General features: G+C 28.8%; 9 protein-coding genes across 19 annotated transcripts; 5 read left to right on the forward strand and 4 right to left on the reverse strand.

The window, feature by feature from the left end:
- Positions 1–7,349: 7,349 nt before the first annotated feature.
- On the forward strand, positions 7,350–12,643 carry LOC132934886 (tubulin monoglutamylase TTLL4-like). 3 transcript variants are annotated; one of them, XM_061001287.1, is made up of 18 exons: positions 7,350–7,924; positions 8,013–8,306; positions 8,506–8,726; positions 8,799–9,208; positions 9,272–9,306; positions 9,381–9,491; positions 9,575–9,679; positions 9,752–9,862; positions 10,131–10,399; positions 10,463–10,670; positions 10,749–10,875; positions 10,972–11,191; positions 11,254–11,379; positions 11,461–11,589; positions 11,657–11,742; positions 11,826–11,947; positions 12,042–12,118; positions 12,601–12,643. In XM_061001287.1, the coding sequence occupies exons 1-18, from the start codon at positions 7,561–7,563 to the stop codon at positions 12,601–12,603; spliced, it is 3,018 nt and encodes a 1,005-aa protein (XP_060857270.1). In that variant the 5' UTR covers positions 7,350–7,560; the 3' UTR covers positions 12,604–12,643. The 3 variants fall into 3 exon arrangements, with proteins under 3 accessions (XP_060857270.1, XP_060857269.1, XP_060857271.1); XM_061001286.1 differs by lacking the exon at positions 12,601–12,643 and having other exon boundaries at positions 12,042–12,587; XM_061001288.1 differs by lacking the exon at positions 12,601–12,643 and having other exon boundaries at positions 8,121–8,306; positions 12,042–12,587.
- Positions 12,644–15,973: 3,330 nt separating this feature from the next.
- On the reverse strand, positions 15,974–21,092 carry LOC132937035 (uncharacterized). Of its 4 annotated transcripts, none has more exons than XM_061003865.1 (4): positions 20,825–21,081; positions 19,050–19,521; positions 16,919–17,069; positions 15,974–16,402 (listed from the first exon to the last, which is right to left on the reverse strand). In XM_061003865.1, the coding sequence occupies exons 2-4, from the start codon at positions 19,436–19,438 to the stop codon at positions 16,160–16,162; spliced, it is 783 nt and encodes a 260-aa protein (XP_060859848.1). In that variant the 5' UTR covers positions 19,439–19,521; positions 20,825–21,081; the 3' UTR covers positions 15,974–16,159. The 4 variants fall into 4 exon arrangements, with proteins under 4 accessions (XP_060859848.1, XP_060859847.1, XP_060859846.1 ...); XM_061003864.1 differs by having other exon boundaries at positions 19,050–19,454; positions 20,825–21,080; XM_061003863.1 differs by having other exon boundaries at positions 19,050–19,510; positions 20,825–21,080.
- A 1,092-nt stretch (positions 21,093–22,184) lies between these two features.
- On the forward strand, positions 22,185–34,553 carry LOC132942073 (Bardet-Biedl syndrome 1 protein homolog). Its single transcript, XM_061010377.1, has 12 exons — positions 22,185–22,320; positions 22,417–22,567; positions 22,691–22,790; positions 27,388–27,665; positions 28,654–28,791; positions 29,853–30,071; positions 31,307–31,559; positions 32,213–32,368; positions 32,440–32,555; positions 33,071–33,202; positions 34,162–34,309; positions 34,501–34,553. Coding segments are annotated over exons 1-12 (1,746 nt in total). The 5' UTR covers positions 22,185–22,318.
- LOC132934821 (battenin) lies at positions 34,325–43,967 on the reverse strand. 5 transcript variants are annotated; one of them, XM_061001197.1, is made up of 10 exons: positions 43,695–43,966; positions 43,306–43,561; positions 42,121–42,352; positions 40,160–40,296; positions 39,910–40,068; positions 37,362–37,508; positions 36,962–37,145; positions 36,734–36,883; positions 36,224–36,364; positions 34,325–34,797 (listed from the first exon to the last, which is right to left on the reverse strand). In XM_061001197.1, the coding sequence occupies exons 3-10, from the start codon at positions 42,265–42,267 to the stop codon at positions 34,675–34,677; spliced, it is 1,188 nt and encodes a 395-aa protein (XP_060857180.1). In that variant the 5' UTR covers positions 42,268–42,352; positions 43,306–43,561; positions 43,695–43,966; the 3' UTR covers positions 34,325–34,674. The 5 variants fall into 5 exon arrangements, with proteins under 5 accessions (XP_060857180.1, XP_060857179.1, XP_060857182.1 ...); XM_061001196.1 differs by having other exon boundaries at positions 43,623–43,966; XM_061001199.1 differs by lacking the exon at positions 43,306–43,561 and having other exon boundaries at positions 43,695–43,967.
- A 6,218-nt stretch (positions 43,968–50,185) lies between these two features.
- On the reverse strand, positions 50,186–53,978 carry LOC132934822 (uncharacterized). The gene is made up of 4 exons (XM_061001201.1): positions 53,750–53,978; positions 50,838–50,910; positions 50,476–50,585; positions 50,186–50,402 (listed from the first exon to the last, which is right to left on the reverse strand). Exons 1-4 carry the CDS (start codon positions 53,771–53,773, stop codon positions 50,292–50,294), a joined length of 318 nt encoding a protein of 105 aa, XP_060857184.1. The 5' UTR covers positions 53,774–53,978; the 3' UTR covers positions 50,186–50,291.
- Positions 53,979–55,493: 1,515 nt separating this feature from the next.
- Positions 55,494–64,014, reverse strand: LOC132933567 (WD repeat-containing protein 20). Its single transcript, XM_060999834.1, has 5 exons — positions 62,723–64,014; positions 62,173–62,355; positions 60,675–61,072; positions 57,228–57,747; positions 55,494–57,146 (listed from the first exon to the last, which is right to left on the reverse strand). Exons 1-5 carry the CDS (start codon positions 63,014–63,016, stop codon positions 57,057–57,059), a joined length of 1,485 nt encoding a protein of 494 aa, XP_060855817.1. The 5' UTR covers positions 63,017–64,014; the 3' UTR covers positions 55,494–57,056.
- A 282-nt stretch (positions 64,015–64,296) lies between these two features.
- LOC132933566 (general transcription factor IIF subunit 1) lies at positions 64,297–71,131 on the forward strand. The gene is made up of 11 exons (XM_060999833.1): positions 64,297–64,449; positions 64,523–64,596; positions 67,392–67,526; positions 67,598–67,717; positions 67,771–67,941; positions 68,014–68,141; positions 68,207–68,311; positions 68,698–68,824; positions 68,886–69,139; positions 69,250–69,382; positions 69,448–71,131. The coding sequence occupies exons 1-11, from the start codon at positions 64,435–64,437 to the stop codon at positions 69,704–69,706; spliced, it is 1,521 nt and encodes a 506-aa protein (XP_060855816.1). The 5' UTR covers positions 64,297–64,434; the 3' UTR covers positions 69,707–71,131.
- Positions 71,132–88,048: 16,917 nt separating this feature from the next.
- LOC132935748 (methyl farnesoate epoxidase-like) lies at positions 88,049–93,194 on the forward strand. The gene is made up of 8 exons (XM_061002362.1): positions 88,049–88,130; positions 91,383–91,634; positions 91,698–91,849; positions 91,922–92,182; positions 92,242–92,525; positions 92,589–92,706; positions 92,774–92,915; positions 93,002–93,194. The coding sequence occupies exons 1-8, from the start codon at positions 88,049–88,051 to the stop codon at positions 93,178–93,180; spliced, it is 1,470 nt and encodes a 489-aa protein (XP_060858345.1). The 3' UTR covers positions 93,181–93,194.
- Positions 93,195–122,537: 29,343 nt separating this feature from the next.
- LOC132936666 (proton-coupled amino acid transporter-like protein pathetic) lies at positions 122,538–139,696 on the forward strand. 2 transcript variants are annotated; one of them, XM_061003430.1, is made up of 8 exons: positions 122,538–122,783; positions 129,362–129,440; positions 131,578–131,679; positions 133,341–133,491; positions 134,653–135,135; positions 135,438–135,616; positions 137,351–137,517; positions 138,576–139,696. In XM_061003430.1, exons 2-8 carry the CDS (start codon positions 129,409–129,411, stop codon positions 138,863–138,865), a joined length of 1,404 nt encoding a protein of 467 aa, XP_060859413.1. In that variant the 5' UTR covers positions 122,538–122,783; positions 129,362–129,408; the 3' UTR covers positions 138,866–139,696. The 2 variants fall into 2 exon arrangements, with proteins under 2 accessions (XP_060859413.1, XP_060859414.1); XM_061003431.1 differs by lacking the exon at positions 122,538–122,783 and adding an exon at positions 129,006–129,206.
- The last annotated feature ends 4,483 nt before the right edge of the window (positions 139,697–144,179 follow it).

Consider the following 144,179-nt stretch of genomic DNA (forward strand, 5'->3'; position numbering starts at 1 on the left):
AGTAATGTCATATGTAGACATTAAAATATTACCTATCAAACAGGGATCGAAACCATTTCAAATGTTAACGGTTACGGTGTCGGTTTTTCAAATTTTTTGGTTTTGGTTACGGTTTCAAAAAAGATTTTTCAAATTTATCGGTATAAAATTTAACGGTTTTTGAAAATTTTCTGTTTTAGTTTTTGAAAATTTTGATTTTATTTTCCTGTATCTAATAACTATATTTTTATTATCAATTAACTATTAAGGGCTGAGCCTAAAGACCTAAAATATTTACAATTTGTATAATATTAGTGTAGGTACATACACTATAGCAAATTTACGTTCAGCAGAACTAATTTCGTGTTTCTAACTTTAATATGTTGTAACTACTTTTGCATACAACATAATATGGTATTATGGTTCAAATCATTATTCGATTACATTAATATTTAATTGTAATTTACAATAACATCACACTATATTATAGTATAATAAATCTTTTATTATGTGATTAATGCTTATGATATTTGAACAAAATATTAGTTTAAATGGATACTAAAAAAGCGTAATGGACTATTGAAAATATTGTTATTTAAAAAGGCTTACTGTTAACATTCAAATACACATTATACGATTTGGAACACACATTTGTTATTCAGAGGACACTCTGAGAAGTCTGATGATAATGACGTAAGCGATTGATGACTGAGGGACAGACGCGGATCAGCCGAATACGAAACAATTTTTAAAAAAAATTAATAAATAATAATATTTGACACAAATACTTTAAATATAGCAAAACAACAATATAATGCAGACGTGCATAGCCCGATAGTCGCATAGTGGCGAACAAAATAACAATTATTGTAATATTTATATTAAATTTTGAATCAATAACTCCTATAGTAATAATATTATAAAATATAAATAGAATAATATTCGTATTACTTCTTAATATTTCGTTATATTACAGTTATAGGCTTATAGCATCGGGATTCAAACAAAATATTTTCTTCGCATAAAAATACTAGTTTTAACTAGAATTATAAATTATATAGAAAATTAACTTTATACAATTTGAAGAAACCGATATTAGTTTTAAATAATTTTAATTGGTTTTAACAACGGTTTTTCAACTCTATGGTTTCGGTTTGGGTTTTGTACTTTTTTAAACTGTTTTCTTTTTTAAGATTTTAGGTTTCAGTTACGGGTTTTTTAAAACTTTTAGTTTTGGTTCCGATTACGGTGTTCGAATATGAAAAAACCGTGCTAACATTTTGTCACGTAAATAATTGGTCCAAGCCGGGGAGGTTCTCAGACAGGGATTTTGAGATTATTATTATTTTTTTTTTTGCTTATAAATAGTTGCAATTGGTTTTAATAGTAATAATTATTATTATTACTGCGATAAGTCTGTATTTTAGTACAGAATGTATCGAGTTCGAACCATGGTTTCGGTGGATCAATTGTTTGCACGCACAGCGTGTTACACCCAAAGAAGTTGAACTATCACAAAAACCTAGCAAAGCATTGTCGTGTCAGTTAGTTCTATAATATACAGTAAGTATAAGTGTATAACTGTATAAGTGTCCCGCGAGGATTTACCCATTGTGATATCTCCTGAGATAATAAATATATCATAAAGGTATAAGAAAAAAATATTTAGCTCTTGTAAATTAGGTATTTCAGTTAAAAGTATTAATTCATATTATACTAAAATTTAGAGGACCATAGTTACCTAAAATTGATCATTTTACTGTCAAAATGTTCAGTAAAAAAGCTTTACCAGAATCCATAAAAAAATATAGTGATTACCATATGAAAAAATAAAGTCGATTTTATTATTGGTACAAATACGTGTTTAAAAATTTTGAAAATATTATAAAAAAATTGCCTATTAAAAATAAAGAAACTGCACGTTTTTTTTTTTGTTTTAACGAAATTCCATATCATCGATCCATAATTGTTGAAAAAAAAGCCATGTACAATTACATCCTGTATATTTTTTGTATAGTGAAAAATTATACAATAATATAAAGTCGTTAATATATAATGATACAATTATTTTGAAGTTTAAGTTGAAAGGGGGCCCACTAAGTGACACGTGTATGGTGTACCCGGGGCCCGATTGATCTTTAATCCTGGCTTGGGATTATGTTATAATATGAAATGCGACCATTGTGCACGGTAGAAAAACCTACATTAAAAAAATAATAAGTTCTTCATAAAATGTAACAACACTGTGGCACCGTGTAAACAAACATTAAAATCACATACCTACCTATTTATAGAGATAAAATAAAAAATATAAATTATATAATATGTACAACCGCTGACATGTTATTATAGAGCTGTAACAATAAAAGCTATATGGGCTAAGCCGCCCGAACTTTTTTTAGCCCCCACCCCTGTTATTATTCCTAAAATCCTATACTCCCGCCAATGGTATAGCTACATTTATAAATTTTAATTTAAAATATCGTTTTATTTTTTTATATAAACTATATTAAAATATCATTTGTATGTGATGACTCATCACTGATGACGGTGCAGTGTATGGCGTATCATGTCGTGTAGTTTTTACTACATACTGCATAAAAGTTGTCACGAACCTACTTTCATCTAAATTCTAAACGAATTGTACGGTTAATATTTTTTAAATAATCTATCTTAAAAAAAAAAACGATCATTTCATGCGAAACCTTTTGCAATGCGTGAATATTCAAGTTCCTCGAAATTTAAATGCCAGACCTTCATAAAAAATATTTGTGGAATTATATTAATTTTTTTCTTTATATCTTGAAAGATAAACTTATACTACCTATATTTTCAAACCTTAGGTATAAAAAAAATTGAATATTTTAGGAATTTTTAACTACAAAATAATTTGCAAATTTTCACGTTTTTGACAAAATAGGTATGTTGTTAAATTTCTAAATGCAAACGCTTATAAAAATAATTCTGTAGATTTTCAGCCCATATTTTTTATTAAATCCAGTATAAACTTCTTATAACGAACCTTGTACTAGATTTTCAAGCTTTTTTTATCGACATTTATATACATTTATTATTATTATTATATGTTATCGTGATCGTATCCATGGTGAATTATTTCATACGTTTCCCTCCGTCAAATTCTATTGTCTTTTTATTTTTTACCGTTTTATTATTACTTGTTCATAATTATTTGTTCCTATGTATACAGCATGCTTAAATTAAAATCAAGATTTTTACGCGTTCAGTACCTGTATTTAAGCAAATTTATTTTTTTTAATCTTGAAATTGGATTTTTCATTGATTGTGAGTACCTAGACAGTTTGTGCCCATAATATCTTTACGCGCCTACCTATTCTTACTACCTAATAACTAATAAGTACAGTAAAACCTCGATTGTCCGAACTTCCGTTATACAATCATCCGAACTGCAATTATTTACGTACCAAATGCGTTGTCGACTTGTAGCGCACTAGGCCACTAGTGCTCGTACACGTAATCAAGTAGGTACCATTATATTATAATATAAATTATAATAATTGATGGTCGTCATTTAATAATTGCAGTGTTCTATATTAATAATAATAATAATATTATAAATTAATAAATAATGTTTTTCGTGATATGTACGAAAATATTACATACATTTTATAATTTAATATATCATATTATTTATATATTTATATGTAGCTACTACCTACATATTATAAATATAGTAGGTATTAGACGCCTAGTATTAAAAAGATTTCCAGGATTCGTTCCTTCGAGTTTCCGAACTAGGTGCTGTCCACTATATCGGATAATCGAGGTTCTACTGTAATCGTTTCAATTAGTTAAATTCGTTCCTATATAATTATTTGTGCTTATACTAAACCAATTACATTTTTATTAGTTGAAACATGTTTTTACATTCAATTAAACTTAAATTAAATGTCAAATAAAATTATATTGAATCTAGGCAGTTTTAAAATGTACCTAAGATATAATACATAATACAGATCATAAGCGAAATTAGAACATTTTATTACAACTGTCCAAAATATAAATATTAATTACAAGATAAGTTTTAAATTTTAAATCCTATCAAGTCAGTATAGGTAGGTATGTTATCCATTCAGTATTAGGTCGATTCCATGGCCTGAAGACTGGCGTGACCCGTAGTTTCGCCTATGATACAGATTACCGATTAAACTAGGTAGATTCTTATTATTTTGAACTTCTATTCTTCAACCAGTAAATTGCATTATAGTTATATTAGGCGTATCCGCGTATAACCTTATCTGCTATCTATATAAACGTGTAATGAATGATGAGTTAGTTTTTCAACCACAATAGGTTGCTATAGCGGCTAGGGTGGCTTACACATGCATTTCGTTTTGGCTCAAGAAAATTGAATAAATTGTAATATTATTTAATTTATTATTTGTTACTGTTACTGTAAGGTACTTTTTATTAGGTACCTATTATCAAATGTACAACAAAAGACAATTTCATTATGTCTGTAGCATAGAGACTCAAAAAATCAAAAACTCCTCAACTAAGTATCGATTTTTAAGTTTCAGAGATTGTTCTTCAAGATATCAGGAAAGTTTAGAAAGTTGCTGTGTGCATTTTTGAACCGCATTCGAAAATACACCAAGTGTTACATCCAATTAACACTGGTCGGATTTCCTATCTTGGTTGAATTAGTTCACAATGCGAGGTACCAATGCCGATGAGGTCTGTGAACTGAGGTAGATACTTACACTAAAAGCACTAATCGAGGTACATCAATATAGTGCCGTATTTTATGTTTTTTCATTTTTATTTTGGTGAATTCGTGTTATACAGATAATAGATAATAGTATAAGTTTTATTTTTTTTTTAACTATCTATATTTGACACCTATCATTTATTAAACTAGCCAAATATTTTTTAAGTTAAACTTCAATTGTAATGAGACCCTGTGGCACCTACAAAATATGTTACCTACTTATTCAATATTTACCTAATCTAAATTATAATAAAAATAAATATTAATCTTATTAGGCATGAATTCTTATGCTAATTCTAGCTATAAGTTATAACTAAAGACCGGATTTATATTCTCTTAAAATACCTTAAATATGATGCTAATATTCTCGAAAAAATCTTAAAATATTCTCATTATATTCTCTTAAAAATTTAAAAAATATGCTAAAATATGCAAAATATACAAAAAAAAAGCAAAAATATGCAAAAATAATCAATAAACATCATTATATTTACTTTAATATGCATTTAAAAATTTTTTTTTTTTTAACTTTATATATTAATAGTGAGTTAATTATTAGGTATTTAAAGTTTCGTATTCTAATGGAATATTATTGCACTTTAGTAAGAGTTGGAAATGATAAAATAAAAAATTGTAAATGTTCAAAAAAATTTTTTCTGGGTACCGTAATATTAAAATTAAAAATAAATAAAAATTTTTTCTCACAATTTACGAAATATTCCAAAATATGCTAAATGAGTTAAATATTCTCTAACCCATAAAATATTCTCAAATATGCAAAAAAAACTCCACATTTTTTACTCTCACCCTAACCTAACCTAACCCAGTAACGATATGTAAAAACATATAAATCTGGTCTTTAGTTATAACCAACATTTTAATATTGGAACTCAGGTTGTACTCATTGGCAAAAATCACAGGGTGCTAAGGGTGTGCTTAACTATTTATTTTATGATATTCTTTATAACACAATTTTTTTTTGGTTTGTCCTTGATGTCATGAAACTTTATTATATGTAAGTTTCACTGTATACAGTGGCGTAAAAATTCTTAAAATGCAAAAAAAAGTTTTAAATTGAGTTTGTTTGTACCTAATTCAAACTTTATGTTAAGTTAGTTAATAGTTATGTTTTACAATAATCCAAAAACAATACATTTTCATATAAATTCACAGCCCTACATATTATTGATTTAAATCTTTTATGTATTTTATTTTATTAATAGAGATATCAAATGTTACAGATATAAGGATGAGTATCATTATATAAGGAATGTGAGGGACAAGGCGCCTCGCGGCTTTACTTCTTTTAAAATGTCTTAAAAACCCTTCTATTATGTTAGGGTGATTTGTGCCTATAGTTTTACTAGTAATTTACATTTATGCATATTCATTTATGTTTTTCGGGTTATCTAAAAATCCTTAAAAATAGGTACCATCTCTAATTAGTACTTAATATAATAATAAATTACTATCAATTATTAATTACCTACCTTTTTTTTGTAGTGTAGTGGAGCCTGATTTATAGAAACCAGAACGCCTAAGCCATGTATACATTTTTATTCAGTTAAATCTAACCTAGACCCGAAACTTTCAAATAGGCACCTACTATATTTATAAATATATACATCATGCATATGTATATCATAAATAACATTGTAAGAACTAAGAAATGAGATTGTAATTTTAATAAACATTGACGACTCATAACAAAATATAGGTAGGTAAAGAAGAAACAATTTATCTACAATTATTGAAATTTAAGTTGAATGTCTAAACAAAAACGAATTGTACTATCAAGTAAAATTCCAAAGTAAAGTAAACATTACCAGAATTATTAAGTACAGGTAATTTATGACTGAATCAGTTTTATTTTTTAAATATAGTTAACATGTATTAGAACATGTAATTTTTCAATAATTATGCAATGGTGAATAAAAAAATGTTGTGTGTTCGTGTGTACTTTTGTAAAAGTTTTAATGACTAAATCTTGTACTTTGGAATGAATATTTTTAAAACATTTTTTAGTCAATGTATCAAGAACTATTTAATAAAACTCAATAATTACCTTTTTATTGATTGTTATGAACGTATTTGGTTACTAAGCTAAGTCTGGTAAATGTTGAACTCTAAAATGTAAGTACCTATCTATTATGTAAGGCCTTTTATAGTTCTACATATAAGTACTTTTTAATTATTTCATGATCTTTAAATTTTTTTAAAACTTATATTTATATGGAATGCAGTATAGATAGATAATATCTACAATAAATTATGGTAATTGTTTAATTCAATAATTTGAAGATAAATATTAATTTACACTTGAATTGTATTTATATTAATTGGTTTTCTATAAATGAGAATAGCTGATACAACAGTGTTCTATAGGTACTTATTTTTGAAAACAATTTTAAAGAATTCCAAAGGATATTTTCCTTTTAAATAATTTGGACTATGGCCTCTCTTTAATGTCATTCTATAAATGATAGAGTATATAGAGGTACTCATATAGTCATATATGTCGAAGTATCTTAACATTGTGCCAAGTACCTACTATACACAATACACATGCCAGTATCTAACTACTGACCTCATTTGTCTAAAATACATCCAACCTAGCTTATTCTCCTCTCTTGCTCCATAATATATTTTAAAATTAATGTATTTATATTTACTGTGATGTTTAATTGTATATAATATTATAACTTCATTTTATGTCCTGATATATTTTTATTAAACATACTTACCTGATGCTTTAATTTTTTTTTTTAATAATTTATCATTTTAACAGACAAATCTTAATTGTTTTGTAATAATATACAAGTTAATAGAAAATGAACAATAAATCATACTCAATATTAACTAAAGAGACGGTAAATAACTCTGAAGATGACGAAACAGAACCAGAAATTTTTTTTTGCCCAGCTTGCAATGTACATATGAATAAAATATATCAATTTCGACCACTGTTATACCACTTTATTCACCAACAACATAAATCATTTTCATCAGATGGGATTGAAGAATGGTGGAGTCCTATGGATCAATTACAAATTCTTCGTACCAACTTACATCGAGTAAAGGATCATAGTTCAGAAATATTTCTAAAATTAAATCCTTATCTGATTTTGGATACTGATCCTACATTGGATAATTTAAACTACTTAAATACATTATCCAGATCTCCTCATTCATTAGGTAAGTAATATATACTAAGATAAGAAATTATTAATTAGCCTATCTAAAGTAAAATTTTTTATTATTGTTAATATTCTGCCAAATGTAGAAACCAACCCGGAAAATTATTTTTGCCCCTCATGCAATGTACATATGAATATAATAAAAATATCTCAACCACTTGATACCCACCAACAACATAATGTATTTTCGTTAGATGTGATTAAAGAACAGTGGTATCCTATAGATCGTTTACAAACTTTCCGTACCAATTTATATCAAACAATGGATCATAGTTCAGAAAGACTTCTGAAATTAAGTCCCTATCCAATTTTGAGTACTGATCCTACATTGGACAATTTAAACTACTCAAATACATCGTCCACACCTCTTAATTCATTAGGTAAGTAGAACAAGTTTTTTTTAACTAGTTTATTAAAAAGTTCTTATTTAAAATCAAAATTGATATTATTGTTTAATAACTGGCCAAATGTTTTGCAATCTACAAAATAGAAGAGATTACAAATAAAAAATTTTCAAAATTAATAAATTAATTAGAAACTAACTACATAATAAAAATGTAAAATTCTAATTTGTTTAAGGAAATAAAAAAAAAGATAATACAACACAATCTATACATGAAATAGAACAGAATGATAGACGCAATGATATTTTTCAATATCATAGTAATTCAAGACAATGGGGAGAAAAGGAGAATGATGTACATCAAGAGGAGTTGAAAATTATTGATCAATTTAATTATACATCAATTAAAAACAATAATATGCACATAAGACAATCTCCTGTGCATTGCCAGCGTAAGGTAAGTATTGCAGTAAAAATAGTTTTTTTATTTATCTGTATTTTAAATTATTTAAAATACATTTTACTTTAGATATTACCAACAGTTCTTCCTAAGCATCTTATTTCTATAAATTGTATGAAGAACATAGGATGCTCATCTTTAACCGCACATAATCATTTGAATAATAATTCAAATCTAAAGAATAAAGATCTCATAAACATTCCAAATCAGAAAACGCTTGTCAACCATGTACGATTAGATACACTTTTGCCTATAGAATCAAAAGAAACTTTTAAATCAATAAAAAATATTGAAGACACTCCTAAGGTGAATGAATCATTACTGATTACTAAGGAAGACAAAACAATTCCAATACCAGAATTAATACTTAATAGTGAAAAATCAAAATCAAAATTATCTGACAAAAATAATAAAACATTAACTTCTAAAACTAAAAGGAGAACAGATAATATAAATAACACATCTATGTTTCCTGCTAAGTAAGAATAAAATAAAATATTTTATTTTTAAATCTAGGTAATTATTAAATTATTTTATTTCAGCTCATTAAAAACACACATAGACTTCACATCTGAAAGTAAATATTAACTACAACTTGTCATAATACAATGTATTTGTTTAAATTATATTTATATACTGTTTCTATAATAGATGCTCGAAAAATCTTACAATCTACAATTGTAAAAACTCTTAACAAGAGTATACAACAAGATTTTATGACTGATGAACAAAATAAATTAGCTTTAGACAATTTATTATCGGGTAGGTAATATATGTTTCAAATAGGAATTTAGTGAAACAAAAATGTATAATAATGATAATTTTCAATTCAAAATAACTTACAGGTACTCAAAAACAAACAGATCATTTTGAATATCATTCAGCTCTAAGACCTAGTTTATTTTCTAATATGCCACCATACATAAGATTTTCTTCACACAATATTAAAAGTAGGTAACAATCTTTTTAAATTATATTTAATTCTATAAAAATTATTAATTTTTCAATAATTATTATTACAGGTGAAACATTTCCATTACCTTTGCAAAAGTTATTAAAATGGAAACTAAGTTCCATAACTCCAATTGTTGTACGCCAAACTATCCAAAATAGTGGTTTTAAACTTGTTAAAAGTGAGCATAGTTTAGTTCAAAAAGCAACTAATCCTTTTATCACAACTAATCAATCAAATCCAAATGCCATTTCCTTACAAAATCACTGTGGTGTTACACCTATTGTTGATGCTTTCTGTGGTGTAGCTCCTCCACCAAATGTATTAATGATGTGACATTGATCACGTGAGTGTACTTGTACTTTTTTCCTTTTACTTTATATTAGTAGGTATTAAATAAATGTTTATAATAAAAATTAATGTTTGTTTTTACTATTATTATTTTTAAGAATCTAATGATTGGATTGGAACTTGGGGTAAACATATGAAATCATTATGTTTCAAAACACTTTGGCAACAGCAAAAACTTAACCATTTTCCGGGTACTTTTCAAATTGGTCGCAAAGATAGGTTGTGGAAAAACTTGAATAGATTAATGATGAAATATGGTAATGAACATTTTGGTTTTATTCCCAAATCATATATATTACCTCAAGAAGCTAAAATTTTACGACAAGTTTGGGAGAAAAATGATGAAGATAAATGGATTGTTAAACCAGTATTGTTTTTGAAATTGTTCCTTAAAATAATGATCAAACTAAAATCTTGAATTAATTTACAGCCAGCATCTGCTAGAGGAACTGGAATTCGTGTTATATCAAAATGGGATCAAATACCAAAGAAAATACCTTTAGTTGTTCAAAGGTACATTGATAATCCATATTTAATCAATGACACCAAATTTGATTTAAGACTTTACATACTCATCACTTCAATCAATCCACTTCGTATATATTTTTATGATAACGGTCTTGTACGATTTGCTTCAGGTATAATATATATTTATGTTATATACTTATAAATGATTTAAAATTGAAATTATCACTTATTTATTAATAATATTTCAGTTAAGTATTCATCTGATCTTACCACTATATGTGATCGATATATGCATTTGACAAACTACAGTATTAACAGACTTAGTAGTCAGTTTACTGAAAATGAAGATGCGGATGCATGTCAAGGTCATAAATGGTAAATAAATTATATTTTATGTATTTGTTTTAGATTTAATGTTAGGTTTTGTATTTAAAAAAATGTAATGATTATTGATTGATTACATTAACTTAGGTCATTACGATCATTATGGACGTATATGGAGAAAGAACGCAAGATTGACGTAAAAAAGTTGTGGGCAAGCTTAGAAGATCTAGTTGTAAAAACTCTCATTAGTGGTGAATCACCTATAAGTGAAATGTGTAGTACAAATCTGGGTAATAGATATAACGCATACGAGTTATTTGGAATAGATGTTTTGTTCGATGAATATCTTAAACCTTGGATATTAGAGGTAAATTTAAAATGAAATGTTTGTAAAATTGAATTATGAATGGTATTATTGCATAATACTAGGTCAATATATCTCCTTCATTACATTCATCTTCTCCGCTTGACTTGGCTGTCAAAGGACCGTTAGTCAAAGACCTAATGAATATGGTTGGTTATCATATCCCAAACAAAATGTCTCGCAGTACACATGTGAGTTATATAATTAATTATTATATTTTATTAATCTACATTTTTTTAAATTTTTTTTTTTTAATTAATATATTTGTGTAGAATACTTTACTCAAAATGTTAGGAGTCAAATCACCATTATGTTATGACAAAAGATTATATACATTCAATTTATCTGCTAAAGAAAAAGAAAAACAAGAATATTATACAAATGTTGAATCCAGAATAGAAGTACTAAATTATTAACTACAATTTATTAAAAGTATCAATTACTGTAAACTTTCAATTTTTTTTATAGTATATTGATAGCATATTAAATGATCTATTACCAGATGATATTCGGCATCTTATTGTATATGAAGATGAACTTACACAAGTTGGCTCGTATGTGTTTCATTAATATATATTTTTTCTACATTTATAACTTAATATGACAACAACTTACTACCAAGGTTTTATGATTTTAGATTTAAAAAAGTATTTCCAACCACCACATCTTTTAAATATCATCAATACTTTGATGGCTCCAGATATTACAATATGCTTTTTGATGCATGGGAATGCAAATATAGTAACAACAGAAGAGAAGGTAAAAACTATTATTAAAAACTAGATAAATATACTAATTTATTTCAAAAGTATAAAAAGTATAAAAAGAATACGATAATAATTTTATTTTCAAGGTATTACTGTGCTAGAAAAGTTATGTCAGTTAAAATTTCACTTGGAAGTGCCAGACATTGACGAAGAACAATCAAAAGTAACATATTAAATTATTAAGATATAACTATGATCAATTTAATTTTTATGGCAAAAATTAACTCAACGTTTTTATGAGTTGTGTAAATTATTTTAAAAATAAATATTTATAATTATTTAAATTTATTAAAAAATAAGAACTTATCAGTTCACTTGCCTATTAACAAAATATGCACATAACAAGTCTTCAAATTTGTTACTAATTTTAAATTTAACGCACTTGAATTAATGTTGTGCTTGTGTTAGTTTTAGTATTAATAACAAATATGTACAGTGTTTAAAATACACAATATACTGCAAATGACGAGGTGAATTTCTTGTATTTCCTGAGTTTTAGATGATAAATATCATATAATATAAAATAGATACCAAACTTATACCTATTTTATATCTTAAACTATTATATTGGATCTAACCTAATTTATATTTTTTTTAATAGATTTAGTTATTTAACTGATTTATAATTTAACTCATCCATTACAGTGACACCTCTAGAGTCTAGACACCAACAGTACAGCAAAGCAAACAAATATTTTAAAATACCTAGTTTTAATAATTTTATTGTAAACATAGGTTTAGGAACTATATATTAAATGTTGAATCTTTGACTCAGAAAGAATTGTTTGGATACATATTCCCAGAAATTATTTGTCTAAATTATAGGTGATGTTAGACAGTATCAATGTATCACTGATTTACATATTATAAATAATAGGTGACATTGATTATAATATATTAGGTACCTGGTACCTATTAATAATATATAATCAATAATAATACATAATATTGTATACATGTAATATTATCTATCAGTTCTATCATAATATGTATCTAACGTGCAGTAGTGTGGGGAACTAAAAATTTTCCAGAGGCAAGTTACAAAATATACCCCAAGTGTTAATGCATAATAATGTATTAATATAATATAATGAATTATATTTTGGATCGTTATTAACTACCTATTGAGTATATTATATTACATTTACTTGGGGACCCACCCCTCTATTTAAGAAAAATCTCAGAGGAAAGGCCTCTGAAATTACTGTTCACCATGCCACTAGTAACGTGGTCAGGTTCCGATAAGGTAAGATGAATTTATTATAAATACTGAACTTAATATTTTTTATTTTCTCATGTTTTTGTAAAATGTGGGGTAGGTATCCTTTTAAATGTAATTTATTAAATAACTTTTTTTTTTTCATTTTCTATATTCTATTAATTATATATTATTTTCTTATTAAGATAAATGTTGACGTCTAGTTGAGGGGCTAAACTTTTTTTCTCTTATATTATGTTTCTTTCATTCTATAGAAGTATAGACCTGTAGTGTTAAATACTTAAATTTCGTATTTAGTTATTTTACATTATCATAAACCATCATTGTAATAGTCAAATTCTGAAATATTTTGCTATTATTTTTCGATGATTGACAATAATAATAAATTAATAAAGCTGTGTGGTTTATTGATCCACAAAAATTTTTCTAAAATAACAATAATATTAATAAATGCTTGACTATTTTATATTATACTTAATTATTTCTTAAACTAATTTTACATAAATATTTTGACTCCTCGTGCAGTCCGTCCCGGGGCACTGCACAGAAAATTGCCTATATATAACTCCTTAAAATCGGTTGGTTTCAAATCCCCAGATTATAATATTTTTTTATAAATAGCTGTTATTACACAATACTACTCAACTTCAACCGGGTTAAAACTAATTTATCTTTCTATAGTTTTCAGTTTTGTTTCAGTTGAAATATATAATGTAAACATAATTACAATGATCCGTTTTATAATTGTCCACTTCTTATTTCTGGATATATTTTTGATATAAACAAAACACATTGAAGACAAAGTCAACGAATGCCGATGTAAATCCAACATCGATAATATTGATATTTGTTTTTATGTGCAAACATAACTTTACATAAACAAATTTGTCCAGCATTAAGAAATCAAATCACAAAAGTTACCATTGTAATAATTACTAATTGTGTTCATAAGTAGGTATTTGATTTTAAGGTTTGTTTTTTTTTTAAATATACTTTTAAACAATTTTATATGCTACATATCTGTTAAGTATAATAATAATATAATCTGTAACTAATGACAACCATTTAAATTTTAAATAAACAAAATAATGTTAAATTTTCTTAAGCCAAACTGTATAGCAGCCTATAGGGGTCAAAAAAATAAGCTATCACGCGCCTTTAGAGTCTTAATAGGAATTTATTGATAGGTATTATAACTTTTATTGAAGATGATCCATTAATTTTCAAGTATTTAGAGAAAAAATAAAGAAACATTACATTTTATCAGGCGAAGGGTAGCTCTTCTATCCGTCAGTTTGAAGCAATTTGTTATTGCTATCTCATCCGAAAATACTCGACTAATTTTCATGAAATTGAGAATATATAATATTATTTATTATATTCATTATTATTTGAAGGATGTATAAATAAATAGATTAAGTTTGGGGTTTATAGATTACATTGCTTAGCAACAAAATAATTTTGAGTTATAGGTATCGTAAGTATTAACATTTTTAAATTATACATTTTAAAATACTAACATTGTATTAAAATGATAGGTTTATTATTTACAACAGTGTTGGAAGGAACGGATTCCTGAAACGAAGTCCTTTTTATAAAAAAAAAGATGGGAAAATAAACGAGTAATTTTTTTTAAGGAAAAATTACAACATTTTTCGTTTCTTTCTAGTTCCAATAATTTACACAGATATGTAAATAATTGAAATTAAGATATATATTTTTTTAATGTGTATCATGTATATTGCCAATAATTAATTATTTATAACAATAAACAATACATTCGACATACGTCGGCCAACAATTTAATTTTGAAGAAAATCTTAAAATAGAATTATAAAATATACATACCTACTTGCAGTGGCGTATTTAGGGGGGGGGGGGGGCAATTGTACCGGGGCGCCAAATTCTGAGTCCTCAAAGGAGCGTCGTCGCTTGATGTTAAATTGTTTTCAAAGTGAAGTTATAACAAAAAAAAATCAATTTTTTTTATTTTATTGAATTTGTTGAGAAATTATATTTCTGATGCCTGTAACTTTCTTATTATATCTTTAACATTTCTATACATATTTCTATATAAAAATTATTGTAAAAAATACGAGCTAAAACCTACCAACCTCAGTGGCGTAATTTTGTATTTTTATAGAGGGGATCGAATAAATTAGGTAAATTGCAACATGAAATGCGTCTTGAAACATTTTAAACAAGACGTAATCTAGCTATATTATAAAGGGTTTTTTCAAAATCATGGATACATTTTAAATTAATCTGGTTTTTTTATAGAATTTCTAATTTGAAATTTCTATATAGCATCTCTGCAGCGTCTATATATTTAATAAAAAAACTATAAATATTAATATTATTAGCGTGACAAAATTTTCTAGTGCTTATACAATATTATATTTGCTTAAAATTATAAAAATGATCGTTATGTTGTTTTACCAATTATCAGCCCAATAATTAGACTAATCTTACAATCACACAGGGGTAGATTCCCACCTTGCTCCCCCTCAAATTACGCCACTAAACTTTCGTAGATTGTCGATTGATAATGTTTATTATATAAGTGTTCAGCGTCCGTTTTCAAAAATGCTCAGAAGATAAATCAATTCGAATTTAATACTTTATTATAGTCGAAACCATTAAAGTTGAGTGAATGTGACAAAAAATATAAATAAAATACAAATATATAGGAGAAGATGTTGACCATCACATTTAGGTACCTAAGTTAAATTAAAAATTGGTCTCGGCTACTATAATGCTTTGTAGGTAGTATGGGTAATAATAATAAAATTAAGAAAATATGATAAAATATATTTTATTTATAGCAGTTGGATTTGTAGTTTAATTTTTTGCACAAACAATTGATTATTCATGACACAGTAAGGTAGGTATTACCAATGGTAAACATGTCACCTACACTCAAATCGAATTTGTATTCAACAGTTAATTAGACGTTTAACATTATTTAATAGGTAGGTACCCTATTCACCTGAAATAATAAGTACAAAACGTAAATACAATCCATATAAATGTGTTCAACCACGACAGTACAATAGATATAATTAAAAGTGCCGATGTATTAATCACAGAATCGCGTGGATTGGTCTTGTGTCGGTGGATCAGTTCATATGTCACCTGTCGCGATGGCGGTTGTAAGTAGTCCATGAAATCGTAAATGGTCCCACAAGACATACGGTTTGTTATCAACTCTACCATGTTTCCGGAAACCTATAAATAGTTGAAAAAACGTTTACCTACTGATTGTTAAACTAATGAGGAGATTCTATAACGGAAAACGCTCGAGATTATAGGTAACAGTTATAATTTTAAATAAAATCAGTACCTATAGCTAATTTTAATTAATAAACTATGGTTAGGTAAAACTTAAAATCATAGAAAAGTAAGTAAAGTTAAGTATTTATTGTAATAAATAACTAGAGGGTCCGACTTGCGTTAAAAAGCGGAAAGCGGAAAAAGAATGAACAGACTCAACCACGGTAGCCGGTAGGTATAATTGGTTATAGGAACTGATGATACGAAACGCTGGATCACGGGGTTTGCAATGTTTGCAAACGTTTACTTCATTGTTTAGCCAACAGACAGTCCGAATTTCTGTGTTATCAAACGTTTCCAACGCTTACCGCTATAGAATTTCCTCATAGTTACTATAGTTGGGCAGGTACCGAGGTACAAACTAATAACCTATCTAAACAATAAAAAATATAAATAAAAAATATTAGGTACCATCAAATAACTTTTCACTCGATGCACGTACTGCAGACAGGTCGATATATATCCGTTGCTCAGTACGATCGATGCAATAAACATATTTAACGCCATGGCAGCGAGAATAATTGCAAGGCAAATCGTTAAGCCATTTATCTGTATCTGTGGACTAAAACATTTGGATTCAGAGGGGCGTGACTGCGCGAGGCCCGTGGCCGATAGAAAGTGTTAAAATAATTATTTTCCCTGGAAATGTAATTATTTCTTCGATTGAGTCTCGCGCTTCTATTATTTTTCGACTCAAGCGCACTGCGGTCGGTCCAAGTCTGGCAAATAAATAATATTTTTTTAATTCAGTTAAATCAAAAAATAAAATACAATTAAATTTACATTTTGAATAATTCTTAGATAATATATTATCGAGTTAACAATACAAAAAAAATGTTTAGCGTATGTAGGGGGAAGTGTGGTAAGTTGACGAACATAAGGATCGATTCATATTTAAATTATTAAATAATCGACCAAAAATCTTGAAACTTTATATTTGTATTACCTTAAATATCAAGAATACCTTGTAATATTTTCAGCCTTAATATATAAGGGTTTATTACTTATACATTTTTAAAAAAAAAATTGAAATTTTCAAATCTGAATTTGTATTCTTACCTCTATACCTGGGGTAAGTTGACAGGTGTATATTTTCCATAAATAAATCAATGAAATATAGAATAAATATTAAGAATATTATATTTTAATCTATGATAATATTCAACATATTATAATAAATTACTCAAAGTAAATGAATGAATATTATTTTTAATTAAATTAAATTTAAAGAATTTTTTTAATTATTTAATTTAATTTAAATTATTTTAATAAATTGTGTGTACAATGGAAATTGAAACTCACAACATAATACAAATTATTATTTAATTAAATAATAATGATTAAACAAATTCAAATGAGTCAATAACTTTTATTCAGTCAAAATTCAAAATTAACATCATATAATATCATCATCTTGCCCCACATATATTTTTTTAACGTTTTAATTATTAATCATATTTATCCAAAATATATTCAAAATATAGCCTAAAACATGTACTTTCTAAAGTATATAATCGACTAAGTCATTTTAATTATGGTAGGTACTTCGGAACTTCGGATATTCTTACAGTAAATGTACCAACAATGGTTAGGTTAGAGAAGGTTTAAAAAAGAAACGTTGATAAAATATTTAATACCTATCAGAATAACCTTGGTATTGAGAAATAAGTAGTTTATAACATCATGTGTGTAATCGGTTACTACTTAGTACTTAGTATTTAGTAATATCCATTGATATCATAATTTGTTAAGAAATATAATCAATTAGTTATCAATGTAATCAATTAGTCATCTTACTCGTCTCGTCAACTTACCACACTATCCTATATATTGTTCCAACCAAAATTTAAAAACCGATTTTTATTTTAACTTTTATAGGTATAAATACATATTTTAGCAAAAACAAATTTTCGATTTATGTATGATAACATTTTTGTTGATGAGTAAAAAACATTAAAATTGAGTACAATGTTCCTCATAATAGTTGCAACATGTTACTTTAGGTAACAAAAGCCGTCAAGGTTACTTAAATATGTTAATTATTTTTCGGTGATCCGTACAAATGTACAATGATAAAATAATGTGAAAAATAAAATATAATAACAGTTATAATATACGAACAATAACAATATAAGTACATTACTTAAGATTACGACTACGTAGGTATTGTATAACTTAAATATACGTCGTAACTCGTAAGATATCGTGGAAAATCAAACCGTATAGTTTTGACTTTTGACGGAAAAAGGTATCCACCAATTTATAATTTGGCGCGAAAAGGGAAAGGTATAAAAAAAAATTTGGTAAAACGGACACACACATGCGGGTGCCGCGTCCACTCAAGTTTAATGCTGGGTCGCATAAACAAATTATAAAATTTAATGGTTCACTAAAAATTTAATGGACCAATCGTGGGCCACTAAATCTTTTTTAATGGACCATTAAGCTCACTATTGATTCGTTAAATGTTTTGTGCGACCCGACATTACAAAAAAAAATTATAAATTAATAATACATAATAACTATTAGTGTATAGGTGTACCTGGTGCGGCCGGTGGTGCCGTCCTCGGGTCTGGTCTCGGCCACTGTCCTGACTGGCCGGTGGTGCTGGTGCCGGCCGCGGCTGTGGCCCGCGCACAGTAGCAACCTGCAGCCGTAGTATACGCTCGTGTAGGCCGCGAGCCCGGCGGACGCCAGCAGCGAGTACGCGACGTACTGGCACGCGAACCGGTCGCCACCCACGAAACCGCCGCCCGCGAAGCTCGTGCCGAACAGCAGGCACTTGCAGTCGCGCGCCTGCACGCAGTCGGCGTCCAGCTCGTAGTACCAGTACGACCACACGGACAGGAAACAGCACGCCGCCGCGGTGGACGCGACCAACGCGCCGCCGCTCAGCGTCAGCCGGACCAGCGTTCCGCCGCCGGTTTTCATGGCGGCCGGCTGTTATCTGGATGAAAAAAAGATGACAATCCGTTGATCAGCGATGCTCGAAATGATGATCCTCTGAAAATTCACTGAATATAATATTATAATAATATCCCCTCGAAATGCTCTCTTGTTGTTACCTATTATTTTATTTTTTTTTAATGATTTGAGTGAGAGAGAGTTTTTTTTTTTTTTACAATGTTTTAGACTTAGGTACATTTTGAACCAGTGCCATATTTGAGGGGGTGTGGAAACAGCTAGGGGCTCCCCCCGAAAAAATGTCACAGGTATGCCACTGTTTTTAATTAGGCACATTATATTATCACACTATTACGATGATTCTTCCCAATATTTAGAACTCTTCACGATATGCAATCAATTTACAAAAGCTTTATTTTTTTATCATACTATACGCTTCGAAGTCTAAAATATATTTTTGGTCGTAAATTATGGGTACTGTTCTTAGACATATTACTATTATTAAAATCATACATGATACATCACTGCATCTTAGACTACGGTCTACCTATAGCCTTTACATAATATTCTATAACTTATAACTTATTATTATTTTTATTAATAATTTATTTATTTTAATAATGATTATAATATTAATTTTAACTAGCACCTACCTAAGAAATAGGCGCAATAAGAAATTTTAGCAATTTCGAACGTTTACTATATTATGTATTTAAGTATTAATTTAGCTATTTTATGCTTAGTATCTTTTTAGTCGTTGCTGTTTTGGTCTATCTCATATTGTATATTGCGACAAATATGACAACGTGTATAGACACAATATTGTACAAATATAGGGAATTAAATGAACCGAGTAACTGACTAGTTAACAATTCTTTGCATATATTATTTTTGCTTTTAATCTATGGTAATCGCGATACAATTTTATATACTATTGAATTCCAATAACTATTTTAATAACAACCTTTCTCCAGTGGTTCATAAACTGAGAAATATTTTCGTAATGCATTTTAACAAAACAACATATTATATACCTAGCCACCGAGGTATTGATTGTCATGCATTGTTCCTTAAGTTAAGCTATTTCCTTTCCTAAAAAAAAAAATAAATACTGATAAATGTCTGATAACTGACAAGTCCCCGCTCTGTTGTCCCTATACGCGATGATATATAATATAACGTAATAATATAATATAATAAATATTCGAGTGAAAAAGCGATAATTTTTGTTTGAATTTTATTTTGATGATACTTTTACAGTTTTACACTAAACCTGCAAGATATAATGCTACGAATAAAATTTAATTATGTTTTTATTAACTCCCAAACCGGGCCAAACTATACATATTATAGGTATACCTACTAGCTATCACATAATAGTATAATACATTACATTATTATATTTATTATTACCTGCAGAAATGCGTTCGTATATAGACTGATCTTACGATTAGGTAAACGAAAAGCCGTGTATTACGGATATATAATATTATAGTATAATTATATTCAGGTAACTTGGAAATATTCTATTCGAACCAGTTGGGCGCGTACTGCTGCGAACTTCTTGGAACTTTAATGTTTTGACGTATCCCTACGATATCAATATTTACGGATGTACTTGAGCGATGGTATCTAGTAACTATACCTACACCTATGGAAGCGGTTGCGTCGGCACAGAGCGATGAATTATTATTATTATTATCTCGTTACCACTGCATATTCGTCACAATATTACAACGACATTATACGGTATTATACGGCCCAGCTGCAGAGATAATACGATTTTAGAGTTTTAGACAGTGGTAGCAAGCATACACCATTATTTGTTTTCTTATACGCTATTATAAGATAATAATATTATGCGCGTATATAGAGCCCGCGGCACATGTATATAGGTAGACAGTGAGATATGATACTATTTTTCACGCCGACGGATGTTTGTTTTTCGTCCGTGTGCATATAGAGTCATAGAGATTATTATAAGGCGTACTTGTAGCTATATTATGTCGACCGTTATCGATCGGGTCTACCTATATACGTCCTACAATCGTATAATGCGTCATCCGAGCGTGGTGGGTGTAAACGGTTAGCTAAATATAATAATTATATAATCATTTGTCGAGGTGTCGGTGCGAACATTTTTTGGGTCATTTAAAATATTTATCAATACATACGAAACAAAAATACCGATGAAGTGTATACAAAAAAAACGACTTGAATTTTGATTAAAAACTTCACGTGCATTATTTGTGCGGTATTCGCTCACTAATGTAAGAGGTACGCATATATTATGTACCTGCACGTATGCGAGGACTGAGAATAAATTTTTTTCACACACATTTAAGTATAGCACACAAACACGTGGGGGCTTCAGCCTTTTTTTAAAGTAAAGATGATCATGAATATATTTTTAACCTCCACGTACTACACGTTGTGCAGTAGCTTTGTTTTAATTGTATTTGTAAAGCTGTTAATTGCCAATTGATAGTTTTCATTTCACAATCTCAAGCGGACCGTCTGCGTACCATTCAAATTGTCAGTACCTGTTTTTTAGATCGATGTTCACCTATCGTTCGTCGTTGAAAATAAGAGAATTAATAATATTTGTGTATACACATCATATATGAAATTATACGTCTAAACCTATATAGCAGTTTCAATTCATAGAAGGTAAACGGCACTAGGACGGATAGATATAGTTGCTAAGCGACCGACCGTACAACACACCGAAAATATCTGAAACAAAAGGATACCTACTAACTGTATACAACACAATATCGTCACAAATACGAGTGTATAAAAACACTGCAGTATAATAAGTGCACAAATTAATACATGTTCGAGCGTCGTTTATAATAACGTTAACGATTGTTATGACTGTTATTTTCGTGTGAAAAATAATTTAAAATGTAAACGAGTCGACTATTCTTCACAATATAATATTAATTATTAATCACTATTCTATCGCAATTAGTATTGACATTAAATGTACGATCGTTTTACAGGAACTCTACGTGGATAGACGTGGACATCAACCCACCGATCAATCTGCAAACGTACAACTGTTGTATGATGCTGTCCGATGTCCACGGCGACAACGATAATAAATTCGTGGTCGTAGATTTCGGTTCGGGAACGTCTAGCCCGCAGTTAAAAGTATTATACATTTCACAATATCATATAATATGTACAGCAAATAAAATAATTACTATAAATACCTATGATTTGTGTTCCTATATACATTTGGGTTCTAAATTTTTTGTTTTGAATTTTTTTTAGATATTCAAAGGGTTGAAACAAACGCACGTGATATATTTGAACGAAAAACCGTCAGCTATTACAACCGTATACACGGATAACAGTGAACAACACATACCATGTAAGTCAATAAATATTTAAGAATTAGAGGCATTTGCCTATATAGTATTCAATAAACTAAAGATTTTTCATAAGATATAAGTACCTACCTAATAGAGAATAGTATTTGAGATTTGAGAATTTGTAATATAAAATATAATAATAAATCAAGTACATGTTAATATAATATTATAATATACTTTTACTTACATGTTGTACCTACATGGACTATAATTATATTTATACGCATATATATATTTTAAACATAAAATACTTTAATTCGACATATTGTACAAACATTATTCGGCTGCTATGAATTTATATTTTGAAAATTAAATGTATAGATTCCTATTAAGTTATAGATAAATGAATTATATACTTAGGTGGCTAGGTAAGTAGGTACCTATTACGTAGTTTGTTGGTAAGATTATTAATTTACTATTTAGTAAATTTTAAGTTAACTTACCTAGTTTATTTACAAATAAATGTTAAACATCCATTAAATGCTGATTCATTATTATTTACTATCATATATAGTGGCATTAACGAATATTTATGTGCATCAACTTGTATTGGTTTTGTGCAATTTTGAGGCAAGACTCGTCCAGCAATGTTTTTAATTTAAATGTTTTTTTTCCTTTATTAATAATATACAAAATCTGTACAAAGTCGTTATTTAATTTAAATTAAAAGTGATAATCTATACATATTACATACATTACTAATATTATATCCTATTCAGTAAATATACAATTTAATCTAAAGAATATTTAATATATTAACATTGTGTTTTGTGGTAAATTGCTCAATTTATTGGTAGTTATATAATATTTATGTTACGAATTGTTTGAGTCAGTTGAGTCAAAAAAAAACACTAATTTCTCTTATGCAGTATGTCCCAAAAGTCACACTTAGTATCTCCGTGGTTTTCTTCAAAACGGGTATAGGTATGAAGTAGATTGTCATAAATAAAATTCGAGAGATAGATTAAGTTATGCGATTCGTGTCTTGATAACATAACTATTATTCTTAGAAATGCAAAAACTTAATATTCTTTAACTTGGTAAATTTTCAGTAAATAAAATTGTAATATTATTGTTTTAACTGCTTTCAAAAATATGATAAAAAAAGGTCGGAAAGTGGTAGTCGTTCTGCTGTACAGTAGGTTATAAGTGGGTCACTGTAATGGATGGTGTTAAATTTGAATTCAATCATATTATAAAATCATTGTATAAGAAAAACGATTCTGAGCGAAGACGGTCAGTCAGCCTATGATATTACTAAGTATATTTGATGATATTATTGTGAATTAAGTAATTTATATATAATCTATTTACGCGGAACCTCGTTTTAAATTTTCAATCCTTAGATATTAAAGTTGTATAAATTTTTAACTACAAAATAATTATTAAATATTAAAATTGATAAATTTTGTCAAAATTCAAACTTTAAATGTTTATAAAATAAAATTGTACCTATGTATTTTTAATATTTTTCAACTGCTATTGTAACAATTTATCAGGAGCCTTGTATTAAATTTTCACGCATTTTTTACCCAACAAATAAAATGTTATTGACAATTATAGAAATAAAACTACAAAAATTGAAAACTGACAAAGTCCGTAAACAGCTCAAAAAGATTCAAAATATTTTGAAAATGTTATGGTGCATAGAAAATGAAAATGTAAACATTCAGTCAATTTTCATGTATTTACAGTTATTTGTTTTTGAATTACAACAAAATAACAAAATCGACACATGAGAAATCGAGTGAATATCCAATCTTGTAAAGATATGAATTTCAAACGCTCTTAAAAATTTAATTTGATTTGCTTGTAGACATTTTTCGTTTGATAAAGGTAGACAAACTCATGAGGAATCTTGTATTACATTTTCAAATATTAGATTTAAATAGAAAAATATACTATGATAATAAATTTGGCGGGAATTTAAAATCGAGAGAGCGTGGAATATAGCAGGTTGATGTCGAGAATATTAGTATGAACCGGTATGAACCGGGTCGTGGCATTCGTGGATTCCAATGAAATTCAATGTGCTATGGACTATACTTCAATATTCGATATCAATATTGACCGTGTATAAGTTATATTGAAAATATCAAAACCGTTTTGATATTTATTGACGGGTTTTTATTGATATCAATAATATTATTGTTCGTGTGCCGCTTTTGGTTACGTCACGAAGTATGTACTGCTCGGGTACATTTCGATAATGGCGCTCACAATTGACGTAATGGGAGTCGGCGGTACCAGGGTCGCATGCGGTAGTCGTTACTCGTTCATCAGTTTTGACATTGTCGACACGCGGCGTGCATCGGCGGCGGCGGCGGCGGCAGTAGCCACTCGTTCAACAACCATCACGATCACAGCATACGTTCCTGTTACATAGGTACTATTCTTACGAGTTAAAAAATTAAATATATAATATTTTTGTATATTTAATGCGTACCCATCTCTTTTTCTCATAATCGTCTCACACTCGTTTCTACAAAGTCAAACTGAGCCAAACCGTGACTGACTTTTATTATTAAAATTACGCTTATTATCTGTATTATAAACATAAAAATGAATACCTAACTATACTACTAGTTGGACTTCCTACTTTGAAGTACATAACTATTATTAACGCGTCATATTAAATATAATTGTTTGTATAATATTATTGTATCTACCTACGCTCGTCGTTCCTGTTGTAGCATAATATAATATTATTAATATTAGGATGATTTCATAAGAATATTATTGAGCAGGCTGTCCCGGGATTTTGCGAGGCCCAGTGTATAAGATTTGGATTATTGAATAAAAAATAAATAATAGTATCCATATTAGGTACTCGAAACCTACAAACTGTCTGTACAGGAGAGCGACTTCCCGGTATTGACTTCCCGTACCTTCATTGAGTAAGTCACTGTAATATATGTGTTAAATTTGAATATTCAATGATGATCCATAGCATACGAAAAACGATTCCGAGCGAACACAGCTGTCATGCCTGTCAATCTGTCAGCCCAGCAGGCTATATAATATATTATAATATAGCCAAGAATATTTTTGATATTTGTATTTGTGATATATTTAAATTGCTACTGTAGTAATTTATTTTACTATTAGCAATAGGGTAGGTTGAATTATTATTTTTCGATAACATTGCATTTACTTTATTATTATAATAGTATATTACTATATTAGTATACATTTATGATTTATATCATATATTTATTATATAATATTGTTATTAACATTTTTAAATCAATACCGGTTTACCATGGAAAGGTGTGAATACGTTCATGATATAAAGCATAGGCAATAGCAAAAAATTAATCTAAATGTTTTGAAAATGTCATTGTATATATAAAGTTTTTATAATATCCGATAAAGTTTCAAATCCCCACAAACAATAATTTTTAAATTACAACAAAATACCTGAAATCGTTATTCTGTGTTTACCTATGAATATTTAATTTCAAGTCTTAGGTATGAAAATTTAAAATTTTTCATATATTTATCTGCATAATTATTTTACTTCAATTGCATGTAAAATATATCGTGCCTCGCCTATGTATCTTAAATATTTTTAATTGCTATAAAAAAAAATCTTATGAGGAACCTACCTTACTGCATTTTTAATCATACCAGTAGAATTTACGGATAGTTCTAACCCATAGGCATGCGCACGAGTAGGGCTGATTGGGCTTTAGCCCCACCTGAGATTTTTTTTATACGTGGGTGTGGTACCTTATGAAGATATAACTAAAAGTAGGTATAGCCCTTTTAGTTTTTAAACGTTTGTGTTTACCTGAGAAACTCATACAGGGCGATTCATTTAAAATTGATCTCTCACTATTTTAAAAAGTGTAATTGTTTTTGAAAATATTTTTTTATAAAGTTTCAAGTCGTTTACAAAGCAACTTTGTTATTAAAATATTGTATTTTTAAATAGTTTCAAGTCGTTAACAAAACAACTTTGTTATTAAAAAATTATATTTTTAAATATTTTTTATACTTCTAATTTTTTAATTTTTTTATGACAAAGTTTTAATTTTCTATTCCAAAACAGAATATTTTTTTCTAAGTATTTCGATACATAAAAATCGAATTTAATGCGAGTAGTTTATATATAATAGTTATTTTCTCAGACGCACTGCAATTTTTATATAAACTCGCCCAAACCTCTCAAAATAGTATCAAAAAAAATTACTTCTGTACTTCAATATTATGGGTACGTATTGTGATGTTTTCTAATGCAGATTAAAGACCCTATTATCATGAAAATTAATTATAGTTTTACAGCCAGCTCTTGCCTCTTGTAATAGGTTATTCCACTTATTCAGTATTATGATTTTAGTACCATTTTAGAATAATATAAATATAATGTAATTCAACTACATTTTGACGTGAAAATCACAAAGTAGAGTTAACTATTGGAAAGTAAATCTAAAAAACTAAGTTTATTTATGATAAAATAACTAGGAAAGTTATTGTATACTTACCTAGTTACCTACCTACTTAGTGAACCGTGACTCGTGAAATTATAATAATATAATGTTATTTACATATTATATTTTATATATTATACGAATGAAATATTTACTGCTGCAGGTGTAGCTGTAGTGATAAAAAACGAGATATACTTTTACCGAAATTGTAAGCCCTATCATAAATATTCAATTCAGTCGACGATAATAAGAGATACCGAAGAATGTAAATTATGGCAAGAGAGTGAAGATGCGTTCGATCTGCTAAAACGTTTGCAAGTGTTGTCATCGACCATAGGATTCGTGAGTCTATCGACAACGTCACAGCAAATGTTATGCTTAAACGAGTGTCATCTAAACGAATATTTTGAGAAGTGCAGAAAAATTAATCTAGTCAAACAAGCAAGTATCTATTATATTATTGATTTATGATTAGCTAAAATAACTTCTTCCCCGACGCTCGTTGTTGAATGTTGATAAATAATCAGTGTTGTGCAAAGATAACTAAAAAATTATCTAGATAAGATAACAGATAATTCATTGAATATTTATCTAGATAAGATAATAGATAATACTTAAAATATTTATCTAGATAATAGATAAAAGATAACCACATTTATCTAGATAAAAAACAGATAATTGAAAAAAACTTACATAATTTAAAGCTTGCATTTGTAAAATGGCAATTTCGTTATAAATGAAATAATATAAAGTTTGTTCTCTTTTTTCTATTATTTGCACTTTTCTCTAATATTTTCTAAGTACATTTAGGATGCAAACTTAGGCTAATAATCACTGTAATCAAAGCCTTTGAATTAAAAAAATAATAATAATAAAGTATAAGATTATGATTTATTTTACTATTGGAGACACAAAATAAGTAAAATCTGCTTTTTTTTGTTTATTACTTAATACCTAACTATAATTTATAAAAACAAAACATAATCACTATATAGTAAAACTTTTTCTTTTTAAAAGTATTTTATTTATAATCATTAATCAGTTAATAATACCTTATATTAAAATTCAAAATGATAACTAAACAATAACTGAATAAAAATTATCATGTTAATAATTAACAAAATAGTTAAATTTTTCAAAATAGTCGACGTGTAAATATTTACAATTATTATAACTAGAAAATAAAATCGAATAAAAATAGCAAAACAAACTTAGAAAATTTATTTCTCACAAAAAAAAAATTATCTAGATAATTTTTCTCAGATAACTATTTTATTTATCTAGATAAGATAAAAAGATAGTGTATATTTATTTTATCTAGATAAGATAAAAAGATAAATATTTTTATCTAGATAACTTATCTAGATAAAATTATCTAGATAATGCACAACACTGTAAATAATACTCTGAATGTATACCTAATGTTTAGCACAACATAACTTGTGTTACGGAGTTGAAAAGGAATACGAGCGATGTACACGGCGTCAGTTGTCTGGTAATAGCAACCACCGACATGATCAGCATACTCGATACTGAATCGTTTAAAATTTTACCCGATAAATATGAGGTAATATTATTTGAAAAATATATTATCATAATATATTTTAGAACTGTGTTATATAATACCATTTTTTCCCTTGCAGTTTCCCTGGGTTAGTATTTAGTTAGGTATAGGCAATAGCATAGATTTTCTTAGTTTGACGAAAACTTAATTGTATAATAAAATTATAACTACCTACCTAGCTGTACTTCGTCCGTGAAAAAAATAAACAAATATAAAATATAGCACTATATAGCCATGTATAGATATATCTTGGCTTTAGTGTACCTCAGCTCACTGGCAAATCGTTGACGGTGTACTACGCTTTGTGAACTAATTTTACCGAGATAGATAATTCGCCTGTGGTGGATCGGACAATATAGCACTTGGTATATTTTCGAACGTGGATACTACACTCTAAACTTGCCTGTAATCTCCAAGGGCAATATATAATTTGCAATTTTCTTCAAAATCGGTCAAGTCATTTTTTAGTACCTACCTAGGTATATAAGCTTTTTTTTTATTAAAGAAATGAAAAATATATTTACAATCTGTACAGTAGGTATGACGCGATAAGTACCTAAGTTTGATAGCTAATAAAATTCATAATATTAACGGTAGAAATAGAAAGGCTCTTGAGCAGTGCCACCTGACAATACAATATACCTATAGTATATAATATGTTGCATATTTTAAAATTTCGTATAAAAAAGATAATGCACGCGTCTTGTATCCTAGTAAGTACATATATCTAACCGTCGTCTGTCAGTATTTTATGCTACCAGAAATGTATTATCTACAGTAAATTATTATTCTAACGAGTTAAAGACCTGTATTTATTTTACTATGTAATATTATCAGCAATTAATATATAATAATTATATGTAAATAACTATAAAAAAATACGACAATTGCTTGTCGTATTATCTAAAAAAAAAAACGGATTCACCTCACAATCAGTTACAAAATATTTTTTCGTAAAATTTTGAATTTAAATAATATAGTAATAATACAAAATATATATTATGGTCAGTAAACTGATATTTATTTATATTATTTATTATATTTCCATGCACCTATATATACAGTTGCAGGGCGAAACAGCATACATGTCTGCTACTGGGCTGTACGACGTCGACTATAAGATCCTCGTAGCCACAAGAACGGGTCGGCTTTACATTTTTTCTAAATCGTCGACGAGCGGCTTTAAAGTCGAAACGACACATGCGATCGTGGCCGTAATACTCCGTATCGACAAGTTCATCTGTTGCACTATAGACGGACTTTTACAGTGTTATACTCTGAAGGTGAGATTATATTTGGTACAAGTCATCGTTGTTGTTATCTTATACAGTTGTCACTTTGTCAGTTAATAGTAATTATACTTTTATATATATTCATGAATGGGCCCCTGTAAAGACTAAAATTTTGTGTACACAGGCACAAATCAAAAACATGTATTAGAGGAAATTAATAATAAAATATTAACATGCATAATTACATTTATTATATTTATTATTAATTAATTAATTATTATTTTAAATAGATTTTACAATAATGTGAGTGTGTGTGTTTTTTTTAGTAGATAGCCGTGGTCTGTAAAAACGAAATTTAGTCGAAAAAATGCTTAGATTTTCAAATTTGGGGGTTTTTTATAGATGAAAATTGGATCTAGTAGCATTGGCGCAACTAGACATTTGAACTAGGGGGTGCTTAAGCTTCAAGATTTTTTGTGACTTACTGGGACCTAACACCTCACGATTTTTTAGGACTTTAGGAATTTTAACTAACGGGGTGCTAAGGACCCAAAACACCCCCCACCTAGTTGCGCCAATGTCTAGTAGGTACTTTTAAGTTCAAAATGGAAAATTCTCAGTAGTTTTCATAATGTCGGGAAAAACAAAAAAAATTTTTAATATAATTTTAATTTTTAATTTAAAATCACTTTTTGATAATAGTCCCTAATTCAAAAACAAATACCCGTTGATATTTTAAATTTTCACTAAACGTTTTAAAAATGTTGACTCATTTTGAGCAATTTTTTTGTTGTTTTGTTCTATAAATATCAATAAATATTTTTTTGCTCGATCAAAAACTTTGAAAATGTAATATAAGATTCATCTAAACTTGTTTATATACTAATTAAAAAATATCAAAAATATAAACTCACAATAATTTTTTATAAGCCTTTAAAGTTAAAAAAATTATATAAATTCTTCAACCAATAACAATTTTTGTTATTTTGTATAGTAAATTATTCAAAAATATTTGTTGAGTACTTTGAGAAACTTTTAAAGTATATTTTTATATTTTATATACACAATGCCATTTTCAAAAACAATGTTTTCAGCAAAAATTAATTCAATCTACTGTATAGTGAAATAAATTACTTTAATATCAATAATTTCATCAAAAAATATACTTAGTAATATAGGCTGGCTGACAAACCGTCTTCCAGACACGTTGAGCTCATTCAGCACTTTCAGTCCCTGCACCTACATGACGAATTTTTTTCATTCACAACTCCGTTTACCTATTACAGTGTGTATCTTTGTGGAACGTTAAATTACCTGGAGATCCTACGTCCATGGTGAACATGTACGTGCAAAGTATGTCACTCGAGATGACAGTCGTGTCGTGCAACGTGATCAACGCTGATAGACACACCAGGGGGTTAGTTCTAATGTATTGTGGTTCAACGATGATCCACAAGATTTCTATGCCAGATCCAGTGACTTGCATCACATTTGGGAGATTTGGACAAGAGGAAAACGCTCTGATCATGATTACTACCAGTGAGTAGATACCTACTAATGATAAATAGGACTGTGGATTTAATAACTTGCACAATTGTGAACAATATATCAAAATAAGTGTGAACACAAATCATAATATATAGGTACATACATTATTTTATTCTAGACATAACCATTTTAGTTTGCATTTTTTAAATGTATTTATGTCTTAATGTTTTTGTATTAAAATATTTTTGTTTATAAATCTATGGATTTGGTGCTTATAGATTATACCAACGTGTAAAATATTTGAAAATCAAATTTTTAAACATTCATTTTTTAAGTTTATCTATTTATTTATTTTTCATGATAGATTAGACTTGTTTAAATGCGTTTTTAATATTTCACGTATATTGTTTATTGGTAAGAGATAATATCTTTAATATCATAAATATAATTTTGAATTTATTTTGCATAACATTTCTGGAATTTTCTGTGCACATTTTTCTTTTTTTGAGTGAATAATATTGCGCTAGCATATTTATGGTTTTATTGCATTAACTCGCAGTGTTGACTATAAATTATATAATTAATAATTATACCTTTATGATATGGAGTATACCCGCACACCACAGCTAATCAATAGATATACGTATTATAACTAGGAATAATATAATGGTGACTGACTTAAATGATTACAAAAACATTATTAGACGGAAAAGTAGACATAAAACTCTTGAAACGAACAGCGACGTTCGACTTGTGTGTTCGGCCGACGTTGGCAGCGCACGTCCAAGGTAACTTGAGCATACCCAAGAGAAGTAATGTGTTCATAGAACAGACTTTACGAGAGAGAGAACACTGTAAGGGTAAATAATAAACAAAATATCTATTCGAAATTCGAATGAATCTCTTAGCGTTTTTGTTTTTGTTTTTATAGAAATGCACGTACGAACTCAGCAAACATGGCAACTGCTGCAAATAGTAGTGTCAAACGAACGGTTGAATTCTATCAAACAAAAAGTTACAAGCCAATTTTTACACACTTCTGCTCAAGTATAAAATGTTACAAAACAGTACCTAGCGATCAGTGGTGTTAGCCGGAGGGAGTCTTAAGTGGCTACATTTTTATAGTATATTGTGAAGATAAAATTCTCAAAAAAATATTTCCCAAATAATTAAAATTAAAAAGGTGAGGGGTTCTTGTTTGAAATTTACAGTGATACAAAAAATCTCAGGTATTCGAAAATACAAGTGATATACATAATTTAAGCATAATACAGTAGGCAAGAATGCTGAAAGAGTCACCTTGTATATCAAATATATTTTGAAAAAATTTTGATTACCTACATTTTGTGGATGTGACAATGAGACATATAATATATAACAGGGTTTTTATAGAACATAGAGATAAATTTATTAGTTCAGTCGTTTTTATCAAATCCTGCGGATACGCCACTGATAGCAATTTAATATAATGTAGTATATATACCTATTATATATATTATAATAGGTAGGTATAGTCATATTTCGGCATAAATACGTCATGTCACATGAATTGTATATTTTAGCTTTTAGGTCTGGGTCCGCGTTTCAAAATCCGTTTCTTTTTGAAAAATTTGGGTAAAGAACCTTTGATGGGCATCAACGTTGCGTTTTTATACAACGCTCAGTATCATAGTATAGAATCACCACGTTGCAGGGTAAGTTTAAATTTAAGAAGACTATAGCATCGTACCAGCATTTGTTGACTTGTTTCCGTATTGCTCACGCATAACATATCAACATTTACATTCCACAGCATTTTCAATTGTATGTTAAATATAACAGTGAATTAATCTATGATCAAACTTAAAGTTAAGAACATTATCTGTTTATTCTCTCGATCGATTTTTCCGATATTTTAATTTTTAAGCGAGTTATGAGTACAAAGGTACTTATGTAGAGTAAAAAACCAATGGAAGAATACAGATTATGTTCTTACCTCAAACGCTGTTAGTAGATTAATTCCTTATAATTACTTAATTCCTTAATGACGAATTATAAGTTTATAGATCTATGATTAATTTATTTTAATATTAAAGCTAACTACACAAAATTAGGACAGCTCGACTTATACATTTGTATACGTATTAAGACAGAAACAACACATGCGAATAAGACGTATTTTAACAAAAGTAAAATATTATAGTTCCTTGTGTCACACAAGTCCGGGTTAAGGGGATGCAATCAGAATGTTCAGTCATCAGTCTAAAAACATATCAATATTATATCGTTCATTTTTATTTTTATATTGTTTATTAAGTATTGCCTAACGTTAAGTCATTATAAAGTTATGTGTAGGTATAGACACTTCAATGGCATACTATACAATGTTAAATTTTTCATTAAAATCGGACAGATGTTTTTTGTTAATTGGTTGGGGGGCACCTATGTAAGTTTTAGTCTTTGGAGTTTGGACCCTTAAAGGACTTAATCCGGGCTTGGTGTAATTATACATTATTGACATCCGTGAAGTTAGCCATGCGATTTTATTCGACTTCATTGCAAATAAGAGTTACCTTTCAATTAGATGAACGACGTTAACAATGTTTGCAGAATTTAGCTAACTCTACTGGTACACGAATATTTTTATAAATTATCTGTTAATTATTCACAATAGGTGCCGGTTATTGTTCCGGGGACGGAAATCTATTGCGAGACGTTCGTTACTTGTTGCACGTACGGTAGTTCCGACGACCGAGCAATAGACATCATAGTCAGCCGAGGAACTAACGTGATGTATAGAGCAAAAGTCAATATGCCAGTCTGTGAGTTGAAAAAACTTTTGATTACAAAACATTATTATTTATTATGATCAAAACGTTTCCAATTTATAAAACTTTTACAATATCATTTATTATTACACTTAATACATTCTCATGGTGGGTCATTCTCTTAGGTACAAATATCCTATTTTATTCGTTCACAATATTATTATAATATACGTGTTTGCTTACAGATAATATTCAAACCAGTAATCTTAGTGAGGAGTTAAACGACATTATGTCATAGTGAGTAACATTAACATAATTTTTGTTTAAAATTAACATAAGTACTTAACATTCTAAAATTAATAATTCTTCTAGTACGAAAAACACTTTTTTTTATATAGATCAGTGTCAATTTAAGAGTCTCATTTCGGTATTTTACAAATTTGATTGTGCAATGGAATGGCCAACAGTCCGGATAGTGAAATACCGATCGCATCAGCAAGTGACGTCATGGCCATTGCATATTCCTGGCGCTCCTTCGGAACCTGCAAACAATAATAAGACGGAGTTTGTTTTCGTAGGTATATTTTATGTATACAGGATAATGATTGTTCAAGCATGCTCACCCATTTTACCTTTTAATAATGCATTTATTTAAATTCTGGTATTTTGAATTTTGAAGTAAGTAAGTAGTAAGTTGGTACACCCAAATATAAAATTATTTATAACATTTAAAATCTTATCTGGTGATACAAACTTTATTCCAAATGAGAACCACCCTTTTATACTGTAAATTATTATTCAAATAATTCTTTTGAATATTTTGATTCATTTAACAAGTAGTTTCTAACTTATTATACTTTATGTACCAAAGTAATAGGTTTAAATTATATTTACATTTTTTGGTTATAGTATGAAATACTTATGAGAAAATTTGTTTTACATTTTCAATCTTAGCTATACAAATCAGGGAGTGGAACCTTTTGAATTTATCGGTATCAGTTCCAGTACTGGTTCCGGTATTGGTTCTCCAAAAATAAAACAACTGTTCCGGTTCAGTTCTGATTTTTGATCATAAAAAATAAAGGTATCGGTTCAAAATAATTAAGTTACCGGTTCCAGATAATTTATGTACCGAAAAATATAATAATTTGAAATACTTATTCAGAATGCTGATTTAATTAATAGTATGAGAATTATTATAAAACTCATATTATGTTCATACATACTTTATACACAAAACGGTGATACCTACTATTAAATTATGATAAATACAATTAGTCTATTTTTGAACCTAAAAGAACCAATTTAATTTAAAAATTTCAGTTCGGTTCTGGTATATTATTTATTAAAATAAAGGGTTCGGTTCCAGTTCTTAATATTTCAAAGGTTCCGGTACCAGAACCAGTTCTTTAAGGTACGGTACCAGTCCTTGATACAAATTGAACATATCAATAATATTTAACAACAAAATAATTTGCATTTTTGATGAATGTCTTTATGTATCTTTAATATGTTTGAATTGCTATCATAAAATATTATGAGGAACCTTACATTCATTTTTGAACTAGCAAAAAAAATGTACTATCGACTAAAAACTTTCTTATGCATTTATTAAGTACTTTAGTGTCAAAATATTTTTTAAATTTTAACATAATATATATGTATATATATGTATTTTTTGGTAAAAATTTAGTATCCACGATTATTTCGTTTGGAGTTCCGCCGAACAAACAAAATTGATTTTGTAAAAAACTGATTTCTTTTAAAAATCACGTTTTTCCTTAATTTTTTTTTGTTTATCTTATTTTTATCTATCAAAGTCTCAAATGCAAAAAACCATACTCATCATTGTAAAATCAATATATAAAGGGTGTGAGCATGTTTCAATTATCCTATATAATATAATAATTATATATTATATTTTATGTGTTAGATATAAATTATAATATAAATAAAGTGGTTTCATACTTTTTGCATGATGTTATGATACGTATTAGCATATGATCCTCCACCTAATAAACCTTCGTATCCTATTAACGCGAATATAATGTATATATTTGGAGTGAAAGAATACAGCGTTTCGATTAAAAAGTATACGACGTTGAGACCCTGAAAATGAAAAATTAATTACAATCACACATTTGTAGAAATTACTTTAAAGTTTCAAATGACATTAAACAATAATCAATAAGAAATATTAAAATGTGCACGGATTAAATTTTAAATAGGTAGGTAATGCCCGTTTATATTAATGACTAATGAGTAATAAATAATCACGGTAGGTATAGGACTTGAACTTCAAAGTTTAATACTCATAAAAATGTATTAAATATGCATATATAGTTATAAAACTACTGTATGTTAAAAGCAAAAAAAAGAAATGCGTTGAAAAACAAAACATTTTTTTTTTCGTTATTGCTGAATTTATAGCCTACTTAAGTTATTTTATCGACCATAATGTGTACGAAACAATGATACCTGTAATATTGTCAAGATCCAAATTTTTTCGATCGGAAACAGGCTTACTGAAGTCCTAGAAACGAAAACGCCCAACTGATATATGACTTGGTACCATCTGTATTGCTCTGAATGTGTGAGCCATATTTTTTCAAAATAAACCAACTCGAACTGAAAACAATCAAATCTGTTAATATGTATAACATGAATCTTAAACCGAAAGTAACTTTAATTATGTGGAAAACTTACTAATCCCTGATTGATTAAATACTCGAAGAAGTACACTAACCCTAAAGGAATCATAAATTTCAACAATTTGGGTATGTACGACAACTTATTCGAGAAACTCTGATTGTTGGTACTTGGATCTGGAGAAATGCTAGACATCGTTGGAATATCATCTTTTTTCGGGTGTTCTAATAATACCCAAAATCTTAAAAAAAATAAATTATTTTTAAATTTTCCAATTTATAAGATCAAATAGTAAATAATTATTATGTTTAATTTCGATTTTTTTTTTATCGTTGTCGAAACAAACAAAAACACCATCATGATTTCATGCATTTATTATTTAAACTAAACTCATCCATTATTGTTGATGTGTATTTTTGAAATCAAATGGACCAAAACTAAACAAATAGGTACTTACGATACGCCCATTAAAAATGGTACCGAAAGCATTAAGTACATCGTCGTGGATGGAGATAAATGGAAAACGCCAGTCAATCCTGCATAAGTCAACGCTCCTAATATACCAGCAGCACCCGTTCCAGAAGCCCAAAATGTAATTACAGTTCTGCAAAATAAATGATTAAATCAAAAAATTGCAACGATCGTCTTAAAAATGTCTTTATAAAAATGACATAGTTTCTGTCCTTCCGTCGAAATTGTCTTGCACTGCAAAACACGTTATATCTATACTTAGGAATAATGATCGTCATGTGTTCTCGTGGTATTATAACAATATTAAGCGGTAAAATCTCTATAGTTAGATACATTTCAAAGGCAAGATCGACTAACAAATGTCAGTTAATCTAAACATGATTTTTGAGATCAGGAATATTATATTAGAATAAAATATGTATTTATGAATTAACCATAAATGTATTATGCATTTATGCATGTTAGGTGTCTGGTGTATAAACATCAGTGTAAAAAGGTGGATAAGCGGATGTCGCTCTGCTGTACAGTAGGTTACAAGTGGGTCACTGTAATGGATGGTGTTAAATCTGAATTTAATGATATAATATCATTGTATAAGAAAAACGATTCTGAGCGAAAACGGTCAGTCAGCCTATGATATTACCAAGTATATTTGTTGATATTATTGTAAATAAAGTAATTTATATATAACTTATTTACGTGGAGCCTTGTTGTAAATTTTCAATCCTTAGCCATAAAAGTTAAACATTTTATACATTTTTACTACAAAATAATAAATAAATTATAAATTTGATAAATGTTGTCAACATTTAAACTTTAAATGCTTATAAAAAAAAATTGTGCCTATGTATTTTTAATATTTTTCAACTGATATTGTATTAATATATCAGGAGCCTTGTATTAAATTTTTACACTTTTTGGCCCAACAAATAAAATTTTATTGATATTTATAGAAAAAAAAACTAAAAAAATTTAAAACTGACAATGTTCGTAAACCGCTCAAAAAGAGTCAAAATATTTTCAAAATTTTATGGTGTATAGAAAATGCTAATATAAACATTCAGTGAAATTTTTAAGTATCAACAGTCATTCGTTTTTCAATTACAATAAAATAAGAAAATTGTTACATGAGAAATCAAGTGAATATCAAATGTTGTAAAAATATAAATTTCAGACGCTCATAAAAATTTAATTTAAGTTTCTTGTAGACATTTTTTTTTTGATAAAGGTAGACAAACTTATGAGTAATCTTATTATACATTTTCAAATCTTAGATTTAAAAAGAAAAACTTTTACGAATTCTCAACTCAAAATAATTTGCTAATTTTCGTGATTTTCCCGTATTTTGTCAACATTTGAACTTTAAATGCTTATAAATAAAAACTGTGAGTAAGGATTTTTAATTTTTTTCATCTGCCTTTGAAACAATAACCTAGGAGCCTTCTATTAAATGTTCAAGCTTTTTTATTCAACAGATAAAATGTTATTGATATTTATAGAAAAAAAAACTAAAAAAATTGAAAACTGACAATGTGCGTAAACAGCTCAAAAAGAGTCAAAATATTTTCAAAATTTAATAGTGTATAGAAAATGCTAATATAAACATTCAGTCAAAATTTCATGTCCCTACGGTCATTTGTTTTAGAAATACACCAAAAACCAAAATCGATTTTCTCGAAAACAGATTTTGCGTAAAAATTCCCGTTTATCCTTAATTTTTCTTTTGTTTTTCACGTCGCTTTTGAAAACTACTGGGAAATTTTTACTTTTGACTCCCCAAAGTACCAACTAGATTCACTTTCCTATCAGAAAAGTTACTGTTGAAGAAATTCCAAGCACTTTTACTGTCCTAAAAGGTAATGACAGACACAAAAATAAAAAATAAAAAAAAATAAAAAAAAAAAACACACATCATTGTAAAATTAATACATTCATCGCTTCGCTCAGAATCTAAAATCCAAAGTCTAGATTCTTAGTTTTCTTATATCAGTTTGACAGTAGCAGAAAATTAAGACCATTCATTTAAATACATAGTTTATAGATGAATGTTTTTCTTGCATACTCACAAGAATTTCAGGGGTTAGCGAGTATTAAGTTTTTTTAGCATAAGAGATTCGGACTTAAGGAGTTAGGCATAGGCAATTTATTTCGTAAGTAGTGTTTACAAAATATCATGTTGTAGATGACATGTTGATAGTAAGTGATTATTAGAGTATAATATTATTATTATTTTATTATTATGGTTTTTTTAGACCATATTCGAATCATAATGCTCCAGTTTTGTTTGACCTACAAATCCGGACCTAGTATGACTAGTAAAGTTATCGATAAAATTCTGTCAAAAAAAAAAAATTGTCAAGAATAAATAAATAATAATCAGCTATTCTTCGTGAATGATTGAGCATTCATATCACAATCGAACACCATGGATAATGGAGCCATGGTGGTTATCGATAAGTTTACTCTACGCTGTACCTACTTATAATATATTATAGGTACCTAGAACAATTTTTTACTCTTTATTATGTTCATACCGTTCATAGTTGACCATGTAAGACAAAAGTGTTGTTTCTCCTAGACCTGAAGCCATGGATGTCAGTGCTACACCGAAAGCGGCAACTAGTTCAGTATTCGCTTTTGCCACAGTTATAAAACTAGCAGTTGTCAGTGCGATACACAACGATAGTCTTCGGCTGTAAAAATAATTGTTTTTATTACATAAAATAAGTTGATAAAAAAAATTAAAAAAAAAAAAACCTTATGGTCCAAATAGATAATACTCACTTGATATATAACCCGAAAAATGGTGAGAAAATCTTGATTATCAGTCCAGGCATAATATCGGCCAAAAGTATAACGCCGGTTGACAAATAATTACACTCTCTTTTGAATACATCTTGAGTGGAGTTAATGCTGACTGTCTTTAAAATCAAATTTAATGATGTTACATATTATTATATATTTCATGTCATTTTATCCAGAAAAATCGAAATATTACTTCAAAAAGTATAACAATTTCTATAATTATATTTTTAACCACATACAAAAAGATAATATTATAAAAATTTAAATTTAAAAAAATGAATGAGTTATTTTTTTACTTCATAACTAAATATTTATAAAATAAATCAACATGATAAAATATAAATACATATCGTTTTGAAATTATCAATCATTAAAAAGCAGTGATCATTTAATGTGGACACCGATCAATTTTTACGGACTTTCCGTCCAATGAACTTTTAAATATAGATGCACTTTTGAAATGTTGGTCTTAAAGTTTTTTTATATAGGTATTTTATTAAATCGATAGGCAAAAACAAATCAGAAAAAATCATTCGTTAAAAGTACATTGGACGCACTAACATGATGAACAAGTCATGTGCACCGAAACGTAGATATCCTATTAAATAAATTATATTAAGGTCATATTACATTTACTCAGCTTATTAATATAAAAAAAACCATACAATTTTACATATAAGTACATGGATTGAAATATTTAAAAAGTTAAATATTATGTTGGACTTTTGTTTTGTTAATTTACCTTTGCAGTTTAATAGAATATTACAATTAATAATTATTAGCTTCCTTTAATATTTAGCCAATCTAGTTATAATACTGGATTAATGTTGGATTAATGTTTTACACCATCAAGCTACACATTGATTTGTCAACTGCAAACTTTGAATTCAATATTATTAAATAATGTTTAATCTATATAGGTATCATACTACGAGTGGATAAGGATATAAGTATAACCATGTATCCTACCACGTATTTTAAATTTTTTATAATTATATCTAATTATGAAATCAACCGTTTAACTTATTACATTTTACAGCTTTAAAGGTCTTAAAACTTGTTGAAATCGATGATGAAATGAGAGTTACTATTATAGTAGGTAACCTACCTACTATAACTATCACTGGGCACACCATATGTAATTCAATAATGTATACTTAAAGGTAATTAAAACTTGTGATAGGTGTATGTATAGACTTAGGTATAGCAATGTAGCTTAGTATTTAATAATACCTAACTATAAAATTATAAAATAAGATAATACGTTAATACCCACATTATACCTACTATATTGTAGTCAGTGTGTAACCTATGAAGTCATAAAAATCATATTGTAAGCTATAGGTAATTTACTTTTATTGAATGAAATACCAACATATGTTCAAGAAGTTTTTGTATATTTTTAGAACAACTCAGCTTCCAATATCAGCTAGATATAGCTTTATATTATTGATATTAATATTTTATTTAAATTTGTTTGCCTTTTGTGTTAGTAATATTCCTAATTTATTTAGATATTATAGAAATTTCTTTAGGAAGAAAAAACATTTAATCATGATGAACATTCGAGTTCAATACTAGATTTAATGTATTAATGTATATTTTTAAACTATTTTTATATTTCTACGAATATCATACGTAATAAATTTACCTACGTAGAAATCGGTAGGGACTTACTTAAGTTTAAAGTTTATTCGTGTTTACATCTTTAAAGTTTTTCAATTGGGTAGCAATATTATATAATAATACAATGACTCTAAGTCTATAGCTATATATTATTATACATTTAGAATTATAATTTAATTTAATCAATTTATGTATTGTTAATTTATATTATTCCTCCGAACAAAAGGTGTGGTAATTACTAATTACTATGTTCAAATAATATTTTTATTACACTTTCGAAGTAATAATATTATACTTTATGTATTTATACTTACTTCGTTGCCTCCCGGCGCACCGGAATTGGATTTTAAAATGTCATGAGCGCTACTCAACATCACAACGTACCCAAAGTTATTGCAAAGGCCCAAAATCCAGAACGACGCCAAAGTCAAAATGTTTGACTTCACCTCAGCGTCTGCCATCCTGCGTTGTATATTTTATTGTGTTCCGACGGATATTAAATCTATTTATCAGCCAGCGTGGAAGTCAATTCGCGTTCGTCTAAAACTGATGTAAACGGATAAACTTTTAATTGTCCAATAATCGAACTGGTGTAGTAGGTAATTGTTGCTGCGCTTCCAACACAATGCCACCGTACGCCCGTACAATATAATATTATTATTATGATATGTAAATGTCGTACGAAATATCCTAAACGAAGATGGTCATGGACGATGTTTGGTAAGTTATATGGACCAAGGACAAGGTGAACCAGCCGATTGAAAAGCGTCAAACTAAATTTAAATGTCCAGAATACATAATGGGTATACGTGTAGTGTGTTCAAAATTATAACCACTTATATGTACCGGACTTATCAAATTAATTAGCAAAGCATATAGAGGTTAAAGTATTTAAGTATCTTATGAGATACCAATTCATTTTAATATAGAACATAAATCAATATATAGCTATGACATTTAGGACCGCGGCCAAATATAATTAATATTTAATGATAAAACAATTTATAAACTGTGTAGTTTATATGGAAATTAAATTAATGATTATTTTAATATGCAACCATAATTGTCAACTTGTTACGTAGATAAACCTAACCAACATTAATTTTAATCACAATGGGCGTTCTATAAGTTCTACAAGCATTTTATTTCAATTTTCTGAAAAACGATTGATGATAAAATACGCGCAGCTTGTAAAAACTCTGATTCTAAAATTAACTTAAGAATTTAAAACCATCACGAAGATAATTCGATTGATTCGTAATTTTAACCACGGATATTTAAGTACGAAAACGAAAACTATGTTTTTTCGAATAATATTATTATGATGGCTCGTAACATTTTTGAAACTTCCTAATTTAAAACAGTAACACAATGTGCTAGGTAGGTACCTATATTACCGAATACGTGATGGAAGTAAGACGAGCAATAGTCGGGTATAATATTTTAAAAATTAAATTTGGTCAGTCATTTATTTTTCGTATAAAAATAATAAATAGTACCTGTACGTTTTGTATAGGTTCCACAACACTACATTCCAGTATCCACTTGATGTCATCAAATTTACGACGAGATGTGTATTAAATTTTACTACGTTGTAAAAATTACATAATTATTGTCTTTTAAGGACACACATTTATTTGTAGCTATTACGATTAGTGGTTAAATATTAAACACGTTTAAATAATATAATGGTTGTGTTTATCCGACTACAAACGATCGATTTAGGAACCTATCGTCATAGTAAGAATGTCATATCTGAAAGAAAAAACATACTGAATTGTACTTTCAAATATACCTAAAAATCAATTGTGCTCACATTTTATTCGAATATCATTCAATGTTTTACTAGAAGATAGTTGGTGAATAGTAAGACAGTTAATTTACTTACGTCGAATGACAGTACTAGAGTAGGTAGGTGGTATTCAGTGCAGTAGGTAGTTATCAAATTAACAGCGAATTATAAGTAGGTACTTGAATTGAAACGTGGCGCGATGACTGATGAGGACAAAAAAAAAAATTTTTATCCAACTGGGATAAATTATTTAAGCTCGAAATCAATAACTATATGCATAGGTTACAATGTTACATATGCGTACCAATAATATCTATACGTTTACGCCACATCATGAAATGTTAATTTATACACTGGTTACTGCCTACTGGTATACTAATACTATATTAAACATTTAATAAACAAAAATATAATGATCTTAATATAGTAATAATATATTATGGAGGACTTAAGTATATTATATTTTATCTGGGTGACTGCGTGGTAGCTATATTACAATCTACATATAATAATAATAATAATAATAATAATGTATAATTTGTAAATTGTTGTGTTAATATTTGATATTATTAAAAAAAAATGAGATGAAAATTATTTATCGCTTCGTAAAGGTCGAGTTATTAATATTAAGACGAAACTTATAGATATCTAATATGTTTGTACATTTAATCGATGCACTAATATCTGTGTTCATTATAATAAACAGTATGTATTTAAATAATTATGACTTTAATAGTAATATCAGAGTGGTAAAAATGTATACGTCCCTATCTAATATTATAAAAGTGTCTAAGAATCAGTATACCTATATATTTATATAGATACCTAATTAGTAAATTTAATTGTTAGTGTAGGTTGTAGGTAACTAAAAATAAATTAATAATATAAAATAATATAATATAATATAGTCTATAATCTGAATATATAGAATATACAATCGGACCTAACGACTATTAAACTTATAAAAAACTTTATCCATTTACATTATTTAATTATTAAATATTTTGATTTTATATATTTTTAATATCTACTTATTGAAGATAAATAGTTTTTATATTAGGTAGGTATGTAGAGCTAAAAAGCTAAAAAATCAATTATTTTCAATGATAAATTTCTATCGTGCTCAAAACGTTATTTAGAAATGTTAGAATGTTCTCATAATTTCAAAAAGAATCTGCACCAACACCTGTTTAAAGAAACACAATAAGAACATTAAGAACCTATATTTAAATTTAAGACCACACATTTTTTACCAATTGATAGATCAGGCGATGAGTGATAACGAATAAACTTTTTAAATAATTATAGGTAAACACGGTAATGTATTGATTTATTAAGCATTATTATTTATATTATAAATCTCAATTTATATTATACATACTCAACAAAATATATGGAATATTTTTGAGCTGTTTATATAGCCATGAGAAATATTTAATTTTTTAGTTTTTTGAGTTGAAACTTTTTTACAGAGAGTACGAAAAAAATATTATCGACCGGTCACGGTAGACATCATGGTCAAAAATTAGGTCTGTATTGGAATAAAAATAAAAGTGGATATCCTTGGCCCGGGCGCTGTTGGCATAAGAGCGCTTAGGCGCTCGTAAGTTTAAGAAAAATAAAGTCATACGAGCATAAAATATGTAAAATTATAACTTGTTTTCAAAAAATAATAATAGGTATTACACAGTCATTCGTTATTTAATACGTTGACCACTGATATCAACTACACGCGTAGTTGATACGAGCATACGACTACACAAGTATCTGGGGGCGCCTATGACCGGTGTCAACAGTGGCGCTTAATTTTCGTCAGGAACAATTGATTCAGGAAAATATTTATCAGGAATTATGATGGATATAAATTGATTTGTTATTTTTCAAAAGGCACTTATTCCAGTATTTTGTTCAAAAAGAAAGTTTTACTAAAATCGCATTCTTTAAACTTAAAAATATAAGTAGCGTCAAAATTTTAATAAGAAGACTTTTTAAATCAGAAATTGATTTATAATTTTAGATTCTGAGCGGAGCGATAAATATTGTAATGATTGTACAATGTGTGTTTTTTTTTATTTATTTTTTAATTTTTGTGTCTGTCATCACCTTTTAGGACAGTAAAAATGCTTAGATTTTCTTCAACAGTATCTTTTCTGATAGGAAAGCGAATCTAGTTGGTACTTTGGGGGGGTCAAAAGTAAAAATTTCCCAGTAGTTTTCTAAAGCACCGTGAAAAACAAAAGAAAAATTAAGGAAAAACGATTTTGGTTTTTGGTACAACTCTATAACAAATGACCGTAGGTACATGAAATTTTGATTGAATGTTTATATTAGTATTTTCTATACACCATAATATTTTTACTTATTTTGAGCTGTTTACTCACATATTTTATATCCTTATAATTTTTTAAGTTTTTTACTTTTCTGAATGATAGCATAGAGTTTTAGTTTCAAATCTGAATATTTTTTTAAGTATTTTGATTCATAAAAATCGAATCTAGGACGAGTAGTTTATAAGTTATAAGTATTTAAAGTATAGATGGGCGAAGTGGAGTGGTATGAGTTTATGAGGTTACCCCGCAAAATGTTTGTCCACTACTTCGTTTGTCTATAATTTAAATACTTATAACTTATAAACTACTCGTCCTACATTCGATTTTTATGTATCAAAATACTTAAAAAAATATTCTGCTTCGGAAAATGTTGTCATTCAAAAAAGTAAAAACTTAAAATAATTAAGGATAAAAAATATTTAAAAATATGATTTTTTAATAAAAACGTTGTTTTTTAACAACTTGAAACCATGTAAAAAAATATTTTCAAAAACATTAATTCTTTTTGTGATAATGAGTGATTTACGCTTAATGAATCACCCTGTAAATGAAAACAATTGTTACAATAAAAATATTTGTATTATAAAAATATTGTTTTTTGATTTGTATTTAAACATTTTATTTTGTGGTGACGCCTGGCGTCAATAGCCCCGGGCGTAAAATTTCCTAGATCCGGCACTGTATACTACTAATTTATATAAGCCATGGTAGTAAACAATATATCTGGTAATATGTATTACATATTTAAGAAATATTAGGTAACCACTTGAAATGAAATTCTAGATAAGTTCATCAGACTGAGGATATCACGTACCTAATGAATACTACTTATGTAGTAATACTATAAGTCTTATGAATACCTACTTAAACAATATGTAATAAAAAATCATTTTTCAAGTAAGTATATAAAAATGTATTATAATACATATACATGTATAAAATGCAAATTATTATTTTAAATGAATATTTAAAGCCATTTTCTTTTTCGGCTGTTACTACATGTACAATGTGTACCTAATAGGTACCTATATAGGTAAGTAGGTCATATTTATAGGTGAAAATAGGGGGCTAACCCCCCTCCCCAAAATTTCCTGAATTTTTTTTTTAGCTTATTTAATATCATTATACTATAAGGATTTTAGCCCCTCACTAAATCTCAAACGATATTTGCGCCTATGGTCAATGGTCATATAGTATCACAGGCTCAAAAATATAATATATAGGTAGGTACCAACTTCTAAAGCGGTTTTGTATGCATTTATTCATGAATAAGGTGGCCGCGGTAGCCGGTAGGTAATAAAACAAGTGGAAACATTAATAAACATACGGTCGTATAACGACATTGTATATAAGTAATTACACATAAAAATGAACCTATAGTTGTTCATAAATACCGGTTTGAACTTAGAACGATTACTGAAATAAATTATAAGCTGTAGTAGTTTTACAATGTTTATCTAAATGTTTTTCTACTAATGGAGTGCTTTGATTTTAACATTATAGTATCTTATCTTTTAGTCAATTAGATCAAGATGGTACTTTAGAGAGGTAATTTTTCGATTTTCTCAATAGTTTTTTAACACCACTGGAAAAACCATCAAAATACCCTATTGTTAAGCTAGTTTTTTTTCTAACACTTAGTTTATCACCATAGAAACAAAAACAATTTTAAAATAACCGCTACAAAAATGAAAATGTATGAATATAAATTTATTCAATTTACTATTGAACATAAACATAATTTATGGATTTAATTTCAAATTATATAATACTAGCTCGACGTTGTCCAGGCCAAAGATTTGTATTTTTAATAAATATATTTGTACAAAATGTACCATATTATTTTGTTTATACCATATTTCTTCTAATAATAATATTAATATTATATGTAACAAACCATTTAGATTCGTATGCAAAAAAAAATTATGTGTGAGCTACCCTTTACATATCTACAGCCTATATGAGTTGAAAAATTAAGCTGTATACACCCTCCAATTTTCAAGTAATAATCTATTGAAATAACTTTTAATATAGTTCTTTTCGAGATATGCGCAAGAAAGGGGCAGTGTTTCTCTACTATATTATGCATGTTATATATACATAAACCTTCCTCTTGAGTCACTCTATAAAAAAAAAAACCGCATCAAAATCTGTTGCGTAGTTTTAAAGATCTAAGCATACAGAGAGAAAAGGGGACTTTGTTTTATATATATTATGTTAAGATTATTTATTAAACATACTAATTTTTATAAATAAATTTATATATTGCTACATAAAATTACTAATTGACAATTGTTACACTGATCCTCCGCTTAGAATCGTTTTTGATCGAATTTAATCATTACATTCAAATCGAATACTGTAATAATACACTATCCTATACTTATATAAGTATCTTATAAATTGGTTGTACAAAAAGTATTTATATAAGATATTGGTCGTAAAAATTGTTTTAAAATTATATAAAATAAGGGATTGGTTTTGAAAATTTGTTGACTTTTGGAAGTCTTACATAAAAAAATTGGCAATTGTTATTTTAACAAATAATATTAAGATAATAAGATCTGGAAATGTTGTAAAAAGCAGGTACAAGCTTTATTTTATACTTAGATATATGATATTTATTATACACTTATGTATATAGTTCTAACAATTTCTAAAAATGTTGTTTTGATTAAGTAATGAAGTATGTGAAACTTGTTTTTGTTATTCTCTCATCTTGTTTTCAATGATGCAAATGATATAACATACTTTGATTTGGTTTGCTACTTAGCCAATCAATCAATAATGTATAACATTTAACACTATAAATTATAAAAGAAAAATGAATCAATGTGTTCAATTTAAACCCAAAATAGGAGAATTAAGATCCTTAATGACCATCGTCATAAAGCGATGGCGATGGCATATGATGGAAGACAAAAACTAGGTACCTTAAAAACCAAGAAATTTGTACATACCGCTATTGAAATAAAGATGCAGGGATAGATCCTGGGCCCCACACGAGAGTCTCAGTTGGGCCCAGTCTTCTTCTTTCAGGGAATTAAAATAAATAGATTATAATAATAAGATACTTTAATGGTTATGCCGTACTAAAAAAAGCTTGATTAAGATCATGAAACATGAAGAACAAAGCTAAATTTTGCCAACTTACATAATACCGATTGAAAAAAGAATTGAAATATACCTAATATGTATTTGAGTACCTATATATTTTCTTTGTTTATTTAAATTATTTCTCATTTAACTTGTTAAAATAAATAAATATTTGCAAGCATATTAAGTTGAATTATATAATGAGCTTCTCAGCTATATAATGTCTGAGAAAAACATTTTTATATTATTGAACGTATCTATCAATGTTCTTATAACTGTTGGGATAACTTTTGATACCTACTATAAAATGATAGTTCTATTGTCGGAATATGTTTTTTTCTGACTTATACTTAATATTTTTTTAGTTATACATTTTGGTTAATATTATTATAGTTTAAATAACAAACAATCAACTAGTCAAAAGTCAAAAAACTAGAAAAAAAATGTAATCATATTTGATAAATATGTATTGAAGTTATCCTATTAAAAAAATACACGTATTTCATTAAATTAGAAAAAACATATTTTTTTAACAATGTACATATTATTACAATCACCATGTTTTTGGCATGTATAAAATAACTGTACTTCCAAATGTGTTTACTTTGTTAGATATTGGTTTTTGAATAAAAATATTAAGCTTATAATATGTACACGTGAAATAACAACAAATAATTAACCATTTATCATGGTGTCTCTTCTTCCCACACTATACTTTTGGACACAATAGGTAAAAAGTATTTTTTATATTTTGCCTCATAAAAATAAAAAAGTTAAGCCACTATAAATGTAAGCATAATATATATAATATATAAGTTACCGTGACCTGTTTGATTAAAGGGCAGATTTTTAATAATTTTGATAAAAAATTTTAATATCAATGTCTAAAATATTTTCTATTGACTATATTCTATTCTATATCACTAATTTGTTTTATTTGTCTAATTAATAGTTTTACTTACCTACTACCTTCAATCTTTAATATAAATAGTATTGTCTATTTTATTGTAATATTTTTAATTAATATTATAAGATTATACTTACTGATTTAAATTGTAAATACTTAGCCATAATATTTTTCTTTTTAAAAGCCTTGCAAAAAATTATTAGTTAATAAGTACTTAAATTTGTAAATTTTTGATTAAAATAAAAAAATAAATGTATTGTAAAATCTTATTTTAATAAAAAAAAACATTAACTGAGTACAAGTCATAAATACATCATGTTTGAAAAAATATTTGAAACATTACAAACAATGTTGTACACTTTAAGACATGGCTTTTTTCTTTAATTTTTTAGTCTTTTTCAAACTACTTAACGAATTTTTCAACAATTTGCAATACTCTTCTTGAAATGAGCTCACTTCATCGGCAGTTATCTATACACAGAAATGGTATTACAATTTTTATTTCAAGTCCGATATCCAATTTTATAACAAAGTCAACACTTACTCTAGTACTTAATTTTTTGTTTTTGAATGTAGCCCTGATTAAACATACTTTTTCCTTAGGTACTTCAATTTTAAGTTTTTGATCCTTTGGGTCTTTTTTACTCAATAGCACTAGATATGCAAACATGTCATATTTTTAAATTCCAAAACATAAATTTAGACACAGTGAAACCTCAATTTATAGACAGCTGCTTTCTGTCAAAAATTTTTAAACTAAATACTTAAAAAAAAAGTATACATGTTATACTCTCTATAGAGTACACCATTCTATATAAACCCTTAGGTCTCCATTACAATCTTAAATTACATATTATCTATCTGTAAACAGAGATTTCACTGTATTATGAAATAATGAGCGCTTACACAATTTCATCGTTATTCTCACTGATCCAGATGACTGAGATGTATTAAACAAAATGTTTAGCTCTTCCAAAAACTGTTAAACAAAGAACAAATTGCGTTAATGATACCAACTATCACTCAAATTTAGTAATGTCATCTTTATAACTATCAAAACAAAACAATTTTTTTTGAAATTTTAATTTCAATGTACAAAGTGTAGGTAGGTAACTATGAATAAAACATAATTCTAAACTTCTTTTATTGGTTTAAATTGTTATATTTAATAATTTTTTTTTAACATAAATATGTTTTTGGATGTACGCAATAAAATGTTTTTGAACAATTTTTCGTAAGGTTTTTGTTGTCACTGTTACTTAACAAAAACATATTTAAGATTCATAGATTTTCCTTGAAGAGGAAAAATATCGAGTAACGTGTATGGTTTTTAGTTATAAGCTGTCTAGTTACTCTTGAAATGCTAAAAACCACAACAGAAATTATGGAGTAACAAATCTATGATAATTATTCTTGATTAAGCAATAGTTTGGTTTGTTATTTTATTTGAAATAAAAATTAAAAAAAATTGTAAATGCATTTGTCTATCTACTTATTATTAAATAAATTATGAGTTATGACTAATAAATTAATGAATTTATAGTTATTAAGAGAATGTTATACCCACATATATTGTTTCCGTCTTACACACGCATATGCCATAACACATTTTTGTTCATTAGTTTCAATAATATGCTGTTAGTTTTGATATTAGAGTGACTTGACATATTATCAAACTTTTAGGCAAGAACATTATCTGTGTTCTCTCATTGAACTATTTTAATTTTTAATTAAATTATGAGCATTTTTAAAAATTAATATTTTACATACTCATAACTTACTTGTAAATTAAAATATCGTAAAAAAACACGATAGAACACAGATAATGTTCTTACCTAAAAGTTGGATAGTAGGTCAATTAACTCTAATATCAAACCTAACAGCACACTATTGAAACTGGTGAACAGACATTTGCTATGTCGTACATGTGTAAGACGGAGACGTCATAATATTCATAATGTACGGGTGCAACGTCCTTTTAAGTTGAATTATTAGGCAATCATTAACTATAAGGGATCATTTAGATTATTAAAAAAGTTTGCCCAAAAATAAATTTAATAAATATGAATAAATTAGTATACAAGACTCATAAAACTAAATAATGATATTATAGAATTATTCTACTCAATAAATAAATAAATATAAGATATTAGATGAGATATAATAGTTCTAAAAAAAAATGTAATACTGCCCATGTCTAGATCCTAGTAATTACAACCAAAATAGAATAGGTACTACTAGGTAGCTACAACTAGACATTTTATAATTATATTTTTCTAGAAAATAATTAATTATAGTAAAATGACGTTTTATTAAAACTTATATTCTGGTCATAATTTTTTCATTGTTAATATGTTATTTAATTCTGTATGTATATTAAATACTTCCACAAGTTAGTAGTTACAAAACTATAACATGTACTTAGAAAATCATACCGTGTTAATAATACATTTAAGAAAAAAATACAATATTACACTTGAGCATTAACAGTAAAGGATGGTAGAAAAAAAGTCTATTTTCTAAAGATAATATCTAATAATTATGTAATCATATAATAGCTACTAAACACAAAACCGATATTAAACAAAAATAAAAGCTAACAATTATAAAATTACAAAAAAAATATGCCAATAAATCGGAGTCAATAATATTGTTAAAAAATAATATATGTATCAAGTTGGATGACTTGACAGGAATAAATATACAGAATAGAAAAAAAAAATATTACATAATTATAAAAAAACAAATAGGTATATAAATTATTATCGCTGTAACTTAATATTTTGAGCTATAGCTTTTAAAAATTCTTGTAATAAATACAAAACAGATATTAAACAAAAAAAATAAGTTAATGATTATAAAATTATAAAAAAAAATATGTCATTGAATCATAGTCAATAATATTATTCAATTTTTTTTTCCCCCGAGATTTTCCTTGAGACTTTTTTTCCTTTCCCCCAGTAAAGATAGTGTCTAATAAATGAATCCACATCAATAAACTAAATAATTATGTTTAACTTTTAGTCAAACTCGTGGTTAATCATGAGAACTTTTTAATTGGCGAGTATCTATTAGATAGAGAATATATAGTTTTTATATAAATATTAAATACATTATTGAATGAACCAACAGCAAAATGAAATAAAATAAGTGTTTAAAAAGATTGCCAGCATAACATTAGTTGTATCTATCATACTCATTATGGTAAAACCATCTTTGCAAATCAGTAAAGTATAACAAATATTCCAGTGTTAATAGAGTAGTCAACAAAGAAAATTGTCTATGATTAAAATATTAAAAAAACTGTTAGTATTAATTTATCATCAACTTCAATTGCTTATAACTATTCAACTAAATACAATTTTGAATCTACATAAGGCGCTAGATTAAAACATTCTTCGTCAATGTTGTAACTAATCATGCTTTAACTGTAACTAATTTGTACAGATTAACAACAAAATATAATTTTACCGCGAGGAGTGTGTGTAAGATAGACATCAATTAATGTTAAGTTGGAAATACTACCACATAATTTAATAAAAACGCTCCACTGAATAAGTTATCTCATGCATTATTTATAACAGAGTAACATAATGATGGCATTACAGATTAGTAACAAAACTGCCACTGACGGATAAAATTTTGATTATTGACGGACAAAAAGGAGTAGGTCGCTTACGTGTTAGGGAGATTATTTTATAATTTACGTTATCATATGAGTGTTTTGTAGTTTATCGTCGGAGATTTATTTCTGTTTAGCAATAGACCTTAAGTACGGTTTATCGAAGCGGTAAAAAAAAATGTTGAAAATCACTTACTTTGGCCTTTTCGAGGAGAACCATATTTCTGACAGAATGTATAATGCTACCGTAAGTATGTGACGTCGGTAAGTAGACTATCAAACAATAAACATGCTTCCAGAAATATAAATAATTGTTAATAGTTATGGTTCAAAATATTTCGATTCTGTTGATTTGATCGTGAACGGATTTGTAGCGAACGAATATTGTTGTTTCATGCTTTCGTCTGATGACGAGACTCTATTGATAACTGAATTTGATAAGAATGTACGCCGAACGGCCGAGTGTCGATTTATCCCAAAGACATTACTACTTACAGGGCGGGAATCAAGACCAGTTGGAAACCGTTTCAAACTATTCATTTTATTTGTACGAAATCCAAAAAAAAAGCATTTACTCCCCAAAATCAGATACAAATATACAATTGAAAACCCGTTTGATGGACTTGTGATTGAATTAATCAAGCGCGTACTTGGAACTACAGTCACTTCGCGGAAAACTGCAGTATAGGTTATTATATTACCTCAGTGGTGCCGAACTTCTAAAAATGTACTCAGGCCAAATGAAAATACAACGGGCCCAAGCCACAAGCCTCCTCCATCCCCCTGCGTACCCCCCCCCCCCCAAGTCGAGCACTCTTAACTCCTTATCCGGAATCTCCCAAAATGTTTGCTTAACACAGTATTTTAAATTATACATTTCCATATTTCATGGTATGTATATTATTGTGTTTTTTTCACTCATTAGTCCTGTAATTCATTTTGTGAATATAATATAATGCTAATAGCTTATAATATACTTATGTAGTTACAGTTTTTGTTTGGGTTTGCATATGTACCTATGACATTACAATTTAAAAAAACAACTTAAAAAACTTTCAATCGCCAAAACAAGAAACAAATGTTCAGGTTGCATTTTGTTCAAATACTAATCAATTAACAGAATCCAGTTTTCAAATTTTTATTTTGTTTTAATCATTTCAAGTCCAAGATAAAACCATTTAAATTTCTTTGCAAACCGCTTTAGAATATGCCACCAGGTATAAAATATAAAATTGATCCAAGGTTATGAAGTTACAAATTTCAAGACACTAAAAAATGTAACTAAGTTACTTTGTTGTTATGAATATCTTTGATAAGCACAGCGCATCATATACCTACAATAGTATACAACTATAAAAATAACAAACAAAACATTTATGCATAGTTGAGTTTTCATTTTTTAATGTTTTTAATAATACAAAAAGACATAATAACTTTAAACCAATAATACATAATAAAATAACATATCAACTTCATTGAAATATTACATTTCAAAATAATATTTGATATATTGATAATATTTAATTGCTTTCAAGTAATCCATTTAAAATTAAAGAAGTCTTATTGTATATATATATTATATAAAAAATAATAATTTGTTTTAGTTGGATTTCAAATTTACAATATCATGTTTAAAATTAAAAATAATAATTAAATATAAATTAATTAATCTAGTTTATTTTAGGTTACATTATATTTATGTTTATTAATAAACAAATATAATATAATCTATTTGTAACAAGATACTACTTAATAGGTTCTAAATTTTGTTACAATTTTATTACGAAAAAACTAAAGAATTTTGATTTAAAATCACTAAAACAAGGTAGGTAGTTAAAAAAAAATAATGTTTCTCATACACATAAGAGTAACTTATATATGTATATAACAACTAAATGTTTTTTTTTTACTGAACGCAATGAGTGAATAATTTAACACTATAATATAAAATATAATATATTGGCCATAAAATTATCCAACATTTTAGAACAATTACATATTTTTAAAAATAATTATTGAACTAAAATTAAAATAAAATAAAAGTATACAAAAATGATTAGTATAATATTATTTCATATTTTTTTATAAACAAAAATAATCAATTAAAATATACAAAAATTACCCTTGTAATAGTAAGTATATCAAAAAAAGAAAAAGGTACAACCGTTCATAGAGGAATTTCGACTAGCTAAGCACACATAGAAATTATTAAAAAATAATAATATTGTGGAATGTGACATTTTCTATTTAAGTACAATAAAAATAAAATGCATTACTATAGAAACCGTTTCTAACATAAAAAAACCAGTAATAAGTGGTAGTTTTAGAGATTACAAGGTTTAAGTTGTCTAACAAAGAATTTTGGCATGCTTACTGATTTCTAGGTATGATTTTATTTTAATTTATGTCCTTCCTTATATACAAACATTGACATAATATTAAAAGTAACAGTAATGAAATATAATATGAAAAACAAATATAACTCAGTCAATAAGGTGGTACGAAAATAAATTCAAATTGGATTTAATAATGGTATAAATAATTAAACTATTACAAAATGAAAACTTGTTTTATAAAATATTTTGTACAGATACATTTATGTATAATAAACCTACCAGTCAATCAAAATGATCTTATACTATAAAACTAATAAAGATACTTATATATATATATACATATACATTTTAGCATGTTTTATAAAGGATCAGTCTAAATTGTCTAGTACAAATAATATTTATGTACAATGGTAATGATAAATTTATTTTTATTAAATAAAATTATATCCATTTATGATAAACTATCTTTTAATTTTACTTATATTAATGTATTTGTGTTTGTTAATAATAAAAATGTAAAATATTGTAAACTTTGTCAGTATAAGTAATTTTCATATTTTTTCATTTTTTACATACATAGTTTTTTGGGTGATACAGTCGTTGAATAATGATTAACGAACCATTTAACAATCCAACTGTGCTATTGTTAATTTTATTTTTATTTTTATGTCTATTATTCATTGAGATACATAATTAAAGTTTTAAGTATGAAAAATATTACCCAAATACAATTTGAAGGGATAAAATAAGACTGAACACAATATATTTGAACACAAGACAACAATAGTCCTGATTACAATATTAAACAGATCTGATCAAAGAAAAACATACAAAATAAAAATATACCTATGGTATTCATAAAATATTTTTTCATATTTTACAATTACCATTTAAGATATAAGAAGATTATTAGATTAGCTGACAATATTAATAAATGATCACAGCCTATATGTTTTTGTTTTAATTCAATTTTTTAATTTAAATTGTAATACTATTCTAAAGTACAATAATAATTAGTTATTCATTTGAACTATAATTGTTATTTTATTTTTAATTATCACCTTTTGCTTGTCAATTTTTCACTTTTTGTGGTTATATAACACAGAACATTAGAAATTATCATCATTTGAATAAACGAGTATCATATTATTTGTAGTAAATTATTCATTAGACTGCAGATGCAGGATTTAATGAAGGTAGATCTAATGATGACATGATGGCGTTTGGATCTGAAACCAAATGTGCATTGAGGCTTGTCTGAAAAAATTAATTTTTGTAAAAATATTATTAGGTATTTTATTTTAAAATTGATACAGATTGTATTCATTGAACACTCACAATTGTTCCAGGACGAGCCCAAGTGTAAACATATCCATTTTGACAAGCAGCTACAAAGCAATCTTCACGAAAAATTAGGGCTGTCAATCGATCATGAGCAATTTTTTTACAGATTAATGGTTCGAGTCGTGGACACTGATCAAAACGTGGACAAGCAATAGTACCGATCAATCTCATAGGGTCTTGAGTTTGTTTTTGTATATTATTAGCATTAACATTGTGTTTCGCATTATTTATTACACCATTTTGTTTAGATGCAACAGGAAGTGGTGATACTAATGTAACATGATGTAATATATCGTCAGTGATGTCCCATAAACACATTTGAGTGTCATGACCTACGGAACCTAGTCTGTAGTATCCGGGTAAACATGATTCCATAGACGGCGGTGTACTCGTATATGGATCAAATGCCACTACACTAACCCAGCTATGGTGTCCTTGACCACGGGCTATGACTCTATGCTCAGAAATACTATAGACTGTAACTAAATCATCTTCTCCTCCGACCACTATGTATCTGAAAATAATATTTGTTCAGTATTAGTATTTTTTTTTTTTTTTTTTATTGATCTTAAGCTTCGGCAACTATGGCCATTAGCTGTAGTGGTTTTATTTGTGGGTTGTTAATGTCGGTAGGGGGGAGGAACACGTGTGTGAGTATTAGTATTATAATACGCAAATTTCATACATAGACGACAAAATTTAAATGATTTCATTTTGCTTAGAATTGAAGAACTTTTTAAGATATTGTATCCTAAAATTGGGGATTTGTATTGAAGTAAAGAATTTGGGTATTGGTATCAGTTTTAAAAATTAAATCAGGTACACCCTTTTTAATATTTTGGGTACTGACTACCTAAATTTGAGGTATTGGGTGCCTAAGTGTTTTGAAAGTATGAAGAATATTATACTATGATTTTATATTATAATTGTTATACCAATTTGATAGTTTTACTGTTTTTGATGCAATTTTATAAATCTATTCAACATTTTTTTTCTATCTTATTCCTGTATTTATTTAAGGTTATTAGTAGATTTTGGATTTATATTCTCTTAAAATAGTCAAAATATGGTGCTCATACTTTCTTAAAGACATGAATATATGATTTGAATATTCGTAACATATACAAAAATATGCTTTTATATGAATATATTATTTTCAACATCAACAAGTTTAATAATTTAACAAAATGAATAATATAAATAAAATATTAGTTAAGAAACATAATGTTTTTAAAATGATATCTGTAATCACTAACTTTACCAATATTTTGTGATAATATACGCGGAAATAAAATATATACAGTAGTCACTCAATAATTCGAAATTCAGGGGACCGAGTTAAAAATTCGATTTATAGAGGTTTTCGATTTACCGAGTGTTTGAATTATCGAGGGAAAAAAAATTAATTCGAATTAAAGAGAGGTGGAAAATTGTACATAATGTATGTATGTATTACGTTTATTTTTACATTTACTTATTATAAATATTATTACAATGTATATTTTAAAACTATTAATAGATATTTATTTATTATACATACATATTATTATATTTTACATTTATTTTTAATATTATTACATTTTAAAGAAATCTGTCATTTTTTTTTGTGAAAAATTGTTGGTCACAATCTGGTCCATAGCGTTGTCTAACTTACTGATAGCATTGAAAATTGTATCGCATCTTTTTTCGTCCATTTCAGATTGCTCAAAAAATTTACGTAATCCTGACATAAAAAATGTTGCTTCTTTTAACGATATGACAGGAGCCTCCGCCTCACATATGAACGTACATATAATCGTGTTTAAAGAAATTCGAATTATAGAGATTCGTGAAAAAAAAATTCGAATTATAGATTCGTGAAAAAAAATTTCGAATTGTAGAGTGTGCCTCACCGACAGACATTTCGAATTATCGAGGGGACCGGAATACATGTATTTTTTTCTAATTATAGAGGTTTTCTCAGGGGACTTAGCGTTTAGTTCGATTTATGGAGTTTTTCGAATTATCGAGTGACTACTGTATTATGCATATTATAATAACTTTAATGCTTAAGGGGAAACCCATTTATTTGTATAAAATAAAATAATATAAAATATAATGATAAAAACTAAAATTATAATAATTTCCAGTTTCATTATAAAATTGTACTGTTATTAAAAAACACCATGCTCAATTAATAATCAAATAAAAAAAAAATATCGCAACAATTTTCATAATTTTTTAATTCCTGGACATTTTTTAATTAGCATAGAATATTTTTTTAAATTTAGATTCTTAGTACTATGATTTGTTTACATAGAAATCCGAACTCTTGTTATTTTAAATAATAACATAATAACATATTGTTCACAATTATATTAAAATAACAACCAATAATTCAATTTTTTAAAATTTCGATTGTCTTTTATGATATCTTGATATGTTAACATTAAAAACTGTAATTCATATTTTTAGCATTGGATTTTTATGAATACAGTAGAACTCCAATTATCCGAACGCCAATCATTCGGACGTCCAATTAACAGGACGAGAAAAATACGGCACGTGCCGTTATTCATACACGTGTTTCATAATCGTTTTTAGATTAGATAAAGAATAGGTACTACATAATATATTATTCTTAATAATATCCGTCATTCCAACGTAGGTATATTAAAAATTATCGATAATACAATACATATACATATGTATAACATTTTACAATATTCCCACACATACATAGATATTATTCTTAGTAAGTCAGTTGTTGTATAATCGTCGCACGGTATAGTACAATAGTACAATAAAATAAATTATGTGCCAAGTCAGCTTTTTTTTTGGTTTTAAATTATGTCACGTATGTACTTTAATTAAAGCTTATTTTGTTTCAGTTGAATATCTAATAAAATTACATATTTGTTTATGGTTACGTGTGTATATAACTTTTGATATATCATATGTCAATCATCCGGATATTTGCTTATCCGGACCACCCTTGACATTAATTAGTCCGGATAATTGGAGTTCTACTGTACTGGTTTTTAACAATATTTATATTAGGTCATATTGGGTATCGGTTTAATTTGAGTACAACATTCAATTCAACTCATGAAAGCATTATCTGTATTTTACTATATTCACTTATGGTGTTCAATACATTTTATGATTGTTATCCAATAGTAATGTTTAGTAATGCAAATATTAATTACATACCAAACATAAATATATAATCAGGGGAGGATTTAACTATGCGGCAAACTTTTATTTGACATAGGGGCGGCAAACTATTAGATCTGCCCCTGTACATAATCTACATTAGTTTTTCTGTTTAAAATGATTTTCTTATGTATATGGCATATATATTATTACATACATCATATTTATATTTTTTAATGTGTGGAGTCTGATGTTATATTTTAATTTATCAATTTACCAATTTATAATAATATAAGTTTTATTTACCGACTATCAGGAGACCAACAAACGCATAAAAATCCACCAAAATAGCTCCGAGCCATTCCAATCAATTCCATTTTATCATAATGGAATACTCTGAGAAATCCATCCTGGGAAACAACTGCTAAGTAAATATTACACGGAGAAAATGCAAACTCATTGATACTGTTGTAGTCGCCACCAATTAACCATCGGTACATTGGATTTCGTGTACTTTTTGTTTTGCATGTATGAACTGTATAACCTTCACCAGATTTAACTTGTTGATAACTTGGCGTTGTTGTTCCACAAGTAAATGTCTCATTATACAAATACAACTGACCACTAGAATGTGATGCAAGGAATAAATGTTTTGAATTTGGTACCCATTTAACACATGTGACTTTCGTTTTATCAATGATTTTCTAGAACAAAAAATAAAATAATATAGTAGTATTTTTGCTAAAGCATAAAATAGACAGTTTAACGTTTAGAAGAATCTGTTTTAATTTTAATTTGTAATATAAGAATGAATTATATTTATATAAGTTTATCATTATTATTAAATTTAAAGGTAAAATTACTCGTAAAAATATTATAAATGGCATCTTAAAATGTTTTTTTTTTTATATTTAAATTTTGAAGCAAATTACTATAATATCTTTAATTGTGATAATAGGTCAATAGATTCTAGTATCAAAAAGTACAGAGTAAATTAATTATTCTTAATATAAAATTTGCCATGTCTCACATTAGTAAGACAGTCAATACACGTGTATTACCCACACGAGTATAACATCCTCTTAGTGTGACATCAAAGGGACCACAAGTGTTGGTACCATTATCCAATAAGTTGTATAAAACATAATACACAAATAACATAAATTAATTTGGGACTTGAGATTTTTAATGAATTAACCGGTGACATACTAAACACACTCTTGTAGTTACATACAAAATACTCAACTTAAACTGTGCTTATCATATAATCTCCATTATTATAAATATTATATATGTTAAAGGGGTTCTACCCGGTGATTTTCTGCCGTTGTCTAACACACGCACAACATAGGGTTTTAACGTGTTCTTTGCCAAACATACCAATTGATCTAATGAAGCAATACAATTTCTGAAAGCAGATTTGAATTTATTGTCAAGACTACTTGACATCGACTTTCCCACATTTTTGATATTATTCCCTAAATTCCTAAAAATTTTATATTGAAAAAGAGTAATTCAAAATTTGTTTTATTTCAATTTTTGGTGAAGTTAAAATCAAAAAAATTAAAATAATATGGGAAAGTCGATTTTAAGTAAAGTTGGCCACAAATTCAAGTCTGTTTTTAAAATTCTTATTGTTATAAATTGGTATGTTTGGCAAAGAACAGTTCTAAAAACCTATGTTGCGCATGTCTTAGACAAAAACAGAAAATCAAGGTATCGAAAAAAAATTTGTTGGAATCATCACTTGTAATATTTAATAAAATGTTTAATATTTAAATTAGTCACAAATATATAAGCTTACCTCTTCGTTAAATAATACGCTAACATCTTTTCTAACAGGATCAATCAGCTGTACCAATCCTGTTGAAAAACCCACAATTAATGGTAGTGAATCTTCAGTTGTGGCAGTTGAATTGAAGTCATGACATGTTGGACTTATTCCTTTGTATAATTTTTTATCTATGGGTTTAGTCAAATCTGCTCCCTGTAAATACAAATAATATAAATATTTATTTTTGTTACATTGTAGTACCTACAATTTGAGCTACCTACACACAAACTATTTGTACAGTTGTACCTGGATGATTGTTTCAACTGTAAATCTGACTTATAATAGGCTAAAAATTAATGTGTAATTTGAAGTTAAGTTTTTGCCAAACATGGTGAACAATGAAATTGAATGAGCACATGGATAACGTTTGAAAAAAAGAATTGGGTCATATATAGAAGGTAAACTGTTAGCCATGGGACATCTAAACTCTCGACTTAGAGCTACATCAAAGTCACATACGTCCGCAAAGAAGTGTACAGATGCGTACGTTCAACGCAAGAAACAGACAGCAATTTCTCACCTTTTTTGTTCCTTTGTAATAGAAAACGTACAGCTCGCGTCCGATGTTGAAGCACATGCGGTCGTTGTTGCCGTTGGTATCCGACGACGAGTAGCCGACAAACGACACCCGCACGGAAGTGTTGGTCTGCACATTGTAGCCGATGCGGTTCGGCCGGGAGTACGTGGCCAACGTCAGCAGCTTGTAGACGCCTTCCCTGGTGACGAACTGCGTCTTGAGCTGCTCCTTGCCACAGCCGTCCAAGCTCATGGACATGATGCACGACGAACCGTAACCGTCGGCCGCCGCGTTCATACCGGTCGGGCGTCTGTCACATTTCGGCCGGTCAGCTGCGGGACACACAGTACACTGTCGATCACGACCGGACGCGACAAGACGCGAACGTCAACGACGAACACGCGCGGCACATCGCGGCCGGGCGATCTCTCGATCACGGACGGATGGAATCTATCAAACAATAATTATCGCGCGGTCGTCTCGACTTGTCACGTCCCGGGCAGACCGTCAACTACGACCGTCGGACTGACGACATTGTCTCGGGCACCGGGCGGCTTACGCGACGATACTGTCCGTGTTGTATTACGGCGATTGGCGTCGGAGGAATAATCGCGATATTATTATTATTGTCATTCATCACCGGTGAAAAGATGAGCAACGTGATTGATGATAAACAATTCACGAAAGAGCTCCGAAATCATCACCATGATAAAGTAGTACGTCTTCTTTTATCATTGTATTGAATTTACGGATGAAAAACTCATCGTCGGCGACGACGTCGGGTCGCGTTATCAGCTATTCGAACACAAACTAGATAGGAGCACCGAACTCCTCTTTTATGATTATGAATTATTATGAGTGATAAAATTAATAATATTGTCATTGGTCACGCAGATGCAGTTGTCTCTGTGTATCGAACATGGGCTGAAACTTGATTTGGATTTTGGTTGGAAGGTATGGAATGATCGTCTACGAAATGATCTAGATTCTAGAATTATCAGCGAGTATGGGTTATTTGATAATATCAACATTCAACACTATCTCAAAAACCACAGCATAATAATATTCTAAAGGTTTAAGAACAGCACAAGACGTATGTCATTGTAATATAATGTATAGTATATTTTATGCTTTTGTTATATCCATCTATAAACCTTGAACGTGTGGAACAAGAACAGTTAATTAATATTGTTTTAATATTATTAGCTGTTATTAACTATATTAAAGAAAAAAAATAAATATTTAAAATCTATAAGGTATCACAGTCCACAGATTATTTTATAATCTGTGACAGTAAAGTTTTTTGACAAAAATAGTTATAGTAGATGATGATGTACTTATTTAGGACACCGGCAACAGCCAAGAGTGAAGAGTCATAAGTCATGTCATAAATCATTAGCACCTCTCCGACATAAAATAATGTTCGTGGCAAAATACCTATGGCAAGTCTAGTGGATTATTCGTTATCTATTTGACGGCCTGCGGTGTTGGTACCACTGCCGCCAACGATATCACGTAATCTCCAGATTAGAGATTTATCGTGCGCTTATAAATTATAAATTATAGATAACATAATAGCGTGCGTTCAGTTTCAGCGTTTTGTACTTAAGTATAGTCTTGTCTGATACGACTGCGCTTGTGAATTGTGTTCACCTTTTCGCAGTTCTCTGACGACGTACAAATTGAAGAATTGACTATTTTATATACGGCCTGCGATGAGTTTTTCACAAGTAAGTTCCATAGTTACTAATTATACGACCTTTCTGACTTCTGTAGTGGGTTAACATTATTGACAAATTATAGAAAGTTGGCGGAAGCAGTACTTCTTACATGTCACCAGCAATCAGTACTAAAGAATTCACATTAAGAGTACCTAAGTGAGTAACATACAAGTTTTATTATTTATTATGTCTATGTGTACAGCTGGTGTACAATTGCCGATTTTATTTATGCACACTTTATACCATATTAGCATGTTAGTGTCTTAATAATTAGTAAATGTCATCTAATAAACTAGATTTTTAAAATTAAAAATTATTAGTAGATATGGCTATTCAAACTAAATAAATCATTTTAACAGTTTCAAATACATTTTTTAATTTTTGAGTAACGTAGATGTTAAGACATGAAATATATACATTTAAATAAGATTTTTTTTGTTATTAATATATTAAGTGCCCGTTTAAACTTACATCAAAGAATAGTGAATGACTAGCGGAAAGTATAAAAATTAATATAACACCAATATTTAGGTACTTTAACAATGATTGTCAAGTTCATTCATTACGATGAACTTAGGCCTAAAATAACTAATAACTATCAAGTACCTACTCTAAATTTCACTCTACCATTACTTATTTATGTAATAATTAAAGTCCGGATTTGTATGTATAAAATTTCAAAAATATGTACATATATATGTATTTAATTTTATCCAAATTCGTAATTAAAAATATAAGATAAGTAAAAAAAAAAAATGTAAATAATTCTTCCTTATTATATTATATATTGCTTGAATCAGATATTTTATTGCTTATGTATTTTTCAAGAAATTGACAAAAATTAATATTATTGATTTTTTGCAATGGTATATCTGCTTTAATTAAAGCTGTGCATAAGACACTATAAAAAGTTGATTTATTGGACGATGAAGTGCTGCACAAACTGTTGTTGTCTTTCGCTGTTTATTTTCTTTATGAATTGCGGTTCCTATGTGTTGTGTAACTTGAAAGCGCTGAGTAGTTGATACGGCTTTATCACATGCATCACAGTACAAAATATTTGAATCGCTACGAAATGTTTCGTTTGGAAAATCTTGCACGTACCTCATTACGAGGTATTTTTTTTGGAGCAACTTGGAATTTTTAATTAAACACAGTGATATAGTTATAATATAATATAATTAAAATCTAAAAAGACTCAACAATTATGAAAAACACTAGGACACACGGACACCTCTCCAACGAGTAAACAACAAATAACGAAATGAAATTTACTTTTATCGAAACATGTATAGTGATAACTAGGCCGATAACGTGTGGACTATGGACTAATAGTCGCAACTCGCGATTATAATTAGCACATGGACGGACTGGAAAAGATAACAACACATAATATAAAATGGCGATACGTTACTAATTTTGTAAATAGCTTAGTAAATATGTGAAAATATGTAAAAATATGCAATATCAATCATAGCTTAAAATAATCAGATAGTCCTGTAACATATATTTATAAAGGAATCATTCGAATATTATCATTTGTGACAAATATGTAAATACATACAAATCCGCACCCTAATAATGATATATAGGTAATCAATAATAATTTATTTTCTAAATAATTAATAGTTAATTTATTATTTCAAAGCATAAATTGAAATGTTTCCAAAGTACCTTAATATTTTAAGCTTAATTTATTGTATATTATATAAGTTCTTGCAAAAATAAACATTACGTTAGTAATACCGTAATAGACAGTAAGTAAATATGTTAATTAATAAATAATACTTGGATAGCCATACCAAAAGTATGATAGTAAAAAATTATTTATATATTAAAATATTAAAATAATTAAAAAGCATATTATATTATGTTTTTTATACTTTTTATTTAATTTTTTGTTGGTAATATTGAAGACTCCATTTAACACTATCACACTACCATAAATATAAAAATTTCAATTTAATTAAATTAAATTTAAGCAGTACTTAAACATGTTCAATTTTTATCCTAAAATGAGTTGAATTGTTATTAATAACATTTAAAATCATATTTTAGAAATAAAATGTATTTGGATGTGTAAGTTTTTAACATATCCTATAAAGAAGAATGTAACTACATTTTTTTTATTTTTCGGTTTATTTTGTCATCTGAATATCTGGTGTGTTTTTTTTCTTCAGTCTCAACAACGATTAACTTACTCTACTCTACCAAAGATGTTATTAATTAAATCAATTATAAAGTCATTAATTTATAATTTTATTTACTAGCCAACAATAATGTATCCTGAATTTATTTTTAATTGGAAATTACTGGTGGCATTATGTGATTAATTAATACTTGTATTAATGGTTTTATATTCCCTGATTGTAACTTAGTTACAAGATTAATTCCAACTTATGCATAAAAAGATTCTTCTTAATTATTACAGTAGGTAACATAAAATAATAGTTTTTGTTGATATTTTTGATTTTATTCAGATTACATATTATTATATCTGTCGTAACCGTATGTATTGTCTCTGCCTTATTGACACATGCTTAACATACCAAAATTAATGTGGTAGCAGTTTAGAATGAATGACGTACTTAATGTTAATAATGCTCATTACTCATTTAAAAATTGAAATAGGTATTGTAAAAACCAAAAATAGAACACAGATAATGTTCTTACCCTTAAGTTTGTTCAGTTCACTCTAATATAAACACAACATTAGAACTGATGAACTCTAGTTGTCTATATTTTTCTTTTGTAACACAGAGATAACACATTTAAGTTATATAGCATAAGTGTCAGTATATTTATTTATATTATATAAAATAAATTGATCTTTGTCTGACATGACTAATTAGTGTTTGTGTATAATAGTTTGCTACCGTTATATATAAAAAAAAACAATTATTTATCAATATCACATAGTTTAACAATTTTTAATTATGTTAATTTAATAGGAGTTCTGATGTAAAATATCAGATGATGAAATTCAATAGTAACCTAAATATTGACTTTGACAAATGGTCTCATGCCAAAATGGAGAGAGATGTCAATAAAGTAGATGGAAAAATTGCAGAAGAAGATATGCCTAAGTAACTATTTAGTGTTTCTTATGTATAAAATTGTGTCGTTATAAATCATCATATTTAATTTATATTATTAGATTTGGGGCAGGAAGTGAATTTGGCCGTGAAGCTAGACAAGAAGCAAGGAAAAGAAGATATGGAGGTAACAAAAAAGTGTCAGAATCTAGTCCTTGGACATTGAAAGTTGGTGGGAAAAAGTATGTTTTTTTTTGTTTTTATTAATATGATAATACATAGTTGGTTATTATAGATTTAGGGGTGTGCGTGAAGGAGGAATAACTGATAATTCTTCATATTACTTGTTTACTCATGGAGATGATGGAATAATTATTGCACATAAACTAGAAGAGTGGTATAACTTTCAACCAGTACAACGATACAAAACATTAACTTCTGAAGAAGCGGAAGAAGAGTTTGGAAGGTATTAAATTAGAAAATTATAAGTTAATTACAGTACAAATTAAAACTATAAAAATCAATTTTTTTTTTTAAGGCGCAATAAAGTTTTGAATCATTTTACTCTCATGGTACAAAAAAGACTTAAAAATGAAGAAGAGGAAGAAGTTGATGAAGATGATAAAACTAAAGGGAAAAAAGCAGCTAAAAGTCGTAAAAGCAAAGGTTTGAAAAACTAAGTTATTATTTAGTAATATTTAATGCTGATATATTTTTATTGATTATATTAGAACTCAAAATATCAGAAATGGAAGAATGGGAGGAAAGTGAAGAAGATGAGTCTGAAGAAGAAGAACAGGACGAAGAAAAAATTGAAAAGAAAAAGAAACAAAAACGTAAGGCAGTGTTTGTTCAGCAAAAATGTATAATTTGTATAATAAATTATTTTAATGTCAGAAATTCACAATGTTCACAATGTTTCAGAAGCCATTGTCGTTATATTTTCTAATATTAAGGGCCAGTTGTACCATCTCCGATTAAAGCTTACCGGAGTTTAACTCGCCGAATTTGTCCGGTTAAATATCTGTTATCAGCTGATTAAGCATAATCGAAGTTTAACCGTAGACGTTACAACTGGCCCTCTGAAATAATATAAAAAATTATGTTTGTTATGATAAATTTAAATTTTAGTTGGATACATTTTTGTTATATAACAACAATTAGGTTAGGTTATGATTTATAATAACCAAAATTAACAACTCATTAAATTATTATTTTCTAGAAAAAAGCAAAGTCAAAGCTAAACCAAAAAAAAAATCAAAAGGGTCTGACGAATCAGCAACCGAAGAAAGTGATGATGGTGATGAAGAAGGCAGGGAGCTGGATTATATATCTGATTCTTCAGACGAGTAATTATCTTGTAGTATCTATACATAGCTCAAAACTAAATTAGCATTATTTTTTCTATAGTGTGACAGATGATGAAGCTAAGGTTACTAAAGAAATGCAGGGAGTGTCAGAAGAAAAGGCATTAAAAAGTCTCTTGACATCTGATGAGGACGAAGACGAAGACGCAGAAAAGAAAGAAGAAAATAAAGATGAACAAAATAATTCTGATGTGGAAGAAGAAGATAAGACTAAAAAAGAAGAAAGCAAACCTAAGCAATCCTCACCAAATAAGAAAAAGAAGAAAACCAGTGATAAAAAAACCAAAAAAGACACAGGTAGTTAATAATAATTTATTTGAGATCAAGTATTTTCAAATTTGATTTGTTATTTATTAGAAAAAGTATCATGCGGTTTATTGTCTTGTATTTTTATTTTATTTTTCAAGATTCAGATAGTGATAGTTCTGTAGATAGTTCAGATATAGACTGTGAGCCAATTAGAAAGAGACCATTTAGTTTAGTAGATGGAATGAAAAACAGTGATCTTATTGGTTTCCCAGGCGATACATCTATTCAAAGGTAATATCAATCTATTGTATGAGATAAAATTTTAATATTAACTAAAACTTAATTTTATATTTTAGCATGGAACCTGCCCAGAAAAAAGCTAGAGTTGAATTTTCACCAGTTACAATGTCTGATACGCATGGCATAACCGAAGAGGCTGTCCGTAGATATTTGTCACGAAAACCTATTACTACAACTCAACTTGTGACCAAGTTTAAAAATCGTTCCAATTTAAGTTCTGAACAATTAGTTAGGATTATAGCGTTATTATTAAAGAGAATCAATCCTGAGAAAAAAATGATAAAGAACAAAATGTACTTGTCGTTAAAACACTAAAAATACTTACTGAGACCATATTTTACTATAGATTTTTTTTTTTTTGTACTTAAATTGTTTAAATTGTACGCTTGCACCATATCATAAGCACTAGTACTTGAGAAACCATCGCTGTTCTGATGATTTGATTCGACTGTCTGTGTATGATGATCTCATAGGTCAATGGCTGATTATACTATCTTAAATCATGATTCATAGTTAATTCATAACTTTTTTTGATTGTTAATTTATTAGAATGTTTTTGATTTATTTTTATCATGATTTTAAGTTATTTAAAAAACATTTAAAATAATTTTTACACAAACAGTAATTGTATTGTTTAAGAGGGCGCCATATCCGTATTTGCTGTTTCCATCTTTTAAATATGTAGCATAGTTAAATTTTTTACAATAGCTCATATTTTTGTCAAACTAATGTGAACTGCTTAACATAAACAATATTACACACTTGTCAAACAAAGAAAAATAATATGAATGTGGTGTCCTCTTAAGTAATAATAACATAGTATATTGAATACGGCAAATATTGATTATTATATCTTATTTTTATTACTTGCTGAAGCCAAATTCTTCTTTTTAATAAATTTTCTTTCCCTTTACTCGGCCTTTAGTCATATTAAAAATTAAAATATCTGTTACTTTTAAGCCAAGTTATGATAAGACTTCAAATTAATACAATTTATTTTTATATTTATTTTATACAATTAAATAAATTATAAGAATAAGTATAATTAGCAAATATTTTTAAATATTTTAATAGATTTTATATACCAACGGTGATTTTTATATCAAAGAACACACAATTATATGCAAACTCGATACCTACTATTGATTATTAAATGGCACAACTATTTTTGATACCAGAAACGTATAAAACTATTTTTATAAGAATCTTAGCATATTTTATACTTTTAATTTCCAATAAGTTGTTCACACAATATAACAGTTTTTAAATTTGATTATGGAAGGTGCTTTTGAAAACTCTCCAGTCTTGTGCATTCACATTTGCTATGACCAAACCCCATAATACAACTTATTCAATAATTATCACAAACATAATATTGTTATCATAGTTTTTCCAATTTTCTATAACTTAATGTACTCTGTTTAAAATATGAACAGATCTCATCGACCAATTGTTATCGGCGGCAGTCAGCTAACACCCGTTTGTCACCTCTACCTGGTCACCAAGTCACCAATCTATATACCTGCTGTGTAGTATTCTCACGCCCCTGCGCACAAGCCAGCCGACGAGGTTTGTTCTTATTTTGAACGGAGTTTATAGGTATTCTATGCTATCACAGTCCCTTGAGATTATCAATAAAAACATAATTTAATAAATAACTGCATGGGGTATGAAAATGAGAAATCAATTTTTTGATTCTAATGTTGCGATAATTGAATATATGTTGAATTGTTTTTATTATCCTAAATTGTTGTCAAATATTATGAAAGTAATTATTATGACTTTGAATCTTAGTTTTGTATTTAAATATAAGTATACACAATAAATATAAGTATATAAATTACCACCTTAGACACGTATGTTAATAGAAAATACAATTTTTACATTTCTACTTTTGTACCATACACTATAGTAACAACTCTTACTTATACAAATATAAATACTGTCTAGTCTCTATAACTCAAATTTGTTTCTTACCCCTTAAAGTGTTTTTAAATAAATTCTGTTTGGGGTCGATTTTATTTTTATTTCCTTTAAGATTCGTGTTATTGATAATTTTGAGAAATAATTTATGATAGGTAATTCAACTTTATAAACATATGGAATTCTATAGTATAGTATTGTGTAAGTACCTACACAATGAAATTTTCAAAATATTTAGACTAATATTAAGCTGTTTACATGACGATGATCCTATCCATGCTGTTCCAATCGTTCTATGTAGGTAGTTACTCGTTACGATATTGACTTAAAGAAATAGTTAAAAAAAACAATAGTTTATGATATAATATTATAGCTATAAGAATATGAATTTAATGCCTTAATTAAAACTTTTGAAACAAATTTTCAAATCTCAATATAAACATTATGAAAAGATGAAATGTATTAAAAATGCAGTTTTAGATAGTTACCTATTCAATTTTTTTTTTCGATATTTTATTTATTGTGTGTATGGTTATAATATTTTATTATACTTTACATTGTTCATTCGCTATAATCATATGATAATAATACCTAATAATATATAGGTATACAATAATGCTAATGAGCTTATACCTACGTCCTACATATTTTAATCATATTTAATAATATCTATATACTGACAACTGATAAAATTCGTATTTCAGTATTTGCCTTAAATAATTAAATACCTATTTACGTCTAACCTCCTGGTACCAGAGGTTATCAACGTAAACAATAAATAGACATAGTATTATATAATATATTATATTATCTGTGGTTTACTTAAAGATTAGAATCAATACCTACCGAGGGCCATACAAAGGGGCTACCAATACTGAAGTATGAAAACTTACATACTCACATAAGTACCTATTCAACATATTATATTTATTACAATAATATTATATAATAATAAGGTACCTATTTTCGATTACAAGTAAATATGGTTTTTCTCGACCTTCAATCTAGTTAGGTACCTAATAAATGTAATATTTTAGTTTACAAATATCACTCGGTACTAAGCTAGACCACAAAGACAACAACTAGAACAATACAATATTTTTCAATATAATCTACAATATTCTATATAGGTACTATAAATTCCACTTGGTATTAGATATAGGTAAGTAGATAGACAAATCTTGCAATGTGGTGATGGGTACCTTATATTATATTGACATTTTGGGCTTTTCATGTAGGTACCTAATATTACATTATTACGTGATTTGAATCATTCAGCTTTAATCATTTTTTAAAAATAAAAATTAACTTCTTATAGTTAAGCATACACTAAAAGGAAACACATTTTATTCAAATAAATTAATAATTGAGTACCTATAATTATTTGAATAGGTACCTACTATTCCAAAGTAAAACCAAATTTCATAATGTTATTAGAATTCAGAAAGATTTGAACTAATATTTTATCTAAACATTTTGTATTTGTATATATAATATGGGTACCTATACTATATATATCATGTATTATATAGAAATATTATTAACTAGGTACATACACTTGAATAGCATACAACCTACATACAGAGGCGTCCTTGAGGGGGGTGGGGGGCGAATGCCCCACCATAATTCGCGAGATGTTATGTTTTTGCTAATAGATAAATACATTTTATAAATTTTGTTAATTTTTTGTACACTGATTATACAGACCGCGTTGATACGAACATTTAGATTATATAAGCATAATATAGATGTTAAGTTTGTGTTTAGCAAAGCGGTAATCAAGACTAAAATTGTTTCGCCCCCCTCCTTACAATTGACCTGATGACACCCCTGCCTACATAATTTTTATTTTTTGTATGTACCTACCCTACCACGAATTAAGATATATAGGATACCGAACGAACGTGTGATAAGTGAAGCCCGAACCTTCTCACTGTTGTCTGTTTGGCATGACAACTTACTAGCGGTTTATAGGATTGTTCTATGTTACCGTCAGCATGAGGAATAAAATAGGGAACGATAGTTCATTATTCTTCCGGTTAACACAGAACAATCCTACGAAATTCTAGTGGTTGTCATGCATGATAGTGAGAATAGCGAGCAGACTCAGATAACACCTTTTCGATTGGTATCCTGTATATCTTAATTTGTGGTACCTACTATCTAGTACCTACCATGAACACAATGACTAATGAGTAGGTACCTAATGACTTCATTTAATGTGACTATAATGTCGAGTCAATAATTTATAGTTCTTATGATCAATAATAATAATATTATATTATGGTATGTGTCATGTGTGCACCTATTTAATAATTTATTATAACAGGTATCACGGTGTTGTCTCCCATGTTAAAACCAACGGTCAAAGAACGTCAAAACAAAATACGGAAATTGATCTTAATGACATCCATCTCAATGCAAATCAGGAGTGTGTATCATAGGCGGAAATCCAAGGGGGAGCGAACATTATTAACATCAATGTGAGCAGGGGGCTTCGATTATACAACATTTAAAAATGAGGTGGCTTAACATACTTTTGGGGGGCTAAGCCATTCAAGCCCCCCCTTGATTTCCGCCAATGAGTGTGTTATTGTTTTCAAAAGCGGAAAAGAAGACGGATGCGGTCAATTGCTACTAAGAAAGATTACTATGAAGTTGATTAATGTGTATTTAGAAGTTAGAATAATGTTGTGTTAATCTAATTTTTATTTGATTTATCCCGGTAACTTTTGATCAGTGATCACACGTCGTAAAGTCGTATGTAGTTGTCAATTGGTAATAAATAGTTTACTATACGATTATAATAACCATAAATCATAATGTGTTTAAATGATAAATTAAGTAGGTAAGTATGGTTATTACCTGCAGGATAACGCAAATTGATCATCATCTTGTAATACTTCGATAGGTATTTAAAAATTACTCAAACACGTTTTAATTATTGAAGTAGAAACCAAACACAAACTGCACAGATAGTTACCGTTTTTAAATGTTTTTCATAAAAATGTAAAATGCATACCTATTATTAGGCTTCACAACGACTAGCACATCATACACGTCACATAATAATATAATATTATTTTTTCCTTAACATATTATTTGGATATGACCCAAATTAATCAATTGTCAATATTCATATTCAATTCAATTTAATTTAATTAGATACAGTCATAATATTGTTTAAATAGTAAACTATTCAGCGTAAGTGATTTATGAGTACTGTTCATATCATATTATAATAATGTTGCAGAGTTCAGTATATACCTACGTAAAAACATGTTTTATCAAAACTAACTTAGATACGAGTTCAATAGAAAAAAAATTAATTGGTATAATGTTTATTTAAGATTTATGTAACACGATAACCGATATCGATTTAGGCAGAACTTCGTTGCTTAAATAGGTACTTAGAAATATTACAGCATATTATTTATGTAGCCTGTGTGGTTTCTTTTCGTTGATTATTCGTTTCTCCATTTAATAATGGAACTTGGCAGTTTTATTGTATCTTACTATACTTGATTTTCCGATGACTTTTTCAACATTCAAAGTGTTGTTCATCTTCATAAAAATAGAAAAAATTCTCAACAAAAAAGTGGGTAAGTGTTATCCACTGTTGGCTGTTGCTCTGCTGTACAGTAGATTACAATTATGTCACTATATAATGGGTGGTATTAAATTTGAATTCAATGATATAATATCAATGTATACGAAAAACGATTCTGAGCAGTGACGGTTTGTCAGTGTGGATATTTTTTATTATATATATAATATTGTTATTATTTATTATTAGGACGGTAGCCGGTAAGTTGAATCAATATTATACAATGTACAACAAAATAACTAAAATTATTATTCTTGGTTATTTAATATGTAATTTCCTCCAAGTTTGAACATTAAAAAAAATTGTGTTTATATTTTGGGATTTGTTGGTTACAGAATAACCTACTTACGTGGAACCTTGTTGTAAGTTTTAAATCCTTAGCTATGAAAGTTGAACATTTAATAAACTTTTAACTAAAAAATAATTATTAAATTTTAAATTTGATAAATTTTGTCAAAAGTCGAACTTTAAATGCTTATAAAAAACAATTGCGCATATGTATTTTTAATATTTTTCAACTGATATTGTAACAATATATCAGGAGCCTTGCATTACATTTTCAGGCTTTTTTACCCAACAAACAAAACTTTATTGATATTTAGAGAAAAAAAAAATTAAAAAATTAAAAACTGTCAATGTCCGTAAAACGAAAATTAGCAAATTATTTTGAGTTCAGAATTCATAAAAATTTTTGTTTTTAAATCTAAGATTTGAAAATGTAAAACAAGATTATCCATAAGTTTGTCTACCTTTATAAAAAAAAAAAAAAGGTGGGTAAGTGGATGTCGCTCTGCTGTACAGTAGGTTACAAGTGGGTCACTGTAATGGTTAGTGTTAAATTTGAATTCAATGATATAATATCATTGTATAAGAAAAACAATTTTGAGCGAAAACGGTCAGTCAGCCCATGATATTGCCAAGTATATTTGATGATGTTATTGTGAAAAAGGTGGATAAGTGGATGTCGCTCTGCTGTACGGTAGGTTACAAGTGGGTCACTGTAATGGATGGTGTTAAATTTGAATTCAATGATATAATATCATTGTATAAGAAAAACGATTCTGAGCGAAAACGGTCAGTCAGCCTATGATTTTACCAAGTATATTTGATGATATTATTGTGAATAAAGTAATTTATATATAACCTATTTACGTGGAGCCTTGTTTTAAATTTTCAATCCTTAGCCATAAAAGTTAAAAATGTATACATTTTTAACTACAAAATAATTAATAAATTATAAATTTGATAAATGTTGTCAAAATTTGAACTTTAAATGCTTGTAAAAAAAAATTGTGCCTATGTATTTTTAATATTTTTCAACTGCTATTAGAACGATATATCAGGAGCCTTATATTAAATTTTCACGCTTTTTTACCCAACAAATAAAAATTTATTGATATTTATAGAAAAAAAAACTAAAAAAATTGAAAACTGACAATGTCCGTAAACAGCTCAAAAAGAGTCAAAATATTTTCAACATTTTATGGTGTATAGAAAATGCTAATATAAACATTCAGTGAAATTTTCAAGTATCTACAGTCATTCGTTTTTTAATTACAATAAAATAAGAAAATTGTTACATGAGAAATCGAGTAAATATCAAATGTTGTAAAAATATAAATTTCAGACGCTCATAAAAATTTAATTTAAGTTTCTTCTAGACATTTTTTTTTTGATAAAGGTAGACAAACTTATGAGTAATCTTATATTACATTTTCAAATCTTAGATTTAAAAAGAAAAATTTTTATGAATTCTCATCAAAATAATTTGCTATTTTTCGTGATTTTTCCGTATTTTGTCAAAATTTGAACTTTAATGCTTATAATTAAAAACTGTGACTAAGGATTTTTAATTTTTTTCATCTGCCTTTGAAACAATAACCTGGGAGCCTTCTATTAAATTTTCAAGCTTTTTTACTCAACAGATAAAATTTTATTGATATTTATAGAAAAAAAAACTAAAAAAATTGAAAACTGACAATGGCCGTAAACAGCTCAAAAAGAGTCAAAATATTTTGTAAATTTTATGGTGTATAGAAAATGCTAATATAAACATTCAGTCAAAATTTCATGTCCCTACGGTCATTTGTTTTAGAGTTACACCAAAAACCAAAATCGATTTTCTCGAAAACAGATTTTGCGTAAAAATTCCCGTTTTTCCTTAATTTTTCTTTTGTTTTTCACGTCGCTTGTGAAAACTACTGGGAAATTTTTACTTTTGACCCCCCAAAGTACCAACTAGATTCACTTTCCTATCAGAAAAGTTACTATTGAAGAAAATCCAAGCACTTTTACTGTCCTAAAAGGTGATGACAGACACAAAAATAAAAAAAAAAATAAAAAAAAAAACACACATCATTGTAGAATCAATACATTCATCACTTCGCTCAGAATCTAAAAAGTAATTTATATATAACCTATTTACGTGGAGCCTAAGAGCCTTGTTTTCAATTTTCAATCCTTAGCTATAAAAGCTATAAATTTTTAATTACAAAATAATTATTAAATTTCAAATTTGATAAATTTTGTCAACATTCGATCTTTAAATGCTTATAAAAAAAAATTGGGCCTATGTATTTTTAATATTTTTCAACTGCTATTAGAACGATATATCAGGAGCCTTATATTACATTTTCACGCTTTTTTACCCAACATATACAATTTTATTGATATTTATAGAAAAAAAAACTAAAAAAATTGAAAACTGACAATGTCCGCAAACAGCTCAAAAAGAGTCAAATTATTTTCAAAATTTTATCGTGTATAGAAAATGCTAATACAAACACTCAGTGAAATTTTCAAGTATCTACAGTCATACGTTTTTTAATTACAACAAAATAAGAAAACTGTTACATGAGAAAGTCAAGTGAATATCAAATGTTGTAAAAATATGAATTGCAAACGCTCATAAAAATTTTATTTTATTTTCTTGTAGACATTTTTTTTTTTTTGATAAAGGTAGACAAACTTATGAGTAATCTTATATTACATTTTCAAAACTTAGATTTTTATGAATTCTCAACTCAAAATAATTTGCTAATATTCGTGATTTTTCAGTATTTTGTCAAAATTTGAACTTTAAATGCTTATAAATAAAAACTGTGACTAAGGATTTTTAATTTTTTTCATCTGTCTTTGAAACAATAGCCTAGGAGCCTTCTATTAAATTTTCAAGCTTTTTTACCAAACGAATACAATTTTATTGATATTTGTAGAAAAAAAAATGTTCGTAAACAGCTCAAAATAAGTCAAAATATTTGGAAAATGTTATGGTGTATAGAAAATACTAATATATAAACTAATAATGCTAACACCAAAAACCAAAATCGATTTTCTCCAAAACAGATTTTGCGTAAAAATTCCCGTTTTTTCTTAATTTTTCTTTTGTTTTTCATGTTGCTTTTGAAAACTAATGAGAAATTTTTTACTTTTGACTCCCCAAAGTACCATCTAGATTCTTTTTCCTATCAGAAAAGTTACTGTTGAAGAAAATCCAAGCACTTTTACTGACCTAAAAGGTGATGACAGCCACAAAAATAAAAAAAAAACAAAAAAAAAACACTCATCATTGTAAAATCAATACATTCATCGTTCCACTCAAAATCTAAAATGTATACAAGAAAGTCAAATTAAATTTTTATGAGCGGTTGAAATTCATATTTTTACAACATTTGATATTCACTCTATATCTCATGTAACGATTTTCTTATTTTGTTGTAATTAAAAAACGTATGACTGTAGATACTTGAAAATTTCACTGAAAGTTAAGTTTATATAAGCATTTTCTATACACGATCAGTTTTCAATTTTTTTAGTTTTTTTTTCTATAAATATCAATAAAATTTTATTTGTTGTGTAAAAAAGCGTGAAAATGTAATGCAAGGCTTTTGATATATTGTTACAATAGCAGTTGAAAAATATTAAAAAAAAATAGGCACAATTTTTTTTTATAAGCATTTAAAGTTCATATTTGTCAAAATTTATCAAATTTAAAGTTTAATAATTATTTTGTAGTTAAAAATGTGTTCAAAATATGTTCAAATTTTATAGCTAAGGATTGAAAATTGAAAACAAGGCATTTTTTTTTTTTGATAAAGGTAGACAAACTCATGAGGAATCTTGTATTACATTTTCAAATATTAGATTTAAATAGAAAAATATACTATGATAATAAATTTGGCGGGAATTTAAAATCGAGAGAGCGTGGAATATAGCAGGTTGATGTCGAGAATATTAGTATGAACCGGGTCGTGGCATTCGTGGATTCCAATGAAATTCAATGTGCTATGTTCTATGTGCTATACTTCAATATTCGATACCAATATTGACCGTGTATAAGTTATATTGAAAATATCAAAACCGTTTTGATATTTATTGACGGGATTTTATTGATATCAATATTGTTCGTGTGCCGCTTTTGGTTACGTCACGAAGTACTGCTCGGGTACATTTCGATAATGGCGCTCACAATTGACGTAATGGGAGTCGGCGGTACCAGGGTCGCATGCGGTAGTCGCTACTCGTTCATCAGTTTTGACATTGTCGACACGCGGCGTGCATCGGCGGCGGCGGCGGCGGCGGCGGCGGCAGTAGCCACTCGTTCAACAGCCATCACGATCACAGCATACGTTCCTGTTACATAGGTACTATTCTTACGAGTTAAAAAATTTAATATATAATATTTTATTTAATGCGTACCCATCTCTTTTTCTCATAATCGTCTCACAATCGTTTCTACAAAGTCAAACTGAGCCAAACCGTGACTGACTTTTATTATTAAAATTACGCTTATTATCTGTATTATAAACATAAAAATGAATACCTAACTATACTACTAGTTGGACTTCCTACTTTGAAGTACGGCCCGAGTACATAACTATTATTAACGCGTCATATTAAATATAATTGTTTGTATAATATTATTGTATCTACCTACGCTCGTCGTTCCTGTTGTAGCATAATATAATATTATTAATATTAGGATGATTTCATAAGAATATTATTGAGCAGGCTTGTCCCGGGATTTTGCGAGGCCCTGTGTATAAGATTTGGATTATTGAATAAAAAATAAATAATAGTATCCATATTAGGTACTCGAAACCTACAACTGTCTGTACAGGAGAGCGACTTCCCGGTATTGACTTCCCGTACCTTCATTGAGTAAGTCACTGTAATATATGTGTTAAATTTGAATATTCAATGATGATCCATAGCATACGAAAAACGATTTCGAGCGAACACAGCTGTCATGCCTGTCAATCTGTCAGCCCAGCAGGCTTATATATTATAATATAGCCAAGAATATTTTTGATATTTGTATTTGTGATATATTTAAATTGCTACTGTAGTAATTTATTTTACTATTAGCAATAGGGTAGGTTGAATTATTATTTTCCGATAACATTGCATTTACTTTATTATTATAATAGTATATTACTATATTAGTATTCATTTATGATTTATATCATATATTTATTATATAATATTGTTATTACCATTTTTAAATCAATACCGGTTTACCATGGAAAGGTGTGAATACGTTCGTGATATAAAGCATAGGCAATAGCAAAAAATTAATCTAAATGTTTTGAAAATGTCATTGTATATATAAAGTTTTAATAATATCCGATAAAGTTTCAAATCCCCACAAACAATAATTTTTAAATTACAACAAAATACCTGAAATCGTTATTCTGTGTTTACCTATGAATATTTAGTTTCAAGTCTTAGGTATGAAAATTTAAAATTTTACATATATTTATCTGTATAATTATTTTACTTCAATTGCATGTAAAATATATCGTGCATCGCCTATGTATCTTAAATATTTTTAATTGCTATAAAAAAAAATCTTATGAGGAACCTACCTTACTGCATTTTTAATCATACCAGTAGAATTTACGGATAGTTATTGATTGGGCTTTAGCCTCACCTGAGATTTTTTTTATACGTGGGTGTGGTACCTTATGAAGATATGACTAAAAGTAGGTATAGCCCTTTTAGTTTTTAAACGTTTGTGTTTACCTGAGAAACTTATACAGGGCGATTCATTTAAAATTGATCTCTCATTATTTCAAAAAGTGTAATTGTTTTTGAAAATATCTTTTTGTAAAGTTTCAAGTCGTTTACAAAGCAACTTTGTTATTAAAAATTGTATTTTTAAATAGTTTCGAGTCGTTAACAAAACAACTTTGTTATTAAAAAAATTATATTTTTAAATATTTTTTATACTTCTAATTTTTTAATTTTTTTATGACAACAAAGTTTTAATTTTCTATTCCAAAGCATAATTTTTTTCTAAGTATTTCGATACATAAAAAGCGAATTTAGTGCGAGTAGTTTATATGTTATAATAGTCATTTTCTCAGACGCACTGCAATTTTTATATAAACTCGCCCAAACCTCTCAAAATAGTATCAAAAAAATTACTTCTGTACAATATTATGTGTACGTATTGTGATGTTTTCTAATGCAGATTAAAGACCCTATTATCATGAAAATTAATTATAGTTTTACAGCCAGCTCTTGCCTCTTGTAATAGGTTATTCCACTTATTCAGTATTATGATTTTAGTACCATTTTAGAATAATATAAATATAATGTAATTCAACTACATTTTGACGTGAAAATCGCAAAGTAGAGTTAACCATTGCAAAGTAAATCTAAAAAGCTAAGTTTATTTATGATAAAATAACTAGGAAAGTTATTGTATACTTACCTAGTTACTTACCTACTTAGTGAACCGTGACTCGTGAAATTATAATAATATAATGTTATTTACATATTATATTTTATATATTATATGAATGAAATATTTACTACTGCATGTGTAGCTGTAGTGATAAAAAACGAGATATACTTTTACTGAAATTGTAAGCCCTATCATAAATATTCAATTCAGTCGACGATAATAAGAGATACCGAAGAATGTAAATTATGGCAAGAGAGTGAAGATGCGTTTGATCTGCTAAAACATTTGCAAGTGTTGTCATCGACCATAGGATTCGTGAATCTATAGACAACGTCACAGCAAATGTTATGCTTAAACGAGTGTCATCTAAACGAATATTTTGAGAAGTGCAGAAAAATTAATCTAGTCAAACAAGCAAGTATCTATTATATTATTGATTTATGATTAGCTAAAATAACTTCTTCCCCGACGCTCGTTGTTGAATGTTGATAAATAATACTCTGAATGTATACCTAATGTTTAGCACAACATAACTTGTGTTACGGAGTTGAAAAGGAATACGAGCGATGTACACGGCGTCAGTTGTCTGGTAATAGCAACCACCGACATGATCAGCATACTCGATACTGAATCGTTCAAAATTTTACCCGATAAATATGAGGTAATATTATTTGAAAAATATATTATCATAATGTATTTTAGAACTGTGTTATAATATAATACCATTTTCTCCCTTGCAGTTTCCCTGAGTTAGTATTTAGTTAGGTATAGGCCATAGCATTGATTTTCTTAGTTTGACGTAAACTATATTGTATAATAAAATTATAACTACCTACCTAGCTGTACTTCGTCCGTGAAAAAATAAACAAATTATTATAAAATCATTGTATAAGAAAAACGATTTTGAGTGAAGACGGTCTATGATATTACTAAGTATAATTGATGATATTATTGTGAATAAAGTAATTTATATATAACCTATTTACGTGGAGCCTTGTTTTCAATTTTCAATCCTTAGCTATAAAAGTTGAACATTTTATAAATTTTTAACTACAAAATAATTATTAAATTATAAATTTGATAAATTTTGTCAACATTTGATCTTTAAATGCTTATAAAAAAAAAATTGGGCCAATGTATTTTTAATATTTTTCAACTGCTATTAGAACGATATATCAGGAGCCTTACATAAATTTTCACGCTTTTTTACCCAACAAATAAAATTTTATTGATATTTATAGAAAAAATAACTAAACAAATTGAAAACTGACAATATCCGTAAACAGCTCAAAAAGAGTCAAAATATTTTCAAAACTGTATGGTGTATAGAAAATGAAAATATAAACATTCAGTAAAATTTTCATGTATCTATAGTTATTCGTTTTTGAATAACAACAAAATAGCAAAATCGTTACATACATACATACATACCATAATATTATTCATAAGATACAGCTTGTTTACTCAGCAATTATTGAGGAAAAAATCAAGAGACCTCGTAAGATAAATGATAATTTTGAAGGACTATTAGATAGGTTGAACTTGTAGTAGGCTCGTCTACTGAAAAAATTGAATGCGTTAGGGGCGTAAGTAACCAGTTTGCATGCACGTCTAACGCTTCAGAGAATGAACGTATGACAGCGCCTACTTCTCATCGATAAGCAATTTAACACACAGCCCAATGATGTGAAGGTGGATCGCACTGATCGCAATGGACAAAAAGTATTTGACACGCACCGACGCGCGAAGGTGTAAGAGAAACAAGCTATACAATGAGAAATAGGATTTAGCCTACTTACCCACCTTTTTTTCTATGGATGTCAATTAAACTTTAAAAATAAAAAATAAAATATCCAGTCACAATTTTTTTTATAAGCATCTTAAGTTCAAATATTGACGAAATACGTAAAAATGACAAAAATTTGCAAATTGTTTTGAGTCAGAAATTCATGAAAAATTTTCTTTTTAAATCTAAGATTTGAAAATGTAATAAAAGATTCATCACATAATGGCCACAGCGACCGACGCACTGTCGACGGGGAGGTGTAAGAACTCATACGATGGTTGACAAACGGTGCAATGCAAATGTCTACAAGAAAATAAAATAAAATTTTTATGAGCGTTTGCAATTCATATTTTTACAACATTTGATATTCACTCGATATCTCATGTAACAATTTTCTTATTTTGTTGTAATTAAAAAACGTATGACTGTAGATACTTGAAAATTTCACTGAATGTTTGTATTAGCATTTTCTATACACGATAAAATTTTGAAAATAATTTGACTCTTTTTGAGCTGTTTGCGGACATTGTCAGTTTTCAATTTTTTTAGTTTTTTTTTCTATAAATATCAATAAAATTGTATATGTTGGGTAAAAAAACGTGAAAATTTAATATAAGGCTCCTGATATATCGTTCTAATAGCAGTTGAAAAATATTAAGAATACATAGGCACAATTTTTTTTTTTATAAGCATTTAAAGTTCAAATGTTGACAAAATTTATCAAATTTAAATTTAATAATTATTTTGTAGTTAAAAATTTATAAAATGTTCAAATTTTATAGCTAAGGATTGAAAATTGAAAACAAGGCTCTTAGGTTCCACGTAAATAGGTTATATATAAATTACTTTTTTCACAATAACATCATCAAATATACTTGGCAATATCATAGAGACATAGGCTGACTGACCGTTTTCGCTTAGAATTGTTTTTCTTATACAATGATATTATATCATTGAATTCAAATTTAACACCATCCATTACAGTGACCCAATTGCAACCTACTGTACAGCAGAGCGACATCCAACAGTGAATAACACTTACCCACTTTTTTGTTGAGAATTTTTTATTAAATTACATATTAAATAACCAAGAATAATAATTTTAGTTATTTTGTTGTACATTGTATAATATTGATTCAACTTACCGGCTACCGTCCTAATAATAAATAATAACAATATTATATATATAATACAAAATATCCACACTGACAAACCGTCACTGCTCAGAATCGTTTTTCGTATACATTGATATTATATCATTGAATTCAAATTTAATACCACCCATTATATAGTGACATAATTGTAATCTACTGTACAGCAGAGCAACAGCCAACAGTGGATAACACTTACCCACTTTTTTGTTGAGAATTTTTTCTATTTTTATGAAGATGAACAACACTTTGAATGTTGAAAAAGTCATCGGAAAATCAAGTATAGTAAGATACAATAAAACTGCCAAGTTCCATTATTAAATGGAGAAACGAATAATCAACGAAAAGAAACCACACAGGCTACATAAATAATATGCTGTAATATTTCTAAGTACCTATTTAAGCAACGAAGTTCTGCCTAAATCGATATCGGTTATCGTGTTACATAAATCTTAAATAAACATTATACCAATTAATTTTTTTTCTATTGAACTCGTATCTAAGTTAGTTTTGATAAAACATGTTTTTACGTAGGTATATACTGAACTCTGCAACATTATTATAATATGATATGAACAGTACTCATAAATCACTTACGCTGAATAGTTTACTATTTAAACAATATTATGACTGTATCTAATTAAATTAAATTGAATTGAATATGTATATTGACAATTGATTAATTTGGGTCATATCCAAATAATATGTTAAGGAAAAATCTGCGCCAGTTGACGTCAAAAAATCACTGGAAGAGAGGGTAGTGCGGGAAAAGCGTATATTAGGGAAAGAGATAGTGGTCATACTGAGGCAGAACATCAAGTTTGGCAAGGGCGATGTAGTTTACTACAAAGCACACTACCTATCTAAGGTTTACCTTTACCCGACCCCAGGGTACAAATCCACTATATTTAACACATTATTATATTTAAAAATTAAATGTTTGATTTAGCTATTTATTATGTGTTTGAATTCTCAATCTTACATTCGCGAAGATAGACATTATAACAAATTTTAAAGTAGGTAGGTATCTTTTACTTTAACTTGACCAAATAATTAAAAATAGCCAACCTAGAATAAAAGAATCTGTATTCAACATGCAATATACAGTGGCACAACTAGTAGGGCTGGAAGAGGGGCGTATTCCTCCTTTTTGACAATTTAGTCCCCCCCCCCCCCCCCAAATATACCTTATTGATTTAGATATAAGCCCCCCTATGAGTTATTTTAAATAAATAGTCTTGTAAGTTGGGTTGTGCCCTCCCCCCCCAGAACTTTAATCCTAGTTGCGCCTACGAATACGTGGATCTAGTAGGTGTCTTCATTTTAGATTCTGGAGAGATGAATGTACCTATTGATTTTACAATTGTATTTTATATTTTTTTCTTTGGTATCCAGACTTTTTATATCAGAAAAAATTCATCGATCCTCAACTTATATTATATTTATTGAGAAGCATAAAATAAAATAAAAAAACGAGAAGTTTTAGACAAAATTGATTTTATTATTTTGTTGTAATGCAATAACGAAAAACTGTATATTATAGATACTTGAAATTTTCAACAAATAAAGTATTGTCTGTTACTACAGGTTGTAACTTTCAAAATATTCTTATAATTTTTATAGATATTAGAAGTTTGACGAAATTTTATATTTAAAAGTATATTAACGATTTTGTTAATTGTTGTAATTCAAGAGTCAAAACATATTATTCATATATTTGAAAAGTTTTTCCATTAATCATTAGTATTATTATTTACTTTTAATACGTTGAAATTTTCAAAATATTTATATACATTTAGAGTATACTTTCATACTTCAAACAGGTACCAGTATTTATATCTATCTTTTTTTCCTACTACCTATACCTAACCGGATGATTATATTATGGCCAACTATAAGACATGTGCCAAGCACACGGACTTTGATATAATGGACTGGAAACGACATGGTCAGCGGGTGTCGGGGGACGGCCACGAAAAGGTATCACTTAGCTGATAAGAATACCATTCTTGAAGTTTTCAGCGCTACCAGTGGTTTTATTTGACTTCTTAATTTGTATCTTAGTCCATGTTTTATACAGGGGGCGCTGTAAACTCTAGGAACACATTGCGACCCCCCGAACTTTGCCTCTTGTACATACATTCGAGGCCGTGATAGGCTGCTCGTTTCCATTCCATTATATCTTAGTCCGTGGTCTAACAGCAAAATAATTTCCTTTAACTAAACTTCTTATCACTCAAACCTTATAACTGTTTTTTTTTTTAATTATTCAAATAGCCAAATACGTTTACATATACTTTCAACATAACAAAGATACTAAAAAAGAAAAACGTTATTTATCGCAGTGGCTTGAACGTTTTAAAAAAAATACACAAAATGAATATCATTATAAAACTAATAACCATTATAAATGGCTTACAAAAGAAATAATGGAAACCTTCAGGTTAGGTTAGGTTACAAACAAAAATTCAAAATTAAAGGCATTTTCCCAGCCACCTGGAATAATAAATTGATCTTTTAAATCCTTAACGAATTGTTTATAAATTATAAACCTTTTTATTTATCAAATCTCTAATACACTTTTATAAAATGTATATAGTGTTTAAACTATAAATAATAAATAATATGTACCTTGGCTCATTTCATAGGTTATTTTGTTTAATCCGGACTTACATTAATTCGGATAGTTGTTCTATAGACCCAATTAGTCCGGATTAATAAGTTTGTACTAGGTTTCACCACTCATTTATACAAGCAATTTTGACCTACGAATTAAGTTACAAAATAACTATAACGAACGTTTGTTTCACAAGGATGAAGTACTGCAAAATACCATTTTTGCGATCCATATGAAAAATATACGTATGAAATGAAGTCGAAACGTTACTACGATGAGTTTTGGTTGTAGAAAGATGATAAAAAATACCAAATTGGAATTTCATACGAAAAATGTCCAATTTTTGTATACGAACTACATTCGTATGGAGTACAAGATAGACCCCTGTACTTAAACACTTTAGGTTCACGAAATACTATTATTATTTTTAATGTATGCATAATAATTGTTCAACAATATATTTTATTCACTTAGTATGATAATTTATGTTTTGAGATGATTCAATTTTTTGGTTGAGATTAAAAATAGTTTCTTTTTTTAAAATAATTCATTTAATAGTATGATAGCAATATTGTTGATTGTTAGTTGTGTTACCTATGTAAATATGTCTCCTATGTGGGTAACTGTGTCTAATAAAAAATATTTCTATTTATTTGTGAATGGTTTTAGATAAGATCGCCTGAATACAGAGAGAATCATAGATAAAAATAAATAAACGGGATACCCCTTCCAAGTAGGTAATACAGTTTTTTTTATGAATATGAACCGGAGGTTATTCGAAATTCTCTCCTTCAATCCATTCTTTCGAGTTACGCTGAAGAAAACACTACCTATGTCTACGCGAGACAAGTGTTATAATTTTAGTTGTCAATAACCACAAAAATGATTTTCGTAACGACAATTATTTGTGTTATAATTATTATATGTATTTTAGATATTATCACACCGTACAAATATCCAATAGGTAAGACTATTATTTAAAATATTAATACATTTAGTTCATTTATGCCAGGTTGGATGAAAAATTAGTTAATTTAATAGTTATTCATTATTTTGAAATGTATAATGGGCCAATTATGGGCCACTATATTATCATGTTTAAGGAATCATTAACTCAATATTTGATTCAATAAATGTTTAATGATTGTTCGTGAAACCCGGCATTAATATATCAATATAATACATTGTGTTACAATACAATAGGTATATATTTGTATAGGAATTGGTTTTAAGTTTTTATTATGTTATAATCATTTTTATATTTAAAATATTTAATAATTTAAATCTATACAAATTATTATACCAGTTACGCGCGAGGGGAATCAATCGATTTACGCGTGCGAGTTGAAATTTTTTTCTCATATCAATTTTTTGTTGTGGATCGGGTGGTTTGTCGGAAACTGGCCGTTTGGCATTGGGTTCCTGTAACACTGCTGGTCCGACATTTTAATACCTAGTCTGTCCGTTCGTCACCGTCTTACCTGATTTACGGTCAAATTCGTTGATCTAAATCAGTTTAAAATTATTGCAACATAATCTCGCACTAATGTTGTGATGCAAAAACTAGGTCTGGTACACTAAAAAACTGTAAATTGTATAGCTGCTATTTGTTCAAAACAAAATTAGTGAATTGTAATATAATTGCATACCAATTACCAATAGGCAACAGACAAGAATGTAAATTGGGCTGGCATCTAAAGGGGAGTAGGAATATTTGGAAATCATTAATTTAGGAAACACACTAAATTAACAAATTACACGAAACGGTATTATAAAAAATATATTTAAAATATATTGTCGTCATCCACTGTCGTCGCGGTTTCGTGCAGCGCAGAATCCGCAATACAGTACCTACGAAACGTCGTACGAACTTTGAGAATAATGCACGTGCGTGAATCATGTGATTCAGTGGCGTGTTGAACTCATTTTTATTCTTATCCCACCCACCCACCCCCTTGATGTTTATAACGGCATTTCCTACTCAGCAAAAAAGTTTAAATTAAAAATTTACAAAATATGCGTACATTTGTAACGATTTGTATAATCGGATATGATATTTCTACATCTAGGTGAGTGGGTATTTGTGGCAGGGGTACCACCCACTAACCAACCATTTTGAAGGATCAATTGCTCCAAAATAATACCTTCGACACACCACTGACGTTATTTCATTATTTATTAATAGAGGATTGGTCTACGAATCAAATTAGTCAAAAACAATTTCCATATTATTATTTTATCGATTTTTGTGTTAAACAAAAAGAATATATTATATTGTTCTTCGTGACCAAAATTACTTTTAGAGACATTTCTTCTAATTTCTCACATTTATATTTTTGAACTAATAATATTGTAAAACACATTGAAATTTCAACAAAAATATATTAAATTTTACAAAATAAAAATGTGTATCACCAAATCGTGTAAATATGAACAAAGACCTTATAAAAATGTGTATTGTTTATATTTTTTAAGAAAATTTTGTCGGTACGCTCGTTGACATTGAGACTCAATGGAATCGAATGAAAGTAATATTTTTTTGGGGATTTCTAACTACCTGTCGCCTTATAAAGGTACCTACGTATATAGCTTAGGTATACCTGGCTATCCGCTGTTAAAGTTAATATCCGTATAATATGCTATATAATATGCCACACAAAAATTTTCAAATATAGTTTTTGGAATTTGTTATGTTATTTATATTGTTTGAATTGTAAGTATCTTATTATAACTGTAAATTATATTGTTTTCTCACATGTCATGGTTAATAATTACTAGTTATATATACCTAATTTTACACACGTTTCTCGTATAGGTACTCGTAATTTGAATTCTCTAAACTCAAAAGAGTTAAATAATTATTATTTATTGTTTGGTTTTATTAATTTATAACAAAGAACCTAATATGTGTATATTACAGATTATAGTAGGAATATTAGGAGCGATCTCGGGGCCCTCCACAACCGAGGGCCCTGGGAATTGCACACCCAACACTTCCGATAATTGCACCACTGAAAACTGAACGTAACCTAAGTAAATAAGTTGGACAATGAATTTAAAAATATATATTTTGTACCGGTATAAAAAGTTAAAAACTATTTTTTATTTGCAATTCAATTTTGATCCAAAAGAAACTAAGTATTTTATTATACAAGTTTACAAGTTAAATATATTAACAAGGTAATATACAATCTGTGAATAAGTATAATACGTATATTGTGTTATAAATTATAATAATAAGTATAGTTTTGAATGAATTGATATGGTGCTCTATGACTTGTGAGTTATGACGACCAACGATCGTGAACTATACAGGTTTATTTTTATACTATGACAATATTTAAAATTTACATAATATTTAACTAAAAATAATTCTCTGCCTATACGCATACAAACAATACCCAATACCTACACAGTATAATTTATATTTATGAATGAACTTTCACACCACAGTTCATAATTCCGTAATAAATTCACAAAAGTCAACAATGCTTTATTATTTAAATTTTTTAGTTTATAGTATAAAAATATATTCCAGTTAACTATTTGTAACAATTATTTAAAAATAAAGTTGCAACTCCGTTAAACGTATGCTAATAATGGAGTAACACACAACAATACGGTCTCACGTTATCAAATTATATGAAGTATAATACTTATACTATTTATATAATATTATGTGAAATTGAATATTTTTTCGAGGGCCTGAAAACACTTATTTCTTAAATGATATTCATTTATAATTTACAATTGTTAAATGCATAACAAAATGATAAATAATTTAATAATTACTATTTAGAGGACGCTACTCATGCGGTTGTTGTCTCCGTCTTACAAACACGTCTTACAATTTTTGTTCACTAGTTTCAATAGTGTGCTGTTAGTTTTTATAATAGTGAATTGACCTATTATCAAACGTTGAGGTAAGAATATTATCTGTGTTTAAGCGTCCGAATTTTTCGATATTTTAATTTCAAGCGAGATATAAGCATTTTTAGTTTGTGATATCTTACATAGGTATACCTCGCTTGGAAATCAAAATATCAAAAATCCAACAACGCTTGAGCACATATAATGTTCTTACCTAAAAGTTTGATAATAAGTAAATTCACACTAATATCAAAACTAATAGCACACTATTGAAACTAGTGAATAAAAATTTGCTATGTCGTACGTGTGTAAGACGGATACAACAAAATAAGAATACTTTTTACAGGACCGACAAGAATTCCATTGATTGGTAACTATGTACAAATTCAAAAACTCAGAAATGAATTAGGATTCTATCACTTGGTTTGGCACCAGTTGGCCAAATGTTATGGTCAAGTATTTTCTGTTAAACTTGGTCGAATAGAAGCAGTAGTAGTCTCTGGATATGATGCAGTACGGCAAGTATTGTGCAAAGACGACTTTGATGGCCGACCAGATGGATTTTTTTTCAGATTCCGAGCTTTTTATAAGAGATTAGGCAAGTTTACCAAAACAACATATTTTAACATTTGATATTAATTTAATAATTTTAAAAAATAAGGCATAGTATTTGTGGATGGACCAACGTGGAAGGATCAGAAAAAATTTTGCATGCAACATTTACGAAAAATGGGATTTGGTGGTGATTTAATGGAAAAAATTATAATTGAAGAAGTAAACGATCTCATGGTAGATATAACGATAAAATGTGAGGTGTGTGTATCAATAAATTTTTATACAAATTAAAAATAAACAATATAATTACTGTATTCAATTTGTTTTTAGAATGCTAAACCAATTGAAGTTCACGGTTTATTTGACGTATCAATTTTGAACGGTCTTTGGGCAATGTTAGCTGGTCAGAGATTTGCGTTGAATGACTCTAGACTCACAAGACTTATGGAATTAGTACATGTCAGTTTCAGAATGTTAGATATGTCGGGAGGAATATTGAACCAGATGCCATTCATTCGGTTTTTAGCACCAAACTCTTCTGGATTCGAACACATCAAACAAATTTTAAATGAATTCTATACATTTTTAAAAGTAATTTTTGAATAAGTCAAACATTTTTTTTTATTTAAATTTTATTAAATGTGCTATAGGAATCAGTAGAAGAACACAAATGTGGGGCAAATTATCAGGAAGATTTTATTAGTGCATTTTTAATGGAAATTGAGAAAAATAAGGATTGTCCTGGGTCATTTTCAGAAGAACAGCTTCTTGTTATATTGTTGGATTTATTTTTAGCTGGATCGGAAACCACAAGTAGTATGTTATCATTCGCTGTATTACTTTTACTTAAGCATCAAGATATACAAGATAAAGTACACGCAGAGCTGGATGCAGTAGTTGGAGATCGAGAAATTCAGCTTGCAGATAAAAAAAAGTAGAACGCTTACCTATACGTAATTATTCAATAATATTTTTACATGTTTGTAATTATACACAGGTTAAATTATCTTGAAGCTGTATTAATGGAGGTTCAGAGACATAGTAATGTGGCGCCGCTAGCAATCGCTCATAGAACTATTCGAAAAACAAGCCTACAAGAATATATAATACCAAAAGTATGATACCATATTGTTGTTAATATACATATATATTACAAATAATTAATTCAAAAACCTTTGACAGGATACATTAGTATTGGCAAGTATCTGGAGTGTTCATATGGATAAACATCACTGGGGTGATCCCGAGGTATTTCGACCGGAAAGATTTTTGGACAGTACAGGAATCCTAATAAATGATAGTTGGCTCATGCCGTTTGGTGTTGGTTAGTATAATATTATACATTATTGCTGTCTTCATTAATACTGGAATCATATATTAAACGAGTGTTTTTGAATTTTTAATCTACAGGTAGACGAAGGTGCCTTGGCGAGATATTGGCTAAGACAAATGTGTTTATGTTCATTGCCAAATTAATTCAAAATTTTGAGATGCGAATTCCAAACGGAGTTCAATTGCCTGATAGACCTCAAGATGGTGTCACTATTTCTCCATCTCCATTTTCTGCTATTTTTATACCTAGACGTTGATAAAGTTAATAAAATAAAATTTAACTATCAAAATATGTAACATCTAACACGTCATAATCTTAAGATAAAAATCAACAATACTTACTTTATATTAGTTATACGTTTTAAATTTAAATTACATATTATGTCCTATGTAGTATATATTTTTTTAATATTAGAATTTATACTAAAAATTTAATAAACTATATTTTATTTGAAATTAATAAAAGAAATTTTTAACTAAAATATTATATATCTTAGTTATTAATACACAAATACGCAGGTCTGTTATTGAAAATAATACTTTTCTGTTTAAATACAAATAAAATAATAATAAATTACAATTTTGTTTGATTGTAAGTGGGGTGCACTAATATCTTTTGGAACCTTATCTATTAGTATTTTAAATCACAAAAGTATTAATATAATTTTAGATTCTGAGCGAAGCGAGTAATGTATTAAATTTTTAATGATGTGTATTTTTTGATTTTTCTATTAGTGTCTTTCATCACCTTTTGGTACAGTAAAAATGCTTCAGTTGTCTTTAACATTATATTTTCTTGTAGATAAGTGAATCTAGTTAATACTTTGGAGTCAAAAGTAAAAATTCCTACCTAATAGTTTTCAAAAGCGTTTAGAAAAACAAACAAAACATTAAGAAAAAACTGAGATTTTCGGTTTTTGACTAAATCGATGTTGGTTTTGGGTGTAACAAATATTACCGTAAATACGTGAAATTTTCAATGGATCTTTATATTAGCATTTACTTATATGCCATACAATATTCAAAATTGTTTGACTTGTTTCGAGCTGTTTACCGACATTTTTAGTTTCCAATGTTTTTTACAGGCCTCCTAATTAAATATTACAGTGGCAGTTGAAATGTATTTAAGTTTTGATTGTATATATTTAGTATTGGTCAATCCTATAGTATGTGCTTAGTGTATAAGGGCGATTGTAAACTCGGCCCGGGGTTTTAACAGGTAAAAATAATGTATGTGTAAACTCTGGTCAAATAAAAATATACGTATAATATTTTTGAGAACCATTTAGCATTACCCAGAGAACACCATAAGGAGGCGATTCTTATTTTCATTTCCATATTATTATTCATAGTATGAAATTCGTTATGTAACTGTTAAATTATGTAAAAATTTAAGTAATATGTTTCAGTATTAAAAAATATAAGTAAAATGTATTTGCAGATTAAATTATGTCGTGCTTATTATGTTTTATTGGTCAAAATTATCGGGCCTATTTTACAATCTACCTATTTTACTACCTACAATTTCTGGCCCGAGCTTACAAAAAAGGTAACCGCGGGCCCAGTTTACATTTATCCGTGTATAATATACATATAGAGCAGGGGTGGCGAACCTATGGCACGCGTGCCAGAAGTGGCACGTTGACCAAATTTAAGTGGCACGCAAATATTATTCATCTTAAAAAAAAATATTATATTTTAAAACTTTAGTATGAGAAATTTTAAGAATTAAATTTATAAGTTTGTAATAAAATGTGTTTATAAATGTTATAATAAATAATATTTATGATTTTTGTACTCTTATTGCTACGATAGAAGTACGAAGTACCCAACATTCGATTACGAAGTTTATTTTAAATTTACCGATACCGCGACCGGTTGCGACCGGTTGAAATCAAAGAAAAATTCTAAATTAGATGAAAATATAAACAATTTTTAAGTATCATAAAATTAACAATTCAGCAGTTCAATAACAAGTTTATAGATTTTAAAAAGTTTGAATGTAATATTAAGTTCCTCAAATGCCCTGATACTTGCAATTACGATGAATTAGATTTACATTATTTTGAATGGATGAATATAAATAAGTACATTTGAATTTGAGTTAATTGATCTTCAATCCTGTAATACGTGGAAACAAAAATTCATTGACTTAAGACAACTAATCGAAGAAATAGAAATCAACCGACTTCAAGCAAACATAGTAAAAAAATGCAGATACTGAAATTCTTAAAGTCTGGAATCCGTTTCCAAACATATTTAATACATTAAAAAAAGTTGCTCATTCTATCCTATCGATTTTTTCGTCAACTTATGCTTGTGAACGTTTATTCTCCATAATGAATTTAATAAAAACGAAGCAGAGAAATACATTAATCGATGAAACTAGTGCTGCTTGTGTTTCACTGAAAACTACCAACTATACTCCAGATATTAAAATGTCGTCTTCTAAAAACCAACATCAGAAATCACATTAATAAATGAAATAAAACTTTACATATATACTATTTATTTATTATTTATTTATTAAATTATATAGTATATACCTAATAAAATGTGTGTAATTATTGCATGCGTTTTCTTTTCATCTTACCTAGTAAAATTCATTTTTTTTGTTGGTGGCACGCAAACATATTTCAAAAAACTTGATTTTAAATTTTGGCACTTGACCCAAAAAAGGTTCGCCACCCCTGATATAGAGTGTAACGAATGTTAGACTACCTAATCAATACTCGTAGGAGCATATTTATTGTTTATCATTTAAGTTTGTGTCTAAAACACCCAAACACTCTGATAAACAGCTTATCTGTATAGCAGGTTTGATGAAAGCCACCTTTTCCTAAATTAATCTCATCAAACTACCGTATAATGGTTATTAATGGTTAAAATTTAGTGATTATACAAATGTATTCACAGTGTATTTCTACCTTAACAAATAGCAGGTAAATCAAGTAATAACTAACCTATAATGGTAACGTATTGATAATTGACCGTATCGTATACCTAGGTATTAGATATTTTATTTTAAGATAAACCTATAAGGGAATCGTTTATTTTGTATGCATAATCAGATTCTGTAAATAACGAGTGCCTTACATTAAATTATTTTATCTAGGTAAAATTATATGAATATATAATAGTTAATAATTATGAAGGTTGAACTAGTTATTTCAGTAAGACATACCATACATTATTATTGTTGTATACACGTACATATATCTGGCCCCTCTCATTCAAATTATTAACATTTTTAAGGCAATAATCTGCATGTATTTGCACGATTATTTTCGCAATTTCCACGCTTTAAATTATGTTTCAACCCAAAAGTATCCATACTTATTCCGCGCTAAATATTGGAATATACTAAAGTTTGGATTCACATTAGATTTTTTTGTGGGGGGGGAGAAGGGGGTTGTAATAGCGCATAAACGGATAACCGATTGTGGAGAGTGGCGTGTGAATTATGGATTTGGTCGTACATATGCATGCTAAATATCTGCTAAATATTGGCACAGAAATATACTGATATGTTTAGAAGGCAAAGAAATGAAATTAAAGTGGGTACGTTTAGACGAATTTATAAAAAGAGTCATTTTTAAATGTACGTAGGTATAAAGGTAGAATAGATAAGAGAGTACTAAAGTGAAAAAGTATAAGAGATTGTAATCGCTTGTATATAATGGTCATAAATCATAATATAATATTATGTTCACACCTCATAACAATTAACAATGAACTGGTGAGAAGAATAAGGGTATCAAAGCAACAATTGCCTTATGGGCACGTGTATTGGGTGCCTGTCTATAGTGATGAGTCGGTGCTTATGCCATTTGGCTCCCATTTTATAAAAAGGTCAATTTCCATACTGCTCCCGTTGTACAAATTTCAGCGAAACCTATTTTCGACAACATAAATTCCTTTCCACTTCAGTACTTCATACAGACTTAGGACCATCACAAAAGAGATACGGTGAAAGATGTAATGGTGCTTATTTTATTAAGTAGAATATAAAAGTTGCAATGAACTTGATATCACACGTTATAACATCATAAAGGTGCCAAATACCTTTCTATAATAAATAACAATGATTAACGGCAACTAGTACATAATAATATAATATTTTCATAAAATTACGTGTGTGTGTATGTATCTTTTTGTGTGCACGTGTCACCATTCAACCAGTCAGACGTGTAATATAAGGGCGTTGACCCTATTGACTAGTTGTCCCGTGTGGTAGCGGTGACACGTGGGGCAGTCACTGATCAACTTCAGCTAATAATAATAATAATAGTGATTATCATAATTTAACTATTTGGGCATGTAATATATAGGTTGTTGAACCATATATTTTTGACTAGTTGACCTCGGTGTGACAGTGACACGAGTAGCAGTCACCAACCAACCAATGATGGTAATAATAATTGTAAAAAGGTGGGTAAGAGGATGTCGCTCTGCTGTACAGTAGGTTACAAGTAGGCCACTGTAATGGATGGTGTTAAATTTGAATTCAATGATATAAGATCATTGTATAAGAATAACGATTCTGAGCGAAAACGGTTAGCCAGCCTATGGTATTACTAATATATTTGATGATATTATTGTGAATAAAATAATTTATATACAACCTATTTACGTTGAACCTTGTTTTAAATTTTCAACCCTTAACTATAAAATTTGAAAATTTTATAAATTTTGAACTACAAAATAATTATTAAATTTTAAATTTGATACGTTTTATCAAAATTCGAACTTTAAATCCTTATAAAAAAAAAATTGTGCCTATGTATTTTTATATATTTTTCAAATTCTATTGTAAAAATATATCAGGAGCCTGGCATTAAATTTTCACGCTTTTTTAACCAACAAATAAAATGTTATTGATATTTATAGGAAAAAAACAAAAAAAAATTGAGAACTGACAATGTCCATAAGCAGCTCAAAAAATCAAAATATTTTTAAAAATGTATGGTGTATAGCAAATGAAAATATAAACATTTAGTAAAATTTTCATGTAACTACAGTTATTCGTTTTTGAATAACAATAAAATAACAAAACCGCTACATGAGAAATCGAGTGAATATCTAATATTGTGAAAACATGAACTTCAAACGCTCGTAAAAATTTAATTTGACTTTCTTGTAGACATTTTTTTTTTGATAAAGGTAATCTTATAAGGAATCTTGTATTACATTTTAAAATCTTAGATTTAAAAAGAAAAGTTTTTATGAATTCTTAACTCAAAATAATTTGTTGATTTTCGTGATTTTTCCATATTTTGTCAATTTTTGAACTTTAAATGCTTATAAAAAAAAAAACTGTGACTAAGGATTTTTAATATTTTTCAAATGTCATTGTAGCAATATAGTAGGAGCCTTGTATTAATTTTTCAAACTTTGTTACCCAACAATTTAGTTTTATTGACTTCCTTAGAAAATAAGACTAATACAATTGGAAACTGAAAATGTTCAAAACAAATTATCGTGTATAGGAAATGCTAATATAAATGACCAGTGAAAATTTCAAGTGTATACGTTCATTTGTTTTAAAGTTACACCAAAAACCAAAATCGATTTTTTAGAAATTCCTGTTTTTCCTTAATTTTTATTTTGTTTTTCCCGGCGCTTTTGAAAACTATTGGAAATTTTAAATTTTGACCTCCCCAATGCACCAACGATATTCACTTTCCCATCGAACAAGATACTGAAGTTGAAAATTCAATCATTATTTCGACTACTTATCGTGTACACAGACACAAAAATAAAAAATAAAAAATAAAAAAAACATACATCATTGGAAAATCAATACATTCATCGTTCCACTCAGAATCTAAAATAATGATTATCATCATTCGATGCAAACAATGATATTATGTTCATTATATTTATTTCTAAGATTAAAGTCTAAGATTTTACTCTAGGTCTATTATAACAATATAACTCAGCCTACTAAACATAATTTATAAATTGTACGATAAAATGTCTTATGTTTGAATAATTCATCAAACCCTATGACTTCTGGTCGCTTAGAAATATTATTTTTAGTTGTACCTATCTATTACATTGGCTACAAACTGATAACCTCCTATAATATTTATTATTTTTATAAATTCAGCAATGCCTGTATTCTTGGAATGGGATTTAAATGTTTACAATAGTCTATTTAATATATAATATGTATTAATTTATTTTTATATTATACCATTTATACAAAGTGCCAAACTTGTTACATGTCGCAAGTGTCGTAATTTCATTACATTATAATAGTAAATATTATATTATATTAGGTACTGTACTAATAATTTTGGGTAATACGTGTAACAACTTGTGGCTCGTGATGTAATTTCATCAGATACATTTTATTTTTTACCATGGGACTTCTAGTTAATGTATTTCCAACACCACGTTTATTTATATAATAATATAAAAACATTATACAGTTGTTATAAACTAGCAATTGAGGTAACTGCTTAGTTTATAGGTTGCAGGTAGTAAGATCGTTGGTAATGGATTTCTCAGGTAGGTTTGACAAAATAATTAGACTTGTTGAAAAATTAAGTTGTTTATTAAATTTCTTCTGCATAAAATACTCTAAGTCCAAATTGACAAAGTTGTTATGTTGTCACTCGTGAGTCGTGAAGGTGCTCGTCTGTACTATGGTGTTACACGTCTAACCTACAGGCCGTTTCGGGTCTGGTTTTATAGGGCTTCCTGCTCTCCCTCTTCCCCCTAGTCTATTGACATATCTGTGGACTTCACAGGACGTTGTTTAATTTATTATCGATACATTCCCACGCCTGGTTATTCCAAGAATCGTGACCTGTTATCGTGTTTGCAATATATGTTATACGCCATCCGTCAATATTTAGATACTATGCATTATATATATATATTATATATGTATATTTCGTAACAATATCTAAATATTATATTCATATATTTATGATTTAAGTGAAGTTGTAGAACCTATTGAAATGCGGTTTCAAGATCGCATTGCCCTATCGTTATATTCCCATAGGTTTTTTAAAGGATATATGACTTTGATTTATTTAGTCGAATTTCTATGTGCTAATATTTATCTAGTCTTTATGTTGCCTAATGTAGCCGAAGGCGAAACGATCACAATAATATATCTTGCGTATTATTGGGTTCGTTACACAGTTAGTACACAAGTAAACATTAATCGATATTAAAAATTTAAATGTCATATAAAATACCACTAGCTTCCTCGCTCCGCTCAGAATCTAAAAAGATTCTTTATCTTGAGATACAAATATACAATATTTCACATCTATACATATATATAAAAATGCCAATATAAATGCCAATCATAACTCATTCACTGATCACTACTTCTCAAAAACTACAAATCTTATTAACTTTAAATTTGGAATAGTGGTTTCTTTAATGCTGTATAGATGTACAATAAGAATGGATTAAAAAAAAATTGCATTTTAAAGAGGAACTCACACAAGAAACTAGTAGAAATAAGTGTTACTTTTTTTTGTATATAAACCGTCACTATTGATTACTCAAACAGATGAGATAAAAGCATATTATATCAAATCGTCATCATATTCTTAGATGTATTAGGAAAGTTTAGAGAGTTGTTTGAAGCACGTTAAAAAATATATCAAGTGGCAAGTGCTATATTTGAACTAAGGTAGGTACACTAAAATCGAGATGCGACAATATAACACTGTATTTTATATTTGTTCATTTTTTTCCTGTGTGAAGTTGGGTCATACAGCTAAAAATGGATACTTAATAAACTCAAAACAGAATGGAGATTTTCAATAAAAGTTATAGGTATCAATAGATTCATGATTCACACTTGTAGGGTGTTTATAGCTTATTTTCTCGCTTATCGCAAATCGTCGACCGCGTCCGGAATATTGTTGGCTTCGTAGCAAAACCTCGTTAATTATTTTGAATTAGACATTCATAGAAGATGTTGAAATGTTCTGTTTATATTATCTAAGATTTAAAAAATTATCATTTCATTGTATACAAAAAACGATTCTAAGCAGGGAGACGGTTTGTCAGTCTGGATATTTTATATTGTTATTATATTTTATTATAGCCTGTAAGTTGAATTAATATTATAAATTACAACAAAATAACTAAATTCATTATTTTTATTTTTATTTATAACAGAGCGACATCCACTTACCAGCTTTTATTAAAATTATTATTTATAGTTGTTATTCTTTGAAAAATAAATTATAATGATAATCTATTTTTAGATTCTGACCGCAGCAAGGAAGCTAGTGGTTTTACAATGGTGTTTATTATTTTTTTTATCTTGTGTACGAAATTTCTACCAGAAGGAGAAATTTGATTTAAACATATTATAGTACCTTATCTTTTAGAAAATTGGATCAAGATGGTACTTTAGAGAGGTCATTTATAAATTTTCTCAATAGTTATTTAATCTGACGGAATGCCACGGAAAAAACTACTGACAAATTACTTAAAACCACTAAAAATGGGATTTTAATTTTTAACGCATTGTATATCACCATAGCAACAGTGTTAGGAACAGATAACAAAAAAATCATCTAGATAAAGATAAAGATAACAACACTATATTTTATCTAAGACACAGATAAAAGATAAACAAATCAAATTCATCTAACAAAAAGATAAAAGATAAAAAAAAATTGTATCTAGATAATTATCTAAATATTTAAATAACAGATAATTTTAGAAATTATAATTAGAACAACTAATTTAAAAAAATATATATACCGTCATGTAAGTACACAAAATAATACACTCACAAGAAAACCCATCGCTAACGGACGATCTTGCCGAGCTGGTGGTGGGGTCACTGGCCACTTTTCGTGTCACGTACTATTATTATTATTATTAATTAACAACATTGAAAAGATATTTACGAGTATTATGTATTTGTGTATACGAAATAAAGTTTATTATTATTATAAGTCATGTGCAATTAAAATTGGTTTAGAGATTGTTTATAGTCCATAGATTTATAATATAAAACATAAAACCCGAAATATATAAATAACATCTCATGTATTGCTCGTCAGACTTATCAATTGTCATTAATTTCAGACGCATTGCAAATACGGAAAGAATAGACGGCTGGTTTATCTTTATTTCTCAATGAATAATATTATATTCTATGAAATTTTGTTTGGGACGGCGGTGGTTATAACTTGCCATCTGTTCTATTATTCGTATTTTAATTATAATTTAAAAATATTTATAAAATTCTGGGGATTTGACATATTTGTTGTGACAGTAATATACTAATATAGGCTAATTACATAAATTAATTAGTATATTATATTATATATTATTAACCGAATACAGAATATTATCTAGATAAGTTAAATTTGTATCTAAAATAAATACTTAGATAACTTATATTTATTTATCTAGATAAGATAAAAGATAAAAAAATTATTATCTGGAGAATTTATCTAGATAAGTCCTAACACTGCATAGCAACGAATAAAAAATTATAATATTTTATAATTAATTTAACTTAAAGACTGTAATAAATAATAACAATATAAAAAATCCAGACTGACAAACCGTCTCCGCTCAGAACCGTTTTTCTTATACAAAGATATTATATCATTGACTTAAAGTTTAATACAATCCATTATACATTCATCCATTTATAACCTACTGTACAGCAGAGCGACATCCACTTACCCGCTTTTTTTTTAAATTTTTTTATTGGTAGGTCTATCATCTGTCATCTACCTGCTTGTTTCATTTTCATAATATTAGTAATTAATAACGTATAAATACGGTATTTGTAGGTACATTAAATTTCGATGGCCAATTGAAACTTCTCGTATTCCTACATAAAACATTAGTTTTATTGCAATGGAACCACATATTAATTTAGGTACAATGATATATAATAATCTTAGTCCGTGCTTAAAATAAATTAAAAACAAAAATTGTATAAGATAACATGAATGTAATTTATCTAGATAAAGATAAATACAACAATACATTTATCTATATAAATATCTAGATAAATATCATTTTTTTACACTTATTTTTATTGTTTTTTAGTATTTTTGTAATATTAGATTTATATCAATAAAATGACATAATATTTATAATAACAACGAATTGAGCCTTTGAAATACAGTTCTACGAAGTTAATTTTAATTTATTTTTAAAATGGATGGGGAAATAAACCTATAACTAATTAATTTTAATATGCTTATTATGGCTAGTAGAGAACGATGTATAGTGCAAGCCCGCATGCAGGTTCTCGTATTATCGTAATATTGTCGTTGGCAATCATCGCAAGAAATATATTCTTCTAATTTTATAAATAACTTATATTATATAAGAATTTTAGTAATATTGGTTTTATAATTTTGTAGGGGCACTATAATATTTATCTAGATAAGCCTATTTTTTTATCTAAGCTAAACATTAGATAAATCGTAACATAATTATCTAGATACTTTAAAACTAGATACTTTTTTTTCAAAAAATCTTATCTAGATAATTCCTAACACTGACTATCTTTGTCGTGAAACACCCAGAATTTTGAAAATGTTCAAATCAAATACAAGTTTAAACAAATCATTAAATAAACTCCAATTTGGGAAAAAATAATTGTATTAAATATAATATTTTAGATTCTAAGCCAAGCAATAAATGTATTGATTTTATAATGATGTGTGTTTGTTTTTTGTGTAAGTACACTATTTCGATTTTCAAGTTAAGTCTTTTCTGGTGAAAAAGTGAATCTAGTTGGTGCATTCGGTAGGTTAGGAATTTAAATTCTTAGTAGTTTTAAAAATCACCTGGAAAAACAAATCTATCTATATTTATCTAGTTGGTGTGCGGCGATTGTAAATAAATAATAACAATGGCGTAGCTAGGATTTCTGACAGAGGGGGAAGGAGGACATAAAATCTTATAACAATTAAATTTGTACTGTTTTTACTATAAAAAAAATTGAAATAATTCGTATACTTATTATGTGACCACGTCATATAATACTGAATACATTGTTATGGACGTCTCCAAAACCGAGTTTGTTCGTTAATAAAGAAATACGTGGTGTATGAGTTATCACTAATACTTTATCAATATAATCAATTTTAAAAGAAATTTAGTTTTACAGAATACTTATTAGACTTAAAAGTTTAACAGAGGTTCTGCTCGATGGTCTGACAGTACTACACTAACTCTTATACAGACAGCGAGACACGGTAGGGGCTCGCTCGGGCTCAAAACTGTCCACACAGCGAATTCCCTTAGACCGTGTGACTCTGCCTGTTCACATATTAATATTCCTACACACTATCATATATTATACCATTACTATATCTCATACAACGTAGAGCATATAGACAGGGGTTCACAACACTCCCCGGACTACATGAAACATGGGGGTCTAATGATCACCATGTTTCACCTCATCCGTGAGTTCCGATGCTCTGATGCTTTTAGAATTTGTAGGGGACTGTATGGGTTGCACACACTCTGCTACTTCCGGTCTGTAGAGTTGGGGTAGATTACACTTATATTTAATCAACATGTACAGACTTACTGCTATTATTAAAATGACAATAATATAAACTTTAGTAAAATGATGGTCTGGATTTACAAATATTTATTGGTATCGTTGTACATTTTAGATAATTCTTTCAGTTTTTCGGCATCTTCAGCTAACCGATTAAAATTTTTAAAATATTTATTTGTATCTATTTGCACGGGGACACGATTGTTAATTAATTCTGGTATTTTTAACATTGTGTGCAGATTTGGATTTTCTGGTTTATGAATTTCTGATAATAGGGTTCTCGATGGTGTTAAGATCAGATGTTCTGTATATATAACGCAATTTGAATTTTTCCTGTACCTGTTAGTAGGATTCTGCTAGAGTTTTGTGAGCATGTTACTGTCACTGCCTGCAAAATGCAATAATATAACCACGCGTTTTGCAGATAAAGCTTATGCCAGATCGTAGTATTTAGGCTTAGATATTTGAAATTACACGCTCCTATCGTTTGATACGGGGAATTGTACAAAGATACCTCACGATTTTCCCGGTGTATAAATTTACTGATAGCCTCAGGATTTACACATAACCTAAAAGAGAACAATGTTTCACATTTTTCATACTGATCATCGGTTAGACTAAAATGATATTCATTAGTATCGCTTATTGCCAAGTACTGAGCTTGTGGTTCAATGATTACTATATTACCTTTATTTGTAGGTATCGGAAGTGGAATATTATGAAACAGGTTAAACCGAAGGTTTGACAATAAGGGTATACGGGTCACAAATACGAGGTTCTGTTGGATTTACACTACGCTTAACTTGGATGTTCTGAATAATTCAGGAATTGATAAATGAGATTCAGTTATAGGTAGCTCTAGTGTAGACGGTAATGTCAGTTGTATTTGTTTAAGTTCGTGAATCAATTGAGAGGGGGGGTAGACTTTTGTATGCATAAATCCATTTAATGCTGAGTTGACAATGGATTGGAGGTTTTGAGTTTCCCAAGCGAATTGGTTTAGAAAAACTGTCAATATTGCAGTGTGCTCCAGGAAGGTGTTTTGTATTTCCAATACATTGATTGTTGCCACAGGACGCCTGGATTGTTCTTCTATTATGTTTATATTTTGCTGCAATTTTTGATCATCTGCTCGTAGTTCATGCATGGTAGAATTAACATTATTCATGACTGAAGAGACTATGCGTATTTGTTCCTGTGATAGATGTACATGTTTATCCTCGGAATGTGCTAGATCTTCAATATTTTTGTAAAAGAATTCTGCATCCTGATCAGAGCAAACTCCAAAAATAATGTTTGCTAGCCTTCCTACTGCATTTATCAACCCACGAGATTGTCGATTCGGATGTTCAAAGGTTCTGTGGTTTGACCCAAGGATTCATATGACAGAATTGAAATTTGATTCAATTTCATGCATGAACGGAAACGTGGATTGTATGAAATCCGTACACGCACTAGTTAAGATCGAGTCCTCTCTTTTTTTCAGTTGAATACAAACGTCTCCCATTTGATCATGGAATTTCTGGAATATTTGGTACTTCATGTAATAAGTTGTCAGATTTACGTAAGTGATGAAATCCCAATTTGTGTAAGATATGCGAAGAGGTCCCATTGCTTCAAAGTATAAGCCTGATGAGTTCTGGAATAAAGTAACTTGAAAACGTCCGCTCTGAGAGTTTGAAAGTCCACAACATTACAGTGAGATTCTGAAATACAATTTAGATTTCATTTATGAAATTTCTTCAAGAGATTTTTGTGCAATTTTACATGTTTATTTTTTTTTAATATGGTCACATTCGGAGAGTCTGTATTAGTTTCCACCACTGTGAATGGTCCTAACCACTTAGGTGCTAATTTTCTTTTACTAGCTTTTTCTTGCACTATGACTTTATCACCTACATTGATTTGCAATGGTACAGCTGTACGATCATATCGCTCCTTCGATTTCTGTTTTAATTTCATCTGTTGCTCTGTTACCATCTGATGCGTTTCTTGCATAAGACGTTTCATTTCATATTGGTAGTCTTGATAGTTATACTGAGGTTCTGGCTTACGGCTTAGAGAATTTGGTATTGATAACGGATATCCGTACACAACTTCATGTGGTTGAAACCCTGTGGAGGTGTGTACTGAAGAATTATGACAGTACACGGCATAAGGAACATATACATCCCAGTTTTGTGAATTTTTTCCAGAGTAGTTCCGTAAATATTCACCAAGGGTTCTATGACTTCTCTCTAAACTACCATTACTCTGAGGATGATACGGAGTAGTTGATGTTTGAGAGATCTTCAAGAGTTTGCATACTTCTTTAAAAACCTTACTAAGGAATTCGGTTCCACAGTCCGGCACTAGAGATTCTGGTTGTCCATGCAGACATACAAATTGAGTAACAAAATGCTTTGCAACGGTGTTTGCTTCATGATCCTTCATGGCACACGCCCCAGTAAACTTTGAAAAATCATCGATCTCAGAGTTAAAATATACGAATTCCCGTGGTAAGACTTGTTGAGAGGCCCTACGATGTCCATGAATACTTTTTCGAATGGTTTCGAAGCAGTAGTTATTATCACCATAGGTTCCTTGATGGTCTGGTTTGGAGTTTTGTTGATCTGACATACAGGACATTTCTTTATGTATTTCCAGATTTGTCCTCTCGTGCCCTGTCATTGGCATTGTTGTGCAATTTTGTTGTATGTGCGCGTTACACCTTGATGTCCACCAAGAAGATTTTCATGAAATTCCTGGATGATCTGTAGTTTGCTATCTGCCGTTAACTCATCGTGGGTGTATATCTGAATATACACAGGAGAGTCACGGAAGATATACCTTAACATATTTCGTACGACTTCCCACTTCAGTCCATCAAGGTGCAACCTAGACGTGGACAAGCGAGCTCTGTAACTTTATACTTGACACAGATTGACTTGAGGTTCTGCAGACTTTGAAAGAGGATTTCATAACTTGTTTTTTGCCATAAAAATTCTTTTGTGATTATATAAAACACCTGATGATTGTTCACATTGATTGTTGCAATCTTTGTTGTTTGGCATTTTTGTCGACGAAGTTTATTAACTTTTCCAAATTGGTTTCGGAAATCGAATGCAATTCCTTTTCTCGATTTAAAATCTGCCAATACACAATGAGCTAATGAGATTCCAACATCTACGAAAAACAGATCTCCTGTTCGCTCGGCAATGTTCTTCGTAGGACCCAGCTTAGTTTCATCTGCTTCCAGAAATGCTTGATAACCAACATCACCTTCGCCCTTCGATTCTAAGTAAAGGTGTTCGTTATCTACTAATTGTAAAGAGATTCCTTGAGTTTCTGGAGGTTCTGACTGGTTATGATGTCCCAACGAGGTTTGAGCTCTCGTAGTTACCATTTGAATACGACTCAGTGCGTCAGCATTGGTATTATTCACTCCTGGTTTGTAATCAATAGTATACTGGTACTCTTCAAGCTTCAAATGCCATCGAGTTAAATGTGATCTAAGGTCTGTAATATTGAATAACCGAACCAATGCACGATGGTCCGTTATTACGTTAAAATGCTGTCCAAAAAGGTACGGCCTAAATACTTTAATTCCCCATACAATACTACTTAGTTCTTTTTCCGTAGTGTTGTAGTTGATTTCAGCCTTGTTTAGTGTCCTTGATGCGAAGGCTATTGGTAAATTCTATCCAATAGGTCCTTGAGACAGAATACAGCCTATGGCGTAGTTGCTTGCATCACACGTTAGATTAAATGGCTTCTGGAAATCTGGGTATTGTAGAATCGGAGCTTGAGTGAGGAGGTTCTTCAATTTTTCAAATGATGTCTGACATAAATCGCTCCATCTATAAGGAACGTCCTTTTTTAACAATGAGGTCAGTGGCTTAGCGATCTGCCCGTAGATCCTGATAAATCTTCTGTAGTAAGCTGATAGTCCTAGAAAAGACTTGACCTCTTTCACATTTCCCGGAATCGGAAATTGTTTCACACAACTTATTTTCTGAGGATCTGGCTTGACTCCTTCGTCAGTGATTCGATGTCCGAGATAATTAACTTCTTTTCGGAGAAATTCGCACTTCAGTGGTTGAAGTTTGAGATGATATTGGCGGAGTCTCTGAAAAATCTCGGTGATTTTCTGTGAATGATTATTTAGATATTTTGCATAGATAATGATATCATCTAGATATACGAATGCTTTGATTCCATTTATACCGATCAAAACTTTATTCATGAGCCTCTGGAAGGTCCCTGGAGCTCCCTTCAAACCAAATGGCATTCGTTAAAATTCGAAATGTCCCCGGTCTGTAGAGAACGTCGTTTTGCTACGGTCGGAGGGATGCATCAACATTTGGTGGTACCCATGGGCTAAATCCAAGGTACTGTAATATTTTGACCTCCCTAGTTGGTCCAAAATATCCACGATGTTTGGAAGTGGGAAAGCATCTCCTATCGTGACCTCATTCAGTCGGCGAAAACCCACACAGACACGGTATTTAACCTGGCTATTGACGTCAGGTTTCTTCGGGACTATTAAGAGTGGAGCGTTCCAAGGTGATTCACTAGCTGTAATCACACCTTCCCGTTCGAGAGCCTCCATTTGGTCCGTAATTTCCTGTCTATGCCTTTGTGGTAAACGGTTGGGCTTCACGTGAATTGGTGAAACCGCTTCTGAGGTTCTGATCCTGTGCGTCACTGCTGTAGCTGCTGATACTCGATCTCCTTCTAAAAATAATATGTCTGAGTAGTCTTGACAGATGGTCACTAATGATTCTTTTTCTTCACAATTCAGATGATCGGTTCTAAGTGCTCCTTCTGAGGTACTAATGAGGTTCTTCCTGTCGATCCGTGACTTGTACCGAATCGATCAAAGCTTCCCTGAACTGCTCGTGGACCAGTTCCTTTAAATTTGGCGTCTTTAGCCTTATCGCTTCTTCAGTAGGGTTGATGGATGTGGCTAACACCCTTTTGTTTTGTACTTTGATTACAGCGTTGCTGCAAATGACTGATTTCGTGATTTCTTGACATTCGATTATGATGATTTCGTCTTCTGCGCGATCCACTGCTTCTATTCCTACAAGGGTTTCAGTGCGGGGTTGTAGCACTATTTCAGCCCCGTCAGGAATGATAACTTCATTAGTCTGATAATTCAGAATGATTTTGTTTTCCACCATAAATGGCCGTCCAAGGATACCATCATTGGGGATCGGGAATGCAGAATGGATTACTTGGAAGATGATTTTATCCTCGATATATAGTTAAAGTTGTGTGTGTACTATCTGGTCATTAATGCCCTTCAGGTGATATATAACGTCTTCATACATGATTGTCTGATCCACGAGAGAAGATATTTTTATTAGATTAAGCTCACTCCCAGAGTCTAAAAGTAGCTTTGATTTTTTGCTGATGGTCTGTTCGATGTAGCAGGTTAGATGATCTCGATCTAATTTTGCTTTGAAGTAGAGGATTTGGCGTTGCCGGTGTTTTTAACTCGCTCACCGGGCGCCCACCGCTTGCGGCCGTTTGCTGCTGGTTTTCCTGCTGATAGCCTTCATTTTTGGAGTTTATAAAATTCCTTTTACGACAATCTTTCAACAGGTGTCCTGGCTTTTTACAATAGTTGCATTCAATGCTTCTTATTTGTGCCGTTGTGGAAGAAGATCATGAGTTTGTCGTTGTCGGTTTGCTTCTGCAATCCTTTGCCATATGACCAATTTTACTACAGTGGAAACACGTGGGTCTCTTCGTGGGTTGGTTTGGCGCTCCATATAGCTTCTTTGTCGCTTCTTGTGAGTTTCTGACCCGTTCTTCTTCCTTTGCTGCTTGTATGGCCTTGTCTAAAGTTAACGGATTCCTGGCCTTGATGAAGTCTTTTAGAGGTCCTAGTTCCTCTACGAATACTTGAATGCTTTGCCTCTTGATACTCGCTCCTAGCGCTTGAGCTACCTCCCAACTGTGCCCACTCGTCTCTTGCTATATGATGAGTGTTTGGAGTTGCTCAATCCTATTTGCGTAGTTAGTTACATCTTCTCCGATTTTCTGTCTGGTTGAATACAGTTCTGAGAATAGATAAGTGGTCGTCCTCTGCGGTTCCAATGCAGATTTTAACGCTTCCTTTAGTTCAGTTCAATGTCTTATTTCCTTAAATTTGACTGCCTGGCGGGCTTTCCCTGACAGTCTAACTTGGATATCTTGGAGAAGTTGAGCCTGTACATCGTCATGTGCGCATGCTAACGCAAACTCGCATTTTTCCAAGAATATCTCCAATTCCTCCTACTTGTCTCCACTGAACGAGCCTGGCAAGAGTTTTAGAGCGGACTCCAGTCCTATTGTCTCTCCTCTTGATCTGAATGAATATCGTACACCGGGTTGATCTGGATTTTCTTCGATTACTTGAGGATTTGTTATCGTCTGTGTGTCTGCATTTGATGGTCCTTCAGAATTTACCATGACGCTTCGCTGGTTATTACCGGTATCACCCTGTGTTTGAGCTGTTTCCTGAGTACCTGGATTCATGGTTTGGTCACTAGAGTTAAGAGGAGGGGAGGGTATTTTCTGGTCTAAAAGATTTTTTATTCAATGGATTGGTCTAGGATATTAAGGTTGAGTCGATATTCTGCTTCCCCCAAAACGGTATCTACTTCCCCCAAAGTTACTGAGACGTTATGTATTAACTCTGAATTATGGTCTATTAGTTCTGATGAAGATGTTATCAGTACTGATATTCCCAATAGAACGTTCGGATGTCGGATTTTCTGGATTTGAGAATCGTATTGGTAAACTTACACGAGGACTTGGTGGTACTATTGGATTACTCGATTCGTTATCTGAATTTGGGGTTGATCTATCTCGAATCGTTTTCCGCTTTTCCACTCATTAACCACTTAGCTACTTGACTGATACTTAATAACTTGCTAATTTGATATGTATAAGTGTGTGTATTTACATGCAATTATACAACACTGCTAAGGTTAACTACGATATTAATATTATATTAATACAATATTACGGATTTATGATTCTGAATCATACATTTAAAAAAAAAGAAAACGTACTTATCAGTTAATACGGATGATGACCACCTATCACTTGATCAAGATACGGTTACAGTTTTTTTTTTTTTTTAAATATCAATTTGTTTATTTTTACTCACAGTATCGCAGTTACAATGATCCTTGCTATGGTTTTTTTTCTATATTTACTGATTTTTTTACACTTCTACGGGATGCTCTGGATGGTTTTCACGGGTGTTCGGCTTGGCTTGAATCGAATTCCTTGACTGTTAACGACGACTTTTCTCTTCGACTGCGCTTGTGGAATCGAAGTTCGCTAGTCCCGAAACTGCTGGCGCGGGGACCACTACACCCTGTAGTGGGTTTTTATGATAATACTAGTATAGTATAATTTTATTTCACGTGTCTATGAACCCGGCGCACTCGTGTAGTATATTTATATAAATAATATATACTACTATGGCGACGACCCGTGCGAAATATTGACGAAAACTGAGATCGCGCGTAATATTAACGTATATGATAATACGATATATATATATTATATATACCTAATACGACGGCAGCGGCCCACACTGCTTGATACCACTAGACGGCAGTATTTGTTTACAAACACGACGTTACAGCGGCTATATTCTGCCGGCACTATATTATAATATATATATATATATTTATACACACGGCGGCGGCACAGACGTTCGGTTTCGTTAGTACACACTACACACGGCGGATGCGTGCGTGCGTAAGTGAGTGTCGTCTGATTCGGCGGTACTATCGACACGGCGGCGGCGGCGGCGGCGCGTGTATTATGATATATTATAAGTCGTTTTTGTGTGTATCAATAAATTGACCTTCGGTTTCAGCGGTAACACGTACAACGGACGCGGCGGCGTTGATGCTCATATTACGGGTTCGCGTTCGCGTGCGTGCGTGCGCTACTAACCATTCGTTCGGGCGGCGCTACTGCGTGTTCCCTCTCCTTGTCTTGTACACTGGAGTTCCTGTACAGCTCGATGTTTTGGATTTTCTGCACGGATGTTCTTCTTCAGATTTTCTTCTTCACTTAATTATATTAAAAGCATAGATTTACTTTAATTCGAAATCACACGACATTTACTAACTTATTGTTTAACGAACTGGAATCTACGGATCCCACCGCTGCCACCAAAAATGTTATGGACGTCTCCAAAACCGAGTTTGTTCGTTAATAAAGGAATACGTGGTGTTACATATTAATACATATTAATATGCTTGCACACTATCATATATTATACTATTACTATATCTCATAGTGCGTATATCATACAGACAGGGGTTCACAACAACATCCTGCTGAAATAAATAAAATATTTAAGGGGTGTTACCGTGCGTTTCAAAGGAGTACAATATAAACAATTTTCTATTTGTGATTATGCGGGTCGTGTAAATGTGTACGTAGTAAGTGATCATTATTGTGAGTGAGTGACTGTGTATAAAATAAATAGTGGAGCGCTCACACACTTGCACGCACATGTCAGTAATGCAGCACTCTACACAATAATTTTATTACAAATGTGAATTTTAGTGAAACACTTAAACTTAGTTTCGTATTTCCAATAATATAGCTCACCGAGTAATACTATAGTATAAACACTTATTATACAAATTGAAGAGATAGGTAACCGTAATTAATATATTATATAAAATTTACGGCTGATTGCCTAAACAAAACAATTGGTAACATTGAGACGTGTTGTTAAGTGGTGATAACATGTCATATCACCACACTAACGTTTGTAACCGATCTAGGTAGCACCAAGGTTAATAGAATATATTATATACTGTAATATTAATATATTCTATTAACCTCAAGGTACCATAGCTATAGATGATAGAAATTTCTATCGTTATATTATTAAATAATGTTAAATCGACTTTTTGAAAAAAAAACATACTTTTTTATACTTTATGGACGTATTGATATAAAAACAATAATAACAATTTGGCTGATGGGGGGGGGGGGGGGGGGTCATTGCTAATATTATAGTAGTAGACAGTGTTACTCTATGAGCCGAATCATATCTACCAAGGTTTATAGATAATAGAAGTATATACTATGAAGTATTATATCTTAAGCTTGCACAGCAGCTACGTCGTTCGTCGTGTATTTTGACGGTGATAATGTCAAATCTACAACATTTATGTTCAAATAACATAAATTAAGAATTGAAGATTGATGATATATGGTACTTCAAAAATTGTAAAATGTATTTTTGGTGACATACAACATATTATTAACTATAATAAGTGTTTATTTACTTTATAGTTTATTGCCCCTGATAATTGTATTAAATGCAACTTTATATACTTAACTGTAATCAATCATTGGCTCATTGTTGGAATAGGAGGTAACTATTATGTCAGAGCTATCATGAACATAATAATAATATTAACATAATAGTTGCAGATATAATTTTAATTACATCGTGTTTCAGAAATGGTGTAGACCACTCATGGGTATGGGTTGTATCGTTTTGACTCGTTATTAGCTCGTCATTAGATCAGATTTACAATTTACAAGTATGATGCCCAAATGAATGCATAGTCGATGTATGTGTCAAATAAATTGACTATGCATACGTCATACGGATATTAAAAACATAATCATTTTTTCAAACAGCATTCGTAAATTATTGCATTGTGATAATGTTCTTAATAAAACTATACCGGATATTAACATTAAATAGCATAACAACTAATTTGCGGATATTTGAAAAATGTTGGTATCATTTAGAAGTCCGTACCTCAAGAGTGGTGTGCAGAAATGGGACCCCTGGTTCTATTTCTGTTATACCGGGCTGGGAAATGATTTGTGAATTCTGATAATTAGTTTGCAAATTATTTGCAAAATGTTGGTACTAACCTATAAGTTAATACTTCAAAAGAGAGGATCTGCGTGGCTCTCTTACTTTAATATTTTAATATTATTAGACTAGTAAATGATTTGCAAATTCTGAAAATCAATTTGCAAATTTAATATATAACATTCAAATAAATTGGTCATGACTTAACTTATGTACCCCATGTTTATGGGTCCACACTCAGTGCCCATATGTTTTCGTGACTATTTCGACTCATCAATATCGAACATCGAACCAATAGTTCTTATTGTTCCGTATTTATACATAAGTATTTAAAATACGTGCAGTGATGCGACAGTATTCTTCCCGACCAGTTATTATATTCGTGGTGCAAATTGTATGTGTAGTACAAATATACAATAGTAGTAATGGTCGTAGTAATTACATAATTATAATCACTCATAGCTGCCCCGAAACACTGTAAAATTTTTTTTTGGTATTCCAGAGAGCGGCACGTGAACGTGATCGTCAGTGAACGCTCAAAGTGATCCTTTGAATTCTATTGACTTGAGCATGGTTTGGGGTGTGCTTGAATAGGTTAGTGCTTGCTTTGGATAATTGGAGCTCTAAAATTTGAGACTTGAGCCAGAGGCCCGTATTTTATATGTTGTTTCTAAATTAAATTAATTTTAGATTCTGAGCGGTGTTTATTTTTTTTTTATATATACTGTATACAAAATTTCTACCAGAAGGAGTGCTTTGATTTCAACATAATATAGTACCTTATATTTTAGCAAATTGGATCAAGATGGTACTATAGAGACTTTCTCAATAGTTATTTAATGCCACGGTAAAAACTACTGACAAATTACGAAAAATCACTAAAAATGGGATTTTAATTTTTAACGCTTTGTTTATCACCATAGCAACGAATAAAAAATTATAATATTATAATATTAATTTGACTTAAAAGCTATAATAAATAATAAAAAATTTAAAAATCCAGACTGATAAACCGTCTCTTTTCAAAATCGTTTTTCTTATATAATGATATTATATCATTGAATTAAAGTTTAATACAATCCATTATACATTGACTCACTTGTAACCTACTGTACAGCTGAGTGACATCCATTTACCCGCTTGATTTAATGGTGTTTTATAATTGCGTGCGGAAATAATTATCCCGGTCGAATTGCGTGCGTGGTTTTTTTTGCAAACTGATCTGCGTGAAATATAAGTGACAAATTTAATATACAGTATAAATTAAAAGATGTGTTATAGGTACTAAAAATGTTCAAATTAAAAATAATACAAGTTGATTTACAAATAATAATTGTGTATCTCTTTTTATTCATCGTATAATCGATCCGGTTGCTAATTTATACTTAATATACTAATATATACTTATATTTTATATAGATTGTTAAAAATATGTATCAAATTATAGTCATTTTGAATTGCGATTCACTAATATCTAGTCCCTTTATGAAAACCCATAATTCAGTATATTATTATCTAATTCATCAGGTAGCTATACTATAAGATGCGCAGATCGACTAAAACCTGTCACTTGTATTCAAACTTTCATGCAGTTTGAAAATGTCACGAAAAATACATGCACACAATATTTTATTATTGTCGACAAAAGTCGTTTTTTACTTACAATTTGGATGCAGCCGGATTTAGACATCAAATATTAAATAAATTTAATAGTGTAAGTAAAATAGTCATTATAAGTTGTTAAATTACATTATTTTTGTTATTATTATTAGGTATTATGTATTATTATACATTAATATTATAATATGTTCAAGAAGAAATTACATTTATACCTAAACATTTATTCTAATTTATTAACGTTACATTTGACTAATCTTGTTGTATGAGAAGGCCTTAATAAAAGAGTGGGGGCCAAGAATACTATATAGATATCACCTGGAATGCAGGTATGTGCAAGCGTTTGCAGTGTCTATATTATTTTAATGTAAAAATCGTAGGTTGTTCAATTAACATAAACATATTATAATTTATTATACTTTCCTCCGACAAAGTTAAACGCACATTTAACGATTCCACATCGCTTTCAAAAACTGCATATGTACTATACTTTTCTCTTATTAATATTAAAATTATCTTCTCTCTAAAATTGTGATCATATAATATAATACATCCTATATTGCAGATTGTACATTGCAGACAGGCCTCAAAATGTAATAGTACGAGCCTTCTTCGTTTTATTTTATTTTATTTTCTGTCACTACTATAATTAATTGTTTTTAATTATATTGTAATAGTTAAGATATAATAATTGATATGTTAAAATCTCATTACAAAAAAAAAAGGTAGTATTATTATTTTTATTATAATATTAATACTTATGTATTAATATTATGTCTATGTATTGGTAGAAGTGTATAACGATGAGTACCTAACGAGTAAATCGGCCGAAAGGGAGAGAGTTTCGAATGTTTTGATATTTACTGATTATTAAGTTGTACATCGTTGTCCTGGCAGACCTACGGGTAGGTAAATGTAGGAACGGCAACGGTTTTAAGTGCTCACACGTCCGCCAGTGGTTGTATTGCCCTATAACAATAATAATATTATTCCTTGTGTACCTAAATTCCATTAAAACCAAACTACGCATTTAAGAGGTTTCGACAACAACGACGTCGTCGCATTCCAGGCACACACACACACACACACACACACACACACACGTAAAAGTAGTTCCTGCGCCACTGCACATGCACACACACAGACCAAGTTTGGGTTGTAACCCCTGTTGTTGTAGGACCCCTGTTGTTTTTTTGTATTCACCCATATGGCCAGATGTGTCTACCCATAGGACATTATATATTTTGTGCGGATTACCACGATCTTCGGAACCACTATGTTATACATTATATTATATAAACTCTATACATCAACAACCAAAACTACTTTTTTTTTTAAAACGTAGTCGTCTGTTATTTTATTTAATGGTTTTTATGGTTTCCTGTACAGCTCTTATATTTCTGAAAATTGTATGGAATTCCTGACATTATATTATACCATTATATATGCCCTCCAATATGGTACACGCGAGATACGAGTAGTGGTCGTATTATACCTAAAAACCCAATGCGTATAATGGATACAAATTAACAACAACATACAATAAATGTGTGAAATGCCCTTTCATCTCAATAATAAAAGATCATAGTTATATTATACATATATTGTATGTAGCCATAGGTACCCATAAACATTTTTTTTCTATGCGCTCACTATTCACAATTGGGTGTATTATAGACCATAATAAAGGCTAACCGTTATTTTTGGCTTCGACTGCTTTCAGCTTTGATACTTATACATAAATCATCACTGAGCCTACAAAATTATTTTTCCGCATGTAGACGAAACTTAACCTTTGTTAAACTTAGGTAGGTTTACGGTATACCATACATTATATAGGTTCATGCATGTAATATACCATAATAATCCAAACTCTGTACCGAAATAATACGAATATAATATAATGTATATAATATAGTTCAAAATTGGAAGTTAGAACACACTTACACACTTACTATATTTGCGTCCAAAAATGTAAGTGGCCTTGAATTTCTCAGATTAAAATAATTAATTTCAACTAAATGTTTTAAATCCATCTAATTGATAAAAATGATTTTTATATCTCACTAAAGAATAGAGATAGTAATAGGTACAACAATATTAACTACAAAACGCATATTTGGCAATTAAAAACAGGTATATATAACTAATCCCTATAGGTACTACAAGACTCCGTTTTTTCGCTAGTAGATACCTATATTATGTACTGATATAAAAATATATATTTTATATGATATGCTCAGAATTTAAAAGATAAAAAAATCTACTCTATGGACCATGAACCACCGAGTAATTCATATACAGAAAAATTACAAAATTTAAAAAATGAACTTATTATATAAAAATATTCATTATTTCATGGTGAATTTTTTGATTCCAAAAAGCCAAAAATACCGTTTATTATGCAATAGATTTCATAACAAACGTTGTTCAACATATACGTATTTACAATTAATATATACGAATGATACGCTAGTACGCTACTAAGCAAAAAGTAGTATCAAACATATGCTAAGCAAAGTGGCATCACTGACCATATTAAACGGAAATACGGTAATTTTGCTTAGTATTGGCTCACATGGTACTATTTTTTCGTTTAGTATTGATAATAATTTTACAGCTGTATCCACGGTGTTGATATTTTAACTACACCGTGGCCGTATCATAGAATATGTTTTTATATAAGATACATTCTTGTCTGGTTCGTTCCCATAGAGAATAAATAAACCGGTTTTCGTGATCAGTACGTTATTATCTTTTATGTTTAATTATCAGACGGTGCATATTATATAGGTACATATTGGTGATACTGAAATTTCCCTCTGTAAACAATACAATTGATGTCTCACACTATTAAGCTAAATATACGTATATGCGTTTTAAGCTTCTTAAATGGTATCTTAGAGTTTATCCATGAGTATTAATGGATTCTACAGGAAAAGTTATTTAAGATTCATTAATTCACTATTTTATTTTAAAAATGTAATAAAAAAAACAAGATTCAGAAAAAGTTATTTCTTTCAAAACTACAATAAATTGTTGAAAGCTGCCTTTTGGTAGTAATGGGTCCATGAATTACCGGTTGACAACCACTGGTTTATAAAGCCTTATAGAAGTTCTGTGCAGCAAGTAGGCATGTGTTTGACATACTAAATTAACATAGTTGTATTTTTATATAATCATTTATACCTATTCGTTATAAACAAATTATAGTTAAGATGTAAGTCTTCTATTTTATTAACGTTTGCTGTTGGTTTGTTCTAAAATGTTTTTCATGTTATTTATCAAACTAATTAAATTTTTTTCTAGATGTTTATTAATATCTATGAATATTATAGGTGCTTATAATATCGCGCAATTCAAGGTCAGCGGAACGACGCATTTTTAACGGAGAATACACACGTGTGACGAGCCAAAGTTGGTTATTCTATTGCATATTTGCATTACTACAGTATATAATATTATGAATTCACTATTGATAAGCCTACATACGAACTACTGAACTAGGTATGTTATATCCTGGTGGTGATATCTTAGCCATCGTCACACGCTACTCATAAATCAGTTCATCGTCATTTTGTTACACTGATATGATATCAGGTACCTACATGCGGTAATCAGGGCCGATCATAGGACCTAATGAACGCGATGTCTAGGGCGACGGACTTTGGTTGGCCTGCGAAGATCTTCGGATAAAATTAATATATACTCTGTATACATATTTAAATGAATGCGAGAGGATAAGGCGGGGCATCGGGTATGTCCAGTCTACTCCTATGCGCCTTTGCCAACTGTAAAGGGTTAACTCTTATGATGTTCGTAGTTTAGATAAATATATATACCAGCTCTGCTGAGGAAAGTAAACCTCAGCATATGAGGGCATACCAAAATTGTATAAAATGATTTACTTAATAAGTGATGCAACATGGAGGCTATAAGCCATGTGAAAACAGTTTAACTGTAATGATGACTCACGAAAAAAAGGTACATGCGGTAATGACTAATAATACTATCTAATGTTAAATTAACCTCAGGTGGATTGTATTGCAGACAGCAGACGGTTGGTGACAACTGACAGATAGGGCCGGATTGGTTAGGCGAGCTACCGAGAAAATATCGGTAGGCCGCTTAAAGTTTGGGCCAGTCATGTGAGTGTGAGTGAAAATAAATTCATGTTTAAAATACGATTGGCCACCTATAAGCTCGTAATAAGTATAGACGTAATTTTGGGCGACTGAATACGTAAATGGGCTGCTTACAGAAGTGAAAATCTCGATGGGCCGATAGGTACATACCAATCCGGCTCTGATGACAGACTGGCGAGACGGCCGTCGTAATTACCAACTTAAATGGCTTATAAATTATATATGTACATCTATATTTTATAGTAGGTAGTACTTATAGTATAAGGGTATAAACTATAAAGGGATTATCATATATATGTCTTAAATATATTGCTTCGTAAAAATTATGAAATAGGCATAAAGGCAATCGACCACGCCGGCTATCTTTATATATGGGTATTGGGATAAAATATCCAAGGACAAAATATCATAATGTACTAAAATATTAAATATTCGACAAATAGAATATAAGAGATAAAATTCACCAATGAATTGGACAAAATATTCAAATTTAAAAAAAAAATGTAAATATCCCTATTAAATAGATAATATTAATAATAATTGCATTCTTTATTATTAAACTACATTTAAAAAACATTATGGTTTTTGATGATTGCCAAGTGTCAATTATAAATAAATTTATAATAAATATAGGTATTATTATAGTTACTAGTTGCTTTCTATTTTCTTTAATTTTGCATGATACGTAATTTTGTAGGTAACACTTAATTATTCAAGCATTTATACACTAATAACAAAATATATACATAATATGGATATCTCAAATTCTCAACCTACGAAACAAAAATTGCCAGAAGAAAGTAAAGACGTTGAAAAAGAACTATTTAAGTACATTTAAAACATAATGTTTATAATATTATCGACTATCATACTTTGCAGATATTATAATATAATTCCTATATTATTATTATGTAAAAATATATCAAAAATAAAATTAGGTACCTATTATTTTAAAAAAAAGGCTATTCTTATTTATTTTTTTAATTTGGATATTTTGTCCTGTTCGTTGGGTTTTTTAACTTAGGATATTATAATACATTTTTACCTATATTCGTAAAGGATTTGGTAGTGGATATCAGTATATCACAAATATTTTAAGTATCTAAACTATATACAATAGTTTAAAATGTACTGCATAATTATGAAAGTACCTAGGTATCCACCTTTTATAGTGATTATACTATACCTATATAAAATGTTTACGACGTTTACGTATTCATATTCACAAATTTGACAACGAAAAAAAAATATTGTAAGAAAGTCGTGCAGGTATTCGCATAATGATATGCACAATGTTTTCCTATATTATATTTGGCATGGTGTTGTTATAACTATTGTCTATTATAATTTGTAATTAAAATTGATATTACTATATTTTATCATCAATAAGATGACAATATAAGAACATGAGTGGTTATGATTTTGCTTAGGTATTGCCTGTTGTAAGTACATACCAGGATATAAATAAAATAATTAAAACCTAATCGTGTTCACCGTCTGCGTATGCGTATAATATGAAATAGTATGGTTGTTCACGATGTAGTGCTATAATATTCCTCCAAGTTTTCCAACCACAAATCTTAAGCTAACCAACTGTATCGTAGTCGTAAAACATTGCTCTCTATATCGTCCACGAAGATACCCATATGCAAATAGCCCACGCATGTGAAGGTTCGGGGAACCTGCCGTTGATTTCCTTGGAACTTTTCACGATGACAGTGGTAGAATTTTTATTTTGTGAACCGTCAAAACACCAATAGGAGCATTGGGAGAAACACTATCGCCCGTGCATCATACATAGTCGGTACAATTTTAATCTTAATATAAGCGACAAGGTACTATCGTAACTTTTTGACGGTAAAATCTTTCGGTATGCACGTGCGGTAGCGTAGTGTATATTAATAATAATTTAATGGCAATAATATGATAATACGGATAAGCAAGTGACGTATGCGAGGATTTAACCTAACCAAATCTGGACTTTTGCAATCATACCATGTTGTTTATATCATGATATTAATATTGATATAATATATTATATACGCATAGCAAATGCCAAATCCACGGGTATAAGTGCATGAAATACACGCCGCCCCGCAGTTATTTTAATTTATATTACCATTTACCAGTGTAGGGTTGTCACATTAACGTGTGCGCTTGTAAATAATTCTACAACGTGACATATTAGTATATTACTTATTAGTAAATATAATTAATACCTAGTTATAGGTATATCTGCAACATATAGATACGCACATCACCTATTGCCTCATCAGTCATCTTATTCCGTAGTATCCAGTATAATATATTATTATTATATAAAACTATATTATTACTATAACTTTGATAACCAATGAAATGCGGATAGCTATGAGAATAGTGGTATAGTGGGTACAATGGTGGGGGAACCCATGCGCCAACCAGATGAATACTGAATTTTGTTTACATACCTATAGTATGTACCTACTTATTTCGTCATGCATTCGAACGTGTACCAGTGTATCGACACAGTCCACTTGTGATCGCGCTTGCCCACATTATTTTTTTTTCAAAATTTCATGTTATCGTATCAAAATCGATTTTGTTTTTCATATAACGCTATAAATTTTCGTGAAAACACGACATCTATCCTATAAATTCAAATAATTATACTGAATAGTTTAAAAAAATTATATTTTTTTGGAACTGAGAAGAAAACTACGAAGAAACTACGTTCAGGTAAATATTTATTTATAAGATTTTTTAACTTTTATTAATGTTTATTGATTTGCGGTAAAATATTTCTACTGCTTGTACAATAGTTGGTAATCTGAATGTTTCAGCGAATAAGAGGAGTACTTATCTAAATCGTTTCATTATTTTTTGATAGATCAAGTCTGCACTATAAATTTCATCTAATAAATATTATTGTTCTTGTTTGTGTAATATACTGGATTTAAATTGTCAAAAATTAATAATAATATGCTTTTATGGTTTGTGTATTTACAAAAAGGTGAAAACTTTTTCATATTAATCACAATTATACATAATATGGTAAACTATATTATTACCCATACAAATGCATTTTTATTTAACTATAATTTTTAAAATAGTGATCATTATCGTTTATGAATGGTGATCCCTATAAAAGTGCAGCGAATAAATTAATTTAATTATTTCCATTAATTGCTATGTATGGTAAAATAACGTGAGGTCAATTTCAGAGGCTTTTTGGTGATATTTCTAGGAGTTATTTAAGATAAGTTCATTCATAAATTATTTTTAATGATAAATAACACAGAGGTTAACATTATTTAGTGTAATAAAACACATAATGGTAGGGACACAACTATTTTTGTATTTATATATATTTTTAAAGTAGAATAAGAACAACAGTATATTAAACATAATATTAATAATAGGAATAACCAAGGCTGGGCATTAACGAGTTAAAAAGTTAAAGTTAAGTTAAAAAGTTAAAATAAAATTAACTTTTTAACTTAACTAGTTACTTTTGGCTTTTCATTAACTTAACTGTAAACTTACTAAATTTCTTTCTTAATTAACGTGAAATTATTGAGTTAATTTTTCATTTTAAGAAGTAAGTTAAGTTAATTTATTTTGTTTTTAATTTTATTATATTTCACTATTTCAGTCTATTTCGTTTTCATGTCAAAAAAAATGTATCGTAAATTGTTGAAAGTTAAAAATGTATATTATTTGAATCTAAATTATATGGAAATACTGTATGGAGTATAAATACTATATCCTATAATTTAGTTTTGGGTTGGAAAAAAATTAAGTACGCTAGCGTTGTATAAACAAATTAACTTTTTTTAACTTAATAAAAAGTTAACAAAAAGTGTGTATTAACTTTTAACTTAACTGAGTTAACCTATAGTTAAATTAACTTTAAACTTTAAACTTTTTGTTATTGGTGCATGATAACTTATCTTAACTAAGTTAAAAAAAATCATTAACTTGCCCAGCCTTAGGAATAACTATATTATCTGGTTTTAATATGAAAGTAAATTAATCTAAATTGGTTCGTTCCACCAATATTTGAGTAAACAATATATGGATAAAAATTAAAATTAAAACACTTCGTGGTAGGCCGTAAGGACCACGCCTTTATAATAAATTCATAATGCAAAAATATAATTTGTCAATGCCCTTATACAACCTATTTTCAATCTTCAAATAGCAAGTACCATTCAAAAAATGATTATCTACGTAAGAATTTACTTATAAGTTATAAATACAATATCTAAAATAAATATTTCTTTTACTATATAACTGAATGCGGGTATATATTATATAGTAAATATTCACGTATACCATTTCTACTAATAACAAAAATAATTGTCCCTATTAAGTCCTATTTTAAAAGTACAAAAAAATCACGTACAACTTTAATTAATAAATAATTTTATTAGTAGGCACTATTAAAATGTGGAATTTCTAAGCTTGTACAAATACAAATAAACATTTGTATAGCATCTAATTGACTCATTAAACTGAAAATATACCTAGTCTTGTTTTTTAATTGCTTAGAAAAAACTATATTACAACTACAAAAACCAAATTTGTATTATTACGCTATCGAAATCTTATATTATGATGGTAAAATGTATTTTAAGTTTATTACGACGGTTAAAATGCCGAACACATAAGTTTTTTTCTAATTAGGCAAACGGCGAAAATATTGATAACAGTTTTGGCGTTATCAATTTATGATAAACCAGTAGGTAAAGTCTCGTGGAATATAAATTTCATAGAATGGTGGATAGTTATCTACTGTAATTTTATACCATGAAAAAATAAAACTATTAACGTGTAAAGGTAATTAATTTTCTATATATTATAATCAAAAATAAAAATAAAAAGTGTTCCGATTCCCCTCAAATGCTCTATAATTAACCAGTTTTACGATAATTTTTATGTAACATATTATTTGAATGGAATCAACGTTTAGATAAATTTATTTCTATAGATTTATTGTTTGACAAGTTAAAAATTTAAATAAACTTCTTGTTGACGTGCTCAACACAGAGCTAAAGTAGGTTGCTTATGTAACGTAAAACGACAATATTATATTATTTTTGAAAAATACAATCGATCTGTCATTTTTCTAAAATTCATTAAGTAGGTACATAAACATTTCAAAGAATTTATCCGTTTACGTTCGTTTGAGATCGTTTACATTCATCAGTATATTTAACAGCTGCCGAATGCTGGTGGTAGTGATGGTCTGATCAATCTGATGGTAAATGTTTATCGATTGTGTTATATACATTTATCATAAAAGTCTTTTTTGTGTCTGATTTATTCTCAGTTTTAATATTATCCAGTTCATAATTTTGTTATTTAGTGATAAAAATTAGAAAACAATTTTACGATTACAGAATCTTAAAATATAAATTAAATATAGGTATACCAATTGCTATGGTTGCATACCTTGCAGTAGGTGTACAGTATAATACGAAGTTATTTAAGATTACAATATCGTGTCATCATTATCACTTATATTTATAGGTACCAATCACGGACCACTAAAATACAATTATTTAAATAATTGTAATGCCTAGGTGTATGATTAAAGTTTAAAAAATTTAGGTCACTTAATAAAGTGCTTATAATTTTAAATAATATTTTACGAATGCATTCGTATTTTTCGTTTCATTTGTAATTGAAAATATAGTTTCTATGTTAATTATTAAAAGATGACTTTTTTTAAGTGTATTCAATTATTTATGTATTTATTTGTTGAGTTCTAATGAATAAATACATTTTAATAAAAATAATAATATAATATGTACAATAGTAGGACATAGGGCCATAGAGGAAAAATTTTAAATACTGGTTTCATAATCAGTTTTGAAATATAGTCGAGTCAAAAGTACATAAAGTAAAATGTACATCACAGTTAAACCAATAATATTTTATTGGTAATTTTCTTGTCAAAATTAATAGGTTTTTTATTTCACTGTATCAATAATTTATTTTGAAATTCGTAGGTAGGAATGTAGGATGTCAAAAAATAAATAATAAAATAATAGCATTCATGTTATTAGATATTAGTGATAATACTAAACTAAATCCATTGAATACTAATTAATTATTATTAGTAAGTTAAGTCTCAAATACTAAATCGTTTTTTATACAGTTATTTGTATATGAATATAATGACAAACATATTATGAACTAGTTACGTACTTGTACTGTTTTTTACCTGCTGAACGATTCTTATAATTTGACTAGAATATCGATGCTAAGAAGTAAGATTTTTGAATACAGATTGTAAAGTTATTTATTTAACATAAATGTAAGTTAAATTATCAAAGATTAATATTTCTATAATTTTGAGTATTTAAATAGTTATTAGTTATTTGGTAGTTATTGTGAGGTGAAAAAATTAAAAGGGGCTATGTTTTTTTTTCAAAGTTTAAGTGAACATTATAAATTTGTAAGTATAGATACTAGAGTAGATACAGATATAATTTATAGGAAGAAAACGAAGTATTTTGTTTCATTAAAGATATATACGATCACAAATAATCGTATACATAATATATTATAATAATACTTAAATCATTGCTATTTGTTTAACATTTGATATTATATTATACTAGTGTAAAATAAATCTTTATGCAACCATTTTCAAGAATATAATAGTGAATTATAATTAGGTATATTCATAATATAGTAGGTAGGTAGGTATTTAATAAAACTAATTAATGCAATATAGGTACTGGTAGGTACCACGCTGTATTAGGATATAGGTACACAGGTACCTACCTATTATATTATATTTAAACCGTATAAATGCAAGGATCTGCCCAGTTAAGTTAGTATACATTTTTAGCCTTTTTCTATTTTATTTACACTAGTGTGGTTTGCGTTGTAGCGTGTAAGTACCTAAGTTGCATTATACGTTTATTTAAAAATATGGAATAAAAATAAAACAAAATTCTAAGTATTATAATGATTACAAACAAAAATACGTTATGTGTGCACTCGCCTCGCGTCTTATACTTATATTCTGATATCACTCCTATATTGACATTTGACATTAGGCCGAATTATAAAAAGCATCTCGATAGGTAGCACGTGGATGAACGTTATTTGACCTTACAACTTAAACTAGTAGATTCTCACACTACTTGGAATATATCTGATCATTAACATACCTTAGGATTTTTTTTTTTATTTACTAACACCATATGCTTAGAAATGAATAATTATGGAAACTGTATTATATTATATAAATTAAAAACATGGGTAGTATTTTGAAGTATGCGGTCGGAGAAAACTTGTAATATAATATATATACTATACGAATTTTAAGAAACTGGTTCTTAGTTACAACATGCATTTTTGGATAGCGAAAGAGAAACAAAGTGGTTTTTTTGATCCTGACACTCTTGATTTCATAGGCCTTACATGAGGATTTAGACGCATATATTATAATATGTAAAATGCATTTTACGTTTGAACGATAACCGATGACGAAATACGATCATGGATTATTTTATACGTAGATAGATCTTCATCTGTTGAATATTTCGAAATCAACTGTTTATTTTGAAAAGAAAAACTATAGTATACTAGTTTATCATGCATGTTTCTTTTTATTTTTTTTTTTATAAATGTACTCTTTAGTAAAATCTATTAATATTACGTCTTGCTAGTATGTTTAGATATAGGTAGGTATAGTTATTAGTTATCCATGTTAAATTAGTATGTATCGAACAATTAATCAAAACTGTTTTGATATTGTGAACTGTCTTACCTAAATAAGATATAGGTATAATAACTATATTATAATAGGCAGGTATGCTAATAGTTGTATTTAAAACAAAAATCTTATATCAACAAATAATTTTAAAACATTATTTTTGTTTATTACTACTTCTTTAAAAAAAAATAAATTATATGTAGTATATAGGTATATTATACAATACATTTACTATATTTCCAAACTAAAAAAAAATCGAATAGGCTCTCTCTAGAATCCGCCACGCCCTCCAATACGTATATTATACATAGTTTGCATTAATTCATTATAGTAGGTATACGTGTTCGTCGGTGCACTGCACTGCAGTTAGGTACCAATAAATTCAATTGTGCGATGGACAACGAGCCTCATATTTAACAGTAGGTACATCGTACCTACCTATATTATATAATTCATATTTGCCTACTAATTACTGAGTAATTAACGTATCTATTTTTAGACTGAGAATATACAGTTATCCACCTGTGTTTGTGTCACACCACGTAACTTTAATTTTTTTCTCATAATATATTAATATAATAATTAGTATTATACTTATACAGTTTATCTATGACCACATTTTAAATATATTAATTAAAAAATATCTATCTAAATATACATCATAGGCCTGACCACATCAATTTTTTTTAATGTTGAATGTTGTAGATATACCATGTTTCCCTAAATATCTACCCTATACCCACACATATTTCGGAGACGAGGATCCATGAATTACGATGCACGATTGTAGTCAATCTGTGGCTGTCGTAGTAAATAAGGAACAACGTCGTGGAAAATAAATTATTTTACCTTTGATCCAATTTTGACACAATAATTAATAATTACCCATAACCTGCTCTTAAAGTCGACGACCGAGTATACTAATTAATGTACTCGCGTTCCTCGTCGGTGTCGACACCCACAAAATCCTCGGCCTCCGCCCAACAAGGCAGAAGTTGCCCCAGTAAGTTTTACTCCAGGCACTCCAGTTAGTAATTAACATGGCACAATATATCAACTATACGCATAATATATATTATATAAATATATGTGACATTCCATTTAGGGAAGAAAATAACGTACACGATAAAAATATAAAATACTGTATCCCCGCCGTCTATCCATATTTAATAAATGTTTATACTTTATATTAAATATATTTTAGTGTCCGTCCGTCTGGCGTATAAGCGTGTACATACTCACTACGCCTAAAGAGTTTATTTTTAAAGACGTATTCATATCTTGTCGGCCGAAAAACTTGTCAACGATCCACCTATGTTTCCTTTCATTCTGTCTGTGTCTCTCTCTCTCCCTCTCGCTCTCTGTCACTTTCTCAGTCCTAGCCTGGCGTCACAAAATATCGTCTGTAGCACGGTGTAAAACTGGTATACATGCTATATATCGAACACAAAACATTGTTGTAATAATCATAACTATGTCGTAGATGCACGCCAAATACACTATACAAAATATTTTAATAAATAAAACCATATTAAAAAATATAAATAAATAAATACTGTGGTCATTATTTGCATTTCAGGGTTCGTAAGAAGCAGCACCGAAACTCCTGACGTCTTATTTTACGAAATGTCTAAGATGAAAGAATTGTCGGATAATAAGTGAGTTTTATTAATACATTTTTGTTGTTTTTTCTATCGCCAAATTGATGAATGTTACATAATATATAGGTAGGTATTAGGTATATTATAATTTATAGCTGGAAAATAATATAATTTGATGGTTGGTACATTATTACCTATATTTTATACACACGTTTTCAAAATATTTAGATTAATTTAATGCAATTGCCTATTCATAACATACGATCTATTCAAACCGTTCTACGATAAGTCTGTATCGACTAAAAAGTAAACAACAATAATATATGATATAAAATATAATAATTACTATATTACTATTATAAATTATAATAACTAAATATTAAGGGACGTGATACCCGCATGTGTTGTCTTCGTCTTACAAATGCGTAACATTGCATATTTTACGCTCAGCAGAACACGTGTAGCTCCGTTCATTTAAAAATTAGAGTGAATTGACCTCTTTTAAAATCTAAAGGTAAGATTATTATCCAGGCAACCTCATGCGTTTTTTATTTTATTCTAATTTTAAAAAGAGTTATGAGTATTTTAAAATTGTAAATTGTTTTTTTTTATACAAATCTTTTATTCGTGTTCGAATTGATGAAAGATATGGCTTCCAATTGTAATCGTATTTGTTTTTATATTTTCAAGTGTGGAAAATTTGTTCACATAAATATGACATTGAAATCTAAACCCCGGTTGGGAATCACTGCCTTAGACCATCGACTGATTTTTAGTTTTAGGTCTCTAATAATATATTTTTAGAATACCTAATATCCCCATATTGTGTCGGTTTGTCTGTCTGTTAGTTACCAGTAGGTACAATGTACATGGTACATGGTACATACTACATAGTTAAGATTGTTGATATTATGGTATTTGTTTATTTTTCGTAGTTACTAGTTACTGTACATAAATTGTGTATGAAATTTTAATTTATTGCGTTGTATTAAAATACGTTTAGAAACCGGGAATTTAACAAGCTCGCAGAATGAGTTTTCTTAACTTGGTTTTTTCAACAAATACCAATAAAAAATATTTACTCTGTCAAAAAGCTTAAGAATTTACATAGGTTACCCAACAAAGTTATATTAATAATAGTTTGTATCTATATACTTAAATTAAAAAATTTAATTTGTCCACAATAATTGTTTATGATCGTTTGTAGATAGAATTTCGAAGAATTTATATCGTAATAAGTACTATTATAATAATTAAATATTAACAATATTATATAGTAAATGACAAACAATACATAACATATACATATGTCATATATGCATTTATATGCAGCTATGATGACGTTTTTAAATAATTATGTATATTAGTTTTTTAATGTTAAAAAAATATGAACTGTTTAAATATATTTAGAGATAGTAGGTAGGTATAGGACCTATACTATATATATAGGTAAATATTATATGAAAAATAGCATGGTTTTCTGTAGCTTTAGCTCAAAAAATTATTTTTGTATTATGATGCATAATTTAATACCACTGTTATCATGAAAGTGATCTTAACTTTTCATTTGTCATATTTGATGCGTCATGTATTTAATGTTTAAAAATTTCATGAAATTTAAAAAATGAAATATTTCAAATGTGTGAAATATTTCAGTATTTTAATAAATTTTGTTTTATTTTTAAATAAGTTTTATATTTATATATAATTGTCATAAATCACCTTCTTAATTGTATGGTACCTATATGAATACCTAACCTGACCCTTGGTATTATACATTTAAAATGGTAGTCAAAATTTTTAAATATCTTAATGTTTAAATGATACAAGCAAGTAGGTATACAAAAGTATACATGTATATTATATACCTACTGAATTCTTACATTAGAATTTAGAACACTGAACATTGTGTTAAAAAATAAATAAATTGTGTTTTTATTTGTGTTAAAAAAAAATTCAATGTTTCACGTTTTTGTGAATTCAAAACGAAATATTTCATACTTCAAACACTACATGTATCGTTCGATTTCTATCAAGAATAAATAAATAAATAAGGTTTAAGTAGCCTTAAATCTGTTGTATCTTTTCACGCTTTTCATCGATGATTATAACATTAAACATAATAACATTTTTTTTATATATAAGTATGTCATAATATTATGTTTATTTTCACTTGGTATACTACTTATTCCAGACTAAGACCATTCAAAAGTCAAGAAAAGAGTGAAGTCGCACATCTGAATGGCATCAGCTACTTCGATCCATTTCTCGAAAGAAACTTGGAACACCCAACCACGTGAGTAGTATCTATAGAATATAGAAGATTCACTCTTATAGAAATTGCGAGGCCCAGGGAAAAATATCATTATGAGGCAATTTTGTAGTTCTGCCCCAACGATATAAATAACATAAAATTAATAATATATTTTTATTAGTATTTATAATAATGATTTGAATTGAATCAGTTGTATACCAATATAATGTAATATAATATATTATAACCTTAATATTTAATTTAAAACGTTACCAATTTCAATATTTCTAAAAAAAACTCATTTAAATACTGTATGTTTACTGTTTAGTATATTTAAATATTTAAAAACCACCACAAGAAATGAAGACAATTATTTCAGAAATAATAGAAAATTTAAAAACAAAATATAAATAAATAGTTTTTACTTTTTATTTTAACCAATTAATCATTAAACTTTATAATACAATTAAAACAATTCAAAAAAGGTGGATAAGTGGATGTCGCTCTGTTGTACAGTAGATTACAAGTGGGTCACTGTAATGGATGGTGTTAAATTTGAATTCAATGATATAATATCATTGTATAAGAAAAACGATTCTGAGTGAAAACGGTCAGTCAGCCTATGATATTACCAAGTATATTTGATGATATTATTGTGAATAAAGTAATTGATATGTAACCTATTTACGTGGAGACTTGTTTTAAATTTTCAATCCTTAGCCATAAAAGTTAAACATTTTATACATTTTTAACTACAAAATAATTAATAAATTATTAATTTGATAAATGTTGTCAAAATTTGAACTTTAAATGCTTATAAAAAAAATTATGCCTATGTATTTTTAATATTTTTCAACTGCTATTAGAACGATATATCAGGAGCCTTATATTAAATATTCACGCTTTTTTACCCAACAAATAACATTTTATTGATATTTATAGAAAAAAAAACTAAAAAAATTGAAAACTGACAATGTCCGTAAACAGCTCAAAATAAGTCAAAATATTTGGAAAATGTTAGGGTGTATAGGAAATGCAATTATAAACATTCAGTCAAAATTTCATGTCCCTACGGTCATTTGTTTTAGAGTTACACCAAAAACCAAAATCGATTTTCTCGAAAACAGATTTTGCGTAAAAATTCCCGTTTTTCCTTAATTGTTATTTTGTTTTTCACGTCGCTTTTAAAACTAACTAAATTTTTACTTTTGACCCCCCCCCAAGTACCAACTAGATTCATTTTCCTATCAGAAAAGTTACTGTTGAAGAAAATCCAAGCACTTTTACTGTCCTAAAAGGTGATGACAGACACAAAAAAAAAACACACATCATTGTAAAATCAATACATTCATCGCTTCGCTCAGAATCTAAAAGTGATAGTATAATAATAATAAATTCAAACAAAATTAATTTTTCTTGTCTTTGCTTCTGAAAATTATATAGGAACAATATTACGAATATAATACTAATCGTGAAAATCAATACTACAATACCTAAATTATATCAGTATTAGTATTATTCATTGGTAGGTAGGTAATATTGATTTAATCAATGTTTGTACCTATTATATAAATTCAATAATCGTAGGTATATTAAGTACCTAGGGCTGTAGGGGTACCTATCCGCTGTACCAGATATCTGCATGAATAATTAAGCAGTATTAGTAATAACTTATTAAACACTAATTATTTCAATTTTTACAGTAATGGTGAGACCCTGACTCACTTACTCAAAGCATCTCTGGGAACTGGCATCCTGGCCATGCCGCTAGCTTTCCAGTGTTCAGGACTTATAACCGGCGTATTCGCAACACTGTTTGTGTCGTTTGTGTGCACGTATTGCTCGTATTTACTGGTTAGTTGTTGAATATCTTAAATACTATATGTAAATATATTTTTTTAGTTAGGTTCACGCCACAGGTCAATCAAACATATATATATTAGTTATTATCTACGAACTACGTTATAATGTACAAAGTATATCATCAAACCAAGTCTTATCGGTTTTGTTTTATATTATTTAAAGTCAGATTATTATTTTTATCATCGATTCAACATAATGCATTTTATAGAAGAAAATGAACTAAACAATATTTTAATACAATTTTGGGAACTCTATAATATTTTGTATTGGGAGGATGTATTGGTTATTTATTTCATTATTAACTTGTTAGTAGGTAGTTGTTATCGTCCTATAATAATATTTTCATAACGTTCTAATACGCATTACAGTTTTTCATCACCTGCTAATTAAATTATATACCTATATGTAGATATAATATAACGATGATTTGCTTATATTTTCATTCACGCACTTACACAACAAACACAATTTGTTTAAAGTAATATATTATTATGTAGTTTATAGGTACTACTATGCAGTATTTAGATAGATGAAATTGATCTTTTTTTTTAAGTTATCCTATTAAGTAATATTGTTAAAACCATTAATATTTGTTGAATTATGTAATATCTACCTGGCTACCTGATCTACCTACATAACTAAAGTCTATTGAAATGTTATTCATTTCAAAAATGTGTTGTTGATGATATTTTTTCAAAAAATAAGTTATTTGAAATGAGCCGGTTTTAAATATATTTTATAAAATATGATTTGTTTTGAAAATGCTAAAAAATATATAATATTTTGTTCATATAAAAAAAAATAAAGATACAATTCATTATATTAATAGATTTTTTTATATTATTATATTGTCATAGCCTAATAGGTATTATTGGTAATATAATATATCAACAATACATACGAATTTGATGTAGTATATAACTATACATACTCTATAGTCAGTATAATCTATCATCTAATATTATATATTATATTATTTTCAGTTTTATAGTCAGTAGGTAGTGCATATATTATAATAATATAGATTACCTATTGACTATAATATTTAAAGCAGATCTAAAATAATGTTCCTAGATTATTTCAGTGTTCTACCACGTATTATCATTGATTATATATAGTATTATACGTATAGGTACTCTTGTTGTTTTACAGGTGAAATGCGCTCACACGCTTTACAGGCGAACAAAAGTGTCATCCATGAGCTACGCAGATGTTGCTGAAGTGGCGTTCGCCAACGGACCACAATGGTCTCGAAAGTTCTCGTTGATAACCCGCCAGTCAGTGCTTTGGCTGCTGTTCGTCACATACTTTGGAACGTGCAGCGTGTACACAGTGATCATCGCCTCTAACTTTGAACAGCTGTTTACACACCACATGGGTTACAAGCTGGACCTCCGGTTGTTTATTGCGATGCTACTCATACCGCTTATACTGCTCAGTTACGTTCCCAATCTCAAGTACTTGGCGCCCGTGTCTATGGTGGCCAACCTGTTGATGGCCACCGGTCTGGGCATCACATTTTACTATACGCTGTGTGAGGTACCCAAAATTTCAGAAAGGCCAGCCGTGGGGACACTTGAAACGTTCCCAACGTTCTTCTGCCTCACCGTGTTTGCCATGGAAGCCATTGGAGTGGTACGTTTAAGCAGTGGTGCAATTAGGAATTGGTTCTGGGATGGGATGATTATATTATGTTATAAATTAAGATTATATTTTAGACAAGATCGGTTGATTGACAATGTATGCTACAGGATGCTTCATTCCCAGTACATTTAACTAAGATAGAATTAAAAATTAAAAACATATAGTTTTACTTAATAGTTTTTATTATATTTTTTTAAATAACACAAAATCAACATGAAAAAATTATCTCGCTAATATTATCATAAATTGTATTTATTTTGTCCGTCTTCATGTCTTATTTTTATTCATTGAAGGTGATGCCGTTGGAAAACAACATGAAAACGCCCAGAAGCTTTTTGGGAGTTTTCGGCGTGCTGAACATCGGCATGGGCTGCGTGACCATTGTGTACATTCTGCTCGGTTTCTTCGGTTACTTGAAGTACGGCGAAGAAACGAAATCGAGTATCACGTTAAACCTTCCTACTGAAGACCTGTGAGTATATATCATGTAGCTAGCTTTATAACCGCATATCTTGTAATTTGTTTTCCTTGAACAACAACTCCGGTGAAAATAGCCGCATATTATCTGTATATATAAAACAGCTGTAAGCTGGCTGACTGATATATCAACGCACAGCTCAAACCGTTGGATGGATCGAGTTGAAATTTGGCATACAGATAGCTATTATGATGTAGGCGTCCGCTAATAAAGGATTTTTGGAAATTCAACGCCTAAAGGGGAAGATAAGGGGTTGTAAAAATACAATAGTGGCGCCATCTATCAAGCAATATATAATTTAAATATACAATATTGGTTTTAAAATACAAAACGTACGTACTTGATATATGGAATAGTGGTTTCTTTAATGATCTAGATGTGCAATAAGAAAGGATTTTCTGATATTCATTTTTTAAAAAGGTGGTCAAACAGGGGTCTTAAGATTCATGGTGGAAATTGAAACTTTGTTTTTGTTTATTCATGGTTGCATTTAGTTGCAGGTTATATGTACGAATTATTTCACAAAGCTAGGTACAATTACGCCGATTTGTCTATAAAAATAAAATAACCCCCAAAATGTATTAATATATAAATATTAAATACTCCTAAAAATTTGGGATGATCAACTATGAATTCAACACTATTTTAGGTACCCGGTACACTGTATAAAATTGTTTTTAAACTACAAAGATATAGTAATATAGGTTTTATTTTATCACCCTACTCGCTGTGTCCGCAATCTACCGTAGATTGCCTACCTGATAATATACTGTTCACGTAACCATAGAAGAGTCTCACGGGCAACGCCACGCGGGATGGCTAAAAGTTAAAATATAATATGATTTTGCTTCCATATGCATAGCAAATTATACCCAAAAGCAGTTAATTAATCAAATTTTTTTCCCGGGTTATTCAGATAGTATTATAATTTATAATATATTTCTAGTTTTGTGATTTTTAAGACAAACTAGTATAGGCACGCTGTCCAATGTCAAATTGGATTTTTTTATTTTCAGCTTAGAGTATCTTAAACCCAACTATCAGTCACACCATACTTTTTGTTTTTTTTGCAATATACAGAAAAATCTACAATATATTGAATGTAAAAAAATTGGTGTTTTTCAAAAATATTTTTTTAAACATATTATAATCATTTACCTACTTTAATTTATAAAAAATGAATAAATACGACAACAATTAAAAATAATAACGTTGTATATATTTTTGTGCTTAATCGTGTCGTATTTTAGTATTTTTTTGGATTCATATTGTTTGATTGCATCTGTGTTCATTTGTAACTATTGTAAAAACGGGGGAACCACTGGCGATTCTGCCAATGTAGCGTCGATTCTTCCTGTATCGACTCCGCCAGTACAGGTAGTTTAAAAACAACCTATCATTTCTACCACCTACCAACAGATTTACCTATTAAAAAATAAATTTACATTTATCCTAATAAAAAAACCAATGATCTTATAAATTATAACATTTACCAATTTACCAATTTTGTTATACTTTTAACTTTGAATGTAACTTAGTTACAAAACTGTAACTTGTATCTAGTTACTCCTCAACATAAATGTATCTAGTAACTATTGTAACTAGTTACATAGTTTTAGAGTAACTTGTAACTTTTGACCAGTTTCAATAAATTGAGTAACTTGCCCAACCCTGTATAGTGTATAACGAGTACGTATAGTAACTTTATGTTTTTGTGTGTCTTTACAGTGCTGCCCAGGTGGCTAAAGTATGCATCAGTTTAGCAGTGTTCTGTACGTACGGTCTACAGTTTTTCGTATGCTTGGAAATCATATGGAACAAAATCCAGGAAACCTTTGAAAGAACCACAACTTTGCATAACTACATTTTGAGAACGATTCTAGTGATTGCATCTGGTGAGTACCGCTAGTCACCATACATTTTAATAACTGCAGGGTGCTTTTTGGTTCGATATTTTCTTCGTTCTATTTTGAAAGACAAAATAATGTATTTTACAATTTTGTATTATTTATAAATTTATAAATTGTTAATTTTCTCAAAGTTGTATTACTTAAATAAAAATATCTTTCTTTCTATAATTCCCATAACATTGCATAAACATTTTTTTTTGTTTTCTGAAACCTATGGTAATAACGAGTGAACAATTTGATGCCTATGCCCTATTGGTTGAGTAGTTTCCAAGTTTATAAGCCCCATCCAAACGTACATTCATTTATGTATAGTTATATTTAGATAGCAATATAATAGTTTGATTAAGAGGATGTCAGCACACTATTTCATTAGTTTTCCCTCTATAACCAAACACAGCAATTTTACGTTTAATAGAACCAACCCGGTGTTGTTACTTATAAATTATAATATTGGAGTCAATTATATATCCTATTAACATTAAATAATTATAGGATACATTTCTAGTAGCTATACCTGGGGCGGAGTGGTGCAGTGGTCACGCAGTTGACTACGACTCACACAGTCATCGGTTCGTTTCATAGCAAAGTACAAAAAAATTGTGTGGTTCTACGCAACCACTAAAAATCCCCATGCTGTCGTCCGATTGCGTCATCCGGTTTCCAACTAGGTCCCACTCCACTGGGAGTGAAGACCGCACATGTCTCCTCTTGGAGAAGGGGGGTAGTATCATGTATATAGTGATATATATACATAGATAAATAGATCACATGGTCTCCCTACTACCCACGTGTGATAAGCATTGACGAAGACCTTGAGGTCGTTTCAATGAACAAATACAAAAAAAAAAAAAAAATACCTACTAAAATTAAAAACGTTCACATTTAATTTCCAAATTTAAACCTCTACCCCTCCCCCCCCCAAAAAAAAAAAAATCAAAATTATTTAGGTCTAAATAAGTTATTGACTGTAACTAACTATGAGTTGTATTACATTTGATATTTTATTAATAATAATGTCTGTATGCTTGGTTGTGGTTTCGCAGTGTTGATCGCGGTAGCTGTACCGACAATCGGTCCGTTCATTGGACTCATCGGTGCCTTCTGTTTCTCACTGCTCGGTATCGTTGTGCCCTTGGTCATAGAGTTCGCCACATACTGGGATGAAGTAACCATCTGGATGACCATCCGGAACGTGGTACTGATCGCCGTCGGCATCTTGGCGCTGGTCTTCGGCACAGCCAACAGCATAGCCGATATAATCGCCGCGTACGATCCCGCTCAGACGGTCACGTGCGTTATCAACTCCACACTGACTCAGACAATTACAGAGTGACCGGAAATCCGGCCACATCATCGACCATCCAGCCACACAGAATTTACAATAATTATTTATATATAATCATAGGCGTAGTGACAGGTGTGCCTTGGTAAAACCGAATCCCCCCTCCCAAAAAAAAGGCCTTTTGTTTATATATCATCGATACTAATGATAAAAACAGTTGGTTTTTTTAAAATTAAATTTGATTATTCAACTATATTATAAAAATTGTGTGAATAATACTTACAATAATGGCTATAATGGCTTTCAAATTAATAATTTTTACATAAATAATACAATAATCACATTAGAAATTGCAAACGAAAATACTGGCTACGCCTATGTATATATAATAGTTATTAAACGCGTTTACGCGTATTCAAAATGTTTAAAGAAAGTTTAATTTGTGGTTGGGATGGTCGGACAACGGGAACCGACGCCGACGAAGCTACTGCCACGATCAATAGTCGTCCTCGTTTCGTCGGCCAGGCGCCCGTCGACCACTACCCGAAAGTGCTTGGGTATATAGCATCATCGGGACATAATATAATAGGTGACAGACACATATAACAATAGTATTTTTTTTAGGTCGCATTCAATCATAAAAAAAAACAATTATTTTATTATTATTTTAATTTAAAATTATGTTTCTAAACATGATATAAAACTTAGGCTTAATCTTTTTTTATTATTAGATATGATTGAACGATCTTTTTTTTTATTCGATACAGATAAACTTTATATTATATGATATTATAATAATTTATATACCGCCTAAATATGTTCCATTTTCTTTTTATACATTATATATAATATTAAGTATTTAACTCGATAAATATTGTATTACGATTGTATGTCATTATTTTTTACTTAATAATAATTAATATATAATTTTACAATATTGAAGAAAACCTATGTATTTTTTTCTTAAATACCAGATTAAAATCAAATCAGATCATATTTTATAGTCAGTCTAAACTCTAAATTCTAAATTAAATAAAAAAATGTCAGTAGTAAAATTCGGACATTCAGTCATAGGTACTACTCATATACTGTTGTCAGTTGCCTATCCGTCATCGTTGTGTATTGGAGCAAACAATTAGATCCATTATTGGTGGTTCTTTGGGAAATATACAGTATTTTTATTCTCAATAATAAAACCACACAAAACAATGCAAAACTTAAACTTTTACATAAAACCAGTTTTCAAGAAAAATCTATTTTGTTTTAGATTCCCGGTGAAGCGATGAATGTATTGATTTTACAATGATGAAGTGTGTTTTTTGAAATTTGTTTAAATTCTTTTTTATTTGTATCCGTGTAAACAATAAATAGTCGAAGTAATGCTTAGATTTTCAACTTCAGTATCTTTTCCGATGGGAAAGTGAATTTAGTTGGTGAATTGGGGAGGTAAAAATTTTAAGTTCCCAGTAGTTTTCAAAATTAAGGAAAGACAACAACATAAATTTTAGTTTTTGGTATGACTCTAAAACAATTGACCGTACAGATACAAGACACTTTCACTGAATGTATTTAGTATTTTATATACACCATACAATATTCAAAATATTTTGAATCTTATTGAGCTATTACAGGCATACCTATGCATTTTTATTATTATTAGTTTTTTTTAAATTAATGTCGAAAAAAATTTTTGCTCTGTAAAAAACTTGAAAATGTAATACAACGTTCCTCATAAGTTGTTGTTGGTGGATACCAACTATGTACTAAAAGTGTACGAAAAACTTCAGTTGTAATGAAATAATAATCTAGGTAGGTACATGGAATGGCACGGGTTGTATTATGCGTCCATTATTGTCATCGATTTGTTGACCATTGATAAGGTAAAAGTAGGTTATAAAATATAAAAGTACAAAACTGTTCAGCGTGCCATCTTGAAGGTTAAACATTTGTTGTCTAATTATAATATATTATATTGTACTAAGGCCAATTTGCCGTAAACCTAGGATAGTAAACACTAAAACTAAGATACACTAAGATAGTACCTATATATACTATATACTAAGATAGCGTAGGTATACAGTAAGTATATACCATATAGGATTTGCCACAAAAAACGCTGCATACGGGTAAATATACTCAATAAAAAATCGTGAAAATACATAATAGGTAATACATAATACATAATAGGTAATTTAATGCGTTTTTGAATCCATAAACTTTTACTTTTATTTTCCTTAGGTATAATATTGTCAGTGTGAAAAAATCTCAGTTTTCGCCTTAGGTGACTTTGCTCGTGAAACGCCGGTTCGTGCGCACTAGAATAATATACCTAATAGGTATTCTGCGCTGGCATTAAAAACTAATTAATATACCTAATAGGTATTCTACGCTGGCATTAAAAACTAATTAATATTATATTATAGGCGTATTCTTTAAATTTATCACATTTTTGTTTGTTGTAATCGTTATTTATTTTAGACCTAATGGCATTCTTTAGCAAAGATATTACTTAGAATTTCCCTGTTAAGTAGTTTAGACAATATTATAGACAGACTCGGGAAACGATTTGTACTAATTTATTGAACTAATCGATGTTTCTCACAGTAGGACTTAGGAATTTATATATAATATAATACAATATAGATAGTAACATAACACTCGTGTGTTCGCCGCGTAGTGTGTCATTTTGGTATTACAGTAGTTTCGAGTAATAACAACATTTATTCGATTCGTAACGTGTACTATCTTAGTGTTTCATGTATAAGGTGCATAAGATTAATATTTCTCTGTTGGGGCGTCATCGTGGTTGAACCTATGCACATTTTTTTCTCATGACTTGGAAAATATAACAGGTAGGTATACATCACACGACATCCAAATTATACAGTCAATATGGATCAAAACGAAATCAGGATCAGAACTTCTTATCTGGAGAGAAACAAACATTACGTTCAAGCTAACCGTGAGTCTGAATATATGTACAACAATTTACCGAGTACCTCGAACTTTTCTCAATCTACCCATGAAGGTTCGCGAGTCCAGAGCAAGATCATTAAAGACCTCCAATCAAAAGTTTCATCATTAAATTTAACTTATGAGAAATGTAATAATATGTTACATAAACTCGACACTGAATTGGCTCAAGTTAAAAAGGAGAAAGATACTATGGCTGATGAAATTGCAGTGCTAAGAGATTCAATCTTTGATATTCATCACTCATTGGACCACCAACTCCACGATAACTTTAACATTGCTACAAAGATCCATGAACATTATCAAAGATCTAAGAATTTATTAGTCTTCAATATTCCTGATTCGATGGGGGAGACACCAGAAATGCTAAATTCTGTAATAGTTGAATTACTGACGGATATAGGATTTAATAATGAGTTTCCAGAAATTACACGGTTTGGTCATTATCGTGGAAAGGACCGTCCCATTCTTTTGGTATTTAAATTGCCTGCTTATGTCCAGATGATTTTGAAACAGAAAACTAAACTCTGTTTTTTGAAACGTTGGCAAAACGTTAAGATCGGCAAAGATTTGACAATAAGCCAACGGTTTCAACTAAAATATAATACCTAACACTCAATTTATGGGAACTGTGGTAAATACCTAATATAAATAAGTACATAAGATTAATATTTAGAAAAAAAATCTGATTTATATTTTTTTTTATACCTACCTGATATTCTTAGTAAAATATTATTAAGATTTACTATTATTTTGGAATAAAATAAATTATTAACTTGATACGTAGGCACCATTAGTGGTTAGGTTTTTGTGGTAAGTGGTAAAATTTTTTTTTTTTAGTTATTATGGCTAAAATAAAATATAATGTTTTGTAGGAAGGTTGTAACATTATATTATATACCTACATAATATTATTATTCTTGTTTTTTAAATATGCATAAGCGTGTTTATTATATTATAATTATTTTTTGGTAATACAAATGCAGTATAACATAATAAGGCACCCAAATAATAATCATAAATCATAATATATATATTAATTGTTAATATTAATTACTAATAAATTCTTGAAAAACAAGATATATAATCAAATGTAAAATTGATATTACAAAAACATTATTAAATAAAATTGAACTTACACATTTTTATGATTTAAATTCTAAGTATAATATTATGCATTTGTGCTTATACCATTTTCATTAAGATTAACTACTTTATAATGTAATCATGAATTATGATTAGGTACATATAATATACCTTGCTGACTAATTGATAGGGACCTACCTACCGGTCCATATTTTTACACACATACACATATTTATTATAATTGTATACATTTTTAATATCTAATTAAATCTTTTTAATCAAATCTTTTGTCAATAGTATGTTCTATGTAGTAGTTTTAAGTTATAATAACGGGGTATGTTCATGAAATTAAAGAAATTACTTAATTATAATTCATTAACTGTGTTTTATAATTACGCTTTGAACCTTATTCCTTGTAGAAAATATGTATCATCTATATTATGTACTCATTGTAGGTACTCAAACTTGTAATTACACTTAAAAGTGTAATGTCTTAATTCTCACACGATAAATATCCGGTTACCTATAAACCCCGTACAATTGTATTTGCAATTAATATTTACTAAGTAGGTTCTACGAATTAACATCTATTTTATGCTATATAGTGGGACTCAATACATACTTATTTGAACTTAAATTGATACAATTATAGTTCTGAAAATATGGGCTAGAGCTGTGAAACAAATTCACTTGAATTTAAAATAAAAATGTATCATTTATAATAAATGCGATTTCTTACACTTTCCATGTACCAAATTCAACTTTGAATCCGAATAAGGTAAGGTATTTATTTATTTTTATTTATTCTTTAAGAAGATAATGGGCCCCACTGAACATTTTTTTGTTTGTGTGGGGGCCCATGAGTTCACAATTTGAAATATAAATACATTAAATAGTTTTTATAAATTAAATAATTACAATTTGTAATATACATTTCTCACAACCTAACTATAATATTAATAATATAAGTAAATATATATTTTATTTTATTTATTTATATAATATAATATTATAATATAGCATTATGTAAAAAAACTGCAGTGTAGTTTAATAATGCAATATAATATAATATGGTATTATAAAACTAAAATGAACAATAATTACCTACTAAAGTCGTAAAACTTATATGATAAATAATGCAGTTATCCTATACGTTTGTTATGAGTTTATTGTTTATTCCTTCATTCGTTCCTCTAAAAAGGAATCAATTCCAGGAATCGTTTCTTCAGGAACGCGTTCCTTAACAACACTGCCTACCTGACAATACTGCTCGTATTATCACAGGCTAGTCTCACGGTAACGCCGT

Source organism: Metopolophium dirhodum, chromosome 1 (assembly GCF_019925205.1).
Source record: "Metopolophium dirhodum isolate CAU chromosome 1, ASM1992520v1, whole genome shotgun sequence".
Lineage (NCBI taxonomy): Eukaryota > Metazoa > Arthropoda > Insecta > Hemiptera > Aphididae > Metopolophium > Metopolophium dirhodum.

Bases quoted from the DNA above. Each gene is read 5' to 3' on its own strand.
- LOC132936666 (XM_061003430.1), top strand. From the start codon at position 129,409: ATGTCTAAGATGAAAGAATTGTCGGATAATAA. The intron at 131,680-133,340 runs GTGAGTAGTATC...CAATTTTTACAG, and splicing joins AACTTGGAACACCCAACCAC to TAATGGTGAGACCCTGACTC. The intron at 133,492-134,652 runs GTTAGTTGTTGA...GTTGTTTTACAG, and splicing joins CGTATTGCTCGTATTTACTG to GTGAAATGCGCTCACACGCT.
- LOC132942073 (XM_061010377.1), top strand. The intron at 30,072-31,306 runs GTGAGATTATAT...TACCTATTACAG, and splicing joins TACAGTGTTATACTCTGAAG to TGTGTATCTTTGTGGAACGT. The intron at 34,310-34,500 runs GTGAGTTGAAAA...GTTTGCTTACAG, and splicing joins AAAAGTCAATATGCCAGTCT to ATAATATTCAAACCAGTAAT.
- LOC132934886 (XM_061001286.1), top strand. From the start codon at position 7,561: ATGAACAATAAATCATACTCAATATTAACTAAAGAGACGGTAAATAAC. The intron at 7,925-8,012 runs GTAAGTAATATA...TGCCAAATGTAG, and splicing joins CAGATCTCCTCATTCATTAG to AAACCAACCCGGAAAATTAT. The intron at 11,192-11,253 runs GTAAATTTAAAA...GCATAATACTAG, and splicing joins TTAAACCTTGGATATTAGAG to GTCAATATATCTCCTTCATT.
- LOC132937035 (XM_061003865.1), bottom strand. From the start codon at position 19,438: ATGAAAACCGGCGGCGGAACGCTGGTCCGGCTGACGCTGAGCGGCGGC. The intron at 17,070-19,049 runs GTACACCTATAC...CAAATGTTTTAG, and splicing joins GGCACCACCGGCCGCACCAG to TCCACAGATACAGATAAATG. The intron at 16,403-16,918 runs GTACCTAATATT...AACTATTTATAG, and splicing joins GAGTGAAAAGTTATTTGATG to GTTTCCGGAAACATGGTAGA.
- LOC132934821 (XM_061001199.1), bottom strand. From the start codon at position 42,267: ATGGCAGACGCTGAGGTGAAGTCAAACATTTTGACTTTGGCGTCGTTC. The intron at 40,297-42,120 runs GTAAGTATAAAT...TTGATTTTAAAG, and splicing joins GTGCGCCGGGAGGCAACGAA to ACAGTCAGCATTAACTCCAC. The intron at 36,365-36,733 runs GTATCATTGTTT...TTTCATTTTCAG, and splicing joins GGATCTTGACAATATTACAG to GGTCTCAACGTCGTATACTT.
- LOC132933566 (XM_060999833.1), top strand. The intron at 67,527-67,597 runs GTAACTATTTAG...TTATATTATTAG, and splicing joins GCAGAAGAAGATATGCCTAA to ATTTGGGGCAGGAAGTGAAT. The intron at 67,942-68,013 runs GTATTAAATTAG...TTTTTTTTTAAG, and splicing joins GCGGAAGAAGAGTTTGGAAG to GCGCAATAAAGTTTTGAATC.
- LOC132935748 (XM_061002362.1), top strand. From the start codon at position 88,049: ATGATTTTCGTAACGACAATTATTTGTGTTATAATTATTATATGTATT. The intron at 88,131-91,382 runs GTAAGACTATTA...TACTTTTTACAG, and splicing joins ACCGTACAAATATCCAATAG to GACCGACAAGAATTCCATTG. The intron at 91,850-91,921 runs GTGTGTGTATCA...ATTTGTTTTTAG, and splicing joins ATATAACGATAAAATGTGAG to AATGCTAAACCAATTGAAGT.
- LOC132934822 (XM_061001201.1), bottom strand. From the start codon at position 53,773: ATGGTTCTCCTCGAAAAGGCCAAA. The intron at 50,911-53,749 runs GTAAGTGATTTT...TTTGTTTAACAG, and splicing joins TTCTCCTCGAAAAGGCCAAA to TTTTTGGAAGAGCTAAACAT. The intron at 50,403-50,475 runs GTAAGTGTTGAC...TTCTGTGTATAG, and splicing joins ACAAAAAATTAAGTACTAGA to ATAACTGCCGATGAAGTGAG.
- LOC132933567 (XM_060999834.1), bottom strand. From the start codon at position 63,016: ATGAACGCGGCGGCCGACGGTTACGGTTCGTCGTGCATCATGTCCATG. The intron at 62,356-62,722 runs GTGAGAAATTGC...TTGTATTTACAG, and splicing joins ATTACAAAGGAACAAAAAAG to GGAGCAGATTTGACTAAACC. The intron at 57,748-60,674 runs GTAAATAAAACT...TATTATTTTCAG, and splicing joins TGTTGGTCTCCTGATAGTCG to ATACATAGTGGTCGGAGGAG.